Source organism: Cryptomeria japonica, chromosome 9 (assembly GCF_030272615.1).
Source record: "Cryptomeria japonica chromosome 9, Sugi_1.0, whole genome shotgun sequence".
Taxonomy (NCBI): Eukaryota; Viridiplantae; Streptophyta; class Pinopsida; order Cupressales; family Cupressaceae; genus Cryptomeria; species Cryptomeria japonica.
The window spans coordinates 469940645-470084823 of NC_081413.1; the positions used below are offsets into that span (position 1 = coordinate 469940645).

The window sequence follows — 144179 nt, forward strand, 5'->3', positions numbered from 1 at the left end:
AGCTTAGGAGATCCTTTCAGCTATTGAGTTCTTAAAATCCTCTAACAAGGTGACCCTACCGGGTTTAACCCTTAACCGGGTGATCCCTAACAAGATCGGTTCCTACCAGAACCTATTGTAATGTTCTTAACCGGACAAGGCTCCTCACAGAGCGGACTTCTAAAGAGTTCAAAAAGCAGCTTGTGGGTATTCATCCCCACCGTGGTTTTTCCCAGTTGGGTTTCCACGTGAAAAATATGTGTGTCATGTGAAATGCTTTTGTCTTGTGATACTTTGTTTTATTTATTATGCACATGAAAGTTTCTATGTTTTATGCCTGTCTATAAAACATATTGAACTCACTATTGTGAAGATTTGATGGTAAAGTCTACTAGTTCATGCATGTGAATATTATGATAATGTGGTATTGAGCTAAGAGAAAAGCTTAGTGAGTGACCGGTTCATGACTGATTGAGCTATATTGGATGCTACCGGTTGCACTTTATTTTACCGGTATCTCTGTTTATCAGTCATTGTGAGTGTTTGTTGTCAAACCGGTTTTGGATTGTATTTGTGTCTGTACTGATTCACCCCCCCCCCTCTCAGTACCGGTTTGGTACTAGTGGTTCATCATTGAGTTATCAAAAGCTCTAATATGGAAATGAGTGCAGGCGTTTTATCTGATTGCTCCACGAGAATATATTGCTTGGGTAGGGGTGTCGTTCCTTGTAGTGTTGCTCGAATGGTAATCTCGCTAAGATGCGTAACAACATTGCATGCAGGATTTGGATCTTTGATGGTGAGAGTTGCAACTTGTTCATCAGCGTCATAGAGGTGATTCATAGTATAATTATATGCATCTTGTGTATAATTAGTTGTAGTATCTGTGTTTCACCCTGAGGTGGAAGGACCCCTTTGATCATGTGATGGAAGTGGATTCTTGAACATTAAATGATCATCATTGGATGTTTTAGGGTCATGTCCTTCTATTTCAATTTATCCTCTATCAATAAGATCTTGCACAAGACCTTTCAATCGATGGCAATTTCTCATTTTATGACCTCTTCCTTGGTGAAATTCACAATGTTCATTATCTCTCCACTAGGGAGGCTTGACTTGAGGTTCATAGTTTAAAGGTTTTTGGTAAGGTCACAAGATTGGAAGAGACCAATTGACGCAATATTGTTTCGATGCGTTCCCCTAAGGGTGTGTACGTGTGTTTTGGTTTGTAGTTTTGTTGCCTTTGTTTTGGTTCCTCTTGTGGTGCATTGTGACCTTGATTTTGTGGATGAGTGACGGTGTTGTTTTTAGGAGGGGGATTTTGTCCTGCAAACCTGACCATAGGTTGTGCAATTTTTATTGTTCGTGCATCCACTATCCTGTCATTGACAATGTTCTTGTTCTTGTTCCAAAAATTTGGTTTATCACTATTATAACGTGGACGAGGGCCATCTTTGGGTTCATTGTAGATTTTGATAAGGGCCCTTTCACATTTTAGTCCTTGAGTGATCATCTCTTCAAAGGATTTTGTACCCTTCATGTCTAAATGGAATTCCATCTCGTCATTCAAGTTGGAAATGAATATTTCCACTAGTTCTTGTTTAGGTAGATGAAGAGAACGTCTGCTAGACAGTTGCTTCCACCGTTGCAGGAAAGTTGAGAATAACTCCCTTGGTTTTTGTTTGGTTTTGCATAAATCTACCATGGTAACATCTCATTCTATGTTATGTGCATAATGAGTGATGATCTTTTGGACTAGTTCCTCAAATTTTCTAATGCCACCTGGTAATCGTGAAAACCATTGTGTGGTTGTGCCTCCCAAACTTTGAGGAAAAAGGCGCATTAGATACGTGTCCTCATAGACCACCTCTAAACAAGCTGAGTGAAATTCTCGTACATGATCTCTAGGGTCTCCTTCGCCCCTGTACTTTTCAAACTTGGGTGTTTCGAACCCTCACAGAAAAGGTGGCATAAGCATGTTCCTATCAAAAGGATAGAGACAAATATCGTTAAGTAAAAACCGAGTAGTCTTCACACCACTATTCAGTTGTCGAGCAAGATTTTCTACTTGTTCTCTCAACATGTCTATTTCTGAAGGAGGAGGAGGTGGAGGGTTCCCTTGATGATTAAGGTCATAGCGAAAGTAATCTCTACCTCTTCCACCATCGTTATGGCTATGTTGCTCGAATGTTTGTCGTATCTGTGCAGTATCAAAGTCAGAGGGTAGTTTGGCACCCTTTTGAGCAAGTCTCAAAAAATGAGCATTTGCATTGTTTCTAAGGACTTCGTCAAAGAGTCTATTGAATTTGGGATTATGTTGTGCTCTTTCTATATCTTTGGGAGTTTGAGTGCTAGGATCTTCATCATTTTTGCCTCCTCCAATGACCTCATGGAAATCGTTGAGGTTTTCTTCCTCCTCTTCAATCTCTAGTTGTTTGTTTCTCATTGATCTTGTGTGAGCCATGTGCTTGAAAGTTTGAGGTTTGGTGAAAGTGATTATGAGGTGGTGATGAAGTGTTTGATGGAAGACAAATTTTTGTGAATTTTTTTAAGATGGATCTCAAACACTGAAGGTTGGATGTTACCAAAGTTCTTTGTGAATTGCTCTTGTGTTTTCAACAATTTTGATGTGATGAGGTATAGCAACATTTGAGATGTGTTACAAACCAAGCTACCTAGCAATGAGAGGATGCACTCATAAACTAGATTTAACTTGTGTAGAAAATGTGTCTTAGGATGATTGATCCTAGATGTAGAGACACCCTAAAAGCGATTTGTTGGTTTGATTTAAGCAATATTTAAAAGAACTCATGACAAGACCTATTTGTGTTTTGAGAGTTGAATGGTTTTGTGATGTGTGAAGGTGAAAGTGGATAGAATATGCACCTCAATAAAAAATTTCTATCACAAAGGGGGTTTCTACTTCTTCCTCTCTCTCAGGGGTTGGTGGTTCTGCTCGAGCTTCGTTGTATGTGATATAGATTTTTGGAAAGAAAGAAGGATTGATCTTGCCCTTGTTGTTTTTGTGATAATCCAAGGCTCTATACTGAGTAAAAGCTCTATTTTTCAAAGTCTCTTTGTCAAATTCGTTGGATTTTCCTTGAAGATACAAGTGCATATGGCACAAGAAGGCTCTGTGTGAGAGAAAAATTTGTCTATTGATATAGAAAAAATTCCTTCTTTTAATAAGAGCTTTGAACCCAATTGTCTCTTTTTCAATGTGGTCTTTTGATGAAGACTCCTTTTTCTCAAGATGTGAGTGATGGTCATACAAACCGATACTTTGTTTCACTTGTTCATGTTTGTTTTGTTTATCAGTGTTGGATGTAAATTTGTTGGATGGATACTTGGTTAAAAATTGTTTTGAATTTATTTGACAAGAAAACACATCAAGCAAACAAGCACAATAACCTTGCCCATTTTCAACAAAAGGCAAAAATAGGTGTGGGTCTAAATCAACCCAATCATGAACTTTTTTACCCTTGTTACAAATGTATTTTATGTTTCCCAAAGCCTTAAGTCAGCCCAAATTGTTGTTAGTCTGACACAAGACAAAGACAACTCAAACACACTTTTTATCCCTAAGGTCAATGGCTAGTTGCGATATTTTCAGCCCACGTCTTGATATTTCTTTGACTTTGGTACTACATACCTTATGAATCTCGTTGTGGTAGGTAAGGATGTGATATGTTAAGTCTTGCACGAGCATAATAGATAGATGATTTGTATGATGGGGGAGTCACCACTTTTATCAAGCTACAAGTAGCTTTTCAAAAAGTTATGTTTCTACTCAAGGAAATATGTATGGTGAGTATATTGGGAGCAAAACCATCTATGCTCTTGCACTGAACTTTTCACAAATATCCTCAATCAATAGAACGAGTGGGCTTCTAGAATAAAAGGTGTCTAGTAATGTTCGATGTTTTTGGACGTAAGTTCATTCTGCAGTGACTCACTTAAGAGCCTTCTAACTTGTCATGGGGCCCATATGTCCTTTCAGCAAGTTACATTATAGGAACAACTACACCCAAGGCTACAGCTTTCACTCTCACCTGATTTCTATAGCGGCTCGAAGGATTTACTGCGCAAGGTCGTTCCCAAGAGTGATGTGTCTCTTGGCATGCCTCTCTTAAAAATTAAAAAAAATTGAGGGTTACTAACACTTTTCTCTTGCACCTAGGACCACGAGAGCCAAGGGAGAGGATAGTGTGTGTTAGAAATGGGACCACTCTACAGATTTTTGCACAAGTGTGCCAAACACTGAAAACACTTGTTCTTTTTAACTGGTTTATCGCAATCTAATCTATATGCTATTTGGAGATTTTTCTCCAACAACCATGGTTTTCTTTTTAACCTCACAAAGTAATTTGTTTTCTAACTAGGAAATTGAAAATCCTAGTCAACAAATTTGAAAGCACGTTTGCTCAAAGTAAAAGCGATTTTGTAAACAAAAATGGACAAGTTGTTTGTCCTTTTTAACTTGCAAAATAAAAAGTTGATTGTGAATTTTATCCTTGCAAGAAATGAAAGTTTGTTTAAAACCCAAAATGAAAAGTTTGTCCCTGACTTGCAAGAAAGAAGCAAAGTTGTTTGTTTGATTTGTGGTTCTTTTTAACTTTACAAAATGAAATTCTTTTTAAGCCTCAAACTGAAAATTTTGTTGATTTTAGTCCAAAATGAAAGATGAAGTTTGTTTTAAACCCAAAAAGCAAAGTGAATTCTTTTTAATCCAACTTTAAAAGCAAAGTTTAGAAAGAAAATGAAATAAACTTCCTAATTCCTAACTCCTCGAATCCTGCAAAACAAGAAGTTAGCAAACCTGCACAACAAAAGAAAACAATTAGTGAAATGAAGGTTTTTGGTGGGCTTCTACAAGCCTAAAATTTTAATTTTTTTCGGTTACAAATATTTTTTTCAACTCTTTGTTACAAAAGCACTACTCTGTGTAAACACAGAAGTGCCACTTTAATACAAAAGCACCGAAGGACTGACAAATGCACTAAAAGAACAACAAAACTGCTACCATATGGACAGAAGTGCTAATTAAAACTATTAAACATAATGAAAAAAATTTCAGACAAAGAGCGCAAACGCGCTAAAATATTTATAGTGGCGTTATTTAACCAACAATAGCGCTATAACTCGGACAAAGGCGTTAATTCTCTGACAGAAGCACCAAAACTCAAACAAAAGCGCTAAATCCTCTGCTATCAAAGGCGCTAAAGCATAATCTGTGTGTGACAATTTAATGGGAAAATCACAAAAAAAAAAAGTTAGTTTTGGGATCAGAAGGTTGCATGTTCGATTCATGTCAGGTTCACCAAATGATGTACGTTGAAAAGGATGCAAGAAACACAAGATTCAAACATTAGTGTTGTTAGTAGCAATCAAAAATGAAAGATGAAAGAAACTACAATCCTAAGCATACATGCCAAGAGAGATATCAAAATGTGTTGACTTGAATTTCATCATCAAAATACTACCTGCAACATATTAGTTTCACAAAATACAAAGGAAACGCTACAGGAAATCCAAACTCAACCAATGAAACTACATGAAATCGATATAAAATAAAAACACTAGTTTTACCTTCATGATCTATGTCTCATTGTGTCCTAACTCCATTGTTCCTGGTTGCAGATGGTGTGCTCTCAGACAAACACTGATAGCTTCCAAGATGGCATATGAAGAATGGACTGATAACTGATAGTTAATTGATACTATGATATGCAATGCAAAATTATTATGCTAAATGATTATGCTATTTGCTTCAAGATTAAAAACTCACAGATGCATAAGTTTTCACAAATGATTAGCTTGAAAACTCACTTGAAGACTAACTCTTTCTCAACTCAAACTCCTGATTTAATAGACTTTAAGAGGATAAGATGAGGTGGCATGGATCAAGGATCATGATCAGATCTATAGATTTGGATGGCTGTGAGCAAAGATGAAGGTTGAGAGAAAGGGGGAAGGAGAAGACAAGTGTCACTCATCTCACCTTGTCTGGGTTGCTGACTGAGGGAATCTAGGGATGGTTGGAGAAGATTTAGGCATGAGAGGACAAGTGGACTCAAGTCCTTCCTAAGATGTAGGGATGTTGGAGAGAATATAGAAGAAAATTTAAGAAATATGTGTACGTACACAATATTTCAATAAATTTGGAAGTTGGAGATAAATGATGAATTAATATTTAAGAAATATTAATATCTTTAGCCACATGATTGGTGAGTTGGCAAAGGAAAGATGAAGTGGAGATGGAAGGTGAGTTGGAAAAGAGATTAAATAATTTAGAAATTATTTGATATTCGAGACTATAGGATAGAAGAATAATCATTAAATATTAGATATTTAATTGATTGAAGGAATAATTAAATATTAGATATTCAATTAATTGATTAAAAGAATAATTAAATATTACATATTTAATTAATTAGAGGAATAGGATAGATGAATCAATTAATAAAATATTTCAATTAAATTAATTAATAGAAAGACACAAAATGAATTAAATAAATTAATCTTTTCAAATTAACTATTTAATAGAAGAATAAATATTAAATATTTATTTAATCGCTCATAGCCATTTTTATGTGTATACACAAACAGATTATGGAAAGCACACAAAAACGGAGGAAAGACACAAAACCCTCCAAGATGCCCTCCAATATGCTCATAGTTGCTCCTCCCTTGTTTCTCTCCTCTCCAAGTTCCACATGAGTGTAGCCCTCAACTTTTTGCACTATTATGGATGTCTTACGGAGATTCAAGATTATGAAAATGAAGATTATGCAAATGCAAACAAGCTAAATATGAGAAAATAGCTAATTAATCTATGTTAATTTTATCCAAAATAACAAAGAATGGTGCTTCTAAATGCTCTCTCAAATTTGGTATAAGTTTGATGCATACAAGATTTCTGGATCTAGATTAAGAAGGAATGGGCTCTATTTATAGGAAAAATAGGGCAATGGATGGTTGAGATTGAGTAATTTCAATAAGGGTCAGGATTGATGGATTTATGATCCATGTGAGGGCTTTCAACCCAATCCGAGGATGACAAATGTCAACATGAGATGGCTTGAGAGGAGAGGGAAGAAGCATTAAATTCTTGAGATGACATGAAGGTTACCTTGGGAGGTAAGGTTAGACTTGAGTTGAATGAATAAAGTTTTTATCCAATAAATAATGCCTTTATCCAATGGACAAACTCTTGTGGAAGAGTTAGTGGGGATAACCATGGTCAAAGCAAATGAATGCTTGAAGAGGCCCATGAGTTAAATGAGGATTGAATTAGAGGGGAAGTCTCTAACCATGTGGGTGAGTTGAGTTTAATCATTAATGGTTATGTAAGAGCCATAAATGGTTATGTAAGAACCATTATTGGTTTGGAAGACTTTAGGGGTTAACTTGTTGAAGACATAAAGCTTTTAATGCTTTTCAAAGACTTTAGGCTTTGAGAAGTGACTTCAAGTTGCTTAGGGATGTGACAATAATTAGGGAGGGTGATTAGGCTAATTAGGAATGGTTTAGAAGAATCTAGAATGGGTTAGAAGAGTCTAGTGGGTTTGGTAGGTGAGAGCAAATAGGAATGTGACAATAATTAGGGGATGAGATTAGGCTAATTTAGAATGGTTTAGAAGAATCTAGAATGGGTTTGAAGAGTCTAGAATGGGTTTAGGATGAAAGTGGGTTTGGTGGGTGAGAGAAAATAGGATTTTGATTAGAAATGAAATCTATTTATTTCAACTAAAATTGCGCAACTTGCATTTGTAGGAGAATGTAAGTGGGGGGGAGTTTAGAGATTTTAAATAAATATTTATTTATTTATTTAAATAAGGAAAGGGGGTTAAATTAAATAAATGTGCTTTATTCATTTAATTGATTGTTAGAATGTGGTTAAATAAATTAATTTAAATAAATTGAATAATTTATTTAGTTAATAAAAGAAGAGGTTGAGAATGAATTAATTAAATATTATTTTTATTAACTGATTATTGATGGTTAAATAATCAAACAAATAGTAAATATTCATTTAATTAAGTGGATAAATTTATGTGACTACAGGAACAAATACTGAATGCATAGCACACTCCAATATGAAACCAAGGAAGCATTAGCACCAACAGTAGAAACCCCCCCATAATACTGACAAGGGAGAGGTATGACAGGTACCCTGAATCTGAAAGCCATAATGCAATGCCTGAAAAAGAACCAAGAACATCTGACTGTGCAAACATGAAAGTACAAGCAAATACAAAGAGTGCAAACCAAGACACACACGCATGAGAAAGGTATGAAGGCAAACAAAGACAAACATCAAACCCCCATGACACTTTATATCATAGTGCAAGTACAATAAGGCACAAAACTGATGTGCAAAATCCCATAATACATGTGCAATGCAGAGGCACTTTATCTCAGTGTGATTACAAAAGCATAAGTGCTTATAATGAAAGCTCAGAATGTCAAAAAAGACAAAAGACTAGAAATACATGAAAAACAACCAAAAACAAGTCATCTCACGCAAATGAGAAGTTTCCACGATCTCATATGTCCAAGTAATTCACTAGAGTGTGAAAACACAAAAAATTGAATAAAATGTACCTAGAGTAAATCTGGAAAAAGTGCATGGATGGCTGTGAAGAGCTCTGAAACACCGTCCCAACATCGCTAGAATCGTGAAAAATGGAGAAACTATTGAAAAGTTATGAGCTCGGGACTGAAAAACAACACCTATGACTTAAAATAGTTGTACAATGTACTAGCAAAAAAAACAGGTGATGAAACCCATATATCTGGAAAGTAGATGAAACCAGCTTTCCAACGGTATCTCGTTTTCCAAAAAATGATATTGTATGCCCAAGTTATGGCCAAAAGCAAATAAAAACACTCTTTTAGGGCACAAAGAGGGTCATCAGGGGTCATTCAAGCCATTTGTACTACTGACTGTACCGCTGATGTCAGAGTTGATGCAGTGTAATTTTGCTACAAAGGGTTGACTTAAAAAAAAAAATTAAAAAAAAAATCTTTTAACTACATGCACCAACTTGATTTTTTTTTTTTTAACAAAAAAAATTAAAAACCCAACAATCAAAAAATTATTTATTTTACCAGATAGTTGATTTAAAATATATATATATATATTCAGACGCAGGTACGACCGTATGGATTTTCCTATCTCAAAAAACATGCCAATAAAAAATCATGTCCCATATGCCCCTGTCACCGAAAATAGGCAAATTATATATCAAAATTCATGGTATCAGCTTTTTGAATCCAACCATGAGGTCCTTTTGGGCCCAAATTTCTCCAAAAAAAATGTTCCCCCTGGATCACAAAAAAAAGAAGTTGAGTCTTCAAACCCTCACAGATTTGGCCCCGTGAATAAAAAATTGACAAACAAAAGGTCAATCTTGACTATTTTCCACATGCCAAATTCAATGGTGAGGTTCAAAACAACCCAAATTGCATAGAAGACCTGCTCTGGTAGAATCTCCCAATCAGAAAAATAAGAAAGCCTCGGGTCTGAAGCTTTGATACCACGTAAAAGTTGTAGAATACAACCTCACAGAACCCAGTGAATCCTTGTATGCAAATAACCAATCACGAAAATGGAAGATTCACAAAACAAAAAGATTGCTTTTAAAAACCCAGAGCAAGAATATGCAATAATAATAATCAGATTGGTTAGGATTACAAAGGGATCAATCCTTATAAAAGGAGATCAAACCTAAAGAGGAAAACCCTAAAAGCAATTAGTAATTAATAATAAATTAATTATTAATATTCCTAAGTTTAGCTTTCTAAATTTAGCTTAAGTGAAATAGAGAAAAGGTGACTTAATTATTAAATCAACATGATTTAAATAATTAAGTAAACTAATACCTATACTCTAACAAATACCATTAATGATTTGATGACCTTGAACAAACCGTCCTTGTTTTGGATTATTGATGAAAGGAATAAAATGCTTTAGTCCTTCATTGAGTCTTAGAGAAAATCTTATAAAATTATTGCAAACAACTATGGATCTAACATCAGAAAAATTCAAGACCCGCTCCTTCTTAGAATCAAATAACAAAATAGTTGTTAAGAGATTTAATAATTTATTTGTATGTACATAATTCCTTAGTGTTGGCATTGAGTTGTCATTGATGTCAATGGGTATTACAGGCTACTGGTAGAAGTATGTCAAACTGGTATGAAGAAGATTGAACCGGCATAAGGAAGATTAACATGAGGGCTTGTCAACTGGTATTGTGGAAGACAAGTAGTTATTGCGACTATCAGTGACTTCACCGGTATGAGAAGAAATGCATGTGTGTGTCAACATGTTGGGTGACAACCGGTAGAGCATAAACTGGTTTGAAGGATGGCTGCATGTTTATTACAAAGAGGCAGAATGTTAAAGTGATCACAAACCATCAGAGGTGAAGATGTGCTACCAGTGTAGTGTGCACTATCGGTTTGCAGGAGGAGAAGGACTCACCGGTAAGGGCTTGTGCCAGTATGAGTTTGTTGAATGTTCAAGTGTAAACCGACCTTGTGTCGGTGAGCTGAGTGTATGACCGATGTGATGCCATGTGGAGCTAAGGTGGCAAGCATGCAGAGGTCAGTGAAGTTTCCATCGACATGGTTGTTGAAACAACTAAGTCGATATTAATGAAACAACCACAAATCACGGGATGATAACAAATTGATGCGGCTTGAGGAAGAAAGAGTGATAAAGAAAGATCAGGGAGTTGTTGGCGCCTGGATCAAAGCAAAGAAATTAGATTGCAAAAGGACCTCGAGAAGGAAACAATTGGGTCATAAATAAGTCGACAGATTTCAAGGTCGAGGATCATGGTCGGGATTGCTATCTTTAGCAAATATTGGTTGGATAATTTAAAATGTGTACAGATGCATTCCTCGAGTATAGGTGATTGATCCATGATAGATTGGATTAGATCTGATGCAGAATTGGTCGGGTGAAGGAAACCCTAACCACCCTTAATTTGAATTGATTCTTGGCGGGAAAACTTAAGTTTAAATATGATGACTTAGACTGTGATTGTTGTTGTTGAAGAGTGAAGGCGAGGGTGAAATTGTTGTCAGAAAGACGAAGAGATAAACACTTGAAGTGTTTATGAGTGAAGAGTGTACCGATAAGGAGAAGCAAGTTAAACTAGTGTAAGGAACAAACCGGTGGAGTGTGCATTGAACACAGAGGTGACAAACCAACAAAATTTATGCCTGATAAAGAGTGATCAAGTGTGAGTTGAAGAGAAAATATATAGTGAGAGGGGACTTAGAAAATTTATCAGCAAAGCCAAGTTGCAGAGTGTGTGGAGAGAATACAGACTGCTAAGGTTGAAACCGACAGAGCAGAATATTTTAAGGTTGCAAAACTTCATTTGCAACAGTGATTTCATTTGTATAACTGAGTTTTATATTGTTTTCACTAAATTGGAGCTTAGTGCAGGGGTTGTAGTTCCTTTAGGTTGTAGCCTATAAATTGTGCAGGGGTTGGTGCTCCTTGGGTTGGTTCCCTAAATATTGTAATCAAAGATTCTTTAAGAGGTTGGATTGGAGCAAAAGATCTCCAGCAACTATTCTCACCGAGGTTTTTCCCACATTAGGTTTTCCTCTTATATTTGGTGTTGTGTGATGCATTCTTGTGCATGTGTTATGTTAATGCTTTAGCAAGTCCTTTCACACACCTTGTTTGCACTGTTTGAGCTACCGGTTAGCACTCAGTTTGTTTTATATTTTATCGGTATCTCCCTGCTGAAGAAAAAGTGTTTGAATCACTAACTCACCCCCCTCTCAGTGATCCATTGTGTCCAACAATTGGTATCAGAGCCTAGGTACCCTATTTTTTCAAAAGCGTTCTCTAGCTTGGGTAGATCTTGTCAAGTGTTCACAATGGCAAGAAATGAATCCACCTCTTCAAAAGCCCCTATGTTTGATGGTGACAACTATGCATTTTGGAGTAGAAGAATGGAAACCTATTTGTCCTCTCTGGGTTGTGATGTATGGATGTCGGTTGTGAATGAGTATACAGTCCCTAATAATCCCCCTATTGATCTAGATGCTGAGAAGGAATATAAGAATAATGCTAAAGCTAAAAATGCCATTCTTAGTGGGCTATCTGATAATGAGTTTGTTAAATTCGTGCATTGCTCTTCTGCCAAATAAACTTGGGATAAGTTGCAGAAGATATTTCAAGGCGATGCTAAAGTCAAGGAAGCCAAGTTACAGACATTGAGAGCACAACTTGAAGGATTGAAGATGAGAGACGAAGAGAAGATTGTTGATTATCTCCAAAGGACTGATGAAACAACAAACACCATTAGAGGGCTTGGAGAATAAATAAAAGATGAGGTGGTAGTGAAGAAAGTACTTAGAACTCTTACATCTAAGTATGATACAAAAGTCTCGGCAATAGAAGAAGCAAAAGATTTGCAAGTCTTTACAGTGGATGATTTGTATGGTTCCCTGACTGCTTATGAGATGAGGACTACCGGTACTGAGGTTGTAAAGAAAGAAGTTGCATTCAAAGCATCAAGAAAAGGAAAATAAGAGTCTTCTCATGATGAAACCAATGAAGACTATGATGAAATCATGGCAAACTTTGTCAGAAGACTCACGTAGAGAAAAATTTGCACCAACGCCTTACATTGATGATTCAGATGTTGAAAATGAAGAACAATCTGACAATGGACTTGTAGAATATGCACAAAGCAAGATCCCCAACTAGTATGTACAAAAGAATCATCCAAAAGAATAGATCATAGGAGATAGGAATTAAGGTGTGCAGACTAGAAGGAGATTAGCTCGGGAAAGTGAGCAGGTAAATTTTTGCCTCATGACAGAAGTAGAGCCCAAAACTTTTGATGATGCTAGCAAAAGTGATAAGTCGGTAGATTCCATGGATGAAGAGTTGAGACAAATTGAGAAAAATCAGACTTGGGAAATTGTTCCTAGACCAGCAGACAAGAATGTCATAGTTACCAAATGGGTCTATCGAAACAAGATGAATGAAGAAGGTAAGATAGTTTGGCATAAAGCAAGGTTAGTTTGCAAAGGGTATGCTTGAGTGGAAGGTATTGATTTTGAAGAAACCTTTGCACCGGTTGCTAGATTAGAGGCAATAAGAATGTTTTTAGCCTTCTCAGCCTATAAGGGATATAAAGTGTATCAAATGGATGTAAAATCTGCTTTTATCAATGGTAATCTTGAAGAAGAGGTGTATATGGAACAGCCATAAGGGTACTTTTTGCATGAAAATAAGAGCTTTGTATGCCGGTTGAAGAAAGCCCTGTACGGTTTGAAGCAGGCTCCCAGAGCATGGTATCCTCGGTTAGACAAATACTTGAAGGAGCAAGGATTCTGGAAAGGGAATGCAATCAACAACTTGTATGTCAAGATAAACTAAGATCACATGATTATAGTTGTTGTATATGTGGATGATATTATCTTTGGTGGAGACAAGGACATCATGTGCAAAGAATTTGCAGATCAGATGAAGATGGAATTTGAGATGTCCATGCTGGGTGAGTTGTCCTATTTTCTTTGTTTGTAGATCTCACAGCAGGAGAAATGAATTTTCATCTCCCAAACCAAGTATGCTAAAGAATTTTAAAATGAAAGACAACAAATCGATAAGTACTCCTATGGTAACTGGTTGTAAGTTGAGCAAACTAGATAAGTCACCAAAAGTTGAGCAAACACTATATAGGTCTAAGATTGGTAGTTTGTTATATCTAACAATATCTAGACCAGATATTGTACAAGTTGTTTGTATGGTAGAAAAATTCCAAGTTGCTCCTAAATAGTCTCAGCTAAATGTAGTCAGAAGAATCTTCAGGTATTTGCAAGGAACTATCAGCTATGGTCTGTGGTATTCAAAGAAAGGAGACTTCTCTTTGCAGGCTTATACTGATGCATATTGGGCAGGAAGTATTGATGACCGAAAAAGTACAAGTGGAGGTGCTTTCTACTTAGGAGAGCGGTTAGTATCATGGCACAATAAGAAGCAAGATTCAGTGTCATTGTCTACTGCTGAGGCAGAGTATATAGTAGCTGCTACATGTTGTTCATAAGTTCATGGATGAAGCAGACACTGCAAGACATACAGGTGGAGGTACCGGAACCTATTCCAATCCGGTGTGATAACTCAAGTGAAATCAACATCTCCAAGAATCCAGTAATGCACTCAAGAACAAAACACATTGCAATCAAGTATCACTTCTTGAGGGAGAAGGTAGCAGACAAGAGGTCATGGTAGAGTATGTTCCAACAGGAGAGTAGATTGCTGACATATTTACCAAGCCACTTCCTTTGAGTCCATTTAAGTACTTGAGACAAAAAAAGGGAGTTATCCCACCATCCGCCAACACCTAAATGCATAGGAGAATGCATGATTCAGGGGGAGTCAACCATTGTTACTCTCTTATGATTCTTGAATCACGAAGCATGGACACAGGGGGAGATTGTGTCCTAACCGGGTGTAGTCAAGAGAAAGATTATTGGTGTTAGACTAAGGTTCCCTTTTCCATTGTTGTCAAAGTGGGAGAGAAACCAGAAAAGAAGACAATGTTGACATCAATGCTGAAGGGGGATATTGTTGGCATTGAGTTGTCATTGATGTCGACCGGTATTACAAGCTACCAGTATGAGTATGTCAAACCGGTATGAAGAAGATTAAACCAGCATAAGGAAGATTAACATGAGGGCTTGTGAACCAGTATGGTGGAAGACAAGTAGTTATTGCGACTATCAGTGACTTCACCGGTATGAGGAGAAATGCATGTGTGTGTTAGCATGTTGGGTGACAACCGGTGGAGCATAAACTAGTTTGAAGGATGGCTACATGTTTATTATGAAGAGGCGGAATGTTAAAGTGGTCACAAACCACTGAAGGTGAAGATGTGCTACCGGTGTAGTGTGCACTATCGGTTTGCAGGAGGAGAAGGACTCACTAGTAAGGGCTTGTGCCGGTATGAGTTTGTTGAATGTTCAAGTGTAAACTGACCTTGTGTCGGTGAGCTGAGTGTATGACCAATGTGATGCCATGTGGAGCTAAGATGGCAAGCATGCAGAGGTCGGTGAAGTTTCCATCGACATGGTTGTTGAAACAACTAAGTCGATATTAATGAAACAACCACAAATCACAGGATGATAACAGATTGATGCGGCTCGAGGAAGAAAGAGTGATAGAGAAAGATCAGGGAATTGTTGGCACCTAGATTGAAGCAAAGAAATCAGACTGCAAGAGGACCTCGAGAAGGAAACAACTGGGTCATAAATAAGTCGATAGATTTCAAGGCCGAGGATCATGGTCGAGATTGCTATCTTTAGAAAATATGCATTGGATAATGGAAAACGCGTACAGATGCATTCCTCGAGTATAGGTGATTGATCCAAGGCAGATTGGATCGGATCTGATGCAGATTTGGTTGGGTGAAGGAAACCCTGACCGCCCTCAGTTTGAATTGATTCTTGGCAGGAAAGATTAAGTTTAAATATGATGAATTGAGATTCTGATTGTTGTTGCTGAAGAGTGAAGGCAAGGGTGAAATTGTTGTCTGAAAGCCGAAGAGATAAACACTTGAAGTGTTTATGAGTGAAGAGTGTATTGGTAAGGAGAAGAAAGGTAAACCAGTGCAAGGAAAAAACCAGTGGAGTGTGCATTGAACATAGAGGTGACAAACCAACAAAAGATATGCTTGATAAAGAGTGATCAAGTGTGAGTTGTAGTAAGAGGGACTTAGAAAAGTTGTCAGTAAAGCCAAGTTGCAGAGTGGGTGGAGAGAATACAAATCAGTAAGGTTGAAACCGACAGAGCAGAATATTGTAAGGTTGTAAAACTTCATTTGCAACAGTGATTTGATTTGTATAACTGAGTTTTATATTGTTTTCACTAAGTTGGAGCTTATTGCAAGGGTTGTAGCTCCTTTAGGTTGTAGCCTATAAATTGTGTAGGGGTTGGTGCTCCTTTGAGTTGGTGCTCATAAATTAGGGGTTGGTGCCCTAAATATTGTAATCAGAGATTCTTTGTGAGGCTGGATTGGAGCAAAAGATCTCCAATAGCTATTCTCATTGAGGTTTTTCCCACATTGGGTTTTCCTTGTATATTTGGTTTTGTGTGATGCATTCTTATGCATGTGTTATGTTTATGTTTTAGAAAGTCTTTTCACACACCTTGTTTACACTGTTTGAGCTACCGGTTAGCACTCAGTTTGTTTTATATTTTATCGATATCTCCCTGCTAAAGAAAAAGTGTTTTAATCACTGATTCACCCCCCTCTCAACGATCTATTGTGTCCAACACTTAGAAGCTATCAAAATGTCATATTTGACAATATCCCAAAAATATTGAAAGAACTTAATAGGAAATCCATCAACGACAAAAGTTTTATATTTTTTCATGTTAAAAACAACTTTATCTATCCATGAAAATAGATCAATTATGAAATAAATTATCATGAGAATAGATAATATTAGAAATAAAATTTAAAATGACACTCTTGTTATTAGTAGGAAGATTGGTAGGAGCTTTGAATATTCATAGAAGTGAGAAACAACCTCTAATTGAATATCTCGAATTTAAATTTGGATCCATCTTGTGTTTGAATATCCTTGAAAGCATTAACATATTTTTGTCCCATAACAAAGTGATTGGAAAAAAGAAAAATCACTATCCCTTCTTGCAACCATTTAGCACGAGATTTTTTGTCAGCACATGATTTAATCCTAAAGCTCGATTTTTTCTAAACTATTTTGAAATTTAAAATGCAAAAGATCATGAAAGTCAATGTGTTCCAATCATGTTGAAAGATTGCTTTTCCTTTTATAAGATACACGTTTAACTCTAAAACAATTGATGGTAACACTTTTTGTCTCCTTCATCAAGTTTATACTCACTCTCTTTCTGATTGTAGAGCATTTAAGGAATTTGTTCAAGAATTATATGACAAAGCTCTTTTTCATATAACATCTGATGTTGATCATTTTCTAAATCCAAATTTGCATACAATACCTTAGTACTCATTAGCCCTATTAAATGTTTCACTTCACTATGTGACATTAGTAGCTTACTTTTTGGGGGACTCGTTGTCATTCATGACGGTACAATTTCATGTGCAATCTTGCTTAGCTGGAAAAATAATAGCCTAATTACTTGTATCTCAAATAATTACTCCTTTCCTAGGATCCTCTTTCCCTTTGTTGAGTTGTGTCTTTTCTAAGGATATCATTTATTGCATAGAATTATATGTTCTTCATGAGGATTTTTCTCATTTCTTGGAGGTTTTTATCCTTGACTAGGACCTCTTCCTCACTTGAAAGTGTATATATTTTATATGTGATCTCTCCTTGATGTTGAAAGAGTGTAATCCTTCATCAAGAATGACATGGTTTGCAACTAGTAGATGGAGGCTTCTTAATCTTAGGCATGTCTCTTACCCTTCCCTTTGAGCTAATTCTCACAAGATCATAAAAGTTATTATGTCTCAATCTTTTGTGCTAAATCCAACTATATTCTCTTTGTATGGCAAAACAATTCTACCAGTTGACTATACTTAAACGATACACATCACTATCAAACCTTATTTCTTCCACAACTAACTCTCGGGTATCCTTCTTCTGAATTTCACAACCCTCTAGATTGAATTAAATATTGTAACCATTGTCACACATTTGACTTACACTCAAAATATTATGTTTCAAACCTTCTGCATACAAGACATTGTAAGTTCTTGACTTTCCTCCATTAAGGCTTTAAGTAACCTTATCGATAATCTTGGCAATAGAATTGTTACTGAGAGTAACATCTCCATCAAACTTCTTGAAATTCATGAACTTTATCTTGTCTCTGATCATATGAATTGAACATCCACTATCAATGAGCCACAAATTCTTCTCCTTGTGTGCATGAAGTGTAGTTTGAGCCACCAAGGACTTTTTTGTCATCTATTCTTCTAAAATCTTCTTCCATTTTTTTCTGAAACCATTTTTCAAATTCACTATGTTATTTCTCCTAGTTTCCAACTTAGGAGTTCCAACAAAATTGTTTCTACAGTTTCTTTCAATATGTCCAAAGATGTTGCACTATGGTAAATGATATTTAAATCAAATAATGGAGCAAAAAGATTTTTGTTAACAAAGTTATTCTTTCTTACTGGTCCCTTTCTACGATCCATAGCCTTTGACCAAAATGATTGCAATTAAAATAATAACTAGAAAATGAATGATTTAAAATGGTATTGAGTCATTTTCCTCTTGATGCTTGTCGTCGAAATCTCCTATTTTATCTCCACAATTGAAGGAATCCATCATCCGCCTTCCTAATTTCTTTAGTTGTCATAACATGTTCAAATTTTGAACTTTCAAAGCCCTTTTCTTTTGGATTTTCACCACCAGACTTCATAAGCTATTCAACTACCATTCCTTTATTATTTTCTATAAATCTAATGTAGGTTTCAATGTGTGGTGATCTCTTACTATTAATTATCTTCTCTCAAATCTTAGTGCTTTTCTCAAATTTCAACTTCAGTTGACTATTTACCTTTTCAAGATCTCTTCTCAATGTCATGATCCCTACTTCAAGTTTTTCAGAGTCCTTATCTTTGTTCAATGATCTCTCTATCAAAACTTCTTCAATCCTCTTTGGTTCTTCTAATTGAACCTCTAGATCAACGATAACCTTTTTTGCCTTCTCAAGATTCTAAGTCAATTTGTCTTTAGCCTTTACTTCTTTGGCGATCCTCGTCTTCAATCTCTTTATCTCTTTGCAAGAACAAAGCAATTTTTTTAGAAGGTCAACCTTGCCAATATCATCATTTCTACACTTCAATTTGGTATTTCCAACAAAATTCTCCATTGCCATGAATAGAGCCTTTTCACCATCATTCTCATAAGTGTCTTGACCTTCTTCTTCATCTGATGAACAGTTGTCCTCGTTTACAAATAAACTTTTCTAATTCTTCTAAAGTTTATTCTTCTTATTGAAAGGCTTTTTCCCATTATTTTAGCTTTCATTATTACATTCTTTATATGGACACTTAGCCATGAAATCTCATACCCCATTGCAAGGTCAGTGGAGGATCATGGGGGTCCAAACTAGGCTCTTAAGTGGTGATGAAAATTTAGAAAAATAGAGTTAGGCAAATCGACATAAAAATTTGAATAGGTTATAAAAATAATTTAAAAAATATATAAGAATGGAGTTTGTAGAAAATTGAATGTATTTTCTAAGCTACTAGTTGTTTTTGGAAAAAATAAAATAAAAATTATTTGGTGAAAATTTGAAATTTCAATGTAACAGTACTAAAAATTTTAGGAAAAAAAAAGAAGTAGGTGTACGTGTGAACAACATAAGTACAATGAAACATTAATCTTTATTTGAAACTTTCAACATAAGTAGATGATGCGTGCCTAGGTGTGTTGCATTTTATTTGAATTTTTTTTTGCAAGTAAATAATGAGTTATGAATTTTTTACTTTAACTTTTTTAAAATATAAAAACTTGTTTTTTTTAATACTATAATTGTTGGTCAAAACTTTATGAAATTCAAATTTTTTATCATATAGTATGGGAAACATAGAATGTGTCGCATATTTCAAATTTGAAAAATGTGAAACTGTTTGAAATTTGTAGGTGTTTTTCAATCAACCTATCAATATGAACTCTAGTCATAATATACGTAAAAAATCAATAAAAAGTAACTAAAAAGGGAATTTCTTATATTGTTGGAAAGCTAACAAATCCCCTAATAAACCCTTTTCGTTTCATCAAATTTAGATAAAAATAAAGTCGTCACCAACAAGGGCGAAATCTAGAAAATCAAGAAAAACTTAACACATTTCCGTTGTTGACTTTCAAGGTTTGGCACCCCAAGCCAAATCCCAAAGCAATATTGAGGGAAATCCGAAGGCTGGCAATTTTGTCAGAAAAAAACAAATATTCGTTACTTTTGTGTGTGTTTTTTGTTGTTTAGTTGTTATAATTAATGTGTTATTTCAACTATATATTTTTATAATTAGTTTGTTAGTCTATAATATATAATATATTATAACCTCTTATATAATTATATACAATAATATCAATACAATATTTAATATTAATATACATTATACATTTTATTTATATATATTACTAATATATAAGATGATATAAATTATGATATTAATTTATAATATATTAAATATTATATGTGTTTGATATAAAATTTAATATTGTAAATATCACCCCCTCGCTCTCTCTCTCTCTCTCTCTCTCTCTCTCTCTCTCTCTCTCTCTCTCTCTCTCTCTCTCTCTCTCTCTCTCTCCCACCTCTCCTATTATCCTACTCTCCCTCTTCCTTTTCCTTTCTCTCTACCTCTCTACCCTTCCATATGTACTTAGATCTTTATCTCCTCTCATTCCCTCTCTCTACCTATACCTCATTGTATCCCATCCACCTCACCTACATCTCTCTCCCATCACCTAATACCTCTATACATACATATCCCTCTATCCCTTCCTTCCCACTCTCCATCTTGGTTTCTCTCCCTCTCATCTTATGTCTCTCTCTAACCACCTCCCCTCATCTCATCCCATTTAGTTAACCCCTCTCTCTCTCTACTTGGATGTTTATCTCCCCTCATGTTCTCTCTTTACCTATATCTCACTTTATCCCTCCCACCTCACCTATGTATTTATCTCCTCTTCACTCTATACTTCTCTCTCTGTTACCCCACATGAGGCCTCTATACATACATATTCCTATATTCCTCCCCTCCTACTCTAACTCTTGGACACTCTCCCTCCCACCTACCTTACACCTATCTCTAACCACCTCTCCTCATACCCTTTAGTTAGCCTCTCATCCCTAATCTCTCTCTTTATTCCTCCCACCCTACCTAGATAACTCTCTCATTCCCTCCCTCCAATACTTGAGATATGATTGTTTAGGTATCAGTCACCCTTTATTTAAGCATCAAGGCAATATTTCATCCCAACATATCCTTCGAGCATTCTTCAAGATCTATACATCATGGAGCTTCACAAGCATGTGTTTATGATTAGGTCATTTATGTCTTGTCATGTCATGTTATTGCATCAACAACTGTGATCACATTCAAAGAGAATTACATCATCAACCTTCAATCATCTACAATAGATCCAAGGTATAGTATTTAGCATTTTACTTCAGTATTTCAATTTAATTTCAAGTGTTCATTATAAACCCAGAATTCGACCCAAGCAAACCCCTAATCCCAACATATTTCTCTCTTTTACAAGTGCAAGTTATAGGCTCAGAAGCTAATAAATACAAAATTAGGAAGAGTAGATAGAAACAATAAAATTTAACTTTTGTACACACAAAAAATTAAGGATAGGGTCGCCCCACACACCTATGTCCAATAAGTTTATGTCGAAACTTTTGAGATAGATTCTAAGAAACATTCTGATCCAAAAAAATCTTTCTATTGTTTGCATCTAATATTCTAAGGTCAGAGTCACCCCGAGCATCCTTGTCCCGCATTTTTCAAGCCCAGATTCTAGTCATAGGTTCTACTCACCTTCTTAATTCCAAATCTATGCTTATGTTTGCATATGAAATCTAAAATTACTAGTTCATGTTAATTTACATCAAATTTCAATTTTAAACCCTAGATCTAACATTTAATTTACATCTTTGTAGTATCCATTTAAAACTCAAAGAAAGAGAGGTGAAATTCAATCAACATTCGACCCTTTTTACACAATTGAGATTGAATCTATTGAATCCATCTCTCCTCAATATAGTGCCTTTGTGAAATAGGTCTAGTTCCTAGTTTACATGCATAAACTTGTGAACACCTATTTGACCACATTACATTTTCATGAACTCGACGTTAATATCATTTTACATATTTCTAATTGGGTGTTTTCTATGTAATTTTTCATATTGGAATTCACAAAATTTGATTTTTTGCTATTTTACACGTAAACACATTGCTCATTAGTTACTCTTATCAAAATCGTGTGCTAGATAATAGCTTCCTTCACTTCATGTTACTTGCATTTATTGATACAAATTTAATGTACTACATTATAAGGGTTTCAAACATTTTCCTACATTCAATTCATTCCTCGAAGCTTTCATACATATTTCATGTTGTTGTAGTGTCCTAAATTGTACTCACCTACAATTTAGTCCTCACTTTGGTGTTCCATCCTCCAAGGTTTAATTATAACACTGATTCTACTCATACCACTCATCTACCCCACATTTTCACCAAATTTCATGCTTATTAACCAGTTTGGAGTCCTCATTTACAGGACCAGAATGTACCATGCCTTGGTCCCAAATTATGACCAAGATGTACCGTGCCTCGGTCCTAAATCAGGACCAACGCGTATATGACATGGGCCTCCGAATCTGGCCCTAAATTGCCCCCCTCTAATAGTCACCTTTGATGAGCATTAAATATAGCCTTGTGTTGGCCTATTGCAAAAATTCAATTGGATTTTCAACAAGCAAGTATAAAAGGATCTCTACCCCTTTCATTTAACCCTATCGAATTCAATTCCTAACCTCATTCAATATTTTAATTACACTCTAGCAAATTCAAGTGAGCAAGCAATCAGTCTTCTATCAAGCATTAGAGCAAAAAGTGTAGTCAAGATTCAAGCATTAAATATGACATCCATGTTCTATGTTTTACGAAGACAACCTACCTAAAACCCTAATTCCTTTGCGAAGACAAACAAAATTTCATAAAAGGTATATCGGTAGTGTTTCATTCATTTTTAGCCTTTCCCTCAAAAGAAAAGTATTTTTACTGCAGTCTTTCATTTACATTTTCAATTGAATGTCATGAATAATTCAAAAACTAGGATTTGAACTAAGGCAAACTCCTATTCCCAACATATTTACCCTTTTTCATTGTGTTTGGGAAGAGGTAAAAAGTTGCATTCAGGAGGATCAAAAGGATTTGTAGAGATGAACAAGTTCAACCTTTTACGACGAGAAATTCAAAGGACCATGGTGAATTGATACTACCTGATCCTAAAAAATCAAGGCGAACTTCTAGGAGTAGATCCGAAACATCTTCTTCTACTCAAATCCAGGTTGGTGGCTCCGTACAATATTTGTAGCTCATTGTTTCTATCAGATTGCTTCAATAATTCACTATCTTGCCCTATTCTTCAATAATTTAATTCAAGGAGGATAAAGCCCTATTAAGGAGCCAGGAATCTAACTAGAATCTTGATCTTTCAAGGTTAGGTCTATTAGATTCCTCTCCTCGTTAATGTAATTGGTTAATTAGGTCATTTAGTGGGTTTATCATCTTTATTTAACCCTATCCTTAATTTTACACCAATACATTTTGGTGAGCCCAACTTCTTGCACCTTAATTTTTGATTTGTAATCTCATATCTCATTTGCATGCATTTTAAAATTCTAATTTTCACTCATAGTCCTTTTCAACTGACTTACATAAATTTAGAGGCTAAATTCACAAAAACCCTAATTTATAATTCGAAAATTCACTTGTGGGTTGCATGATTTTTCAAATCTGATATTTATGACATGTTATGCTATGATTTAGAGGAATTTATTATTTAAATTCACGATTCAAATTGCTTCATGAATCATTAACTAGGGTTATTGTTGACCAATTGGAGAAGATTGACAATGAATTTGAAAATCTTCAACAACGGATGAGTCAACAATACCTATAAAGTGAGGCAATCCTATTGATTGAAGGATTAAAAAGAATGGTGAAAAGTGATAAAATTGGTGTAGATTTATTGTGTGGCCTTTCTCATATTGTTGATACTAATATCATGCCTATCAAAAGTTGTATTGAAGTCCTTGGTTACTCTCAACTCACTAGTCAAGTCAATCATTCCATTCTTATGCTTGCATCCTTACCTAGTGTGCCTACATGTACATCTTCTACCACGAGTACTTCCACACAAAATTTTAATCTTACACGTGTTATTCATGGGGGCAATCCCATTAATTAATATTCTTACATACCTCCTTCCGCGAGTCTTCCATTTGTATCCCAATCGTCTCCCATATCCACATATCATAGTGTTCCACCTTATTCTCAACCTCCACCTGCATACAACAATATTAATCCTCCATCATGATCTGATATGTCCAATTTTAATCCATCCACTAAATAAACCATTAATAACTTAGCCCAAACTGTTACATCCCTACAACAACAATCGGCTTCCATTACCCCATCCAAGTTTAATGTGTCCACATATGATGTAGCGAGACCATTATCTTATGACATTGTCTGTGTTGTCCCTCCTAAACATGTGAAAGTCCCTCAATTGGAGTTGTACAATGTAAAAGGTGACCCCTTGACTCATGTGAAAACATTTCACACTTAATGTAGTGATTTTACTCATGACCAAAGACTTATGGCCAAACTGTTTACTCAAACCTTTAGGAATAAAGCTTGGCAATGGTATTTTTCTTTGCCTCCTTATTCTTTTAGATCATTTCAACAATTATATAATGCTTTCATTCAAAAATTTCACAATAATATTGGTCCTAAAATTACTTTGACCAATTTGATTCATTGTAAGCAAGGTGTTAAAGAAAAAGTGACTGATTTTTTTGGTAGATATAAACATTTGTATTCTCAAATTTCTTGTCCTATGCTTGATCACGATGTTCAAAGAATTTTTATTGCTAATTTACAAAAAGACATTAGGGATAAGATTCTATTTTACGAGTTTACTTCCTTTACGCAATTGTGTGTAGTTCTTCATAATTATCAGCTTCAAGTGAGTCGATTCGAATCATCTCCTTCAATGGCTCGGATTGATAAGAATGAGAGTTCTCAGCTATATTTTGTGATTTTAAAACCAAATAAAGGATACATAAAGATAAACGACAACATCAATACTCAAGTGGTAGCCACGACAATAGGTGTGGCCCCTTTATCCAAATACTTTAGAAAAGAATTTACTCCTCTTTTTGAGTTTTTGTATAGTATAATGTTGATATTGACAAATAAACATGTGTTGAAACTTCCTTCCATCAAGCCAATTGATACCTCCAAACCTTTTCCATCCTATCATTATCTCAAAGCCTTTTTCCAATATCATCGTCAACTAGGTCATGATATTGAGAAGGGTTACACTTTAAGGAGTAAGATTCAAGATTTTATTGATAATAATACCATATCCATAGTTGGTGTGAATTACAAAGGAAACAAATATGTAGCTCCTCCTAATAAAAATCTTCAAATCTTAACCAATTCTTTGCCTTCTCACTCTACTAATGTCATTTAAGTATCTTGTCTTTTCTCTCGATGACCTTGGTATTGAGTCTAATAATGTCGTGAATCTTATTGACAAACTTAGACCTCCTAAGGACTTATATATTACCTTTGATTAGGTAGTGAGACTATTGTTTCACCTAATGGCCCACTATATATCATTGCAAAGATCAAAGATAAAGTCTCACGAGGAGTGCTCATTGATCCTATGTATATGGTGAATGTGATCATTGAAGAATATCTTTACATTTTACAATTGCATCAAGTAACATAAGATAAATATGATATTATGGTCAAGGTGTATGATGGTTTCTCTTGCCCTATTATTGGTTCTATTACCCTTCCCATTAGGTTGGCACTGAGTGCTTAGATGTGACTTTTGCTACCATTCCTATATTAGATCAGTTTTGTGTGAAGTTGGGACATCCTCGACACTCTTCCATGAAAGCTATCCCTTCTACCATTCACAATTTTTAAATTTTTTCTCATAATGACACTTTCATAACAATTAATCATATCATGTATCAACCCACAATGAAGTGTGGCAATTTCATCCTTTATTGAATTTTTCCTAAACAACTTGAGCCTCTTAAGCCTCTAAATGATGCCCTTTTTCTATCTTATCAAAAGTGGAAAAATGAGATGAGCTCATGTTGGAGTAAGCCTACAGACCCTAGACCTATTCCTCCTCCTCACGATGGACAGTTTAGTATCCTTCCCACACCCTCTATTCCTCCCATATATTTCGTAGTTATGCCCCCTGTGTCTTACAAAGGAAAGTGCTTCGCATCTCCTATTTCTCAACCTAGTCAGGCTTCTCTCGTTCTTCCTCCTTTAAAGGAAGACAAGATGCATATGCACATTTATCCTCAACCTTCACAAGTCTCAGTGAAAACTAAAAGGAATCATTGTGCGAGAGAACATCGATGGAGATGTCATGCTAACACTTGTGAACTTGCTTCTCAAAACATTTCCTCCCCAAAGACACCAAATGTCAGCTTTTTCCCATTTGTCCATCCTTCAGCTAACTCTAGGGAGGAAGTTCAACCTAAATCACCAAGATTAAAAATGCTTAAGAAAAATGATGCTTCATGCTCTTTTCGTATTAGAGATCCTATTTTTATTAATCTAGATGATGAAATAGATGATGATATTGTTGATGCTAACAATATTGATTCTAATGATTATGACGATATGTTGAGCTTGTTGATGTTAATCATGATCTATCTTCACATTTTTCAAAATCATTAACCCTAGCTCCTAGTGACAAACAAAGTGACTCATCATCAGAGAATGGTCCTTGTTTGGAACTTGCAGTAGCTCCATCTACCATGCTCAAAGTATCTCCTCTTGCATCTTGACCACCTTCCCAAAATAATGTTAAACAAGATTGAGAGGTAGATAATTTTCTTGATCAACTTCATTTGTGTCATAGATCCTCTCTTGTCTATTTGTGATGTGTTTCCCCCAAAATGTGTTTTTGTGTTATGTTAGGTTCTCTTTGGATGACCCTTGTCACTTTATTGGTGCAAGGTAAATAAAGAGGTTGGATTTATTGTGACATTCTTCTATTTGTATCTCAATTCTTCTATATGTTGTCCCTTGTGTTGTCTACCCGAAGATGATGCAAAGTGTTGAGATCTCCTTTGGTCTCTTCCATGTCAACTCAAAAAGACACATGTTCCCTTATTCCATTGTGCTTGTGATTCCAAAACTTTTGAGGAATAAGGTGTTGGCATTTTGATGATGTTTTGGTTGTCATTGATGGACACACACTTTCTTGATGTATAAGTTATGCTCAACCGATAATTGCTCCAACCGGTATTGTGTATTATTGGATGTATAGTCTTTAGACTATCGGTGTTTTGCAAAAAATGGTTTACCGGTCACAGATTGTATGAAGATCGCAAGCGGTATGAAGACCCCAAGCGGTATGAGGATCCCAAGTGGTTTGAGGAGCTCAAGCGGTAGTTAACTTTTGATTGGAACACTACGATCTACCAGTCTTCATTTTTGACAACTGGTAATCGGTATATTGTATTAACTGGTGTTACTCTGTGATGAGTTACCAACTGGTATTACTGTAATATGTGATGAGTTATCATCCACCGACACTTTGGTAGTGATTTTGTGTCGTGTTACCAAATGTGTCTATATGCACTGAACCTAGGAACTTGTAGTCTAATCCTATTGGACCGACATGAAATCAGTTTCCTTTATAAGGACATCATGTCTAGGGTTTGCATGTGAGATGTGTGATATGTGAGACATAGAAGAGAAAAGGTTATGTGCGATCATTGAAGAGAAGATTAGGTCTGTGTGAAGAGACAGAGTGTGGAGATATTGAAGACTGAAGTAATGCTGAGATGCATTAACAATGAGCTATCAAGGATCTAACTAAGCATACTCTGCTATTATCTAGATCATTCACTTGTTGATTACTAATATCTTCGACAAGTCTGAAACCCTTAACCGGGTAGGCCCAGCAAAGCCTTTGTAAATCCTCTAACAAGGTGGTTCACAACCGTGGATCTGAAATCCTTTAACAAGATAGTCTTTAACAAGACTTATCTCCTAATAGAAATCTAGATTCCTAATAGGATCTATTATGGTGAAGAACATTGTATGACCTTAACCAGTCTAGTTTCTATTCTGCAGATAGTTACTTGTGAGTTTCTTCTCACCATGGTTTTTCCCATTTGGGTTTCCATGTCAAATATCTTGTGTTATGGTGATTGTGCTCTTGTGGGTGAATGCTTTGTTTGCTATTTGGTTTGCATTTATCTTAACCGGTTATCTTCTAAACTGTTTAAAAGTTTGTTTATAGTATTTTTTGGTATACTAATTCACGCCCCCCCCCCCCCCCCCCCGCCTCTTAGTATTCATCAATTGGTATCAGAGCTAACCTTTCTATAAGTCTAACCACTTGGAAGGAGATATGGGGAATACAGTGTGAGGGAACTTACTCATCGTCTCACTTGGACTGAGAGAGCCTATGATGAACTCAAAGTCAAGTATAAAGCCTCTTTGGCCAAAAGAAGAGAGCATGCTGAAAAACTGATGGAACTTACTGAAAATAGCTCTTTTGATGAAGCTGACATGGATGCCCTAGTTGAAGAAGTTGATAAACTGAATGAATCTAAAGCCAATCTAAGAAAGGAGCTGGAAGGACTGACTATCAAAATGTGTCAAGAACTTGAGAACAAAAGGAAAACTGAAGATTTGGTAAAATACAAAGTTCATGAGATCTCCAAGCTGAAGCAAGAAATCAATACCCTTACCGCTCATCTTCAGGAGAGTAGAGTGGAAAAAGAAGAAATGCAAGGTGAACTAAACATGGCTATTTCTGAGATTGCAACCTTGATGGAATCCAATGCTGCTATTTCCAAGGAACTTACTGAGTCAAAGGAGATACTTGCCAAATTCAATAAGAGTACTGCCAAGCTAGAATCAAGAAAGCCAGTAGAAAATACCACTGGACTTGGTTTCTCTGGGTATGAGGAAGGTGAGACCTTTGGAACAAAAGCTGAAGCATCAAAGAAGCAATCGACATCCAAGGATAAAGGTAAGCAAAAATTTAAACCTATTTGCTTTAATTGTCTCAAAGAAGGACATACTGCTAATGTGTGTAGAAGCAAGGCCTACAACAATTTTCCTTGTTTTCAAAACAATATGCCTAGATCCAATAGATTCAATGGAAATTGTTATGCATGCAACAAGTTTGGGCATAGAGCATTTGAATGCAGGTTGGCTTTGCACAACACTGGGAGATATCCTCCAAGGACTCGAGGAGTTATCCTAGAACCTTCTGTGAACCGGAATCCCAACCGGTACAATACCTATGACCATCAGTCAGGTGGTTATCAAGCGGCAACTAGTTGGAGAGCAACTTGTTTGATTTGTCGTGGTAGCAGTCACACTGCTGCAACATGCAGAAGAAAGAATGGAAGTATGAATAACGGACCATGGAGAACACCTGGAATAGTATGTTATCATTGCAACAAACTGGGACACACTGCCAGAACTTGCAGACTGAGAAAGAACCTATCGCATGATATACCAATCACTCCAGAAGGGAAGATTGATGTTGAAACCGTTCAAGTGGAAATGAATAAAACTTGGAAAAAGAAATCAGAAGAAGAGTCACATAATGAACCTGTTTATGCACCTAGCGTGGAAGTCTCTGAACCAACAAACTGAGCTTCAGAAAAGCTTAGGGGGAACATATTGGTGAAATATTTCGAACCCCTCGTTTATATCGGTAAAGACCTTAACCAGTATATGTTACCTGTCAATCGATAGAAGACTTGAAGCGGTAAAAGACAAAATTAGGGTTTGTGCCCTAGTGGTGATGCATTAATTATGGTAGGTGAGAATTTATTTAAAACGGTTTTCGTCGTCATTTTTACTTATCTATTTTCGAAAGAAGAATTTTTCAAAAGCAGAGCAACCAGAGCGATTTGTCTAGCAGTTGACGAAATCTTGTGCGAAACCTTGCAATCAATGAAGAACTCTAAGCGATGAACTTGCAACCGAAGTGGTGTTTTGTGCACGACATTAGAAAACCTAAATTCCAGTTTGTGAAGGTATTTTTTGAAATTCTTACTTATCATTTGATCACGGCTTCTGCATCGCACTCTAGTTCCAGTGCACCTGTAGATTCAACCGAATTTGTTCAAAAGAAAATGAAATACAATGCCCTATCTCAAATACCCATCGGAGTTATTGTTGAGGGAGATATTTCAGGGTTTATAGACTGTAAATTGGAAGACCTAGGATCCCTAGTGATTCATTCCCAACTAAGTTTGTTTTGTGGGGATGACAAGAAGATCAAACCTGAGTATAGTGTCCTTGAGAAGATGAAACTGCACAATGCGGTATATTTTTTGGAAGAGTTCCCAAAAGAACATATTCGCATCATCCTTAGTAGAGTGCATGGTGACAAGATGTATCTCGAGCGGACCCATGACATCATACCGGAAGCAATTTATGCCATCACCGATTTTTGCAATATTGGAGAGGTACCAGCTCTACGAAAGGTCACCAAAATCGAAATGACAAAGCTCACCAGTTCTATGAGTGACCAACGGGCGATGACCGTGAACACCATCTTTGATGATCTGGTAAAATATGCTTGCATGGTGATTGGTTACCGAATATTTTATGCCAGCAGAATGAATTATGTCCCTGCTGCTGCAATGAATGCTGCTTACAAGATGATCAAGGAAGACACTACATTTGACCTATGTACCTGTCTACAGAAGCAATTGTTGTTGAATCTAAAGTCCATCAAACAGGACAATTCTCTAAGGTTCAAGTTTGGCCAACTTCTGGTTGGTTTATTCTTCTATTTTCAAGGTTATTTCCCTGGAGTAGGTGATGTTCAATGGTCTGCTGACCTACCAATTTCTAGACAAATTACAGAAAGTCTACAAGCAGTAGGAACTGGATATCCTAAGGTTCTAAATAAGTATTTTGATGAATTCAAATGGAAGATGAGCCAGAGAATGAGGATATATGATGATATTGTGAAGAAGTATGAAGATGACATCTGCTTCACAATAAGGATAGATGACTGCATAATAGAAGCGGTGGAACCGAGAAAGGAAGTAGTTGGCCCTATGGGGTATGAAGTGGTGAATGACATGTTGATCTGGTATGCCTCTACCCTACTTGCCTCACCACTGGATGCAAAGAAAAAGAGAATCGATACCTACGTGGAAAGGGTCACACCGATTGAAGAACCAAAACAAAAAAGGGCAAAGTAGTGCCATCGGTATCTGCACCGATTACCTCTGCTAGTCCGAAAGTGACCAAGTGGTCACCAGCTAAGAAGAAACCTGAGATTATTCCAGCAAAGGTATTTGAGAGGAAGTAGAAATCCAAGACCCACTCACCGGAATCAAAGGACACTGAACTGGAGATTCAAACAAAGAAGACAAGGCAATCAAGCAAGAAGGCGAAGTCTACCGATAATGTACCTGCAACTTCTGCATCGATAAATATAGACGTCTCCTCTTATAAACCAATGCCACATTGTCAAAGGACAATTAAAAATATTAGGAGAAAAGTGCTTGATGATTTAAAGGAATATTTTGATGGTTTTAATGATAATAAGAAAGAAGAGGTGGAACAGGAAGTCATTAAATACTTATGTATTAATGATTGGTCACCATCTGAGATTAGATCGGTTACACTAGATTCTTTGTATAATTCTTTGGATAACAAATTGTGCATTGCCATTGAAAGAGAACAAGTGATCAGGGAGAATTTTTTTGCACAATACTTTCCTGATGCTTCAAATTCTGAATTATTTGAAATAATGGATAAGAACAAAGGCATCTTCTTCATGAGAAGGAGAAGAATCTGGCTACTAGAAGGTAAAGCTTCTGAAGTGGGAAAGGATACTCACATACATGTGAAAGCTTCTGTCAAAATATATCAAGTATTTGAAGCTGCTAGGAAGGCTGATCAAGAACCCAACCTATCCTCAGCCCAACCGAATGAGGTATTTGACAATCAAGGAGAAAGAGTGATAGAACAAATTGACACTATTGATGTTGATGCATTAGATATTGAGGATGTCACTCCTAACAAAGAACAAGATGAGAAAGAGAAACATGAGAAAGAGAAAGCGGAGAAAGAGCAAGAGGAAAAAGCAAGGCAAGAAGAAATCAAGAGCGAAGAATCAGAGAAAAAGAAAGAGGAAGACAAGAGAAAAGAGGAAGAGAAAAAGAAAGAGGAAGACAAGAGAAAATAGGAAGAGAAAGAGAAAGAGGAAGATAAGAGAAAAGAGGTAGAGAGGAAGAAAATAAGAAGAGGAAGAGAAGAAGAGAGAAGAAGATAAGAGAAAAGAAGAAGAGAAGAAGAAAGAAGAAGACAAGAGGAAGGAAGAAGAAATGAAGAAGGATGAAGAGAAGAAAAAAACAAGAAGAGGAGCAAAAGAAGAAAGAAGAGGATAAGAAAAGAGAAGAAGAGGAGAAGGAAGCAGAGAAGAACAAACAAGCGGAGATCAAAACAAAAGAAGGAGGGCAGACTCCTAAGGCAACCGGTGATCAAACCAAATAGGTTGATACCACCAGTCCTATTGATCTAACTCTTGCAAGTCTGACTCAATCAGTAGATGAGTCTAAGCTACTATGAAGCATCAAACTTGCACAGGAGAGACTGGAAGAATTGTGAAGGAAGAAAGAACAGGATGTCATACAAACTGTGGTTGACACCCTTACCAGTCTAATTCCCGGTACCAACCTCCCCAGTACCAATTCCTCTCTATCCAAGCTCAAACTCCTTTGTACCATAGTAGAGGACCAGGTACAATGCTTGGAAGATGTTGCTGAAGCAACTGCAAAGAAGAACCATGAAAAGGCACTCAATACTACCTTAGTCAAGCAAATGAATGAACTGCAGACACAACTACTGAAATAGCATAATGATATCAGTGTTGCTATGGGTGAAGGTAAATTACTGTTGAGTAAAATCTGCCAAACCCATCTATTTTGTGACGATGTGCTTAAACAAAAAGCTCAACTCCAATCAAAGTTATAGGCATATATCAAAAATTTCAAGATGCCATATGATCATTCACTACCTATGGACAAATTGTTCATCGTTATTAGCATCAGACTACCAAGATGGACTTAGAGATCAGGAACCGGACTCAAGATTTGCAGGAGCTTGAACTACTCCTATTGCCAAGACTACAGATTCTTCAGAAATATTTTCTTAACCTGGAACCTATCATGGTAACTCAAGAGATGAGTACCATCTATGTAATGGAAGAACTGGCATTCCAGATGAAGACTGAAAGTGAGGTTGCTACCTCATTACTTGAGTCATGGACATTGGCTATGAAAAAATTTGTGCAGGACTTTAAATCTGTTTTTGAGAAATTTCTTTCCTTATTGTCATGAACATCTACTCTATTTTATTATATATGCAAAAAGGCGTTACTTTGCATTACTTTGTCATTGTTGGTAAAGGGGGAGTAGTGTACATTAAAATTTTGGTGAATACTTTTGGTGTTACCATTTCATGTACTTTCATGTTACCATTTTGGGGAGTAGTGTACATTTTAATATTTGCAAAAGGGGTAGTGTATATGCTTAGGGGGAGTAATTTTGATTATGGCATTTTTGTTGTAAAAACCCTTAGATGTCAAAATTTTCCTAAGTGTTGCCATCAATGCCAAAGGGGGAGATTGTTGGCATTTTGATGATGTTTTGATTGTCATTGATGGACACACGCTTTCTTGATGTATGAGTTATGCTCAACCGATAATTGCTCCAACCGGTATTGTGTATTATTGGATGTATAGTCTTTAGACTATCGGTGTTTTGCAGAAAATGGTTTACTGATCACAAATTGTACGAAGACCACAAGTGGTATGAAGACCCCAAGAGGTACGAGGATCCCAAGCGGTATGAAGGAACCAAGCGGTAGTTAACTTTTGATCGGAACACTACGATCTACCAGTCTTCATTTTTGACAACTGGTAATCGGTATATTGTATTAACTGGTGTTACTCTGTGATGAGTTACCAACTGGTATTACTGTAATATGTGATGAGTTATCATCCACCGACACTTTGGTAGTGATTTTGTGTCGTGTTACCAAATGTGTCTATATGCACTAAACCTAGGAACTTGTAGTCTAATCCTATTGGGCCAACATGAAATCAGTTTCCTTTATAAGGACAACATGTCCAGGGTTTGCATGTGAGATGTGTGATATGTGAGACATAGAAGAGAAAAGGTTATGTGCGATCATTGAAGAGAAGATTAGGTCTATGTGAAGAGACAGAGTGTGGAGATATTGAAGACTAAAGTAATGCTGAGATGCATTAACAATGAGCTGTCAAGGATCTAACTAAGCATACTATGCTATTATCTAGATCATTCACTTGTTGATTACTAATATCTTTGATAAGTCTAAAACCCTTAACCGGGTAGGCCCAATAAAGCCTTTGTAAATCCTCTAACAAGGTGGTTCACAACTGTGGATCTAAAATCCTTTAACAAGGTAGTCTTTAATTGGACTTATCTCCTAATAGAGATCTAGATTCCTAATAGTATATGTTCTGGTGAAGAACATTGTATGACCTTAACCGGTTTGGTTTCTATTATGCAGATAGTTACTTGTGAGTTTCCGCTCACTGTGGTTTTTCCCATTTGGGTTTCCACGTCCAATATCTTGTGTTATGGTGATTGTGCTCTTGTGGGTGAATGCTTTGTTGCTATTTGGTTTGCATTTATCTTAACCAGTTTATTAGTGAATCTTCTATACCAGTTATCTGCTAAACTATTTAAAAGTTTGTTTACAATATTTTTTGGTATACTAATTCACCCCCCTCTTAGTATTCATCATAAGGTCAATTCCATAACAAACATTCATGATATACATTAGTCATTATAAGAGCATACTGACCTTAGAGTTCATGGATCACTTGTGTATTTTTATGTTTTGGTGATCATTATCCTTTGATTTGTCATTTATTGGGGGCATCTCATTGTGGTAACGTGCTTATATTTTGGATGCATGCCACCTTAAAGCAATTGTTCTTGATAAGGCACATGCAATCACTTTAATGTGGAGGCATACACTTTGCTCAATGTTACACTTTATGCACACATCATGATATGTTTTGATACTTATGTTACTTTGCAAACTGAGTCTTTTACTTTGTAATTTGGTATTTTTCTTTTGCACGACACAGTAAAAAAATCTTACTAGGCTAGCAATCATGTGCTCTCTCTTTTTCTTATAATGTCCCTTTTGTCTCAATGTTGTAGTAAGATCCTAAGTCCCTGGGGGCTTAGTGTGTCTTGTCTCTTTGATATCTCGATGAAAATTTTCAATGCAGACCTTTGTACTTTACCACAAGTATGCTTGGTCTCATACTCCCGCTAAAGTGGGGGCTAAATGTAGCATCCTAAATTGTAATCGCCTACAATTTTATCTTCACTTAAGCCTCAATTTGGTGTTTTGTCCTCCAAGGCCTAATTACAACACTGATTCTACTCACATCACTTATCTATCTCACATTTTCACCAAATTTCTAGCTTATTCACTAGTTTGGAGTCATGATTTGCAGGACCAGGATGTACCATGCCTTGGTCCCAAATCAGAACCAGGACATATGATGCCCTAGTCCTAAATTAAGACCAAGGTGTATATGCCTTGGGCCTCCTAATCTGGCCCCAAATTGGCCCCCTGTAATGGTCACCTTTGATGAGCAGGAAATCTAGTCCCCTATCGGCCTATTGCAAAAATTAAATCAGATTTTCAACAAGCAAGTATAAAAGGAGGTGTAGCCCTCTCATTTTAACCCTATCAAATTCAATTCCTAACCTCGTTCAAGATCTCAATTACACTAGCAAATTCAAGTGATCAATCAATCAGTTTATTATCAATCATTGGAGCAGAAGTGAAGTCAAGATTCAAGCATTGAAGATGACATTCATATTCTACATTCTATGAAGACAACCTACATGAAACCCTAATTCATTTGTGGAGACAAACAAAACTTCATAAAAGGTATATCATTGGTGTTTCATTCATTCTCAACCTTTCCCTCAAAAGGAAAGTATTTTACTGCAGTATTTCATTTTACATTTTCAATTCAATTTCATGGTTAATTCCAAAAGTGTGATTTGACCTAAGGCAAACCCCTATTTCCAACATGTTTTCCCTTTTCACTATGCGTAGGAATAGGTACAGAGATATGTTTGGGAGGATTGACAAGATTTGTAGAGACAAACAAGGCGTTCGACAGGGAGAAATTCAGAGGACCACGTCAAATTGGTACTACCTGGTCTCAAAAAATCAGGTTGAACTTTGGGAAAAGATCCAAAATATCTTTTTCTGGTTAGATCCAAGTTGGTGACTCTATATGACATTTGTAGCTCACCGTTTCTATTAGATTGCTTCAATAATTCACTATATTGCCCTAATATTCAATAATTCAATTCAATTCAAGGAGGATAGAGCCCTATTAAGGAGCTACAAGCCTATTCAGAATCTTGATCTTTAAGGTTAGATCTATTAGATTCCTCTCCCCCTCAATGTAAATGGCTAATTTGGTCATATGGTAGTTTTATTATCTTAATTTAACCCTGACCCTAATTTTACACCAATACAATTGCTATATGATGACATTTAAAAAAACAATAATTCAATATCTGGATTTCATATAATCTTTGGTAGATGTTTCAAATGAAACCCTAGCTAATTTTAGAGATGATATTGAAATGAATCATACCTGTACCTCTATCAGGGTATCTCTTATTCATGAGGAAAGAATAAATACTCCTATCAATAATCTCTCAAATGTAGATGTAACATTGCAAAGTAACATTGAACCATCCTCTTCTCAGAAAGATACTTTGGTGCAAGAGGGCCCTATAAGGTAAACATATTAATCTTAGTATATCTATCCCTCTAGATCCTCCTTATTCTCATATAGCCTATCTTAATCATCAACATATTTTCAGACAAGATGATGCTATACGTTTTATTCATGACACATCTCTTAACATAACATTGAGCAAGGATGAAGCTTTAGATGATGAGAATATCTCTTCCCAACTTAACAAATTTGATATGAACAATGGCGATAGAAATGAAAATCTTCATACAAATGATACTCCTTCCTCGTCTATTCATTCATTTTTCCCTTCAACATGTCCTTACACAATGAATTTTAATAAAGACCATAACCCTCCCCTCCTTTATCAATTCTTGTACCAAAACCTTGTCCTTTTATCCCTCGATGGACAAGACCTATTCATGTCGACAATCAAGAGCAACTAGCAAAAATAATCTTTTGGAGACTCAAATATGATGAAAACATCACCTTTCCTTTTGTAAGATATAACAATAATTATAAAAATAAAGATGGTAGTGTGTATTGCCTCTTTCATCATAGCTATTCTCATTCTATTTGCATGTAAAAATTTTAAAGAATTTGTTCACTATTTATGTGATGGAGCTCATATACGTATCACATCAGATCTCGTGCTTTTTCTTAATACAAATTTGAAAGCAGTGCATCGGCACTCCCTTGGCCTATTATATTGCTCGTCACTATGTGACATTAGTAGCTTATCTTTTGGGGTCTCTTTGTCATTCATGGTGGTACGATTTCATATGCAATCATACTTGATAGAAAAATACCATGCTTGGGGGCAAGAATAATATTTCAATCTTCTCTTATTTCAAGGATTTCCTTTTCCTTTATTGACTTGCATCTTTCATAACTTGATTCCCTTTGTTGCATACAACTATCCTCCATGCATATACATGTATGTCCCTTGGTAGGACCTATTCCTTGCTTGAAACGGTTCATCTTTTATGAATAATCTCTCATTAGTGATTTTGTGCAATCCTTCACTAAGAATCCACTTTTCCTAGCAATAGGGAAGGTGTGTATTCTTTGTTTTCTTCCCTTTTAAAAGATGTCATCTTTATTAAAGATCTCCTTTATTTTGGGGGGTAGATATTGTATGTCGTGAAAATAGGATTTCACAAGCTTAGTTATGTAAAGTAGAAAAAAACACATATTTCACATACATTACATTAAAAGGAAAATAAATCCAATAGATCCAACCTCAATTATTTTAGGAAAAGGGTTGAATGCAAATTGGATTCAGTTCCCTTTTGTTTGAATTAAAATTGTATTTGAATTAGGTTTGAATTTCAATGCTAGATCTAGGACAAATAATGAGAATTTGACATAAAATGAAAATAACAGTAAGTTCTAGATTTCATGTAGGGATATAAAGTTGAATATGAGGATGAGAAGCAAATCAAAACCTATGACAAAAAAATAGGCAAAATTGTTGGGACTAGGAGGTGTGGGGAAACTCGGTCCTATGAATGTCAGATGCAGACAAACAAAATGTTTTCCAGATTGAGATGATGCACAAAATCTATTGTTAGAAAATCTTCACAAATTATTGGGATCGAGAGCTATGGACTAACTCGGTCCTTTGCTTTTTCATGCTTTCAAAATTTGATTCTAATTTCATTGTTTGCTCTACTTGATTCTTCACTTGCAACTCCTGAGTAAATTTTCTTCACATAGAAAGAAGGAAATAGGGTTTGTTGATGGGGGTTTGGCTTAGGTCAAACATTGGTTTATGAATTAACCTTGAAATTGACATAATTGAAATGGAATTCAATTGAAGTAGAATGCTTTCCTTTTGATGGAAAGGATAGATCTTATCTGAAATGATTGAAATTAAACTTGATACCTTGATGAGCTTTCTTGAATCCCCACACACGAGTTTAGGATGTCATATAGAATGTCTTCATACAATGTTGATCATGAATGCCTGAACTTGACTTGACTTGACCTCTCCTTCAATGCTTGATTGCTTGCTCACGTAGACTTGAATTGGTCTTGTAATCGAGATCTCTCTTGAATTGACACTGGACCTCTTAAAATGAAGGGGATGGACTACCTTTAATACCTAGCCATGCATTAAGCGTTTTAATTTTCAAAGCAGATTGATAGAAAGCCAAATTTCTTGTCCACATGAGGTGATAGAAAGCCAAATTTCTTGTCCACATGAGGTGACCATTGATGGGTCCTTTTTTTGTTTCGATTGGGAGGACCAAGGTGACCAAGATGTTTGGGTCCCAAGCCAAGAGTAGGGCACCAAGGGTGTCCTAGTCTTGTCAATTAGGACTCAAAATCTCAAAATTGAATAGAGGCTATGGAAGGAGTTGAAAATGTAGATTTCAAGAGGGTGTGAACATAATCAAAGTAGGTACAAAGCACTGAAGGCCAAAATGCCAAGGTGAGGCCTAGGTGAGGAAAAAATTGAATAGGGATACAATTTACGATGATACAAATATCTTTACGCAAATATCTCCCCCTCCTTTCACTATACATCTCATAAAAGGATACCTTTACACTTGTTGTAAGATATTCTCTTACAACCATCTCTCTCTTGCTTCCAAAGAGTTATACCTCTTTAGCTTGGAGTTGTGTACATTGTTGCTTAAAGGATATCTCCTTGGTGCTAAACACGTTTATCCTTGTCTCTCATTTCTACCTTTAGACATCAACATAGGACTATGTTGACATCTACGGGAGGGTTATATATGTGTACTCCTTGTTGCTTGTGTTTAATTAAAGTTATAGGATTTCTTTACATAGTATGATTTGTTTGGTTATCCTTCTTGCATATTTCCTTGCATACTATGCTTTTCTTGGTTATCCTTTTTTAATTCATGTTGAAGATTTCCTACTTACCATGCTTTGTTTAGTTATCCTTGGTGCAAATTTCCATGCATACGATGCTTTGCTTGGTTATCCTTTTTCAATTTATTTTGCGAATTTCCTTGCATATAATCTTTGCTTGGTTATCCTTGTTCAATTGTTGTGGTTTTCCTTGCATACAATGCTTTGCTTGGCTATCCTTTTCCAATTCATGTTGTGGATTTCCTTGCATACAATGCTTTGCTTGGTTATCATTTTTCAATTCATGTTGCAAATTTCCTTAAATACTGTGATTTATTTGGTTATCCTTGTTACAAATTACATTTCATACAATGTTTTTCTTGGTTATCCTTTTTCAATTTATGTTGCAAATTTCCTTACATATTATGCCTTCTTTGGTTAGCCTTGTTGTATATTTCCTTACATACTATGCTTTGTTTAGTTATTCTAGTTGTTGTATCGTAGTAACACCTTTGTAGTTGCTTGCCTTGTAATAAGAAAGCTTCACTTGGCAAAATATTTCCTTTCAATTTGCTTAGATCGATCTCCTTGTAATAAGAAAACTTTGCTTGGCACCCCTTTTGCAGGATGAGTGGAACTAGCATAGCACAACTTGCTAGACTATTTTGACTCTTCCTTTCTCTTTCCACATGGATGACCCAAAATTTCATAACAAAACTTTCTAGCCAATGGAATCTATGTTCCTTCCCTATGTCTTGTATCGATCGCTTAGCATGACACAACTTGCCAACTTGTGGAATCCATGCTACCTTTCTCCTTCCCCATTAACCCACAACTCAACATACTTTGCTAGTTGTTGGATTAGGGTTTATCACCCGATGCATGCTCTTACCCTTTCCATGTGATCACTTGTGCTCTTGCAATAACATTTTGAGAATGATATAAGCAGTCGAGACATTTTGATTATCCAGGTCTCTTTAACTAGTTGACTTGGAGCCTTTGTTTTTAGTACTAACCCCTTTTTGTGTGTCTTTTATCTTTGTTTCTCTTTTTGTCTTTTGTTGGTTTCTATCTTGTTTTTTGTGTCCTTGTATGTGATTGTGTGTTTTTAGATCCTAAGATGGGAGCCTTGTAATCTCTCTCTCTCTCTCTCTCTCTCTCTCTCTCTCTCTCTCTCTCTCTCTCTCTCTCTCTCTCTCTCTCTCTCTCTCTCTCTCTCTCTCTCTCTCTCTCTCTCTCTCTCTCTCTCTCTCTCTCTCTCTCTCTCTCTCTCTCTCTCTCTCCCTCTATCTCTACTACTTTATTGTGATTATGCGTGTAGGTTCATACTTCCACTAAAGTGGGGGGGGCTAAATGTAGCATTATAAATTGTAACCCTGTATAATTTACACCACTTTTTGTGCCCCTGCCTTAGTGTGATCCAATTTATCTCTCATCCAATTCTATTTTTGGCCTTTTACCTTAAAATTGGTGCCATTTGTTTGCATGGTGGTTTAAATCTCTATCTTAGGTCATGCACACCTTATCCTTGGTTTGTTCACCTTATTTTGGGTGGAAAATGGCACTTAGGGTGCTATTGTCTTGGACAATGACGCCTAAGGCATCCTTGTCCCCCAAAACTGGGTCCAAATTTGAATGTGTTGGTGCCCACTTCCTACCAGTTGGTTTTGGATCACGATGTCTCAATTTGATCATTGGAGGTCAGCCTAATCGAGGAAATACCTTGAGAACCTTATATAAGAGTATTCGTCCTTTTCATTTTGATCATCACAAGCATTCGTTATCATCCACCTTCAAGCACTAGCATCCACAAGCATTTTCAAGAATCAAGGTGATATTTCATCCCACCATATCCTTCAAGCATTCTTCAATATCTATACATCACGTCCAACATGAAATTACATCAATCATCATGCAAACATGGGTTTATGATTTGGTCATTTTATGTCTTGTCATTACATGTCTTGTTATTGCAACAACACTTGTGATCACATTGAAATAGCATTGGATCATCAACGTTCAATTATCTACAACATATATGAGGTATAATATTCAACATTTTACTCCAGTATTTCAATTCAATTTCGAGATTTAATTCTAAACTTGGGGTTTGAACTAGGAAAACCCCTATTTCCAATATCTTTCTCTCTTTTGCAAGTGCATGTTGCGGGTTTAGAAGTTGTAATTATGGAATTAGGCAAAGTAGATAGAGATGATCGGATTTAGCTTTTGTAGGTGCAAAAAGCAAATGACAAGTTCGGCCCACAAACCTATGTTTGATAAATTCATGGAAAAACTTTTGGGATAGATTTTGAGTAGCATTCTAATCTAGATAGGGTTTATGTTGTCCACATTAAATATTTTGAGGACAAGGTCACTCAGAGCATCCTTGTCCCGCATTTTCAGGCCCGAATTCTAGTCACAAGTTCTATTCACCTTCCTCATTCTAGATTTGTGTTTATGTTTGCATGTCTAATGTGAAGCCTCTAGTTCATGTTAATTTACATCAATTTTCCATCTTTAGCCCTAGATCCAATGTTCAATTTACATCTTTGTAGTATCCATTTCAACTCAAACAAAGAGAGGTGGAAGCTAATCAACATTTGAGGTTGAATATATTGATCCCATGTCTCCTTAATGTGATGCCTTTTTGAAATAGGTCTACTTCCTAGTTTGCATGCATAAACTTGTGAAGGCCTATTTCACCATATTACAGTAAGATCAACCTACAACATGAAAAATTAAGGGTATTAAGGAAAAATGGTCATGGGGTTTATTTCAAGGTCTCTTCTCAAAATTTTAAATCAAAGAGAAAAAGATAGGGCCAACTAATTGGACACAGTAACCTTGAATTACATACTAGTCCACTCGGATTTTATCTTGAAGGTTAATTTATTTGTTTGTGAACATGGATGAACTTTTCATCCTCCTTTTTGTAGTCTTCAATCATTCTGGGTTGATGGGTGTAGTGTCATAAATCACAACCCTTTATAATTTTATACTACTTTTTGTGCCCTTGCCTTAGCGAGTATCCTCCTAGCTCTCTTCCAAGTGTATTTATGGCCTTTATACTAAAAAAGTGAAGTCATCTAATTATACGGTGATTTGAACCATTGTCTTGGGACCAAACGCACATGTTTCATTTTTATTTCACCTTGTTTTACGTGGACAAGGACATTCGGGTGCCCTTGTCCCCCTATTCTGGGCTAAAATTTGGATATGTCAGTGCTTGATTCTTGCCAATTTGTTCCCAATGTCAATACATCGATATGACAACTGGAGGTTGACCTTACTTACGAAATACCTTGAGAACCCTATATGAGAGAATCCTTTCAATTCATTATATCATCCACCTATACTCATCATCCATAATCCTCTTATCTTCAAGCATTAAGGTGACATTTCATCCCACCATATCCTTCAAGCATTCTTCATATCTAAGCATCATGGATCAACGAGATACAAAATCTTCATGCAAGCACATGTTTATGATTGATTTGTTTAATTCTTGTCATGTCGTGTCATTTTATTTCATCAACAATTGTGATTATATTAAGAGATCATTACATCATCAACAATCATCAATTACATCAAGCTTGAGGTATAACATTCAACATTCTACATCAAATATTTTCGTTCAATTTATCATTTTCATTCAAGGGCTAATTCTAGCTTGGGGTTTGACCTAGGCAAACCCCTATAAAAATACACCCTTTTTTTAATTTTGTAGACGTAGAAAGTGGAGGACAAGGTCACCCAAGCTCCATTGTTCGACACTATTATAGTGAAACTTCATGGAAAGATTATGAGCAATATCCTGATCCTGAAAGTATCTCAATTGTTCACATCCAAGCTCCTAGACAAGGGTGCCCAAGCTCCATTGTCATACACTTTCGAGTCTAGGTTTTAGACACAAGTCCCTCTTTGCTTCCTATTTCCAAATTTATAAATTGTGTTTGCACATTTGACATGAGATTGTTAGTGTATGTTGATTTTTGTCTATTTCACATTCCTAACTATAGTTCTTGCATTCAATTCCCATAGCTCACTTTCAACTCAGTCAAGAGGGAACTAAATTCAATCAACATTCAACCCTTTTCATATAATTGAGGTTGAATCTATTCAGTTCATCCTTCTTTAATGTAATTCCAATTAGAAGTGGGTTGATTCCTTGTTTACATAACTAAATTAGTGAACCCTGTTTCCAACCATTACAATTAAATCCTGATATTTTGAAACCACGCTCATCCAATTTTTTTGCATTTTTCTTTATGGAGACCTTGGTAGCCTTACTGAATTGATTTTCATTGAACCCAATGTTGGTCTTGATGTGTGGTTCTCTTTGAGTGCATATAATCTCGTCTAAGATCTTAATACTCATTTCAAACTTTTCATTTTTTCTTAGCTAATTGTATGCTTTCTCTAAGTCCTTTCTTAGGGATTCCACTTTTGCCTCCAGTCCTTCACAGTCCTCCTTGGTCTTTTAACTTTACCACTTTTCCTTTTTATTTCTTCCAATTAATCTTTCAACTCTATAATCAACATCTTTGATTTTTAAATCTTCTTAAATTTGTAGTTCATGTTTTAGAATCCTTTTCTTAAAATTCTTAATCTCCTTGTAAGCATTACAAAGTTCTTCAAAATCCATTTCAACATCTTCTTTTTCATTTATAGAGTACACATTAGCCACGTCCTTACTTGGGGTTTCCATTGCCATGAGTAGATTCTTTTTATTTTCACTTCTGGAAGTGTCCTCATCGTGCTCAGACGAGTAACCTTCTTCCTCATCATACAAGACGTCGTTGTTGTTGTCAGTTCTTAATTTGCACTTCGATGCAATGTGACCTATCTAAACATAATTGAAACTTTTAAATGGTAAATTACCTTTATACTTGTCATAGCCTCTTTTTATTTTCCTCATGAAGTTTGATTCGTTTGTATCTGAATATTCACTAAAATATGAATCCTCTTTCTCCATGGATGCCTTCTTTCTTGGAGATATGTCTTTTAAGATTCTTATTTCATATGTAGTTCATGTCCAATTTAACTCATCCATAGTCAAACTATTTAGATATTTGGATTCTTCCATTGTATATAATTTTGAATAAAACTTAGAGGGAAGATATATGAGTAACTTTTTAACAATCACTAATTCTTTCACTTCTTCACCAAGTCCTTTGATAGTATTGACAACTTCATCAACGTGGAGAAAATATGCAACAAAGTTTTCTTCCTCCTTCATATTCAAACTTTTAAATAGCCCCCAACAAGTCTAAAGGTTTGCCTAATTGACTTTATCATCACCTTCATAGATATTATAAATTTTGTCCCAAACTTCTCTTGCAGTCTTGCAATGCATTATCTTCACAAACTCAAAGTTACCTAGACCACATAGAATAAAATTCCTATCTTTCTATATTTGTCTGGCATGCTCTATTTATTACCCGATCTCAGAGAATTATTTGGAGTTTCATAACCTTCCAGAATAGATTGCCAAACATCAAACCCTAAAGCCATTAAGTAGGATTCCATCCTTACTCTCCAAAATGCATAATTGGATCCATCAAACAATGGTGCTTTGTTTGAAGAAAGACCTTCTCGAATAATTGAATGTGCCATCGCAGATCTACCTCAAGTTGTTAAGTTTCTTTTAAAGAACTTAGCTTTAATACCAATTGTAAAGCACACTGATATATTGAGGGGAGGGGGGGGGGTGACTCAGTATATGCCAATTAATTGCCATTAATGCCTTCTCCAAGTATCACAACCAATCTCAAACATAAATCATTATTAGTTGTATCTACTAGTTTATTCTTAACTATGATTCAACTAGTCAAGAACACACATCCAAACAGATGAACATCAGATTTATGTGGAAACCCGAAAGGGAAAAACCATGGTGAGAATAACTACTTGGATCTAATGCCCAAAACCAGCCTCACAAAGATACAATGAATAAATTATAATGTGGTAGGCACCAACCTACTGGAGACACCAATCTCTAATTACATTTATAGGCACCAACCTATAAGAGACACTAATCCGCTAACCCAATAGTTGAGCACCAACTTAGCATTTGAGACAACAATCTAAATAGAATATCAAAGATATATGACGTGGACCTTCAAGGCTAATTCTTCAAATTCTTCCCTTTTTGATCAATGTTCAAAACATGCCCACACTATGCATAAGATCTTCAAATGAATCCACACACACTAATCATGCTAGCCATTTATCATCACCCGCATACTTGCACATAAACTCTAATAGGCATATTGGGAATGAACCTAGATCAATTATATATGTATGTATTACAATGACGATTACAATCACACATCGACCTAAAATGTGATTACAATATCTGCAAGTTGGCCTCAAGAATAAACCTTAAACCAAATGTGTGACAGGCTTGGTCCAAAAGCCCACAAATTACACTAGGAGAGGTAGCACACTATGTGCTACCCAATATAGACTCTATTAGGTGCAATGAACATCCACATGTGTTACCCAATACAGGCTTCATTGTCCCCAATGAACAATCACATGTTACCTTTGATAGGTAACAATCTTATGGTGCATCCATCTAGAACAACAACATAATCGATCAACGTAGCTTGGTGAACACTTAGTCACTTCTAACTTTTTGTTTGCCAATGCTTAGCCTTCAAAACTTTGAAATATGACACTTTATTTGTAGTATTGATTATCTTCCAAATAGCAAGCCATAACATGCAATTGCGATGGAATGTGGAGTCAAACACCATGACAATACAACTGAGTGCACATTCTGTTTATAAGGAACATACCTTAGAAATAAATTGCAAATACTATGAGACAATGACACAACTGATATACACTTAGGAATTGCTAATACTAGTTTGCATAGTGATAAAATTAAGAGATACTAAACATACTTGCTTTTGTTTATCTGAAACTCATATTCTCTTATAAGACATGATAATAATTGCAATCTTTCGGATGCCTTGACATCAATGACATAATTGATTAGCACCGTTGACATCAATGACAACCTTTTATCAACAAGCCAAACAAGATTTCTTGCATCCAAATAGGGGAGAGTAGCTTGTGAAACTTCCACTTCGAGAACCCGAGGAACAAAGGTCCAAAGTTGGGGCAGATGAATCTTAATAGCAACCCATCTAGGTACTAAAAAATGCTAAAACTTCTTTGTTTAATATATACAAGGGCCAAGAGAGCATTCTAAAGATCGATCTCCTCACATTCCATAAATGTTTATTTCTAAGCCTTTTTCTAAATGGTATGATTTTTGAAAACAACTACGAACAAGCCCTTTTAAATCATTCTACAGTTAAAAACATGGAGGCCAAGCTTTTTGCCCCAAACATTTGATATCCATTCATAAAAAACCGCACACAAATATCTTCCTTATCAACACTAACAAAAAAAGATAACAATGTTTTCTTAATCTACTTTCTTCTTTACTGACAAATAAAATCATAACATCATTCGACTCAATGGGCAATGTTTTTAAGGGAGGAGGAGACAACTTACCTTCCTCTTCTTCATCTTGTTCAACTTCTGCCCACCCAAACATCGAACCTAGCCCCTTTTGGAACTTTCTCATGCTCATCACTTGTCAAGACATCTCAAAATGATTTGTTTTGGGATTCCTTGTTGCTAGTAGCACTAATTTCATCCCCTCCTAGTAGCTTTGATTCTAAAGCCTCCATATCTTTATTGCCCCCAGGCATTAACTCTCGGTATGACCTAGGCACCTAAGGCAAGTAGGGATAAAGAGAAGGAAAACTAATTCAAATAAACTAAAATATAAAAATGTCAAAGAAAAGGATGAGAAAGACAAGAAAAACCACTCCATAAGGCAAGAAACGATACTAAGAATTTTAGAGCAACAAAGAGCACTAAGAAATTAGCAAGGAATCTCGAGAGAGTAGAACAGGAGGCCAACAACAGAGGCCAAATTTTTAGCTTACACAAAGGGCTTCATATCTCTATCTAGACTTCATGTGACCTTTAAATGTTATGTAGAAAGTTTTCTCTAACATCGTGGAAGTTTTCATGTCACATTTTTTATTGTGACATTTTTCATGTCACATTTTTCTGATGGAAACAAGTCGAAATACATAGATGTTGACATCTCTACCTTTATATAGCAAATTATAACGATATGAGATAACATACATCTAAACCAAAAGTCGCCTTCGACTAGGCAACCATGTGCGGGGCAATCTAACCCATCAAATTCATCCCGAGGTCAAACTTGGCCCAAATACACCTCCAGGGATTTGAACCTTGATGGTTGACTTTTATATTACATACCATCATCCTCACCAATCGTGCTCAACCAATTGATCTACAACACTTTGGCTATGACACCATTCTAAAAATTTAAAGTTTTAAATAATATAGATTTTAAAATTTGTCATATGATACTAAAAATAATACAAAAATCTAGAAGACTTTTCTACCTAGAAAAAGCTCATTTTTTTATTTACATCACTCACTAAGAAATTTTAAGTGATCACCTTCATAAAATCATAATCCAAGATAAAAGCTACATCTTACTAACCACTAAGATTTGACCCTACATAATAAACTTTTAACTCATAATCAATTTTTTTTTTAAAGATAAATTCATAACACAAGATTGAAGTGAAGTGTATGATAATGAAATGTATGAACATAAATAAAACATACAACTTGTATATAAACAATAAAATTTGAGAACATATTTATTTATTTCTCAAAAATGCAAAGTCTCTAAATAATAAAGAAAATAATACCTCTATTTGTTTTCAAACTAAATAAACACTGAAAATCAGCACTAAAACACAAAATCAAGAAATTATTTAATTTTAATTCACACTCACGTTCTCAACAAGGACCTTAACTAAATGATAAAAGAAGTATTCGTGTAAACGAGCCCAGAAACTTCTTGCAAAACTTTAAAAAATGTATTTTGACATTCCCGCGCGTAATATTTGCCGCCAAATTACTCTCTCCTACACTTCGACACATTCTGAATCAAATTGCGCTTTCCTTCCTCACTGAAAATCGATCTCACTCGACATTCACAGTTCGAGTTCCTCTAAGCTCAACTAAACCAGAAAGAGAAAAGCATGAGCGCTCAAGGCAGAGGCAAAAAATTGTCTGGTGGAGGCGTGGGGTACAGATCCAATGCACCCGAAGGTGGGCGCGGCAGAGGAGGGGGTGGACGAGGCAGAGGAGGAGGCGGAGGGGGCAGAGCTTCCGGCAAGAGACCTGGTCTGAATAAAATCAAGCGTGGTGCAGAGGAGGAGCTAGAGGCCAAGCTAGGGTTCGATCTCTTCACTGAAGGCGAACCCCGCTTAGGATGGCTTCTTACTATGGCATCTGTAAGTTTGAGCTTCAATGCGCACTTTATTTGCCTTTTGAGATAATTGACAAATGTTTTATTTGAAAGTAATCGCTTAAAATAATTAATGTTGTGACTGGTATCAATGAATACTTGCACTCTGATGGATGGTTGAATCTGGCACATAATCTGAACTGTGGGATCCTTAGATACCGTCTCTGTTGCATGTTGTTAGTGCTTGCACCAGTAAAGCTAATAGGCCGCTCTCTTATATGGTGTGTTTGTAATGATGAGCCCCTTGATAAGAGATAAGTCCCAAGTCCCTTGATAATTTTCTTTATTCAACTATTAATTGCATCCTGTGGGATATTGTTAAAACTTGCAATGGTAATAATTATCGATTTCCTTATTAAATCAATAGTTATGGTAACCGTTGTTGATTCGCTTATCATCGGACGTTAACATGCTAATGCATTATCCAAATTCTGGTCCAAATATAAATGACGGTCATTAGCCATTCATTATTATCAACGATACGATTCAGACTAGAATCTTCATCGACTCAGTCACCCGTCTGTTTTGATATATCGTTTAATTGTTTATTGTATTGCTTCTGTAATTCATGTGTTTATTCTGCTGATTGTTGACCTTAGTTCATATCCTCCAAGTCGCCTTATATGGTATTAATATTTGACGGAATCAGACCCTCTTCTGAATATTGTTATCAGCTGGTTTCATTTTTGCTCTGTATATTTTAATTTCTCTGTTCCAATTTTGTCTCTTTAAAGACTTCACAAAATTGGGGTGCTTGGTCAGTATGATGTAGAGGACGGGGACATTACATGTAGGTAGTGTGAGTTCATATAATCTATTTGAATTCCTTTTCAATCTCCTAAAATCTTATGCCAAGCCCATTCGATCTTAAAAAGACCATTTGCCATTTGTAAAAGCCATAGTGAAAGGCAAGAAAAGAATTTAGGGGGTAGAAAAGTTTAGTTACATCATTTGTATAGCAAGGATTATAGTGCAAACTACACAAGGGTTTACAATCATCTTTTGTGAGTAGGTGGGCATGGGTAAAATAATGTGAACTAATAACACTAGCTAAGAAGGTTGAGGCTACGTTGTTCATGGAGAGTGGGGCAAGAAATAAAGGAATGCTAATATAGATTACACAATCGAGTATTGCATTGCCTGCCTAAAGGGGAGATAGAGTTCTTGTAATGTCACCACTTTGAAATACAATTTAATGATAATAAAATAAAAATAAAAATATAAAAGATATAATTAAATATAATTAAATTTTAATTAAGTTAATGAATGGTCAAAGGCATGAAATGAAAAGTTGTGACTCCCCCTCAAACATGAGATATAAATGGGAGAAGAGAATCTCATTTGAGGGGGATAATTTGGGGAATCAGAAGTGCAGATCTGAATGTGAAAGGTTGTGTTCCTTCCAAAAGACAGAAATAATGAAGAGTTGCACTCTTTCAAAGAGTGCTAATGGTGGAAAGGGTGTGTCCCTTGCCAAAGGGATACATGATGAAGAGGTGTGACCTCTCCCTCACATTGGAGGATATAAAAAGGAGAAAGTCTCATTTGAGGAGGACATCCAAGGGAGATCAATTTGAAGAATAATTTATTATTCTCAAAGGGCAGCAATGAAAGGTGATGACTCATTTCTTATGAAGAGACGTGACTTCCCACAAATGAAGATATAAAAAAGAGATTAATTCAATTGAGGAGGAATTGGAGGAATCATTCATAAGATCAAAGAAGACAAGAAAGTCAATGGATCACTATCTAATATCAGAATTAATAAGGTATCAGAATTAATAAGGGTGAAAATTAGCAAACTTTGATATTTACAAAGGGCAAGATTTAGGGCAATCCAAAAAGGGGACATTGCAGTTCTACCCAGGGAAAGAGAAGGGCTACTAGTGTTGTAATGATGTTTAATATGCATTCATGGAGAGTGGTAGATCTTTAGTTGCCAAGTTTTTCTTAAACCATGACATTGCATTTCATGTGGCACGTTTCCCTATTTCAAACAAATGTTGATGGTCCCTCATATTCTCCCCATAGAACATAAAATATGCATCAACCTCCTTGATAGAGAGCATTCTAAGGTGAGTTTGGTGACAGAGAACATGATACAAAGTTAGTCAAAGAGGGGTTGCTCTGTTATCATGAATGGGTTGACTAGTATTATATTGGCCACTCATTAATATCATAGTCACATGTGTAATTGGATTTTGTTTATTTAGAGCTGTTGATTGTTTAGGGAAGTGAAAGGATGCACACTTCCACTTTTAAATTTTGAAGGATACCATAAAGGAGGTTGGAGCCTCAAGCGTTGTATAGGTGGTCATTGTAATGCCTCTTTTTAAAATTTTCTTATTTTTCCTTAAATAAATAACCCTAACTCATAATAATGATTGCATATCTTACTATAAGTATAATTTTTTCTTAAAAATTATAATTTGATTATGTAATTTGGATTTAAAGCTTATAATGTATCTCTGAAAAAATAAACTTATGTTTTAGCCTCTGCTGTAATTCTTCTTTCAAATTTGCAGCTGTCTCCCTTTGTATAACGTCTTCAAAATGTTTCTAATTTCTGCCCAAGTTAGGGGTTTTTGTCCACTAACTTGACAAGATAAATTAAGGATTTGTGTCCTTTAATTTCAATTCTAGAGGGGTTTTGTCCTTAGGCAGTTAGAATATTTTCCTTATGCATTCATATAGGTCTCTTTTGTTGGGAGAATGGTTCTCAGGTGCCTCTAAGTATTCATCAAAGGGGACACTAGCTTTGAAATCATTTGGCAACCTTTAATATTGGTCAATGATTTTGGGGTCTCAAGTTTGCACCTTTTGTTTTCCTTCTATATTTTCATCAATAATTCTTGAACACAATCTATGTCCTCTTGTTTTTTGTAATAACCATGGCTGAAAAATATTGTATCAGGCCTTTATAGAACTTTTCATCTCCATCTTCCTTGTAGACTTTCAAATGTCTTTGATTGGAATGCATACCACATGTTAGCTTAACTTTTTAGGTTGGCAGGATTACATCTTTGATATCTTTTGAAATGTTCCTTTTTAAATTTTCCTCATATTTTCTTAAATAAATAACCCTAACTTGCAATAATGATTGCATAGTTAATTATCTAAGTTACCGGTTCTTGTGGTTTTGGCTTGGGTCCGGGTCCTGGTTCGTGCCCGGTCTTGGTCCGGCTCAGGTTCGACCTGGGTCCTTCCCAGGTGGCCGGGTTCCCTGTGGGTCCTGCATTGCCACCTGGGAAGGACCCGGGTGGAACCCAGGTCGAACCCAGGAGGACCCGGGTGAATACAAGAGGACCCGGGTGAATCCAGGAGGACCCGGGTGAACCCAGGCCCGTGGGTTCCCAAAAACGGGGTCCACGGGTCAAAAAACAATAAAAAAAATATTTTTGTATGGATTGTATATATTGAAAATATATATAATATATGTGTATACATATAAATTTATAATTAATATATGTATATATGTATGGACGAACCCGTACCCGTACCTAAGAATTTTTTTTTTTGCCGAACCCGCGAATCCGTACCCGAATCCGAACCCGAACCGGTAACTTAGTTAATTATAAATATATGTTTATCCTAAAAATTATAATTTTGATTTTAAAGTTTATAATGTATTTTTGAAATATAAAACTTATCCTTTAGCCTTTGCTAATTCTTTTTTCAAATTTGCAGCTGTCTCCCTCTATATAAAGTCTTTGAAATGTTTCTAATTTCTGCCCAAGTAAAGGGTTTTTATTCATTAACTTGACAAGAGAAATTAAGGATTTCCATCCTCCAATTTCTGTCCTAGAGGGGTTTTGTCTTTAGGTTGTTAGATTATTGATTCATACTCCACAACAAGTGATAAAAAAATATAAAATGTATTCTTCCAATGATGCCTACTTCTCCTTCTTTGGTGTCTCTTCTCTATCTTTTTCCTTCAATGGTTGTGATTCTTCACATGCCCCTTGACTTTTGATTAAATTAAATAGTGAGTTTATGTTTTATAATTTATAATTATATTATATTTTTATATATTTTTTTAATATTTAATTTATTATTAATTATTATTATTCTAAACTCATTTTAAAAAGTGGACGTTATAGTCACCTATTTGGCATGTGTGTGTAAATTAGTGGGACTCTGTGTTGTGTTCATGTGTTGAACAATGCATTTAAAGACCTAAGGAAGATAAATTGGGTGAAAAGAGTGATGCCAAAATTGAGAGATACACAAATGTTCCTTTGCAACCACCATACCTTGCTCTTTTCAAATTTTTCAAGGAAGGAATTTGATGCCAAAATTGAGAGATACACAAATGTTCCTTTGCAACCACCGTACCTTGCTCTTTTCAATTTTTTCAAGGAAGGAATTCCTTAATGTCATGGAAATTAAATATGCTACTTACTTGATTTTGTTAGAGAGGATGCTTGAGGCGTACATAATGATGGGTAATGTAGAGTGGGTTAGATGGCTAGAGCCATAGGCATTTAAAGGAAAAAGTGTGCAGCAAAAGATCCTTGATGACAATTGGTGGTCCATAATGAGGTAAGAAGTTTTTGATTTTATTAATATTCATAACTTGTAAATTATCTTCATTTTTTGTAGTGTATTAATTGACAACACATTTATCATTAACTAAATTCTTCTTGTGCAACAACTAAAGATTTTGGGCATTACACTTTGTTATTTGATTCTTTATCATTTTACATTTTTTTTTGTTTATAGATGCGTTTTCTCCTCCATCTCACTTATGTGGGTCAAGAGGTATATTCTTAGAAACTCACTTAGTCTTGTACTTATGAGACATTTGACAACATGCTTGGGCAAATGAAGCAAGCCATTCATAGCAATGATCTTTATTTGGGATCATGTTATGAGCATACTAAGCCCATTGTGATGTGGTGGTGGAACATTATCAGCAACTTGCTTCCTATAACAACCTTTGCTCTAAATTCCAAATGGTATGTATTAAGCTTTCAGAGAGTGATTCCTTTTGGTGATGAAGAGGTGAAATGAGGGTTCATGAAGGCCCTTGAAATAACAATAATGGGGCAAGAAATGTAGTAGCTTGCCCTTGTCAATCTTCAGGGTCTAAAATTTAACAAACAAGAGGCAAGGACAAATAGAGCTACATTAGCTCAATCCAATCTTATTGGATATGGATGTGGCATAACAAGGATGCACTTGAGTTGAGAATGTCTGCTACCTGCCTCCTTTCATAAGTTGTTGCTTCCTTTGTTGTAGAGAAGAATTGGTCACATGCACCTTCATTCATTTGGTTATGGTTAATAAGCTTACCTCTTTGTGAGTTAAGAAGTTGGTGGCCATGTATAGTGCCTTGTGACTTTAGGATGGATGTAGTTGTTGTTGCATAATGGGATGTTGATCTCAAAGATGCCATACAAATTGATGAGGAGACACAAGAGGGATTGGTGGGGGTTCCATTGGATGAGGTAGTTTTTCATATTGCCAGTGACTTAGATTCAAAAGATGAGGCAAGTGCATAGCAACATTAGATTTAGTTTCCTATATTTTGTCATTTTGTAGCTGTAGCTTTTCAACCTTTTCATTTTTTTATATGTGCACATTGATAATGAAAATTCAATGATGAGTTATTTGATATAAGCTATTGAATGTTAGAGCACATGCTACCAAAAGGGACTTGAACTTGAATCACTTTATTTATAAATATACTTAATTACCTGTTGTCATTTTATGACACCCTTGGTCCATCAGTGAGAACCGATTAGAGATATGTTCCATGGACCAGAGCTGCCCCAGACAATCAAAGAGAAAACAATGGAATCATGAAGTGTGAAGTGTTGTCTTGTCAGAAGCAAGTTCCTAAGTCTTCTAACCCCAGAACTTCGGAACCCCCAGGTTCCCAAAATCCTCAGTCCTCAACCTCGGAACTCCGGAACCCCCAGGTTCCCAAGTTCCTAAGTCTTCTACCCCGGAACTCCAGAACCCCCAGGTTCCCAAGTTCCTAAGTCCTCAACCTCGGAACCCCCAGGTTCCCAAGTTCCTTATTTCTCAACCCCAGAACTTTGGAACCCCCAGGTTCCCAAGTTCCTAAGTCTTCTACCCCAAAACTCCGGACCCCCTAGGTTCCCAAGTTCCTAAGTCTTCTACCCCGGAACTTCGGAACCCCCAGGTTCTCAAGTTCCTTAGTCTTCAACCCCGGAACTCCGAAACCCCCAGGTTCCCAAGTTCCTAAGTTTCCCCAACTTCGGTGACCTAGGTCTCCGAAGTCTTCCAAACTCCTTCTGGCTTGCAACACTTCCAGATGGTGTGATTGACACTCGAAGATTTAAATGCTTTGACGACTTTTGTACCTTCTTTTGTGGAGCCACAGGGGTGCATTTAATGTTTTTGATAGGATTTCCATCGAGGTACGGGGCCATGCTTGTTGTAGTGACTTATGTCATGTCTGCATACTCTGACTTTGAAAGGTTAGTCAATTCACCCTTCTCAAGGTTGCCTTTTGTGGGTATACTAGGTGGCTTGCATGTACAAAAGTCAACTGTATGCACTTCCTTGCACTCCCAGACTGACATACAGGGGTCATGATCACTCTTGTAACCATTTTTCTATATAAAGAGTGTTAAGCCTCATTGTAAAGGGTTCTCTCCTTGCTGGCTTGAGCTATTCTATGCTCTCTCACTTCTCTTGTATTATTCTGTATTTTGCAACTGTAAGTTGGCCATTGGCCTTATAATTAATTGAAATCACCATTCTTGCCTTCTTTCAATTTATGTATGTTGTGTATGTTTTCTTACCTTCATCATAGGTGTATGTTTTGTGGCTCTTCTCTCATTTATGCTGTGTTAACTTATTTCTAAGTGTGACTTGTGGGAAACCTTCTCCCCTCTTGGCATTCAGCGAATTCTAACCTCCATACATGCATTGGGGTCACTCATACAACTGAAGTTTGTGTATCTCCTGGGTTTTTTAGTTGATTCTTTGTGTCATTTCAGGTGGGGAGAGGAACAATCTTTTCTTGGTGCATCACCTCCTTTTGTTTCAAGCATTTCTCTCTTCCCTTTACCTTTGCAATTTGTTAGGATAGGCCTAGGAGTTAGTTTGAAGTGTTGAGTTGGTTCAACACCTGCACTTGGATTGAGAAGGAAGCCGGCCTTCTCCGGAGATTCAACCCCCTTGCGCAAGGTCCCACACTTCGGGGTTGTTTCCATGTTTCACAAGGTTGCTGAGTTGATAGCTCAGCAAGGGTGCGAGCTTTTGTGATAACATTACCATTACATCGGAATCGCTTGGTTTGCTTTGTTTTTTTATTGATTCTCTCAGAGTGGTCCATCTTTACTGAAATGCTGTCATTTTGATTAATATCTTCTGCAGTCATCATTCGAAGATGAAGATGCCAACAAAACATTCAGCTGTGTTGATCTCTATTTTGTATGTCAGGTGAGTTGGTAGCTAGTTTTATTCTTCTACAATTTACTCAGTTGCTTTACTGAGAACATATCTGTAAATTTGTTGCATTGGTTGGACTCTTCCCTGATATGTCTGTTGCCTTTTGCATGGCAGGATGGATCTACATTCAAATCCAAGTTTAAGTTTGCTCCATACTTCTATGTTGCCACAAAGGTAAAAAATGCACACATACAATCTGACCGTCTAGTTTATTTGCTTGGTATATCGATCATGTATACAATACCAATATATTTAAGTTCCCCTGTTATTTTCTTCTATGCTTGTTCCATGGAAATTGATTTTTTTGTTTTGGAGATTTTCTTATAAGTATTTCAGTGTCTCGTATGTTTTCACTTGTTTATGGTCACAAATATGTTATTCTATTGAGAATGATGATGCAATTAAATCCTGATATATGGCATCTTTGTTGCTTTTATTTTTCTTATCTAACACTACACCATTGCATTTATCAACATGGCAGGAAAAAACGGAGTTGGATGTGGAAGCATACTTGCGTCGTCGATATGAGGGTCACATTTCTGATATAGAAGTCGTGGACAAAGAAGACCTGGATTTGGTGGGTAGTTGTGGTCTATATGTTCAGTTTTTCTGATTGTGTCTTTGCTAATATTCCCTACACTCGGAAGGTGTACTATGGACAATTGTAGTACACTAGGCACTTTTGAATCTCATCTTCTTTTACACAGGCCTTTCTATGGTTTACATGTGATCATTCCAGATTTTTTTTTAATTTAGGGATGAGTTTTTGAACATTCATTGCTATTGGCAAATAACTGAACAAGTTTTGTGTTTGATGTAAATGTGGGCAGAAATAAATCTTCTTTGGTGCTCAGTTAGTTATGATCATTTATCATGTCCAAAATTAATTTCAATTATTGTGTTGACTTGTCCGTGGTTGTTAGTGTGGATTATACACAATTGGATACTTTGCACCAATGTTATAGGGAATTTATTACGAATCCCCATCATAACTCTTGGTTACTTGGTTTTGGTTAGTCAATAATAATTTAATAAATGATGAATAAAAGGCTTAAATAAATGACATTGTTGTTAGAATTGAATAAAGAACTTCATCCCAAATTGTCAGTGAATGGTGTTAGAGTGCATCTGGTTAAACATGCTCATTTATGGGGCACACCATACTATTCAATTTCAATATACTTCTATCAATTACCGCACACCTTATATGCTAGAATCTGGCTAAAAACCTTGTTAAGCTGGTCTTTTAATTCTGGGAATCACTGAATCAACATGGCATAACTAGATTAAGTTGCTGTTTGCTTGTTTCCAATAATGGTGGTAGTTCACGTGTTTCAAACTTTTAATGTTGCCAATGAATTACATTTATAGGTTGGTATCTTGTTATCGCAGAAAAATCATCTGTCAGGCTTGTACAAGACATATCTCAAAATCAGCTTCGACACTGTTCAGGAACTAATGCATGTTAAAAGTGATCTCCTGCCTGTTGTTGAAAGGAACCAAGCTAAGCTTGAAGCAACAGATGCTTATGAATCCTTCTTTGTTGGCAAGAGGTAATTCATTACTGGTGTTGCACTTTAGATGTAACAAGGACTTGTTTTTTAATTGAATTAGCTTATTTGCAGTTTTCATATTCTCTACGGCAATGCTTTTTTTGGAGACATTTATCATTTTCTTTTTTTTTGGTTCTGTACATTTGTATTACAAAGCAGAATACTCATCAAATTTCATCAAATTAAATAGTTGTTTGTTGGAATGTGTAGCAATTGTTTGTTCTCTTATATATAATTACAATTTGCTTTTCACACAACAAGATTAACAAAGAAGTCATTTAAAAGTTGATCAAACTAATAATGTATGCATATCACTACTACTAAAATGTGACGTTTGATTTTCTGGTTCTTCATACAGTGACAATAAACAGAAGATACAAGACTTTTTGGATTGCATTATTGACATGCGGGAGTATGATGTTCCCTACCATGTTCGCTTTGCTATTGATAATGGTGAGGATTCTGTTGGGATAATGTTTTACTGATAATAGAGATATTGCATGAAGCAGATGATATGGATCATGAATGTGCAAGTTTTGCTCTTGTTTTCACATTCCTTAGGTATGAAAATCCATTGGAAGCTTGGGATGATGTACTTGCATATCTCTATGATTTGTTTCGCATATGTCATTTGATAGATTGCAGTGTTTGTTGGTTGGTCATACAGTCCTAATTTGATGTTGGTTTATTAAGAATACACAGGTATATATAATAACTAAATAGAGTTTGAACTTGAAACGCAATCATGTGTGGCAGTGTATTATTATAATATTGTGATTTGGGGTAAAAATGACAAGAATCTGTAGCAAGCTTACTGTTGTTTTTTGGTATTTGTGGCAAAGCGCTCTTAAATAGTTTTAAGAAACTCCAACCTTGTTATACTCATTTGTTTTGAAATCACACAGATGCAAGGTGTGGACAGTGGTATACTGTCAAAGTAGACTCTGCTAAAGTTACTTTAGAAAGGAGGGCTGATCTTCTTCAGCGTGCTGAGGTCCATGTGTGTGCTTTTGATATAGAGACAACCAAGCTTCCTTTGAAATTCCCTGATGCTGAGTATGATATGGTAATGATGATTTCATACATGGTGGATGGTGAAGGCTACCTTATTATCAATCGCGAGGTACAAACAAGTGGCATTGTTTAGATGTAATTGTCAATATATGTTTTAGCATTCTATTTAATTGCAGCTCCAGCTGGTTACAGAGTGGAAATGCTTAATAGATGAAATAGTGGTTTGTGTTTTTATGAATGAAAAAATGGGTAGTTGGAGTCTAGGGAAAAAGAAAATAAAGTTAGAAAATGTTTATTTGAGGAAAACTATTTGGGAGATAACCATTGAATTAATGAAGGTATAAAATTGAAAACAAGCAAGTGTCATTTTTTAGATGTAGTGGTCAATATATGTTTTGGCATTCTATTTTATTGTAGCTCAGGCTGGCTAGAGAGTGGAAATGCTTAATAGATGAAATAACGGTTTGTGTTTTTCTATGAATGGAAAAATGGATAGTTGGAGTCTTGGGGAAAAAGAAAATAAAGTTATAAAAATTTTATTTGAGGAAATTCATCCAAGAACCCTACATATTTTTTCACCTCTCCAAAGCACATGATAATAGAGTCTCTCTCTCTCTCTCTATATATATATATATATACAGAGAGAGAGAGAGAGAGAGAGAGAGAGAGAGAGAGAGAGAGAGAGAGAGAGAGAGAGAGAGAGAGAGAGAGAGAGAGAGAGAGAATGCTATTGCCTTAGCATCTCAAAGCAATAGGACAACTAAAATTAATGTCTTCGGTAGTGTCAACTTATAAGAGAAGTTAGAGATGGCAGATCCTATCACCCCATGAGAATGCTATTGCCTTAGCATCTCAAAGCAATAGGACAACTAAAATTAATGTGGCAGATCCTATCACCCCATGAGATTTGGTTGTCTGTTTCAACATGTAACTTGTGGAAGCATAGGAAATCTTCATGAAAAGTGATCAATGTTGTTGGAGACAGTCAAGTTGAATTATGATGCCATCTACAATGCACAAGAAATGTTTAGCATTGAAAGCCAACTTGGGGTTGAGAAGTAACTTGGATGGATTAACAAAAAATCCTCTCGGACAATCCTATTGATGGCATTTAATGGTAAAAGACTAGTAGGTACATCTAAGGAATACTTGAATAGGGGAAGTTGATCTTTCAATACTGTAGTAGATTGAAGGAGTAGAATTCTCCAAATGGCAACAATGCCAATATCTAGTGGGGCCCAAAGAACAATTCTTTGAAGAATAAAGTGCTAAGCAGGGGTATCTTTCATGGCTTGAATCTGAGTAACACAAGGATTTGAGTTTGGGTTACAGAAAACTTGCCTCTAAATACATTAAAGACAAAAGGTATTGTGTGGCAAAACTGAATCAGATATTGAAGCATTGGAATTTAGGCCCTTTTTTAGTCAGAAAACCCCAAACTAAGGCCCTAACTTTACACCAATAGAAACAGAAGTCCTAATAACAGTATTGAAGAGGGGCACCTTTGAAGTAATATGTCAGAGACTTGAAACTACAAGCACAGTAGGACCAAAAGGAGGCATATCTCTTACAAGGGCATGACTTATGCAATTGTCAGATCAAAGATGTAGGGGATTGGTATTATTTGGAACAACTAGGGAGCCCTTCGAAATAATAACAAGCTACTTGGTCATTTCTAAGTACTTGCGCATTATGCTTTTGAGCTTTAAATTTTTTTTCCCTTCTTAATGTGGTGTTTCATTGGGTAAATAATCAGGTCTAGATGAAAACTTTTTCTTAATAGAGTATGCTGCAAATCTAGGAAATTGATTGATTGAGTTGGTATTCCTTTTGAGAGTTTGAGCATGTTGTAGATGTATATGACTTTTGGCTGTTAATCATGAATTATTCTCAAAAACGTGAAAGTGTATCTAATTAGTTCTGTTAAAAATTAAAATGCATTTACTCGAGTACATTAATACTCTCTCATTGTCTCTCTACATCTTCTAATCAGGTGCAATATTGCTGTAACAACCTCTCAGATTTTTCACCATTATTATGTTTTGTGCTGTTAGTTGGTATTCCTTTTGAGAGTTTGAGCATGTTGTAAATGTATATGACTTTTGGCTGTTAATCATGAATTATTCTAAAAAACGTGAAAGTTTATCTAATCAGTTCTGTTAAAAATTGAAATGCATTTGCTTGAGTACATTAATACTCTCTCATTGTCTCTACATCTTTTAATCAGGTGCAATATTGCTGTAACAACCTCTCAGATTTTTCACCATTATTATGTTTTGTGCTGTTTGTTGCAACCCTTGTTTTGGTAATGAGTTCAAGTTGATTCAAGGGCTTTTTAGAAAGTTCTGGAATTAGTTGAGGATGCTGTCTATGTTGTGGCATATCTTTTATTGTTGGTGCTTTGCATTATACCTCCTTGTGTTTTTAGCTGGTTCATAACCTCTGTAGAAATTTTATAACAAATTGAGGTTGTTGTCTATGTAGTGTTGTGTTCCATATTGTCAGTGTTTTGCATTATGCCTACTTGCAATTTTATTATGACATTCCATAAATAAGCTACATTGTAGTCTGGGATTATGATTGTTGATGACTAAGGAATTGATAAGTTTAAATTGCTATCCTCCTAACATATGGGCTGTAGCTGAGTCCATGACAGATGAACTAGTGGACACAATGTTATAAATCCTTCTTTGACATTCAAACGGGTTCAAACTTTCATGCATTTGTAATATGTGTTTCGTTATCTCTAGAATGATGGTGCATTGATTGAATATAGTCCCACTCTTTGGCTTTCTAAATCTTGCCCCTTTTTTGGTAGTGCGTTGGGGAGGACATTGAAGACTTGGAGTACACACCAAAGCCAGAATTCGAAGGGATTTTCAAAGTGACCAATGTACCAAATGAGGTAGTTTAGGCTACTTTCTTTTCTATCATAAACCCTGTGGTTCTGAAACACATATTGATCCCCCTTAAATTTGATATATATGCAGAGAGAGCTTATTAAGCGGTGGTTTGATCATATGCATGAAGTGAAGCCTGGAATTTACGTGACATACAATGGTGATTTTTTTGATTGGCCTTTCCTGGAGCAACGGGCTAATCATTATGGAATGAGAATGAGTGATGTAAGTGACTTTGCTTATCAAATATAAAATATCTTAAGTTAGCAAATTATTGGTGATTTTTGTATTACTTTCTATTGAGGAGAAAATTCATAATCTGCATTGATTCAGAAAATGGCCATTTTAAGGCTTTATGTATATAGTAATTGTTAGTAATTGTTCCAGATGCCTTCACTAATTTAGTGTGATCCTTTTTTTTTAATATTTAATCAAATATTTGTTTTAGTTTGTCATTTCTCATAAACAACAGATTTTGATTGTGTTCCCTGGGCAAGCAAGGAAGATTACCACTCATACTCATCCCATTTGACCGTAGGACGAGCATAGGACAAAAATATTGTTCATAGTTTTTGTGAAAGAAAAACCCCTTTGTTGTTGACATACCAAAATTTTAAATATGTAGTGCATGGCCAACAAAACTCAAAAATAATAATTAAAGTTAAATATAAATGAATATTTACCCTAAGTTGCCAATCATGCGTGAAAATGAAGTGAAAATCATTTTTTTTTAGGTGGAAAAAGTTTTTATATGGATTTGGATGAGTTATCAACACAAAAATTATGATTTTTTCCATTAACGCATTGAGTTCTATAGGGAAAAATTGACACAAGTTTTGTGAAAACTTGTCAGCAAGTAACTTGCCTAGCAATCTGGCTTGTGAGTATTCATCGAGTTTTGCAACTATGGTTAGAATATTTTACTCTTTGCTTTCCTCATTTGTCTGGGTCAGAATGCATTAATGCTGCCTGGGAGTCAGTGTCGTGACCCCATTAGTTAAGCCTATTTTTCAAAAAATGTTATTCAGTTGGCACTTGGGCTAGCTTTAGAATTTACTTTTCCAATGGTGAGATAGATTTAAAATTAACACTTTCATTTTATATTTATATTTCTTTCTCTCTTTTAATTTTATTTATTCACTTGTTCAAGGAGCCACTCTTTCTATATCATTTCCGTTCGTTGTTATTTGAGACTGGCACTCCAATCCTGTTTACCAATTCTGCTCATTCATGAGCATTAATATACTTCAAATTTCAAATTCCAATTATGTTTTCAAATAAGGTTAGAATTATATCTTAGCCTAGAGATTTGGGATATGAGAAGATTGATTAGCAGTTCCTTATCTGGCCTCTATTCAAAGTGATTTGTTAATTTGTCTTTGGCTGCTTTTAAGTTTTCATCTTCAGTAAATTGTTATTCTAAAGTGGTTTCTGTTATGTCAAGATATTCTAACATAACATTTATGATATTACTGTGGTTGACTACAGGAACTTGGCTTCCGTTGTGATAAAATCCAAGGTGAATGCCGTGCTAAATTTGCATGCCACTTAGATTGTTTTGCTTGGGTTAAGCGTGACAGTTATCTGCCACAAGGTAGCCAGGGCCTGAAGGTGCTAGTTCTGTCTATCGAAACACTTTTAATTATTTAATAGTTAAATAGCTTTTAATTAGAGTTCATTTAATATGTTGGGAAGTAGCTTAAATAAAAGAAATAGATCAAGACTTGTTCCAGTTATTATTTAATCATTTGAGTTTGGTGAATGCATTTTCCTCTACTTATGTTAAAAACTTAAATGTAGTGCCCAGTCTGAAATTAAAATGGATTTATCCTTGCCTTAAAATGTGTGAATTTTCCTTTTTCACATATATGCCAAAGTGGTTTCTTTTTCAATAATTGTAATTTTGGTTCTCTGAACCTCCTCTTCTATCTTCTTCAAGCTCTCATGTCTTATTATCTTGATATTTTTCAACTCATGTGCATACATTTATTCACATCTAAATAGTGGGCAGATTTTTGTGTACCTTTCCCATCTTTGTGGCAGCAGTAAGACTATAAACAGAAAAGTTGTCATTTACTTTGGTGCTGTAGTTTTATTTTTAACTTGCAGAGTGTCTTCATCCAGAAGTAGAACATCTCTGATCCAAACTTAAAAGGAAGTGTATGCTTCATTTTGCATCTGTTCTGGAAGGTTACTTCTTGAAACAATTTAACCTCAAGTTGCACTTTGTTTAATGGACAGAATGCACAATGAAGCCTTTTAAATTGGGTAGTTTCATGAATCCTGCTTTTGTTTATAATAGAACTATTCAGTAGATGTTTATTGTAAGCAACTTGTTTGAGCTTAAAATGCTGTGTATACTGTTTAATCTGACCCTGTTCTGTATTGTGCCTAGCAGAGTTCCTCAGTACAGTTTAAAAAGTTCTTTACATGACATTCTATACTTTTTCTTCTTTACCTTGTATGAGTTGTATTATGTTTAGACTTTAGTAGATGTATTATCATTTTAATCTGTAGACAGTGAATCAGAAATATGCAAGTATTATGTCATTGCTTAACTTAATATTACAGTTAATGGCCTACATGCCTCTTGAAATTTCATAGAGATGTCGATTTGTCTTCTTTGTTTTGGTTCTCAGCTCTTTTGCCCTCACACTTCTACTTCTACTTTTACTAGTTTGTGGGTATTGGGTTAACCCCTGTTTTTCTGTTTCATTGTTTTGCAGGCTTTTCTTGATTTATTGTATTTTCCTTCAAGTCTAGGACCCCTTTTAACTTAGTTCTTTTCTATTGTATCTGATGTACAATCCAGTCCCTTTGACTTACTATTGGTCATTCATGAACATTAATATAGTTTCTTTCTTTCATTCTTTTTATTTGAATGCAGGCTGTTACAAAAGCAAAGTTAGGTTATGATCCATTGGAAGTAAATCCTGAGGATATGGTCCGCTTTGCAATGGAAAAGCCTCAGGTCAGTCATAATGATACACTTAAATATTCATATTAATTTCTAGAATCACTTATGTTGTTTTTCACTAGTGGGAGTAAAAGATAATATGTTTTGCTATTGACATTGCTTGTTTAGATATCTTGTTAGTGTATTGTTTTTATTGTTCTCCATTTCTTAGTGCTATGATAACTTCTTTTGATGCTTATGTTTTGCAGACAATGGCTTCCTATTCAGTATCTGATGCAGTTGCAACATATTACCTTTACATGACATATGTACACCCGTTTATCTTTTCTTTAGCAACAATAATCCCTATGCCCCCTGATGAAGTTTTACGCAAGGGCAGTGGAACTCTTTGTGAAATGTTGCTTATGGTCCAGGTGATTTAATCTTTCAATAACATGAAACCTTTTATAAATTGTTCCAATCTAATTTAGAGGTGACTTAAATCTATCAAGGATTTGAAATTTCCATCCATTGGTTATAGAAAACTAAATTTCAATAATGTATACTTTACATGAATTTTGGTGTAAACGAAGTGGCTTTTGAAATAAGTACATTCTTGGTCATTCTCAGCTGTTTTTGTATAACATGGGTCAAATCCAAGCTAGATTATATTTACTTTAGCGTTATAATGCTTAAATTCTTTCTTCAACTCCTGGATTTTCATCCCAGAAGAATCTGTTTCTCATCTTTAGTGATTTCATTCTTTTTGTTCATAGATTTTTTGAAAGGTACTTTGAGGCTTATACATGGTTATTTGTGTTTTAATGATTGTAAATTTATAATACAGGGTTTTGTAGATATTATTCTTGGGTTTTCATTAATGAATGTACTTCTGCAGGCATTCAAGGCAAATATCATTTGTCCCAACAAACATCAATCCGAACCGGAAAAGTTTTACAATGGGCATCTACTTGAGAGTGAAACGTATATTGGAGGCCATGTTGAATGTCTAGAAAGTGGTGTCTTCCGTTCTGATCTTCCTACGAAATTTCGTCTTGAACCTTCAGCTTATCAGGTGCCTTTCTAGTCAAAGTTTCTTTTGAAAGAATATCTTTTACAGGAAACATTTTCAATAAATGGAAAAATGTCTGTTCAAATCTTCTCCTTTTAGATCTTTCTTTCTAAACCATGTGATTTTGGCTAGATTGGAAGTGGGGATCAATATTTCAATGAACGTGTTTGATTTTCAATTGATTGCATGGTGCATGTGTTGTGAACAAATGATATTAGCCTTGGCTAGCTTACGTCATTTTCAGTGCCAGACAGCCTTGTAATACTATGGACAGTGCATGTCATCAATCAGTTAACAGCAAGTTCTCATGGCATGCATAGTGGAAATCATATATATAACTCAACAACTAGGTTAATTAGATATAAATTAATTAATGATATAGGTTACCTCTTTGAAAGTGGGAGGTGAAATATAATTAGGGGCTCATGATAGGAGAGGGTGATGAGCTTGATATTGAGATGCTAGTTCTTATTATGTCAATGAACTGAAGCCATCTTAACTTTAAAGAGTCCGTTTGGTAGTTTGGCCATGGTTTTTAACATAATTGATGAGATTTCACTTTTTAGAGCTAGTACTGCTAGAGATAGATTATCCATATGCTGGGAATTGTCTTGAATGATACTTGAGATATGAATCTGATGGGAGAACATTTATAGGATGAAATTTTTAAATAGGGCAGATATCTGTCTTTCAAGGTTGGAGTTACACTATCCAAGAGTGAGGTGAATATGCAACTTGCAAACTACTCAAAATGCTTCTTGACAAGGTTAGAAAACCCTCTTATGCCATCCATAAGTATTCACATCACCACAATAGCGTAGTGCTTAGTTATGTGCAAACCAACACATGAGAACTTAATATAGGAAAACTCTGAGCAAGAAGAAATGAAAGACATAGCCACACAAAAACAGATAGTTGAGATTCAAAATCTAAGAGAATGTTCCACAATGAGTGATCCCTCTACATAGATATGCAATTGAATGTTAGAGAGGAGTAATGTTTGATCCAAATCACAAACTTTGATAGTTGCATAATAGTTATCAACCTTTTATTCCTGACTGTTGATCAATGATCACAACTCAAGTAATTAAAGTGCCAGATAGATAGCTCATATAACAGAATATAAAGCAAAACTCTTAAGACTCAAACAGATATTAACTCAAACACTTCTTAAAAATGATTTCTGAATGTGTTTCAAAGCCTTTCTTAGATGTTTTTGTCGATACAAGTATCATTTTTATGTCATTTTTCTTTAATTTAGACCACATGAGTTGTATGTACTGGGTTTTTTAGTAACAGATTAGTGGTTGAACTATTTTCTGAATAAAGAGAAAGACATCAATATATTCTATCTTAGCATTAGTACTATTTTGATATTTGTTTTTGGTTTTGTGTAGCAATTAATTGACAATCTAGATCGAGATCTTCAATATGCCATAAAAGTGGAGGGGAAGATGGATTTGGATTCTGTCATCAATTATGATGATATTAAAAATGATATAATCCTGCAGGTATGCTCCCTCAAGGTGACTTGCTACATTTCTAGGGAGCTTGCATGATTGATTTTTTGGTTGCTTATAATTGTGAACATTACAAAAGATTTAAATCCCTGCATTGCTTTCCCTAATATTGTATGGAATGTCGTGGTGCCTGTTGTTTGCCACATATGGGTAAACGATTAAATGCAGAAAGTAAATGCACAGAACATAATGGAAATATATTAAATAACCAGTCTCTGTTTTAATTCAACAGTCCATGTACATCAAGTGCTTATAACATTAAACCCAGACACGACTATCATGATGCCACTACGAAGGAATGGTATGCAATATATAATACCCGAAGGGGTGCGACCAACTGTCGCGTCCAACTGCCCTTCGGGACGACTAACTAACTGACTGCCGTAACTCATTATTACCGATGACAACATAAACATAATATGACAACATAACATAATGATTATTCCCGACAACACCTGTTTTTCACAATTCATGAAACAAAGGAAGTTTCAAGTTAAAATTCATACAAATATCATATTAGCATATTACATATGATGGAATTTCATCCATAGAGGCTCTATTCTAATGTTGTTCCATACTTACACGAGCAAATTTAACCAGTTTTGATATTTTGTGATGGTGGCCAGTATTGACTTTGGTTTTCCTTTATTTATTTCTGAGGCCTTTGACCCCATTCATGGGGTGACATGCTTATAACATGTATACTTGAACATCCTCTTGCTCTTGCTCATGGCTTTCCATTATTATAATTACTATCAATCTCATTTCTTTTGATTCTATCATCAACTTGATGAAATTGCATCATTTTTTACTTCCAAAGAAACATCTCCTACAAGTTCCCATCTTAACCTCAAATAATTCATGGGGATTTTATTTGATTCTTCTTCAAATGTGTCATCCACTACAGTCCCTGCACAAACTCTTCAAGCACGTGTTCATTGACTTATCTCTTTATTGGCTTTCTCTTAGTTTTGCTTTTCCATACTCATAAAACTTTGAGAGCTATTTTATTAGTTAAGAGGATGATGGGGCTTCTTTTGGATCTCAAGGTGGAAATACCTCACTACCAATAAATCTTCTCTTATGTTGATACTGCCACGATGCCCTCTTTATTACTTTGTTATAGTAAATTTGATTTTTACTTATTAATTAGAAAATGATATTTTTTGACATGCTATTTCCATCTTATTGTTAATTGGGAAGGGTTTTAGCAGTTTCTAATTTTGTTCTGCCATCCCTACAATCATAGTCTGCATTTAAGGTAGAGACCAAAATAAGGTTAAATGCGAGCAGAAGTCACCAGTATGATGTCTAAAGCAATCTTCAAGATGGATCGCTTTATGAATTACAACTAGTTTGCAGGTTCAATTCTGTTAGAAGTTTGAATGAAGCATTTTCAAGAGGTATATAAAAAATCTACTTTTGATTGTGGACAGGTTTTACTGAACTCTTTGGGTATTTGAATTCCTGGTGAACTTCTCAAATAATCTTTATTGACTTTAATCTAATTTTTGGTGGACATATTTAATGGAACAACAGTTAGAGGTCTACGTTGTATACTTGTTAGATGACATTACATGATTGTAAAGGGACTTCTATCCTCCTCATTAAATATGTATTGATATGCTCCATCCATGTATCCTATTTCTTACAAATGGTTGATAGACACATGCACAACTTTCCTGCATTGTTTCCTTTTTTCCCATGAAAAGAAACTGTGCCACAATTACCAAAACTTTTTTTCCACAATCATAATGTTCATAGCTAGGGTGAGACTAAGAAGCTTTATTCAGAATGACAAGAGGGTTTTTGGAGGAAACATTAGACTTATGATTCTATCTTAATCTACCTCCATCCTTGAAGAGGCAAAGACTGACATGATTTATTCAAGAGACAAGAGTTTGCTATTGCTAGTTGACTTCTGCAAGTATTTGACATCTTGCCATGACATTTTTTGTCAAAGATGTTAACACATTGAGTTCACAAATATTTGGTATTGTCCTTCATACATTTTATGAGGAAGTTATAAGGAGGTGTCAGGAAAAACTTAGTACGGATGACAACATCCACAGAATTGGGCATCTCCTTTCCTAGCTTGTTCTTTGACCTTAGTATAGAGAAATCAATAACTTTTGGTGGTTTGAAGATATGAATGATAACAGTAGATATATCTCAACAAAAATTTAGGAAACACAGCGTTTCCTGAAATCTGTGTTCCCAATCTAAGGAATATGTTAAAATACAGTTAAGAATCTTGTTTTCCATGTAGAATATGTTGTGTAACCCTTTTTGCTTTGTTTTCATGCTCAGTTCCAAGTAAAAAAAATTATCTTTCATAATTTTTCTCTGTACTTATAATCCTTTTTTAGAGCTTATTAATTTAAGCAATATGCATTTTCATGATATGTAGAAATATAATGTCTTTAATATGTTTTAGCTTATACTATATGTAATATGCAGTTGGAAGCACTGCGGGATGTTCCAAATCGAGAAGAGCATCCTCTTATATATCATCTAGATGTGGCAGCAATGTATCCTAATATTATTCTCACAAATCGACTTCAGGTATTGATGATTGCCTTTCCTTTGTCCTTACCTCTTGAAACTTTTTTTAGCATAAGAAGTCTCATATTCAGTTTTATAATTACCTCAAGAATTCTGGAGTAAGTGTTAAATCAAAGGCTTTCAAGGCCTGTTGTAAAGGTATGATTGAAATGAAAGTTTTTAATCACATCCACAAGATCAAGCAACCTTTGGGACCCCACGATAAAAAAATATTCCGCAGTGCAGATAAGCCCCAACCAGTGGGATGTACAAATTATGTCTGATTGGCATCCATTTCCTTTTTAATCTTGGATCTGCTATGATTTTGATCAAATAGTCAGCTGCTTTTGTTAGCTTTTCCTCTTCAAACAAGGTGGTCAAGGAGTCAACATTTTAAATAGCGATGTAATTGATCCAGATGTCCTTGTAAGCTTGACATTTCGAACTTGGATGTTGAATGAAAACAATAGACTTCTTGGCCTTGATTTTTTCTGTCAAAGAATAGTCTTATTTTGTCAGAAACCAGAACTTGCAATGCAATATGCAAACAAATGAAATGATCTTTATCATAGAAAACTGAGTACTTGCTGAGCTGCCGAGTACTCTCAGATTTTTCAGCTGGGTGAGTACTCTCAAGTTTAACTCGTGAGCTTCTGCAGACGAGTTGCAGAGGAAAAATTGCTGGATTTAAGATGAAAACTTGTTGGGTTTCATGCGATTTCAAGGTAAAAAATTGTAATGTGGGATTGAAACATGCCAATGTGGGTTAAAATGCATTGGGGCAGGTTACAATGCATCGGGGCATGTTAAAATGCAGGTTAAAATGTGTATTTCACAAGGATTTTTTCTATAAAAGTTTAGAACTGTACATTTACCCCTCCAGTAAAGCTTGGTTTTTGCTGAGTTTTTGCCATGTGGAAAATTTTGGGCTTGCCAAGTACACTCCGAGTCGAAGTCTGCAAATTGTGATCTTTATAACCAAGTACTCAGAGATCACTGTTACCAAGCTTGGTTAGATTTCTGTAACACTTTTTCTTCAAGTTGAAACAGTATAGGGTAGGATTTTATCAATGGAGAGTTACATCAATGATTAGTCATCTTGGTTGTTCACTACTTAAACATTTGATCTATGTAAAATAAGAAATAGTTGTTTTACCTAGAAGTGTTTTAAACTTTTGCATGTTGGAAACAATGATTTTTTTTTGAATTCATGTCATGGAAACATTTGTAATTCAGAATATTTACCTAAGAACCGTCTCCCCTTTGGAGTAAGGATAAGTATGCTAGTCATCACTTTTCTAGTTGGGAGGTAGTCTATAATCAGTTGAATTGAGCATATTCTTTTATGTGGTCAGCTTGAGCTTAATTGGGTATACCGTATACCTATTAAATTTGTACTTGGTTTCAATTTTTCTTTTATCATCAATTCCTGATAACAACTCCACTTCTGTGTGCTTGTTGCATTTCTTTAATCAATTAATATCTGGGAATTGCAGTCGTCAAGATTTTAATGTGTTTTGACAAATAATCCTGTGGTTAGGCTCATTCTTGGAATGAAATATACCATGCTTTCAGATTTGTGGTTTTAACAAGCAGAAATCTGAGGCTAAGTATATACCTGGAAGGACTTTACACCAAGCCTTCAGATGTATGCTCTTTACAAGTAGAGACTTTTGTTGATCTTGTGCAACACAAATTTATTACTGATAATATTCGATTTTTCATGCTTTACTGGTACAATGTTTGGAAATTTATGGTAGTTTATTGCTGTAACATGCATTTGCTATTAGAGATTGGTTAGTTAAGTGAAAAATGTCCTTTAAGTAAAATTGGAGTTAAAAAGCTAATATTTTTTAAGCAACATCTCTTGCATATGCACCATGCTGATGTAGTATTGCTGTCCACTATTTGTTTTATTTCTTTCAAGCATGGTAGATACAAACATAGAGATGCTTCTTGTATTAGTAGGCTGTTGCTAATTAAAAGTGATGTCTTCCTGTATTTTGTAAAATTGGATTTTATTTTCTTTGTAGCTGGTGTAACTTTTGCATTTTATTTTGCCTCTTGAAGATGATTGCTTTATAATGTAATTCCATTACAAGCAATAGTCATTGTATTGTCTGAGGTGGTTACAATTTTTGAAATGAATTTATAAAGTAGTGTGGGGGGTTTTCTATACTAAAAACGGATTTAGGGATTGTAAATTATCAGCACAGATAATGTTTGGGCACATGGTTTGTTTTCTGTTAAGTGTCAGTTGCTTGTAGATTAAAAAATATACCATTTACTTTGAAAAAAATAAACTCCTAACCTTCTCAGTGATGGACTATTTTAAATACTATGAAACTGAATTTGCATAATCTGTTATCTCTGTTTCCAGCCCCCTTCAATAGTTACAGATGATGTATGTGCTGCATGTGATTTCAATCGTCCTGGTAAAACATGCCTTCGACATCTTGAGTGGGTTTGGCGAGGAGAAACTTATACAGCAAAAAGAAGGTTATCTAATAGCTTGCAGCTCTATAATATGTGATAATAAGCATTTTGATGGTCAAGTACTTGTGTTTAATCTTAAATTTGTAAATCATAATTATTGTTAATATTGATCTTATATAGACTTCTAGAAAGTGGGTTATGTTGTTTAATACAAGGGATACTGTGTTATGATGGCAGTGAATACTATCATTTAAAAAATCAAATAGAGTCCGAGCAGGTTGCCACTGGAGAAGGTCAGTTATCTCATTTTTTCCGTGATCTCCCTAAAGAAGAGCAAGAGACACGACTTAAAGATCGTCTTAAGAAGTACTGCCAAAAGGTAAAGCTTGTTCCATTTTCATTTTGGTTAGTAAATATTGGCAACTGCATATAAAATGATTATTTTGATAGCAGCTTTTTAACTGGACTTTTTATAGGTTTATAAACGGGTTTTAGATAAGCCTGTTACTGAACGACGGGTTGCTGGGATATGCATGCGAGAGAATCCTTTCTATGCAGACACTGTGCGCAGGTCTGCTTGTTATTTTCATTTTGTCTCTGGGTTAAATTGATCCCTCTTTTGTTGTCGACTAAATGCTTTGTTTCCTATAAACAGCTTCCGAGATAGAAGATACGAGTATAAAGGTCTCAATAAGGTCTGGAAGGGGAAATTTGGAGAAGCCAAGGCTTCTGGAAACCCAGTAAAGATTCAAGAAGCACAGGTATTTCCTATTGTTGATGCCATAGCTTGCTTAGCCATATGAGTATCTGAGGGGGGCTTAGTAATTAACAGATTATTAGTACTTAGTGGTACTTAATCTGGTCATTGACAGGCTTAGTGTACGTCATTTGAATATTCTTTTGCTTGATGGTATCAATTAAAACTGATATTGTTGTGTTTGTTTGTTTACAGGATATGGTAGTGGTCTATGATTCTCTTCAATTGGCACACAAGTGTATTCTTAATTCCTTTTACGGCTATGTCATGCGCAAGTATGCCTTTAAAAAATTAATTGATTTGTATTTTTTAGTATTAAGTTCTTGGAGTCGCATGTAAGCCTTTCTTTCATTTATATGTTGTGCAACTAATTTTTCTAGCTCAACGAGTTTCAATCTGAACTTTATATAGGGGGGCTAGATGGTATTCAATGGAGATGGCTGGAGTTGTCACATACACTGGAGCTAAGATAATTCAAAATGCCCGATTGCTGGTGGAGAAAATTGGGAAACCATTAGAGCTGGATACAGATGGTATTTGGTGTGCATTGCCAGGGTCTTTTCCTGAGAACTTTACCTTCAAAACATCGTAAGTACATTTACCTTTTGAATGATTTGCTGTTTCCTGAGGCAATTTTCTCAAAGCCTCAAACCATTATGGCATTTGCGAACCTTCTGAATAATGTGCTGTTTCCTAAGGCAATTTGATCAAACCATTTTGGCATATTTGTCAATTTAAGGACTAGAAAAAATGTATTCTAAGGTCAAGCTAATTATATTAGATGTTGAAAAATACTATTAAATTAGGATTCTATAGTTTCCCAAGTTATAACAAGTCAACTGGATCAGGGATGTTAGTTTACAAAATTTTAGGCTAATGTGATAGTGGTCCGAAGAAGTAAGTGTTATTCAGCATTGTCGATATGGGAAATAATTCCCATGTACAATTGTATCAAGGTCTAAACACAGGTAATAGCACAGGAGGCCAGAATACTATAGTCACAGATGAATCTGGCCTGGATATTAGATGCCATGTTTCTCTGGGCTGTGGTCCTATATTATCATATGGACATAAAAGACTATCAATACTGGAAGTATAAGCTTTCAACTGGGAGAGCAATAGAAGACAGGCAGCCACAAATATATGCTGGAGAAAGGTAAATCTGGATGACACACAATTGGGTGACAGGTTGGCCTTTCAGTTTCTTAAAATCTCTTCCGCTGCAATAGTGATTGAGAGGATGGGGAATTCCAGATGAGGAAAAGAATAATGGGGGTTACTAGCAGGATAGTTAATTTAATAATTTGAACTCCTACTGATTGCATTGAGTTTATCTATATCATTTTCCTCGTAGCTGTATTATAATATGAGTGTTTTATTTTGGGTTAGTTGGACTCTGATTACTGGTGTCCTTACCAGAGTTTCAAGACTCGCACGGACTCGGTGAGTCTTGAGTCGATCACCCTTGGCGAGACTTAGGGGCTCAGACTCGGACTCAACCGAGTCTAGGCAAGACTCGCTGAGTCCAAGTGAGTCCCGTCTTCTGGACTCAGCTAGACACATTTTTATTTTTTTAACTCAAAATTCAAATGCTTTTTTGGTTTATGACATGCCCCTAGAATATAGATAACATATAACATTTAACTCCCCATCTTTGTCTTCAAGTCAGTCTTATTCTCTTCATCAGAATATATACATGAAATATAACATTTAAGTATAAGCCTTTCTTATACTTTTAAGTTATATTTCATATATATATTGGCAAGATGTTTGAGAGTGGTTTCAGATCTCTAGGAGTTATAATGCAAATTCTAGGTTTTAGAAGATCCTATAATTTTTCAGACTTAATCAAATTTTAGTAATCGGTAGGCTCCTATCAGCATTCCCTTGCTCTCTCTATCTCACTTATTTTATCTGCCCTGAACTCTAGACTTGTCTCTCCCTATCACTCTTCCTCTATCCCCTCTCTCTATCTCTTTCTATCTCACTCCCCTTTCTCCCCCAAGATCTAGGCCTCTCTCTCTCTCTCTCAGATCCTTGTGAGGGGTGCTACCCTCAACTTCATTTTGGTGTTGCCCCCAAACCCCCATTAAACTATAAGTCTAAGCAAGTAATATCCCAATGATGAATCATGATCATAAAAATCTACATAATACACATCCCTTGTTGCGAATCTCTGCATATTCATAGTTAACAAAATATTATGGCTACTACATCATCTAGGACCTACCTTAGATGCCTTCGTAGGAGGGATGCAGGCTCCTCTGAGCCATAGACTTCTAGTTATTGTTTTGATATTTGTTTAGAATGTTTGATGCCATGGATTTCATATTTGATGAGTTTTGTATACATTTGACAATATTTATGCCTTTGTAGGAGGGATGCAGGCTCCTTTGAGCCATAGACTTCTAGTTATTGTTTTCATATTTGTTTAGAATGTTTGATGTCATGGATTTCATATTTCATGAGTTTTGTATTCATTTGAAAATATTTATATATTTAAGCGTGCTATTTCCTTCAACTACAATTTGCATTTATGCTTATGTGATCAATGTATACTTGTGTATGTGATCAAATTAGCTTCTATTTGATGATGTTATTGTGCCTTTAAGGTTTATTTAATAAAGAAGGCTGGAAAGAAGTTTTAAACCTTTAAAAATCTCTAAATTTCTTGAGTTTTTCATTTGTTGAGTCTTTACCGAGTCTTTTTGCTGAGTCCCAAGTTGAGTCATCCTTGCCGAGTCCCAAGTTGAGTCACCCTTGTTGAGTCCATGCCGAGTTCAAATTTCGGAACTATGATCCTTACTAAGATTGTGGACTAGTTTATGTAGTACATGCTTTTCCATAGACATCAATCTTGTCATCTTATTCCTGTTTTTATTTTAAATGATTTAAGTGATAGTTATTTAATAAAACATTATCATCTTTATTTAAATAGAGATAAATTATTTTACTAGTTTTATTCTTTTTGGTATCCTTTTATAATTCTTGCCGCATCCAGATTTTATCATACTTAGAAAAGAATGTTGAATGACACATTTATGCTGTGTACGTTCTAGGGATCCCAAGAAGAAGCTCACAATATCATATCCATGTGTTATGCTTAATGTTGATGTTGCTAGGAACAACACTAATGACCAATACCAGGTAAGGCAGCTAGCTATAATAAATGCTGAAAGTTTATTTGATTTTTTTATCATATATTTATCTTGTATGTCATTTTCCATGTTCTTAATACTGGCCAAATTTTTTTTACTGCACTCCTCAGACCTTGGACAATGCTATCCGGCGGACATACACAACAAGAAGTGAATGTTCCATTGAGTTTGAAGTAGATGGACCATATAAGGTGATAATTTTGCACTGTATCTAATAATTTAATTGTTTTGGTACTTATGGCTGGTTATTTGTGATGATTTGTTGTTTTGTTGAATGGGCAATAGGCAATGATTCTACCAGCTTCTAAGGAAGAAGGTGTTCTAATCAAGAAGCGCTATGCTGTTTTTAATGATGATGGCACCCTAGCAGAACTTAAAGGTTTTGAAATAAAGCGTCGAGGTGAACTGAAGCTTATTAAAGTCTTCCAGGTATCATTATCACTAGAAAGCTACATTGCAAAAAAACAAAGTAGAAAAATAATATAATATTTCAGCTGTATGAATTTTTGATGGTATAGTTATCTACTACAGCTTTTTTAGGAAAGATTTTCTCGGGAAATCATGTTTTTTTTTAGAAGATATATAGCAATAAAATTCTGCAGAGAAATCCATTATCTGTATTTAATTTTTTCATTCCCTTGGATTGATATTTTCAAATCATTACCTGCTTGTCAGTCCTAATCCTTGAAACATACATTGTTCGTCTTGCTTGCTGGTTTTCTGTATGCAGAAAAGGTTCTCAAAGAATAGCATAGGTTTGGGGTATGCAGGGTATGGGTATTATTTCTGCTGATGACTGCCAAAAACTGGGTACACAGAAGTAGGGATGAAGCTGTATAGTCTAAGTGTGTGAGAGTATACACATACCAGACCATAATATATGTATCACATATAAAATGTTGCAAGATAAATTATTTGTTTTAATGTAATGAACATCCAACACATTATGGAAATCTAACTTAATGTTGGATCTTCACTGTAGTTGGGTAATAAACTTGGAGAAATGCTAAAGAACATCAAAGCAAACAATTTTTACCATAAAAAAATAAATAAGGTGTTGGTAAATGCTCTCCTTATACGTTACCATAATTTCATGTCTTTGAGCTAAACCATGATTTTGCATTCTGGATTGCACTAGAAAGCAGAATGAAGCCAAGGGATTTTCCAGTTGCAATGTATAATGTACAATGCTTTTTATTAATCCATCACATCTTGTGTTGTCTTGGTGTTTGTACTGCTGTTCTCTTGAGTCCCATTGACCTGCTTTTGGTCATCCGTGGACATTTATATAACTTCTTTCTTTCCTAGACATTATTTTGCAGGCCTTCAATTGTTATTATTTTGCAAGAAAAACATTATTTTTACTTTATATACAGTCGTCTCCAAGAAATTGGCTTTTTTTAAAGGTAAACTGAGGCCACAAATGGGGTCCTCATCCCCAGTATGAACATGCTGCATAAACATATCAGTTCATACTAAAATTATTACAAACCTAAAGAAAACAATGTTTGGGCAAGTCTATAATGGAGGGTCAAGAGACAAAATGCAACAAACCACAAAACAGGGTTGCATCGCAACAAATCCCAAATCAGAGATCACTACTAAATCCTTCTAAATTAGCTCAAGATATTAACATCGAATTTGGAATGATACTCCAGATGCATTTTGTAGTGAGCTTCTTCTCATGGGAGAGATCTTTTTCTTTAGCACCACCTTCCCGCCTTTGTTGTTCCTCATGTTAAAGGGATCCTCTAAAGGAGGGGAAGACAACAAATTTGGAGATGGCTTGGCTTTAAAATTCCCACCCTTAGAGGGCTGAAAATCACTCTCTAATGGACCAGATTGTTGATTGTCATGTGGAGGGATGGGCTGTTCTCTCTTATGGAGGATATCTCTAGACTCCCCAAAAGAAGACCCAAAATTGGCGAGGCTTTAATGCTCCCATCTTGCTTTGCATTTTGAGATGCATGCTTCTTGGGAAGGTTCATTTGAAAATTGTTGAAGAATGGTTTTTTGAGATGAGATCCGTTGTTTGCCATGAATCACATCCGGGGAAGACTCAAATGGTTCCCCTGCTGGACCATCAATGGTGAAAACAACTGTTTGGCTTTATGGCCTACTAGAAATACCCCTTTTTACTTCTACATGCTGCTCTTGCCATCTATCTATATATAGACTAGAAAAAACATTTAAGAAAATGGTATTTTGCTATTCCAATGATGCATCATTGACGCCTTTACATGTTATGTATTGTTCTTTTCAAGACCTCTGTTTTTCTTCTCTTATAAAATTTTGGCTGCATTGGATTTTAATCTTTGGATGTAGCTACTGTTTAATCTAGTGTTACAAGACTTGGACTTGGCCCAAGGTCGGCAAGCTGATTTCTTTGACTCGGACTTGAACTCAGCACCCAAACTTGGCAAAGGCTTGACAAATTGAAAAATCCAAGAAATTCAAAGATTTTTAAGGATTTAAAAATTGGTTCAGGCACCCTTTATTAAATATACCTTAAAGACACAATAATATCATCAAATAGAAGCTACTTTGATCACATACACAAGTATACATCGATCACACAAGTATAAACACAAATTTTAGCTGAAGGAAATAACACATTAAATATATAAATAGTGTTAACTATGTACAAAACTCATGGAATATGAAATCCATGGCATCAAAAGTTCCAAACATATATGAAAACAAAAGCTAGAAGTCTATGGCTCAAAGGAGCCTATATCACTCAATCCCCTAGTGCTCTTGCGTGTGTGTCTAAGATAGGTCCTGGATGGTGATGCGACCATGATATCTGCTTGTGTCTCAGGCTTAGTGACATCCACAACACACTATAGGTTCAAGATGATGGTTATTAATATAAGTTGCATGTATGGAGATGAGAGTTCAATATCCTCTATGAACATGTCGAGTTTTCAAAAACCTCTGATATAATAGTCTTGGATGTCAATATATTACTACAAAACTATTAAACAATGAAAACTTTGAAAACCATCAGTTTGAAATCCATCTTAAAGAATGAATTCCCATTTGTATTAGCTTATAAGGAGGAAGATATAACAGCTTATATGCATTAATAATTGAAAGGAGAAAAATTCTACAGCCAAGAAGCAGCTCTAGAATGCCTCCTTTTTCTCTGAAAATGCCTTGTAGCACAAAGTAATCATAACCAACCAAATATGTTCTCAAAGATCTTGGTACAGGTGAAAATAGAAACTTTTTCTTTCTAACTTCTATATAAGTGCCATTTAGTTTCTTTTATTTTTATGCCAAGATTTCTTCTTTCCTTTTTAGTTTTGTTGGATACATTGGGGATTTTGTGTCTTCAGAACATATCCAGACTGTCTTGATAAGTATATGAGTAAATACTTATCAAAGTTGTATAGAGGAATATTTGATTTGGGTGCATATTGGGTAGGGTAGATGTTTTATGTGGGAGCAGGGTGTATGTGGTTATGTAGGTATGGATGTATGCGTGCTTATTTTCTCTATATGGAATACTATTTTTGTATTGATTGAATGCACCGAAGATAAGCGTAGAGTATAGTGGCTATTGATTTCGATTATTCTCTTCAATAGCGATATAAAAATTGGCAATAGAGGTTTCCTCATAGGGGTATAATCATGTTAAATGGAATGCTTTTGAAAAATAGTTATTTTAAACTCTTCTATATGAAAATAATTATTTTTGTTTTTGTTTTTTTATTGCTTTTTATCTTCCCTTGCATGGTAGAGTCTTGGGCTTGGGACTCATTGAGTTTGGTGAGTCTTGCAAACTTTGTGAGTCCTGCAAGACTCACCTAGACTCGAGTCTCGGCTTCTTAGGCCTCTTTTGACATGGTTCATCCTTGGACTCACCATGTCTGGGCGAGTCTTGTAACTATGGTTTTATGATAACGACTTTTTATCTTTGTTGTTATTTATAATCACTATTGTAGATATTAGAGAATTGAGAGTACCTTAAATTTTAGTTGTGTTTCTTTGAGTTTCTAGGATTGAGATGGGGGATGGAGTTATGTGAGCAACAAATTTTTTCTAAGATTTTAGGGATGGCTAGTAAATATAAGATTTAAAAAATATATGAAAATAACCATAATTTGCACAAAACATACAAAATTAAATACAAAATTGGAAACACAGTTGATATTTGATATTTGTATGTCAATTTGCCAAATCATAATTGACAATGATAATTCAAAATGGTTTATATCATGTTGGCATTACTTAAAATAAGGAATGACTCCACAAACTAGAAGCTTAGATACCAGTTTAGGTTTGGGTACCTGGGTACAACATTTTTGTGTGGGGTGGGGGTTGGCTTCATCAGCACAAAAAATATAAAAATCACAACTATACACATATTAGCTTCAAAATAGGAACCTAGTTTAGATAACCGCATAACATGCATATAATAAACGAAACTTGAATGTCATGAATGATATCCAATGTTCATGGTCAATATTAAACCCTATTATTTATTTTCTATTTTAATAGGTCCTATATAACTCATCGTCCTCGTATGTGTCCAAAATTGGACTTGGTTTGGCTCAGGTATGCCCAAGGTATCACTCATGGACCTTAGGTTCCCTATGAATCCTTCACAAAAGTATCCCCATAGGGAATTTGGGGCACTTTGGTGGTATATTAGGTGTACTTGGTTGGGTGTACTCATGACTTGTGGGTTCCTAAAAACCTATAGAAAACTAACAATTTTAAAAAACTCTTATCAAAAGTTTTGGTCACCCTATAGTGAGGGCATAACAAACTTTCATCTCTTTTAACAAACACGAAAAGGTAAAATTGCATTTTTTTCCCTTCATGTTGCCATTATTGGGTTTTAAAGGTAGGTTCATTTTTTCTCAAAGGTGAGGGCTATGGGAGAGTTAAACCAACACCAATAGGGGAGAAATAGTTGCGCAGAGAAGATTTAATGATCAAAGGTTAATAAATTTTTCATTTTTTTTGAGTTTTGAATTATTTTTTGAAGATTTTTCAAGTTTTTTCAACTTTTAAAATATCTTTTGTAAGTTTTGAATATATTTTTGAACTTTTTATGTATAATAAGTATTAATGCCAATTTTGTAAATTGTTTTTTAAGGTGTTAGGTTGTGTTGATGTGTGTTTTATGCACACAACATTTTAGAATAAAATACCAAAGTAATTTACCTTCTCTTGAACAAAATCACCTCAGATGCTAAGGGTAAGATCAACTAAAATGATTCCAAGGTTTCTACATATCAGGTCTTGACGAGTGGGTAACTCAATGGTCGATGTGAATTGCTGTGTTCACTTGGGGACTTACACAAATGTTAGGATTATCTTCTTTGATCATGAAATATGCGCAATAGGTATGTGGACAACTTAGGATTTAGCAATGTAGTTCTGGATTTAGTTCTTACTAAAAAATGGGCAAAAGGAATAGGGTTCAGGAAATCTATTCTAGGCCTAAGAATGTAGGAAATGATGAACAATTTTAGTGGAATCAAACTAGGCAAGGTCTCACAAAGAGGTATTGACACAAGCTTAGTACAATCGTCTAAGGATACTTAGGGATTTTCAGACTATCACCATCAAACGTTAACACCATCCAAGTTGATGCTTGTCAAGGGACGCATAATAGTTGAAGTTAAGCTTACTCAAATATCCAGTCGACCACACAAGGCGCAATTACCAACGACAAGAGGCTAGTGGTATGGATTAAGGATTTCACACAAATATATTCAACAAATCTTTCACTCAATCTAACAAACATGAAAACAAATTCTAATCTGACTTGGAGGAATTGAGAACCATGAATGCAAAGACAACATTTGAAGAGCAAAATCACCAACAAATTGAACAATGATTTAGATTTAAATAGTTGCAGTATATACCAACAATTCTACAAAAACTCTCTTACAAATGAGAGACAAGGAGGTATATATAATCTTATACAAAAATGGATGGCCAAGATTGATACAAGATCAACAGCCAAGATCATGCCAACAAAACCATATAATTGCCGTAATCAGGGTTTACATAAAAAATGGCGCCACCAACATATGGCCCAATAAAAAGATACCTAGTCATCAAATAGGGAATCTTCTAGAAGATTCTTCTCTGCATCTCTCTCTCTCCTAGCATACTCCAAGAATCTAGCCAATACAAAATTTAACTGCTCCATGGAAATGCTAGGCAAGGTATCTTGCTGCAAATCAATCACGTCCAGTGAATCTGAGCAAGCGTCCAAAGTGTTCTCCCAATCTGGCATGAGTTTCTGCAAACTATGAACATGAATCAACAAAGAGACCAAATCATCTATCTGACTCTTCTTCAAAGAGTCCAATTGACAAAAATACATAAGTTTCATCTTGTCTCTTAATTCGGCTAAGTGTAAACCACTAGCATCACTAACATCAACACCCGATAACTCCTCAATTGAGGCAAGGATCTTCATCTGAATGTCTTGAATCAATCCTTCCATCTCTATACAACTCAACTGGGCGTTCTCATAAGTTGATCTCTTCACGGCCAATGAACAATACTAGCCATGAAAATCCTATCTGTCTCCACTGTGCACAATGCTCTCTCTGATCAAAATGGACTTAGGAATCTTCTTCAAGGCTCTGAAGCGTGGAATAGTCTTCTCCTGAATAGGTCGAAATTCTTCCCAAACTCCCTCCAAATATTGGATTCTAAACACGAGCCCTGTTGTCTTGTCATATGCTTGGACAAACTGAGTAAGGAAATCATCTGCTTGTTTTCTTGCATTCTCAATCCACTTTTCCACCTCCGAGAGTGTATCTCTCGTTGCGTCATAGTGTGAATGTAGTCCATGATCAACCACAATAGGGGAAATAAGGGTGGGATTCTCACGCCTTATCCCCACAATATACTCTTTAAGTCTGATATTCTCTTCTCTGTACTTCTCCTTCTCTTCAATTTCTCTATCTAACCTTGCGCTGATCGCCTTAAGGTTATCACCAACCTCCTGAAACTCTTGCTCTCTTGATGTATGACCAAGGGCAACTGAAGTAATTTGGAAATCCATAGGAGTAGCAATGTCCACTGTCACACCTCCAATAGGAACAACCACCTGTGCAATTTGCATTCCTGTCTCATCTCTAGCTATGTGCGACAAAATCTCAGCTCTCTTCGGTTCTTTCTCCTTATTGCTCCTAGCTAGGTAATCATCAATGTTATCAATAGGCTGTACCTCTATCATTTTCTTATTCTTTTCCATACTTCTCATCAACCAATCAGGAATAGCGTCCATCTCCATACCATCATCGAGACACATCTTGATCAAGTCCTCTCAATGCCGAAATAACATAATCGTCATCATCAGGATTATTCCTGGTCAAATCATATATCTCATTTCTCAAACTAACCTCCAAAAGGACAGTAGGGGATCTCGGCTGATCATCATTCTCATTTGGTGGAGCAAATGTCGCTATGGCATGTAACTCCTGAATATTCTTTGGTAGTATCACCATGTTGGAACATTGCTGGGTTTTTTTATTCTGTTATGTTATTTCAATTTCCTTAATTGATGAGACACTGAGAGGTGGTGGAGGAATGATAGGTGAAGGAATGATAGTCTTTTGTTTCTTCTTCTTTACCTCCTCAATCTTCCTCCCTCTGGCCTTGACTCCTCTTGGCGTGTTTTTCCTTCTCTTGGGAGCTTGACTCTCTTCATCTGCATGAATCCTGACATCACTAATAGTCCTCTGATCATCTTTGGAAGTAGACTCTTCTAGCGTCTTCTTTTCATAAGTGAAGGAAACACCCATATCAACTAACTTATTCATCTGAATATCCACCCATGTACAGGAGAAACTCAAGACCTCTCTCATCAATACATTCAGATCAATCTCTTCTGATTCTGACCAATTAGGCAATAAGATTGCCTTCTTCATTTCATTCTCATACTGTGGATGCGTATGATCCCTGTCATCTAACACCTGATCAGGAATGAGGAAAAGTCCACACTTCCTCATGAAATCCACTGACATTCTGGACCACATTCGTCTCTTCTGCTTGCTTGTCCATCAGGTTGGCCCAATAATCTTCTATGTCTACCTTGTGGATGAACTTCTCTCCCCTAATCCTTCCAACTTTCTTATCGGGATCAAATCTTTCTCTTTTCTCGAAGGTTGCAAATCGATAGAATGCAAGCTCCTCACTTGCAGTGTTGGCGGCTAAGGCAGACTGGGAAACCTCCAACGCCTTCTCAGCTGAAATAGGGAATGTCATGCCTGTCCTATGCTTCTCTCTGTGAATGGAATCAAACTCTAGAAGCTGTCTCACCACTTCCAACAAGATCATTTTGTCGAAAGGATACCTAGGAAGCCTGTAGGGTTCGGATTGAAACCCATGAATCCTAAGGTACGTGAAAGTGGAAAACTGAATATACCACGATCCGTATTTCTCTATTAGCTCTGTTGCCTCCTTGGACAATCTTTTGTGGATTCAGCCTTGTAGCATCCGCATGATGTACATGGTGAATACATCATTCACTCTCTTATAGTCTTCAATTCTATACATGTTCAGCTGGGGATAGCACTCATGACTCCTGAATTGTCCTTGCCCATTCCCGACTTCACCTTTGCATATCAATCTTTTGTATGAAACAAATCGTGCAAGCGGGTATACCAAGTAGGAAGTCATAGCAAATGGCTTGGACCGTTGTACATTCCTCAGCTGAAAGTCTAGATTGTCACTTATGATTCTAGACCAATTTATCAATGTCCCTCTAAGACAATCCTAGATGAAGTAGAACATCCATCCATCGAATATTGCACCCTGTGGCGTCCTCATCACTCTGTTGAGCAGGAATACTAAGTCACTATATTCCTCTTTAAATTCTGTGCACATGAGTGTCTTGGGAGGCTTGGAATGATGAAGCCTAGGCTTGATCATCCACTCTTTATTTATTATACTCTTACATGCATCCATCATCTTCGTGTATTGCTCTTCATATTCATCCTTAGTTGCATTCCTCATATCTGCTCCACGTGGGATTCCAAACACCTCAACAATCACATCCTCAACAAGGTAGGCAATGCCAACGCCCTTAGGAGTCTTCATCATTCGCGAGTGAGGATCATAACATCGTGCACACTCCAGGATAAGCTCACTGCATTGTATGGATTGTGGAAATCCAGTGGCTTGAAAAATACCACTCTTCATAATGTTTACATACGTTGGGGAAGGAATCTGATTTCCGACCCCAAACATCCGTTGCCAAGGAAAATCGCCAATTTAGAAATAGGAAAAATAGTAGCCCCAAGGAAAATCACCAACTTAGAGGTAGGAGCCCTTTAAAATGATCAAAATTACCAAATAGAAAAAATCGCTAACTCCCCAAAAAATCGAAAATCTGAAACAATGGAGTCAATAAGCTTCAAATGACAACAATGGAGTGGATTGTCCAGTTGGCTGGAATGGAGGAAGAAATAAGTCTTCAATCAAACACTTCACTTGAATACTTGCTCCAAAAAATTGCCAACTATGGAGAAAATCGCCCTTGCATGGAAACATCTGGCAAACTTAATAATAAAATAATGCTGGACTCCTCCCTTTAATCTTAACTTTCATCACCAATTTCACCACACAAGCAATGTGGGATAAAACACTTGTTCTTATACTTGCTTGGGTGAAACTAATTTGCTTCTAGAAGGTTGAAAACATTAAATGCTCATTGCAAATCATTTATTAATTGCTTTCATCATTTAAATAATCATTGCCTTTTATTAAAAAACAATTAAAATGAGACTCATTAAAATATTTCAATTTAAATCCAAAATGGGCCAATTGGGGAAAATTGATCCCAGTTTGGATGAAAATCCGGACTCAAAAAACATCCAATGTGCACAAAATGGGGCTAGGGGAAAATTGATGAGTGGAGTGAAAAACTCCAATTAAAATTAAGTTATCACCCAAAAATACCCCTCTGGTGGAAAAACGACCTCAGTTTGGATGAAAATCCGGACTCAAAATCATGAAATGCATTCTTAGTGGAAAATTGTTGTGAATCTGGATGAAAATCTGGACAAAAATCCTCAAAAACTTTTCACAAAGACCTGGTGGAAAATCGACCCAGGTGTGGAATGAATGCAAATGTTATCCGCAACCTATCCATGCCTCCCTGGTGGAAAATTGTGGGTAGCTAGGATAAATCTTGACACTCTAGTATGGATTCATAGTGGTGGAAAAATGAGGCAAGTATGGATTTCAGGGGAAATCCATGTCCAGTCTGGATTCTGAGAGGGGAAAACCATGGGTAGCTAGGAATACGAGGGGAAAAGCACCTCTAGTATGGAATTTTGACCTTTTAACTCTTAGGATATGGATTTTCATCTGGAAAATGATGAATTTTCCACTCAGAATAACTTAGAAACTTCGAAACTTAATAAAACTCAACTGGACTTAGGCAAATTCATCAAAATTGGAGCGTAACACGAAAAAATCCATTGGAACAAAGTGTGAAATCAACTTGAATAATTCTCTAGGAGTGAGAAAACAACTCCAAAAGGTCTGAAAACACTTTAGCACTTAAAATCACCGACGAGGACATTTAAAAACACGTTAACGCTCCAAAAGGGTCAACACTTAGACAAAACTAGGATCATTAAAATCTCAATTTACGCGCTTGATCCTATAATCTCAAAACCCTAAATAGCACTAGGCATGATCAAAACTTCGAGACTCGGGCATGTGAAACACAAAATTGCTCACTAAGCAGCCAAAACCCTAACCTAACAACGCAGAAAGCAGGAAAAGAGAGGGTCCCCGTTAGCAATGGGGCGATGTGTGAAAAGGTCACAACAGGTTGTTAATTTGTAATGTTTTTGTTTTAGGCTCATACAAAATGGTTGGTAGTTCTTGTTCAATTGCCCCAATTGTAGGGAGTTGCATTTAAATTTGATTAATTGTCACCTCTTTGGCAATATACGACAATGATTGAACAAATTCTTGGCGGCGAGGGTTATCTTTGGAATTGTGATCATTATGCAAAAGAGGATAAGAGCTCATGCTCTCAAGTGAAAGCTCACTTGGGCTTTATTCCTTTATAGGGAATAAGAGTTTGTTTTGGGCCAAGAATCAAATATTGGCTTATATTAAATTACAATAGGATGTTGACATAGCAAGTAATAAATCAAAGACTCTTGCATATTCTCTTGCCAAGAAAGCTTGCAAAAGCCTCCTAGTCACTTATGAGAATGTTTTGGCCTCCTAGTAATAAAGCAGGAACGCCTAGAGTCTAGTTACCATGTCAATTGGGTGTTTGAGTCTTAGGAGGTAGGGGTCATGTCATTTTGATTCAATAAGGTCTATTGAGACCATTTGTAATGTTATTTCATGTTTTTAGGTGGGTATGTCAAATTTGGGGTCATAATTTGCAAGTTTGTAAAGTTGTTCTAAGGTTGTCATTGTTGTCATCGGGATAGTTAACTCGATAAAGTGTCATTGTTGTAAAAAGTTGTCAATGTTGTCATCGGGATAGTTTACTCTATCGGGATTGGAAAATACTATTTAACCAACTTTTTGATGGCTATGCCGATAGACATCCAAATGCTTTGTTTGGTATAGCTATACCGAAATAGGGACATCGGGGTAAGTTTACTCTATCGGAATTGCACAAAATGGTTACTCCGCCTTTATTAGTTATTCCGATGGATGATCAAGACCTCGGTTCGGTATTGTTATTCCGACGTCGGTGTCGAACATTGATTTGTCAGTCCGGGATTGTTATTCCGATGTCAGTGTCTAAATTTGATTTTACAAGATTTGGGAGTTGAACAGTCATGCAGCCCAAAGGTCTGTTGTGACTGCGGGAAAGTGCAAATTTTGGTATAAATTGTATAAGCCAATGGTTGGAAACAGATTTTGCTGTGTGAATTCTGAAAATTTGAATTTCTGAAATCTGATTCTGCAACATATTTTCAAAATTTTGAAATCATTGGCATTGTTTTGGAAGTCCAATTTCTGCAAATCACTCTGTTTTCTGTACTTATATGTTGTTGTATGGATTTGAGCTGTGTGGGTGAGCACATGTGGGTATAGAGTAGTGTAATATCTTCTGTTTGCCGGTGATTTGAAGTTCTGAACTGTTAGAAGGAGAAAGATACTGCAGATTTTCTCAGGGTTACCTGGTTAGTTAGGGTAACTAGGGTTTTAACAACAATTCGACCAATTTCTCCCTCCCTGTCTTGCATCATACCCTAAGGGGTACTTCTCGGGAGATGTCCTAGGGGTATCCCCCATCCCCACAAAAATTAGGTGCAAGGAGGGGACATCTTTTAAATGTCTCTGGATGGTGGAATTGAGCGCATACTCAAGGTACACTGATTTTTAGACAACATTCTGTTGTTGGCAACAGATTTTTTTTTGAAACATCTAACTACTATCCAGGGCCCTGGTAGAAAAATAATTTTCATTTCTTTGCAGTATGTGTCAAATGTTATATTGTTAGTTTAACTTCTTCAGCTCATTCCTATCTACTTCGCCAATAGCTGTAGTGCTGCTTTTCCATTATGGATAGTGTGCTAAATTTTACTAGTCACAGAAGTAGGCTTGCAGCAAACTTCACATTGTTTGTTCAACTAGCGATTTTATGTGCTGTGCATATTAACAGTGCCTGATGATAAATTCCAATTTCCAAGTGTCCTCCCTAGAGTCCCATGCATTTGATTTTTCCTTAAAGTAGTTGATTTTTTGGCATTGCTAGAAATTATATTTGAAAATAAATTTACTGTACATTAATCAAAAGAAGCTCATCTTATTCTTTTCTGATGCTATATTTGTGGCTAATTTAAACAGGCTGAAGTGTTTGATAAATTTCTTCATGGAACAACCTTAGAGGAATGCTATTCAGCAGTTGCTTCTGTGGCAGACCGGTGGCTTGACCTTCTTGATGTAAGATGAACATAGAAATCTAGCATTCAACAGAGGGCGTTTTTTTAACCAACTTCCAATATTTTGATATTGATATGTAAATGCCCAGTTTTATATTCCTAGCACAAAATAAAATGGTCAACATGGCCATCAAAAAATTCCAGTTTCTCACTTCAGATGTGATTCTTTTTGTCCAGAACCAAGGAGTTGATGTTTCTGATGGTGAATTGCTGGATTTTATATCTGAATCAAGTACCATGAGCAAATCACTGTTGGACTACGGGGAGCAGAAGTCATGTGCTGTTACTACTGCAAGAAGGCTTGCTGATTTTCTTGGAGATGCAATGGTTAAAGATAAAGGGCTTATGTGCCGATACATAGTTGCACGAAATCCACAGGTTTTTTGGACTTTCAACGTTTTTTACTCTGGCAATTACGGTTGTTTTATGTTTTGATTGGAGTTCTATGTCAAATTATTTCTCAAATAATATTTTTGATAATTTTTTTTGTATGTAGGGCACTTATAATTTGAATATTTTATTTCTGCAGAATACAGATTAGCCACTAAGTATATGTAGAACATTTAATGTTGCTCTAAGTATCAGAGCAGTCATTTTACTATAGTTCATATTGTAATGTCGGTCTTAGATTATCAAAGTATCTATACGAGCACAAATGCATTATGCTGTTGCTTATACCTTGGACTTCTCCCTCTTTGTTGATGGAGTTTACACCGCATTCTCCTCACCTCAGCCTCTTCACCTGAAGCTAGAGTTATCTCCTGTTGTCTGATCCCTAATGTAGCTGTGAATTTCTGAAGGTCTTTTTCTTCACTTCTCCCTCCCTAGCCTACTTTTTTTTGGCATGAGGGCACAATGCTCCTCCCTCTTCACTTTATTTCATCAGGTTAATCTTCTCTTGTTGGTCAAGCATTATGAGAATTGTATCTACATGCAATAACATTGACCCTTTTTCTATTCATTTTTGTTTTCATTTCTTATTCTTTTTGTGTATAACACATTTGGTCAAGATGCAACAGCAGGAATCTTTCTTCTTCTCATTGGTTTATATCTTCTTTGTGGTAATTTCTTCAATTTCACTGTTGATTCCTTATAGTTCTTGCTTTCTTTTCTTAGACAGTTCTCATTTCAAGCTCTCCATAGAAGTTGTTGAATTGCTGTTCAAGATTTCTTAGTTGTTTTCTGTAGCCAATCTTTGTGCATACAAACCAAAGTCACCACTCACTTGCATCTTTGATTTGTTTCTTCATTTGCTTCCCTAGGATTTGTAACATTTTTACCTTCTCTGCCCTTTTTTGTTTTTGTGAAATTCTGGTAAAACGAGTCCCACTAAAAAAATAGTCTTTTAGCTTCAAGGTGCCTGTGAACAAGCTTGTCTAAAGTTAAAATTAATGAATCTCCACTAAATTCAACTTTTTAAAATGTCTTTTGTACTATCACAGGTTGCTGGAATTCAACTAGCATATTTTATGCTGTCTATTTTTAAAAATCAACTTAAAGGAGTCAACTTCTAAATGTTTCGGGAGCCTGGTCTTATATAATGGATTTATTATAACAACAATCAATGAATTCTGAGTCGAACTGGTATTTAACAACCTTATATTAATGTGTTGATATGTGCTTTCTATTTCATTTTTTTTTGGCGATGTTTAAATTCATAAGCCACATCTTGTATGTTTTCATGAGTGGTCTTACCACTGATTAACGTAAGCAATAAAATGTTTGTTTTGTAGTACAACCTGCTTACATATACATTTGGCGTATATCTTGGTTTTCTTTCTGGGCAAGTTTTCAGGTCACTGATGAATTGTAGTCATCAATGTGCAGTTGGTGTAAATTTTTGGTGTCATGGGGATTTCTTTGGGGTTTAAATTAATGGACAGTTTATTTACAAACAGATACTAAATATGTTTTGAATCACTTATAATATGTACGTTACAGATGTCTTATATCACTTATACCAAGAAATCAACTTGATTTGGATAGTTATTAATGTCTGTCTATTGTCTTCCACAGGGTGCTCCTGTGAGTGAGCGTGCTATACCTGTTGCAATTTTTGAAACAGAACCTGGTATTCTCTCATATCATTATTACTATGCATTTTTAGCCTCCTTGTACATGATCCCCATGAGCATGAAGATGACTTTTGTTGTTTGTTTGTAGAAATAATGAAAGTATACGTAAGGAAATGGTGCAAAACATCATCTGATGTAGCTATTAGGTCTATTGTGGACTGGTCATATTACCGGCAACGCCTAAGCTCTGCAATCCAGAAAATTATTACAATTCCTGCTGCCATGCAAAAGGTCATTATCATCTTTTAGAAAACATTATAATTATATACATTTCTACTTTTTAATTATCTTTTGGCCTGAATATCTGTACTCACTGTTATATGCTGAACAGGTTGCTAATCCTGTGCCAAGGGTAGCACATCCAGATTGGCTACATAAGAAGGTCCGCGAAAAGGAAGACAAATTTCGCCAACGAAATATTCGAGATATGTTTGGCTTAAAGAACAAGTCACTTAACGATTTGCCTGTATCCAATCATTTTATGGATACCGAGTTGGTTGGAGATTTAGAGGATATGGCTAACAAAGAGAATATGCCTCATTTGGGTCCTAGGCCTATAGTTCGTAACTTTGAAAGCAAGAAAGATTTATCCAGGAATAAAAATTGCAGTCAAGAGCCAGAAAACAGTCAGAAGCATCGTAAAGTGTTGTCTGATGTAAATGAAAGTGATCAGAGGCCTGAATCCATTGATAAGAATGTTGATTACCAAGGTTGGCTTGACCAGAAGAAGCGGAAATGGAAAGAAACACTTGAGAAGCGAAAAAAGCTAAGGTATAAGAAGAGCTTGAGTATATCTTTGTTTATTTGATTTGAGTTTCTTAGAAGCTTTCATGAATAATTATTGCTACATACATAATAGCTCGTAAATTAATATGCTTTTTATCATAACAGAATTCTTAAATATCATTGCAGCACTTATATTGAGGTTTTAACATTATTATTTTGGAATTGTGTTTGTAACTTTGTATGCATGTTTTGAATTTTTTTTGGAATAACTCAGCATAGAGGTAGAAATTCAATTATCATTTAGGGTTGAATTAATTGAGATATCATTCTTTAACTGCAAAAAGAACTCTGAACGTTAGAATATGCTACATTGTTTAGCATTGAAGAAATTTAAAGATTTTAATATTTTTTGAACTCGGACATAATATCATTTACGTGGATACCAGTGTGTAAAGTTTCAATTTCAACGTTTCAAGTGTCCTTTGAGGCCCCTCTTGAAGGAAATTACTAGTTCAATTTGAGACCTCTCTTTGGGGAAATTAGAAGATTGATAATATGGTATTTTGGGTTGGGTTATCTGATCATTTTAGAACAGTAGTTCTCTTCCAAATATGTTTCATAATGATTTCTTATCTTTGACAATTGAAGGGTTGGGATAGCTAGCCTTGGAGGTATTGTATAATTTGAACTGGGTAAAAGGTGATATATTGTCTGTCTTCTATGTGGCTTTTCTTAAAGATTTGGTCTTGGACTTTTAGACTTTTAGTACATGTATCATCTTAATCAGTTAGCAGATGGTGAACATCATGCCAGAAATGTTTAGTGTTTAGCGATTGTACACTACCTTCTTCTGATGAGAACTCCATATGATGTTCTAAGCAGCCCAGAGACTATTTTCCTGTGGCAGATGATAAGGCCAAACTAACAGTTGCACATGCTTTTGATTATTCTTGAATGAAATCTAAATTCTTTGCATCTTGCTGTTTTGTGATGCACAGCTTATTATTTTAGTTTCTTTTTATACCAAAAAATTGAAAATCCTAATTCATAAGATTAAAGAATTACAAAATGTTGAGCAGAGTTATACAATTACATCTCTGAAGATTTCATCAAAACTAGCACCAAAATCTCATTAGCTATCTAGGATGAAATTGGATGCACTAAATAGAAGAGTAACTGCAAATATAGTATTTCGACAAAATTATAGGTACAAATTGATTTCAAATTATGGGCAACCAATTTCCTTAAACAAAGCATTAGAGTGATGTCTTATTTGATTTGACATCTCCTCTTATGCATGGGCTGTAGTACTTGGCACCCACTAGATCTAGATAAAACTTGCTTTTAATTTTTTGCCTTGAATCTAAGATTCAACTTAGTTGCTCAGATGTTAGAGTACTGTTAAACCATAAATCAAAATTCCAGCTAGAAAGCTGTGGTAACAATTCACTCATGCCATTCAGTATGTGTAAGGTTTTGTCACATGATTATAGACTGCATCTCTTTCACCCCTAGGGCATCTTAGATGCCACTGTATGACAGTTTTCTTTTAATTTTGTAGGAGATAATTAAATCAGCCTTTAATGGCATGAGCCGTGTGAGCTTTAGTGAAAATATTCAAAGAATATTGAACTGTTGCTTGTGTCTAGGTCATGATGTTTCTCATTCAAGAATCATTATACGGTTGATTGGAATCTTGGATGAGTGCTTTTAACTGATTCTTAATACAATATCACTGATGGATAAGTAAAGAAATGTCAAACCTCCTTAAACTTAATTTAGTTAACAAATCATTGAATAATATGAATGTGGTTGGTCAGAAAGTGGTGATGCATATTTGAAAACCTGAAAACACTTGTGCATGAATTTGTTGCTCTTAAAAAGTCAAAAGCATTTGTAGTGGTATTCAAATTTTTGAAATAATGTGTAAGCAGGTTAATGGATTGGACACTTAGTTGCTCAGATGCTAGAGTGAATTCTTAAATTGCATTAGCACAGTGAATTATTTTTTTACGTGGTATGTTTGATAGGATCCAAGTTTGCTCATATCATTTCTTTTTCTCACTGCTTGTGCAGGGTGGATGATTCTCTAAGAGACACAGATAATATGATAGGGGTGTTTGACAAACTTCCTACTTCGAGAGGTAATAGAATAGAAAGGACAAGAGGGGGAGTTGGTGCATTCTTTAGAAGCCGCGAAGCAGCACTTACTCACTCTCATTGGCAGGTAATGAAAATTTCCATACTAAAGCATTTTGATTTCATAATCAGAAGGTTTTTTCTTCAATACTTTTGTACTTACATTTGACAACTTTTGATGATGCAGATTTTGCAGCTTCTTGCAAGTCAAAAGCCTGGGGAGTTCTTTGCATGGGTCTTGGCAGGAGGAAATTTGTTTAAAATTCCTATTAAAACTCCTCGAGTGTTCTATATCAACACCAAAGCACCTATTACAGAAGAATTTCCTGGAAAGCGTGTTACGCGGATTCTGCCTCATGGACGGACAAGCTTCAACTTGATTGAGGTGTGTTTTATATGTACTTACATTCATGCAAAATATACAGCCCTTGTGGTATACGTCAGATTGAAGTTTATTTACTGAACTTTGTCATTCACTCTTCTCAAAATGCCATTCTTAGGTGGTAGTTGATGAAGAACAATTCAAAGCTGCAGGAAGAAAGCTTGCTGCTCATCTGGCAGATCCTGAGGTGGAGGTAACATTCATACTCTTCAGCAAAACTCTTCCATTTCCAATATAAGGATCAGTTGCAACATGGTTACTACAAGAAGTCACATAATGAAGATAATTTAATTTTAAGAAATTCAGATGTAGCAATGTTGGAGATAAGCGACCTTGCAGTCTACAGGCGAAGATGGCAATTTATATGTTACATGATCATAATCCTGTTGTGAACAATAGACAGAGCCCAATGAATAATGACCAGTTTATATTTGACAAATCTTCAGACATGGGAAGAGTTATATCCAGTATACACCAAAATTCAGCTTCTTAACCTCCTGAGATGATACTAGTTTGATATGAATTGAAAAGAACAAAAAATGTCTAGGTTAAACAGTCAATAAACAGTGTTGCATCTATCTGTGTTCTCAGTTATGCAGCTGATCGTTTATTCTAATACCTCTGACCAATATTGTTTGTTCTAAATTTAATTGTGCTTTTGCCAGATATTCTTTATATATAAAAAAGGATGCTCCAACCTCTTCAGCTTTATGCTATTTTTATGATCCATTGTTAGAATTGGACTGAACAATAGTCACCAAAGATAATTCACTGTGCTAATGCAATTTAAGAATGCAGTCATGTAGTGTTAGTGGAGAAAAATCCTCAAGTCTATAGTCCATTTCTCTTAAAAAGCACTGGCCAATTCTATTAAGACTCATTTGTGCATCTCAGATTGCTGGTAGAGATTAGCATTACACGAATTGATAAGCTTTTTTCTTGGGCTTTGCCCCTTACTTCATCTAACTTTTCATTCTGTTTTGACCAGGGAGTGTATGAGACTAAGATGCCCTTAGATTTTAATACAGTTCTCCAACTTGGCTGTGTTTGCAAAGTGGATATTAGTGCTAGCAATCGAAATCCAAGAGATGGTTGGAATTTGAGTGAATTACACATGAAGACTACCACAGAATGTCATTATATGCAGGATCAAGTTGCTTTCTTTTACCTATATCAAAGGTATGGATATCTAATTATAATAAATAATAGATTTGAATTAAGCCCCTAGTCAGCTTACACAGTTAAAAGATATTTTGGTGACTGCTTATTTTATTGCCTGATTAAATTATTTGACACTATTAAAACATTTTCTATTTGTGGATTACCTAAAACTTTTCCCCATGTAATCTTTCAAAACTAAAAGTTTGGGACATATAGGGCTATGCTTATTATATAAAAGACATTGAGATGATGCAGATTCTATTCTTTGAACAACTATGGCCTTCACTGATATTTTGTTAACCAAGCAATTTTAAGCTACATTTGGAGGGTTATTTAGCGAAACTTGTTTTTTTTTTAAAATGGAAAAAACCAAGGCAAATGTGGTTTGGCAAGATTTGGAAACAGGCTCAAACAACAAAAGTTGGACATAAGGTCTGGAAAGGTGGCTGCCAAAGCAAAAGAGGGAGCAGAGATGTCCATCCAAACCAGAGACATGACACTTTAACCAATTATAATTGATCTTTTTTCTATATTGCAGAAATATATAAGAAGCAACTTACCTTCTTTATAGAAGGCTTATTGTAAGAAACTGTAGTCTAAACCTCATCTTTTGAGAAATCCCCTTCAAAAAAGTCAATGACATTCTGGCATCTATTCAACCCACAAATAGGAACTTAGAAATGAAGAGATCAAAGGTCTCACTACTGAAAAGCCGACATCATAACATTAGTGAGCATGGCTTTTCACCTTCCCTGCAACATTCTTTTGTAGAGGCAGTGGAGGCCGTTGTTAATTCTAATGACATTTAAAGAGAGATGCAAGGGAACTGTTGTCAACTGGAATATATTCATTCACCTCCCAGGAGATTCCAACATTTACAACCACATGTGGAGCTTGCAATTCATAAAAAAAAGTAAAGCCTAGGGCAAAGCTCACATGGCTGGGAGTTGGGAGAAGTCCTGGATGATCTGGGTACACCCTGGATATGTCTCAGATGTACTTAGGCTGTCTGGGCTATGCATTGGCCATACCCCGGGGGAAACTTCCCTGGATCTGAACTCATTCGGGCTGGGTTCAAGAGCCAGGAGGGGGAGTGTGGTAACATAGTGTGTAGGTTGTCATAAATTGGACTTTGCTCTGCTCTTTTAAACCATTGGCTATTTCTCTGGACTTTCTTTTTAAGGTCTTATTTGTCTTGCCATCATGTTGATCAATTGTAGTTCACAGTCCCAACAGATTGTAATAAAAGCTTGTTTATCTCTTCCATTATTTTTGGTAGTCAGAATTTGTATATTCTCACTTTTAGCATTCTGTAATCAGCTATCTTCCATGGCGCCTCTGAAGCAGGGACAGCAGGAAATGTATGGATGTGTTTGTGGGAGGCTTTATTTTAAAGACAGCATGAAATGGAAGCTTAAAAATAATAAAAATTCAAAATGTAGGAAATTATGAAATACTTAAAAGTCACATATGAAATCTAAATATTTAAAATACAGACTTGAAATTGAAAGGCATTTATCATCAAAAAGAGCTCAACATTATGATGAAACCTATGTTCCATGGTGTTTTGGGGACAGCAGGGTATGCATTTCGGGGACTTTCACGGCATTTTGGGGACGGCAGTGGGGAAGGCGGGGGGATATACATGTGTGTGTGTAAAGAGAGTGAGAGAGTCAAATTTTCTACATGTCAATGAACGGCAGCAATATAACTTGACAATGTTAAAATGATTTTGGATGATTTCTGCAGAAGCCTGCATGCCAACCACATTCCAAAAAGAAATTATTTGTTTGTACTTCTCACACAATACCGCACTATACTAGACTATGGCAAATACACCTTTAATACCATATGAAATTTTTTGAAGTTGAAAACTTTTTTGAACAATGAAATCAGAAATCCAAATAACTGCTGTTAGTGTTAACTGTTATATAACTTTTATCATCAACTATGAATTTGAATCATGATATATTTATTTCTTTTATATTACAGTCGTTGCTGTTATTGCTGTCATGATTAATTTAACTGCTGTTATAATGCTGTCATGATATATTTAACAGCCTTTTTTTAATTGCTATGAACTATTTTTGTAAACATTATAAAGAATTGTTTTTTGGTTGGGGTGGCACACATTCCCGGGACGTTCAGGGAACAGCTGAGATGTCCCTGACCACCTTGGGGATGGCTAGGCACCCCCTACATGTTTCCTGCCATCCCTCATTTTGGAGACGTGTTACGGGACGTTTCTGGATTTTCTCATATTGGGAGTGGGGATGGCTAGGGGAAATCCCCTCATCCGTGAAATGCATCAAGGGATGGGTATGGGGTTTTGAGGGGTGGGGACACGTCCCTGTGTAACACAGGAAACAGAATCAGAGAATTGACTTGAGATCTATTTTTTTTCCTATTCCTTCGTCACAACCACTGCGAATGAAAATGAGGAAAATGATTCTGAATTTAAGGTATAGGTTTTCTTTTCAATTTATTTGGGATGGCCAGGAAATCCTCAGGGATTTGCTGTGTAAAATTTATTTGCTTTAGATATTCTCTAGTTTGTTTTCTATCTTCCTCACACAATTTGTTTATTTTGAAAATGAAATTTTACATTTTTGAATTTGGTTATGAACTAAATACTGTAGGTTTCCAGTTTGTTCAGTCAGTCATATTCTGAAAAGGTTCAGGTTTTTGAAATACTTTAAATTAAATTGCACTCTTTGGCTCTGTTATGTTTTTGGAACTGATAAACTATATGGGTTTTTTGTCACTTGTAGTGCATCTGAAGGAAGAGGCCTATATGCTCTATACACTCCTGCTTCAAGCACGGTGTCTGTAGTGGTTGTGAACCCTTTCCAGAATAGGGAGCTCTCCTCTGGACAGCTTGAAAAGCAATTCCGTGATGGTTTGCGTCACAATGGAATGTCAAAAGGAGATACCTGTTTTGATTCCTTTCCTAGTATCTTCAAGGTGCTCATTTCGACCAACCTATTTTTAAGCATATTGACTTTTTATAATTTTTGGGGATTCTGATTTTTGGGATGGTGCAAATATGTTTTAAGGTGGAGTATGTAGGGACTGCTGTAGATGCGGGAAAGCTACTACAGAGAATATTAAATGACTACAGGTTCCTTTTTCATCATGCAACCAATGGAGCTCTTTCTTACTATAACTTTATGCATTATTGAAAATTAGTTTTCAAATGCCTTTATGCTCTTCAAGAAATAACAAGGACTGGTTGAAACTCATATTGTGGTAAAGTAGTTGAAGCAAAATGGTTTTGTTCTGCTACATCAGGGATCAACATCGTGGTCCAACACTTAGTGTCATTGAATGCCCCTGTATGGAATTATTGAGTACAACTATTCCTGTTATAACTGAATTCCCATGTGTGAAAGTTCCTTGCAATGCTCGAGATAGCCAATACCAGGTACTTCTCATTTTCAATTTCTAGAATTTCTAAAGTATTTTTAGTTACTTCATATTTCATCAGTTTCTTTCTTGGACAGGTTACAAGAAGGGATCTTGTTCCTCTTACTTATTTTCTTCGTATGCTTGCATCAGGCCCTTGGATGGCAGACAATGGCAGCTAGGACGGGGATGCAACGCTGTGCAGCATCATCCCAGTGGTTGAATGAAAGAATTGCTCTTGCTCGATATGCTCATGTAATTAAATATCCCAAGATGTTTTTAGAAATACAATTGATTTTAATATAACTATAGATACTTTTTGTTACAATTACTTTTCTCTCGCAGGTACCCATAGGAAACTTTGATCTTGATTGGCTAATGTTTACTGCTGATGTCTTTTATTCCCGGGCTTTACATGATCATCAGCAGGTAAGTTTTGTGGCGATTGGGGTTCTCAAATTGATGTAATATTCATTAACATTGTTTATAATTTAGTTGCTGGAGAATGTTGGAACATTGCCTTGATTTGAAATCAAGTTATTTTAGTTGCTTAATAATTTTTAGATATAAGATCATTGATTTTATGCATAATTTATGGAAGACTTCAATATCTGTTTTAAATAAAAAAGTATTCTGTTGTTGGTTTAGGGTAAATTAGATAAACATGAATGATCTCTTGTTTGCTATTTCTGGTAATATTTTTACATAGGTGCTTTGGATATCTGATGATGGAGTTCCAGACCTGGGAGGTATTACAGAAGAAGAACCAAGCTTTGCAGATGAAGTAAGCCAATAATTTCTTGTAGATTGAGATAATAGCTTTTGCAAATTTGTTTTGTTTTTTCTGTTGAATTTAAATGTGGCTATAGTTGGTAAAAATTATCAGGAAGTAGAAAAAGTGTTCAGATAAAAATTATGGCCAATAAGCGAGCCTGCACATTTAATTATTTGTCATAGTCTATTTTAACTACCTTACAATATTTCTGTTTGGATTTGAAATCATTTCCTTTATAAAGCTTCCGTCTATGCTCTTCATTTACCTGTCTTTAATGTTGTGGAAGCGTTGCATTATACTTCATTTTGACATTTAGTCCTTTCTATCACTCTAATTTTATCTAGAGGTCTTAGGGAAATTGAATGCTAGGATTGTTTTTTGAAATATAGATTTTGTGAATTGTTTGACATTGTGACTATTTTATTGGAATGTTATAACTTATTACTAATAGTACTAATGGATTACCTCAGATTATGCATCTTCACTTTAGTTTTCTTATTCAGTTCCCTATTTTAAAAGTACCGTGCTTTTAGTTAATAGTTAAGTCTTCTAATTTTTTAATTGATATCTTTCTAGTATATACAAATTTACTAATCTAGCCACTAAACCCTTACAATGTTCAGATTAGTTAACTTGTTCCCTATGTTTAGATTAGCTGTGCTTTCTATATGCATATTCGTGTTGCCTGGCTTTTTTAACTATTTACATAGAGGGGTTTACGCATGTTTTGGCTTGACTAATAATGAATGACAATTCTTCAATGCTTCAAATCTTATCCTTCACTATTGAAGCTTTACATGTTATGAGTTAGACATCAATTCTAAATATGGTCATTGCTCTTAGAAGTTGATATGTTAAGGTTGCCTAATTTCTGTGTTCTTATAGATGTAATAATCATATTTTCTAGTTCCTCTGTTCTTATATATGCAATAACAGTAGATTTGGATCAAGTTGCTATTGCAACTAAATTTATTTTTTGTAGCGTAATTGTGGAATTCCATTGATGATGTGCAACTCTGAATTGTACAGGTGCAACAGCCTGTTCTTATTTATCCAGGAGCATATAGGACAGTCTCAGTGGAATTGAAGGTGTGTCTTGCTTCTCATACATTTATGCTGCTCTTTGTATTAAGTGTATGTGAGCACGAGTACAAGCTTTATAGTATTCTAGGAATTGAATGTCATAGGTATAACTTTATTTCTTTTGATTTTACAGATACATCATCTTGCAGTGAATGCTCTATTGAAGAGCAGCCAAGTGAATGAAATGGAAGGAGGATCATTGTTGGGCTTTGAGCTAGATGCAAATGGAGGTGGGGGGCAACTTGGTAATGAGTCACTGGGTTGGGATGAAGCAACTTTATGTGCACCTGCTTTTCGTGTTTTGAAGCAAATGGTTCAAGGATGTGTAGCCGATGCAGTTTCCTCTGGAAATGTGTTTGCAGATGCTTTGTTGCAGCATCTGTACCGCTGGCTTTGCAGGTGTCTTTTGATTGGATGTACTATGCTACAAATACTGCTTGTATTATTAATAATCATCCTTATGTTTGTATCTGTCCATCGACGACAATAGGATTAGACATTTTAAAGTGCTGATATAATCATGCATATCCTTTTGCAGTCCACAGTCAAAGCTACATGATCCAGCTCTTCATCGAGTTCTGCAAAAGGTCTTTCCCAAAAAAATGATCACTTCAGAATGCTTAATCTGTCAACCGTGAATTTTCATTTGAAAAATAAGTTCTGAGAAGGCAGAGTATTGATAAATTGAGACCTTGGATGGTTTTGTAACATGCTCAAACAATGAATTTCCTATTTGCAGGTTATGCAGAAAGTGTTTGCTCTACTGCTAGCAGAATTCCGTAAACTAGGGGCAACAATTATTTATGCAGATTTCTCCAGAATCATTGTTGATACTGGGAAAGGAGATTTAGTTGGAGCTCAAGGTTATTGTGAATACTTGCTGAAAACACTTCAAAGCAGGTGATTTTTCTAAGTGATTTTTCTCTTAGGCAATTTTTTTTTTATGTTTTTCAGAATAGAGGAACTATGAGTCTACCACAAATGACCTGCGTTTCTGAAGAAAATATTGCATCTCCCACGCAGAGAACTTTTTGAATGGATTGAAATGGAGCCTCAGCGTTTTTGGCACTCACTTTTGTTCATGGACCAGGTGTGCACATTGATTATCTACTTTTGAATAGTCCATGCAATGATACGATTACACACTATGCCAACCCACAAGCAATTCCATTCTCTTTTCACTAGACTATCAAGGAAAAGTAGAAACTCATAGCTGCTGGTTGGAATTTGCTTTTTGTAATATCTTCACGTTGTCAAGCTCCCTTTTTACCCATGAAACTATGTTTCCTTAACTGTTGCAGTTTAAATTACATTTGCACGTTAAATTCTATGTTTATTTTTTAATTAAAAAAATACTAGGATTAGAACTTTAATTTTTGCTAATTTGTTTCCTTTTTTACTCAGTACAATTATGGAGGAATTCAAGCAAAGCTCACAGCAGGAGCATCAACTGATTCAGTCTTAGAAAATGAGAGTCAGCCAGACATAGTATCAAGCTGGAACATTGCCGAGTATCTGCCCAAAGCTATCCAGGTAAACCTGCTGGTTTGTTTACACAAGATTTTTATGAGCAATTTCCAACGCTAACAAAGCAATGATGGGCACACAAATATTGTTTTTTCAAAGTATTCTGTTGTATATGTATAGCAATTTGTTATGTTTAGTCATAAATGATAAAAGCAATCTTATGCTACAAAGTCACAAAATTAGAGGCATTCTTTAAGGGCCCAGGAAATATTCTTAAGGTATTATTTATTCACATGTTTTTATTCTCCACAGAACTACAATGATTCAAAACTTATATTACTTTTGGTGACGTAAAAAAGGTTATGACTTTCTATCCGTGTTGCCATTTTGGTCCTTTGGATCTGCAGGTTTGGGTTCAATTCAGCCCGGATACAAATTCGTGTTCAGTTTGGTAAGGCATCTAGCCAAGGTTCCTCCAAAGGTTTGTGGGTTTGCCCAGAATGAAATTGGGTGAATCTGTCCCAAAATTTGCCCTTTTCCATTCTGCCATAGTGAACCTAGATTACAATGATGGTTTGTATCATGGCAAAATGTAAATAGGGCGGTTGAGTTCGTTGGGGTAAGGCTTGAGCCTTGATTAATTGAATGATTTGCCCATGACAATCAATCTTAACTAAAAACTATTATTTTAGACGTTGGAAGGAGAGATGAGTTTGAGGATTCATGTTCATACAGTGTTCCATGAAGTTTCTTGATTGGGGACCAAGGCCTAAGTTTGAGGATGGTGGGGGGACAGTAGGGGGAGGGGTTGTTGATATACATATAGTACTTGAAAAATTAGCTATAAAAAATGTATAAGAATTACAATTTTGAGTTTTCAAATGAAACTTTGGCAAATTAGTGAAATAGTAAAAATAGTAAATACTTGAATACCACAAAAAAATTGAAGTGAACGTTCAACATTGAAGTTTGAACAATGAAAATGTCAAATTCGAAATTTATATCATATTCAAGATTTCATAAAGATGATTACAATGAGTAAATGATGCCAAAATAATAAAATGTAGTGAAGGGAGGTCTCTAATCATTCCCAAACTCCTCATCACTAGAACTACTAGACTCCACATGGTCAAGCTCTGCCAAACTAATACCAACCAACTCTGCCTCTGTAGCTCTAGCATCCTCATCAATTTGTGTTGGCTCCTTTGGTTCTATATCCCGTCGTGCTATTGGACTCTCTTTGTACACAAGTGTCTTGTAGTCAATGAGACTCAAAGCACTATGCACAACCACAAGCTTCTCTGCTCTCCTAGAGGTTAGTCTGTTTCTCTTAAGAGAGTGGATAAAGCTATATGTAGATCAGTTCCTCTCAATAGTTTAAGAACTAGAAACTTGGACAGCAATCAAATGGCTAGAGTGGTAGTCAAAGAAATTGGTCCATGGTAAATTCCACCACAAAATCAGGTACTCCTGTGCCATAGTTGCCATATCCATCTTGGCCGCCTTAGAATAACCCTTGATGTATGGCCTCTACAAGATCACACATCTTCTCGATAGCCCTAGAGAACCTTGCCTTCACCTTAGCATCCTCCATCAGTGTAACTCTACCAAGCTTATGCTTGTACCACTTGGGGTTCAATGCATAGGCAGCCGTGTACAAGGGATTGTTGAGCTTTTCCCATCTCTGATGAATGATTGGCTAAATGCTCTCATTGTAGGATGCTAATGTGTGGTCCCTCTCTTGCATGGAAACCCTCATTTGGTCAAGCATAGAATCAATGCACTCATACACCTCTCCAAGGCTAGGTGCATCGACATCCCCATATCTAATGAATTGGAAAACTAGAGCAATGATAGAGAAAATATATTTTGCATCACTCCTAAAAGCATCACCCTTCAATGTATCCTTCACCTTCCTCCCTTGCTCTACCTTGGACTTGGCCTACCGATTCCATTCTGCTGTCATAACTCATAACCATAAGTTGCAATGCTTCTTTCAACTCAATCATTCTCTCCAAGAGAATGAAATAGGATGCATATGTAGTCTCAATAGGTTTCAAGAATTCTTTAGAGAAGCTCCTAATGAGTGCATGTGAAGTGTGGTGGTTGTAGATAAACATCTACACATCTCTAGCATCTTTGACCATTGCTTTGATCCACTCAATATTTCCCATGTCCTTGAGTGCATTATTCATGGCATGCACACAACAAGGAGTCCAAATATGTCTATAAGCTGTCTCAAGTAGTCTTCCTACAGCTTTGCACACATAGGTTGCCTCTATCACTATTTGGACCACATTTTGTGGCCCAACCTCCACAATAACATCCTTCAGGATATGAAACTGAAATTAGCATCTTTGCGATGACACGAACAATCAATTGCCTTAAGAAAATATGGGCCCTTTGAACATGTAACCATGATATTGATGAGTGGATGATGTGTAATATTTATCCACCCATCCCCATCCATGACTATAGTGCACCCACTTTTCACCAACATTCCTTCATTGTCTCCATCAACACATTTATCTTGGAATAGTTCTTATCCAAGATTGTGGCCCTCAATTTTGTCTCCCTTGGTGGCACATATGATGGTCCTCCCCTTGCTACCATCACCATCACCTCCATATAATAAGGAGATCGAGCCACATGAAATGGAATGCCATTAGCAAAGAACTTGCCAATGGCATCATCTATATCATCCTTCAGCTACACACTGAATAAATCAGCAATAGGGTTACGAACATCACTTGTCAATTTGAGTTTCCTCCTAACCTCTCCTGCATGGGCCCCTGAAGAAGTACTTGACATCTTTGATACTCTCCTTTGCAAAGTACAAGTAGAACCGCATGGCTGACTCATATGAGCTTGCTGCCTATGGTACAAAGAAGTAAACATAGGTGTAGCTGCATTGTCATTAGTGACACCCCGTAGCTTGCATGCCTTAGCTTTGTATTTCAGGTTTGCTGTCTCCACAAAAAAACACGTGCTTCCACACCTTTCCCTCGAATATGAAGAAGGTGGGCATTAACTCTAAAATGCTGCCATAAAATTCAAGTGCACAAAAGTTGCACTTCCACAACCTTGTGCCCCCAGATGTCCTAGTCCTACTTGGCAATTTTGTTGCAAGTTGTTTCAAAGGAGACTTACAATCCAAAGGGCCCCTAACATACTCCGCCAGCAATGTGGAGGGTCAATTTGTACTTGCAGCTACACTTTCCATGGAACTAGTGGTTTAGGTTTCAGGTTCATCCTCATGGTCACCCATCTTAGCCTTGGGTGCCCAATTTGATTCAGTATTTTCAACTTCAACCTCATCCTCACTCATGCCATGAGAACTCATTGTGACACTACAAGAAAACAATACGAGTTTAAAATTTATAAGTTTATAATTCTAAAAGTTTCAGCCTAGTTTCAACCTAGGTTGACAAACTTGAGAATAAAATTTAATTTTCACTATTGAATCTTGATGACAATATGAACAATGAAAATTGCAATGAATCTATAAATATGCACTTGCAGCCATGTCTATGAAATTATAGTTAAAATTATATTTTGGAAATGAAAAAAAAAAAAAGAACTTTTTTTTCTTTTGAAAAAAGTCATAGAATCCTATCCGTTCTTCCATTTCTTCTTGCTCCTTCTCAACCCTCTTGCACTTGCAACACTTAAATCACACTCAAAAACTCCTTCACTCACCCTCTTACTTCTCTTCAACCTAGCTGTTGAAATGAGCTTGTGAGTAAAAATGAAGAATTTTATGTGTTTTATGGAGTGTAGAAGGCCAAGGCTTTGGAATCAAGTTAATTTTTTTGTTTTGATTTTTTGCTCACTTTTTGGCCACCCTGGCATGGGAGACTTCTGCGTGTCCTCGAGACGATCGAGGGATGCTTTGCCATCCTCGAGACATCCCAAAGTTGCCCTGGTGGCCTTGTCGTCCTGTTATGTGTTTACATACTTAGTTTATATACCATGGTGGATGAGTGGAATTTGGGATGCAACCTTATTTAACTTTATATTTCAACTATTTAGTTTATTCTTTATTAATATAAATTTAAAATTGATTATTATATATTAACTTTGCTAATATTATTTAAGCTTTATAAATATTTGATTAAATTTCTTACATTAAAAATATTAAAATATAGGTACACTTATGTTATTAGGTTACAAATATGTATGTACTGATAATTTTTATATGTTTTTGTATTTTTGAACCCAAAACGAACCCAGCTCCAAATTTTTTTGATTGAATTTGTGAACTTAACCCTTAACCCAAACTAGTACTAGGATTAGTAACTTAGCCTTTTATATATAGGGTTGCAAGTTGTAATCCTAGTTTCATTCAAATGATTAAGAAAAATAGATAAACATCTTATTTTAAGGCAAACTGGTAAAGCATAGTGTTTAGAAGCTTGTGTCCAAAACTATTATTACCAATAAAAGTATTTGAGTATTCATGTTCATCCTTGCTTAACCATTGCATGTATTATGAGTATATCTATATGTGTATCCATGTACTTGTACACCTTATAGATATATATGTGTTTACATACATACGTGTACACACACATACACACACTTTTGGTTTTTAATAGAATAGATATAAAATTATAGTGGGGGGTTTGAGGGTGGAGCCCCTAGTATTTATACGTAGTAGCATTCAAGTGTGACATTGATATTCAAATAGTTTATTTTTTATTTTTTATTTTTTTAATGGTAGCTTTGTTTATTATATGCATGTTATGCGGTATTCTGAACTTAATTACTGTTTTTAGACTGCAACTACATATATACATTTTGGGTTGTATGGATGTACCCAAAATGAACCCAAACCCAAATTTGTTTGCTCTATGGCAAACCTAAACCTGAACTGATAACTTAGTTCATAAGAAATTCAGACTTCGTCAATTTTTGTGTCCCAACTTCTGGAAAATTTGAAAGATGTGACATATTTTTAATGCACAGCCGTAACTCAAATCTCCACATGGTCAGATGCAAGTTGCACTGATAGAATATTTAAAGCTTTGTAAATTTCAATCCAGGTTCTCTCTCCTGCACTGTAATACGTAGAAATTCAAAATGAAATTTGATCTGTACATGGATCACAGAATGTATGATAGTATTGATTTTTCTTTGTTATTTCAAAATGGCCCTTTCTCCAATAAATAACGCTTCCGCTGTATGGTGTAATCACTATTGATTTATTTCATGTTCTATTTTCCTGGTTTCTTGATTGCATCTGGTGAATCTTTTTATTCAAGTTTCCTTATAGGCAGAGTCTGTTATATTGTCTAGCAGTCTCCTTGTAAGGAATAATATACTTTAGTACATGGAACTCCCTTTTTATTGATGTCACGTTGCACTGTAAGACAAGGTTGTAAAACAAATTGCTTCTTGGATACAGGATTATTTTGTTGTCATAGTTTCTGAGTTTATATACCTTCCATGGAAGCATTCACAAGAACAGGCTGCATTGCGAACTGCTGCAAGGGATGGCAGTTTCTGCACACCATCTGTTACAATTGCAGCTGCAGCTGATGTTGAATCAGAGGAAGTGTCATTCCTCAAGGAACAGGTAACCAATTTAAAATTGTTTCTCATGTTCTATTTTATTGACACTTATTTTTATTATAATTTGAAAAAAGAAAATCAGTGTGTGCTAGATAATACCAAAGGGATGGTAGAGAAGTTCATTGTATAGTAAAGGTTTTCATTATTCTTGCAGATCGCTTCATACTTCACGGACAAGCTTCTCAGAATTGTCCGTGACACACAGCGTCACATTACTGCTAAAGGAAGAAGAGAAGATGTTACTGTAGATGCTATTTCCCACGAATTCCCAAAACTGGCAGGATCTTACCTACCAATGGGTGATGGTGCCTTGGAATTCATCAAGCATGTTTCTGCTGTTCTTGCTCTTGATCACCGTGTTCAACATGATGTTTTGGTATTTATCTACATGCAAAACCCCTTTAATTCATTTGTATTTTTGTTTATTGCAATGCTGATCAAGCTATGATTTGGAGGAATGTTAATAGTCTAGTGAAATTAACAAAATTAGTTCTTGTTTCCTATGAAGGTATGTTATTTTGTTTTGATATTTTTGTCAGTTTGTGTATAAAAGATTTCAAATGCTATCAATTTTCAAGGTGGGTGAAATATGTACAGTATAGCAAAGATAATGGAATGATCAATGGTTTCTGGCAAAGTGTCTTCTAGGTTGCATGTTAACTAAACTTTGGTTCAGTATCAACATCATTGTAGAGAAACGACTAAGACAGGACAATATCATTATGATGAGGATAATAATCTCAATTTTATTTGATCCTGATTTCTATTCTTTTAGGAAAACATTTCTATTCGTAGGTAGTAATCTTGTTCAGTGAGTGCCGTCTACATCTTGAAATCCTGTAGAGGATTGATGTAGATAATAAAAAATTTATTGAATGCAATAACTAGATGCATCTTCAGAGGTTCATTATAGAAATGTTGAACATTCAGAACTCTTACTTTTGGGACAGGTGATGCGGAAGAATCTTCTCAAGTTGGTCCATGTAAAAGAGTTTTCTCCAGAGGCAGAATTTCGAGATCCTTGTTTGTCCTTCACGCTTCCTAATGTTATTTGCAGGTAAAGACATGAAGTCCATATTGAGACATTTAATAAATATTCTCTCAAGCTGGTATCTGTTTCAGTTTCTATTATTGTTTCTTGAAAGTTACCTAGTAATTTATTTGTGTGTTTAGCTATTTGAATAGAGTTTTGATCTGATGCATGTAAAAAATTGAAAATTTGAAGAAAGTTTTTCTCCCGAAGCAAATAGATTTATTTAAAAAATATGAGGTTACACAGAAGACGATTCTCACAATTTTTCTGCCACTATATCCACTATATTACAAGAGAATTGATACTATCAATAAGTTGACTGATAATGGCAGAACGAAGGATGTTTTAAAAGACAAAAAGGTCACCAATTAAGAATAGGTGTTAAAAGATAATCTCACATGGGAGTCCTTTCAATAAATTATATGATAGATACAAATATAAGGCCATTTGGCCACTTAATACAACAGCAAAATGCCATATAAGCAAGTGGACGGTACAACCATTTGCATGGCATGAAACACCTTTGTAATCCATGAAAACAAACTTACCTGAAGTATATGGGTTCTTCAGGGGCTAAAAGATTGAACATGCACATAAAGCATTATAGATGCATTTCTACCTTAACTATTGGCACAGACCCGTGAAAACCCATGTTTGGCATGCAGAGTTATGTGCCAAGTCCAGTGGTTTTGCATATTTATGGTGTTCTCAAATGTTAGTTTTGTTTATGATCAACATTCCCTTCATCGAAGCTAAATAAACTAAGAAATAAATAGGAGAATTTGTAAGTGTTATTTGAAGAATGTACATATATCCGGATTGGGCACCATTCCAATTTGCTGATCAATAGATAGATAGGCTAACCTTCTCCAGCTTCGCCATCAACATAAATAAATTTGTATTCAACCCATAAACAATCAACATAAATAAATTTGTATTCAACCCATAAACAATTAGCTGTTAAAAAAGCATAAAAGATATTGGTTGGTTGATTGAGTTATCGAAATTCGAAACAATCCCCTCCTTTCAATTAAAGTAACCGAGGCGATTGAGCACTCCATTGGTTTGATTCTAAGCTTCCCAACAAAGCTTTGACAATAAAAAAGAAAGATTACAGCAACTTACAACAGCCAATCATGAAAGACAAAAAATAGCGTCAAACTCAAACTGGGAAGCAATAAAACAAAAATAAAACAGTGGTAAAATCAAACGCCTAAATCTGGGAAGTGAGTATACACATGAATAAGAGAATCGCATCACATGGTATATGGGTTGTTTTGTGGGTGACTTCTATTTCTTCTTCTGCAGCGCCCCTTCTGGATAGCAAATCAACTTATCATTGCAATCCCTTCTACTGATGGTAGTGTCTGATAAGAGTAAAAGAGCATGCTTCAATTGCCGTGTGTGTCATTTGTTAGGTTATTTTATTTTTTAAAGCTTCTCCATTTATATCAACTCAACTAAAAGTAGTGCAATGTAGAAAATAATCCTCTTATTTTCATTTCAATTGTTGGTAGTATTATCGTTACTCATGAAAGTGTTCGGTGTTCGTGTTCCAGTTATTGTAATGACTGCAGGGATTTGGATCTGTGTCGTGATGCTGCATTGCTGGAGCATGATTGGCGATGTTCTGTACCACAGTGTGGTCAGCCTTACAACAAAGACTGGATTGAAAATGCACTTATCCAAATTATTCGGCAGAGGGAGCGCCTATATCATGTACAGGATCTTGTATGCTCAAAGTGCCATCAAATAAAGTCATCCCATCTTGCTGACCAATGCAGTTGTGCAGGTTCTTTCCATTGTACAGATGATCCAGTTGGATTTCTTTCTAAAATGCAGGTCTTCCTGAACATTGCAGTGTTCCACCAATTTTCTCTTCTTAGAGAATGTGCTTCATGGATCGTGGAAGCAAGCTAGACATGATTTCATTCTCTAATCATGCTGTAAAATATGAATTAAAAAAATGCTGTCTTTTTTGCACATTGAATTGCACTTTTAGGTCTTCTCATTGTGGTTTATGGGTTCCCTTATCTTGATTATTTCCAATGCAATTGTTGTAAAAATTACTAGCTCCAACAAAATACAGTGGAGTAGAGGTTTTGTCCCACACTAACATGTCTGCCTGCAATTTTGATATTTAACATATTAATAAAATGTAGTATGCAAGCTTGTGGATTCAACTATGCATAATTTTTATTTTACGTTCAAAACGTAAAATAAAAATTATGCACAGTTGAATTCACAGTTGAATCCATAAGTTTGCTATATGTCACGAACAATAGAAAACTCATACGGAATATATTAACGAGTGTTGATGGAAAATAATAAATAAAGAAATTCACAACTTGAATGCCCTTGGCCTTGATTCATGTTTCATGGTATTCTTGTAATGCCCCACTAGGAAACCCGAAGGGATTAAGCTAAAACACAAGAAAATAGTGCAATTAAAATAAAATAAAATAAAACACAACACACTGATACAATGAGATGCCATAAATTCAGAAAACACAACGGAAGACTTCAATAACTCCTAAAGAGTTTCCCAACGTGATTACTTAATTCAACATTTAACTCAACTCACGCTAATTAATTCAATTAAGCTGATTGACTTAATGACAAAATAATATTTTGATCAATGGTAAATTCTTTCGGTAAATTAAAAATATAGATAACATGATAAGGTTCATCGATTGAGGTTAAAAGTATAGATAACATGATTAAGTTCATCTAATAAAATTTTACCATACATTACGTTCAAACTTTCATTAAAACATAAGTTATACATCTAATTTTATAACATATTTTAATTTCATTATAAACTAACAAATATTTTCCAAGCATACTTTAATTTCATTATCAACAACTGAATACATTCCATGATACTACATACATGCATTTAAGATTAACTTCATCTAATACACATTATACATTATAACATAATGTCATCCATACATGTTAAATTAAAAAAGAAACATAAGAACATAAACACCATATAAAATCGAAATGATATTGGAGTTCACTTCTAGTGGGCTACATTTCCGGGTTTGCTCAATTGCAAGACCTCTTTGATAAAATAATAGGGTGAAGAAAACATAAGGTAACATCATTTACATCTCGCCATCAAGGCATACATAAACCAATAATACATACGACCACATCGGTCCAATAAATCAAGAATGATCTCTGAATAGGAAAGATGATCCAACTGAACATAATAGGAAGCAAATACAAAGATCAACTGGAGCATCTGATAAATTAAGTCTCTGCATCCCATCATAAGCAACCCATGGTCTAACATGAATATCATTTTCACACAAGGGCATAAACAACAAGACGATTCTACAACATTGTTCCTATCAGGACAACACAACAACACACTAGCGAACAAAAGGGACAAGTGTCATCACATAACTTGGTATGGTTACCATGACATGTTTTCATAGGTTTCGGCCCCATCCATTGGGTTACCCTGGCAATCTATTCCATACGTGAGACACAATTATCTTACTTAGTGATTTCAATAACTAAACTTTCTAAAATGCTATTAGGTTATCACTTATTTAGACACACTTTCGATGGGTTACCCAACAACCACTTTGGGTGCGACCCCCAATCGAAAGCCACTTTCCCAAATGACACTAGACTATACTCAAACGAACTTCTAAACCAAGGAATACACAAGGTCAAACAAACAGAGTTCAATATGGTAGGAATACTCGCTTGGTCAAATAAGACTTCATACGAGGTGCACTGACTGACGATACTCTAACTAGAGACTCGACCAACTATGGTCAACCACGAATCAACATTCGACATCCGCATAAAGGACACGACCAGACATAACACCATCACATGAAAACAGTCAAAACTCGAGATCAAGGACATAAGTAGGTACACGAATCAAAATATGACATTTTCCAACAACCAAAATCAAAGACATGCCATTTCTTAAGAAAATGCGAATACAGAAAAATTAAACATGCATAAGCATAAATCGAAAAAGACAATCTTCTTCCATATTGTTTAAACATTAAATTCAATCCAATTTTTTAATGGATTTGAGTTTGATTGCAGTTTGTCTACCTTGTCTAGGTACGTGTCGCTCATGGTTTACTAAATCACTAAAGTTCGTTTGTATCATAAAATAACATAGATACGCCATCATGAGTTTTCAAACCAAAATCACATTACTATAAATATAATATACGCAAAACACCCAATGATATAAAATTGATTATTCATTAATCACATAAAAATATAATATTCATTTTCAAAATAAAACATCAAATTTCATTCTATCACGACACAATTCATCTAAACTTATTTTGTGTTCGAAGCCAAGATATACTTTCCACAAAATAGAAATATACATTTAAGGAAACTTAAACTAGATAATCATTTCCCAATAAAATAAAGTTCCCAAGCATATATTAAAACAAATATACCAGCTATATATATATATATATATATATATATATATATATATATATATATATATATATATATATATATATATACCTTAATTAATAAATCCATAATTCAACCGCAATTAATATATATTTATTTAAAAAAAAATACATTAATTACAAAGGACAATTAATATATGATTAATAATACACATTAAATTATTAATCACTACAATTAATTTATAAATCACTACAATTAATATATATAAATGTTATACATTAATTAGTAATTATAAATTAATATATTATTAATAAATTATATTAATTAAAAATTAATATTAATAAAACATTTAAAAAAAAAACTAAAATTTATTATATTATATTTTTTTTGTTTTAAAAATAAATTGCCACCTAGTGGCCCCCACACCGTGGTTACCACAGTCGTGGTTTCCACGGGCTGTGGTCTCCATAGTCGTGGAGAACCACAGACTGTGGTCTCCACAGTGTGGAACCACAGTCGTGCTCTCTACGATGTGGAGCCACAGAACGTGGACTCCACGTTCTGTGGTTTCCATAATGTGGAACCACGACTGTGGATTCCACGGGGCCGTGGGTAGAGTGAAAGCTCCCTACGCCCAATATGCATAACCATAAAAAATTAATTTAATTTTTATTTTATTTTATTTGCTTCTTAAAAATAAACAAACCCCCAATTTTTAAAACAGTCTCAGATTGAGACTTAAAACATTTTTCCAGCAACCCCATGGTTTTGAAAAATGATAAAATTTGTTGAATAACCTCCTAAAATAGGCAAATTTTCTCAACCAGAAAACCATATTTGGGCATAAAGAATCATTCCTCACAGATTTATTCAACCAATCTGCCAAATTCCAAACTAATTTCCAATATGAAGGTTAATATGAGAACATTCAATGGGGATTTAACAAAGTTTAACGAGAACAACCAAAATTCACTCTGGAGATTTGGAGAGGGAGCAAGGAGGATTTAAATTCAGAAATTAAACTACAGCTCTTTCATTTTCTCCAAATAAATGAGATTTTTCAACAACACAACCAGATTTCTTCCAAAAAACAAACAAACTTTGATAAACAAAGAAATCAAAGATATAAACCAGAATCTTACCTCATATAGCAATTCTGGGAAAGATTTGGTGAAGAGCCCAACCTGTAGGCTCAAGAAATCCTTCATCCCCCCAAATGCCCAAAAATTTCTCCAACCAAAAATGTTTTTCCAAAAATACTCTTCCAAAAATAATCCTCCCAAACATTTTCCAAAAGCTAGGTTAAATGGAAGATTGTTGACGAAAATTTATTTATTTGAATTTAAAATATTTTCTTTTAAATAAAATCTAAAAATCATTCTTTTCAACAATTCAAATATATATTAAACTGCTTTTCTAATAAAAATTGATTTTCTCAAATAATTGAATTAACCTTTCTATTCCAAAATGCCAAAGAGGTTAAATTATTTCTATTTTGAAGAAATTTAAATCTTTCCTTTCCAAAAGTATAAACTGAATGAATTTATCATTTAAAATTAACCATTTAATTGGACTCGTTAGCAACTTGAATTGAGCAATTCTAATTAACGATTAATCGCATAAAGGGGACCTATTTAATTTAGTCCCTTAATTACTACTGTGTAAACACACATTTAATCAAATTAAACACTAAGGATTAAATAATCAATTTTATTACATGCAAAGCACACAACCCAAGAAAGCCAGCTAGATAAACGACCCGCATATCCAACCAAAAGGGGAAACTGATGGATGATTGACGATGCTCACTTGAGTACGACTAGGGTAAAACGAGGGTCTTACAACCACCTAATCCAATTTCTAAGGGCCATTGAGGAACACTCAAACCTGCGAATCCAAGTGGAGACGAACCTCACACCTGTGCGGTACTGTACCTGTAATCTCCTGCAACCAACAGTCACACATGCATATATATATATATAATGAAAGTGTTAGCCCGAGATTAATAACACGAATCAGGAGAACAAATAAACTTACATAAGATTTGATGCGAAAACCACATTAACAGGTACACACAGTAATCAAAACATCTAACTAAAACATTATAACATGGTAAACTAACCAAGGTCAACCTGAGATTAGAATCTGACTAGGGCAGGGGTACTACATCTTCCCCCCCTTAGTTCCGACTTACTCCTGGAAGTCGTAAGGCTAGACGAAAAACATGCAGCACGCATTAGCCCTGAAACTCATTTAACAAATATCAAATTGCACATAGGAATGTTTTCACAAATAAATGAAACATAATTGCTAAATCCTCTACGAATGCCATCATCCATTGGTAAGATACATCTAAATCCATACATTCCTTATAACATTCTAGCAATTATCTATAATCATAGCAAAGAAACAATAATTTTCTTATTTTCATTACACCAAATTAATATGCATTAAAAGGAGGTAAACAACAATTACCATACTCATCTACCAAATATGACCAGAAAACATGCTATCATGATCAATTTCTTTTACCAATCCATCCTCTTCATAAAATTTGATTGCATAGAACTAGTTTCAAAATTCAAATTCTACAACCAAGTTAACTTTCTTTTGCATTAAGTATCATAGAATCACAAAGCTCATTTTTTGCTCATTCGAGCATTCATGTTACAAACTTATTACAAATACTAGCTCCTTTCGAGCAAACTTATTACAAATACTAGCTCCTTTCGAGCACCAAACTAGAAACAACAATTGGAAGACCAAGGGTCACAACTTAGAAATCCACTTTAAATAACAATGGAAGACCAAAAGTCACAACTTAGAATTCTACACAAAGGTGTCCCTCATGGGAGTTGAACTTGGGTGTCCACATTGAGAACTCAATTCTTTAACCAACTAAGCTCAACCCCTTGGACACAACCAAGTTAACTTTCACAAAATAAGAGCAACATATATAACTCAATTGTTTACACTTGCCAGGCATACAAAAACCTTTCCAATGACTATGTCCCATAACATAGTGGCAAGATAACACAATTTACTCCATGATTACACATCTCACTCAAGGGCTCAATGGTGCTAGGGCACACCATAGCGGTGCTACCTTCCATACAAGACTTTCGTGAACATCCCTTGTTGAGTAAGGTGGTTAGCCTCTAAGAGATAGTCACCACACATAGGTAGGTAGTGGGTCCTAGCTGCATCACAACCTCACATACCCCCATCCTCATGGTTCCCTACGTCTACTTCCTCGTACACACTCAACCAAGACCGTCTCATATGTCCTCGGAGAGGAATTCACATTTCAACATAAGACCATCATACACAAACAATAAGGATAAATCAGTTTAGCCACCAAAATGCAGATGAATAAAGATAATAAATCATCAATTCCAACAATAAGGCAATAAAATAATCCAAAATTTGCAACACCGAATCAAGTAAGCAAAAGATCGCAAGATCGTGGCTAAACCTTCAAAGTCAAAATAGAATAAATTGCTGGTTCGCAAAGAAATAAATAAGAATATCACAACTGCACATAACATCACTATGTGGCTAGCATCTAGCCACCAACGAGGAATGAGAGAACAATCTTCTAGCTATCGTGGTAGCTCATCATGTGGTGCGGCCTAGTCACACATCCACACGACATGGCAGTGTGCACCTCGACATCATCTCGCATCACATCGTCATGCAACATGGCAATACTCTAAGAGGAGAAGACATGCAATGGACGTATCCCGCATGGTAGTGTACCTCGCAGAAAAAAGGCACATGCAGGTCACGTCCTGCATAGTGACGTATCTCTCAATATACTCGCTGTAAGCTAGAGGTATACATGGCTAAGGTCCAACCACATGTCTACCGACGCCTGCTAACTGACAACTCATGTGGACAAAACCTACCTTTCATGAAGACAAGGCAAAAGATCCTCCAAGATACATCATCACTATGCTCAAGAACTGCCATCAATATGCTCAAATAAAGGAGGAAAAATGGGCTGGCACACATAAACCTTATAATTTGGTTCATAAAAAAGGGAAAGTATAGAGTACACCTTTAATACAGTTTCATTATATTATAACTATATTTTTTTTCGAAATAGAGAAGCTAAAGTTGCTTCGCGCCGACATTACTTGTACGTCGATCCATACTATTCAAGGAATTGTGACTTCGAATACTACCCCTTAACATACTGAATTACCAACAACCTGAGGTTTGGTACTCCGTAGGGTGACAAATAAGAAACATCACATAAACAATATGGTTTTCCCATACTCATAAGTAAACATATCTTCCATGGTTGATTACTTCACCATCCCAGGGCACATATAGAAAGCACAAGTTTCTTACAATACATAAAGAAAGCACCAGTACTGGTTTATTCACATTTACGGGGAGTACTTTTCAGTACCCTATCATCTTCTTAAGAGGGGTTTTTAATTATGCTTCCCACATGAATAACTGAATAAAATTTATTTTGGATACAAGCACTGAAATTCTTAACAATTCAAAATTACATAAGGAAGTAACGTCATTCCTATATCTTTCACTAATTCCACTAAGCGTTCATATTCACATTACTAAACATGCAAATTTCCTTTCCGCAGCTTAAGAATTCCATCTTTCAATATGAAGCCAAAATGCAAAAATACAATTTCACATGCCTTACAAACATTCTATTTAAATCAATGCATTCATTAGTAGTATTTCTAAAAATCTTATAATCTAAGTAAAAAGAAGGGAAAGAGAGTTTGATAGTCAAACCATTTCTTACACAAGCACAAGATTAACAAGATCACACAACATTATAAAATTTCTCACTATAAGTCTATCATTTCAATTGTACGGTTTTCATTTCACTACCATTTAAAAGAATGCCAATTGGTCTACATGACATATCCAATTATTATGGTTGCAACAGAATGTTCTAGTTTTCCAAACAACAGAGATCAAGACAAACAATCTTTTCGATACTGCAAGACCTCTTGCGAACACTCACTACTCTTAATTAATATGAAACACATCATAATTTGCAACCTATCATTGAAAATCAAAGTACGATAAGAAGGTAAATGAGGAGCTATCAACTAAATAATACATATTAATTCATGCACATCAAACAAGCTTTTCATTTGCACTTTCTAATCATAATAAGGCAATTATATACATCCAAAAGCAAGTTCAAGGGATCATTGTTAAAATAGGTCCTCAATTGAATCGATATAATGAAACACATAAAACAATCTTTCATGGAACACATTTATACACTCTTAGCCACTATAACATGTTCCCTTTTATACATCTTATTACATACAAGGCAGTTTCACATAACAACTATTTGCACATTAATGCACATTACTTAAGATGAATTTAATTATGTTACTCCTACAATACACATGGAGAATTCTTTAATGTAAACATACAATTTTCTCCCAATAACCAATATGAACTTTTAAACCTATAGCCCTTTTATTATCTAGAATCACAGAAGCATCATTAGGCTCACACAAGGGTTCAAGAAGTCACAACCTTTCTCTCGCAATAAGAAAACTCACATAAAAGATAAATACACATATAACAAACATTTTAATTTCTAGAGAGAAAGAGGAGGAAGGGTGATAATCATTCAATTTGCTACAAAATAAGCATTCAACATTTACCATACAAGTCCTTCAAATGAGAAACACTAAGCTAGATCGCAATCTTAATACAAGCCCATTTCATACTTTCAGATTCAAAACAAGCATTGACCAACCCAATGGATTAGTCAAAAGAGAACAAAAACCAATAAGGTACACACGACTCTCTTTCAGAATAAGAGTAATCATAGACCAAGATATCAATTAAGCAAATAAAGCACAAATAATCACTCAAAAACACCAACATCAAGAAGGTGAAAGCAAGGTGTGAACACACATGTTACACACAATTAAGGTTCGCTCGAAAGAATACGCAAAAGAACAAACCACGAGTCCTTAAGATCTTAAAGATCCCATGCCTCATTCACACACATACAAAAGGAGGAAAAGCATACAACATAAGGTCTATACACCTCACACCAACTAAGGGCACAAGTGACACTAGAGATCCCAGTGGCTTTGATACCAAATGTAATGCCCCAACAGGAAACCCCGAAGGGATTAAGCTAAAACACAAGAAAAGAGTGCAAATAATTTTTAAAAAAAATTACACACAACACAATGATACAATGAGATACCATAAGTTCAGAAAACACAACAGAAGACTTCAATAACACTTAAAAGAGTTTCCCAACATGATTACTTAATTCAACATTTAACTCAACTCACACTAATTAATTAAATTAAGGTGGTTGACTTAATGACAAGATAATACTTTGATCAAGGGTAAATTCTTTCGATAAATTAAAAATTTACATAACATGATAAGGTTCATCCATTGAGGTTAAAAGTAGAGATAACATGATTAAGTTCATCCAATAAAATTTAACCATACATTACGTTCAAACTTTCATTAAAACATAAGTTATACATCTAATTTCATAGCATACTTTAATTCTATTATAAACTAACAAATACTTTCCAAGCATACTTTATTTCATTATCAACAATTGAATACATTCCATGATTCAAATCTACATTCTTTTGCGATCCAATTTACTACAATTAATAAGATGACTACATACATGCATTTAAGATTAACTTCATCTAATGCACATTATACATTCTAACATAATGCAATCCATACATGCTAAATTAAAGAGGAAACATAAGATCATAAACACCACATAATACCGAAATGATATCGGAGTTCACCCCTAGTGGGCTACATCTTCAGGTTTGCTCAACTGCAAGACCCCTCTGATAAAATAAAAGGGTGAAGAAAACATAAGGTCACATCATTTACATCCCACCATCAAGGCATACACAAACCAATAATATATACGACCACATCGATCCAATAAATACAAGAATGATCCCTGAATAGGAAAAAGGATCCAACTGAACATAATAGGAAACAAATACAAAGATCAACTGGAGCATCCACGAGACTAAGTCTTCGCATCCCATCATAAGCAACCCATGGTCTAACATGAATATCAGTTTCTCACAAGGGCATAAACAACATGACGACTCCACAACAATGCTCCTATCAAGACAACACAACAACACACTAGCGAACATAAGGGACAAGTGTCATCACATAACCTGGTATGGTTACCATGACAGGTCTTCATAGGTTCCGGCCCCATCCACTGGGTTACCCTGGAAACCTATTCTGAACCTTCGGCCCATCCAAGCCTCATGTGGACCCAACTCTTCCTTTTGTGAAGACAAGGTTGATGGTTTTCCATTTTAGGCCTTCTCACTACATGTCGAGTCTGTACCAGCCCTCATCCCATACGTGAGGCACAATTATCTTACTTAGTGATTTCAATAACTAAACTCTCTAAAATGCTATTAGGTTATCAATTATTTAGACACACTTTCAATGGGTTACCCAACAACCACTTCGCGCGCGATCCTCAATCGAAAGCCACTTTCCCAAATGACATTAGACTATACTCAAACGAACTCCTAAACCAAGGAATACACAAGGTCAAGCAAACAAAGTTCAATACAATAGGAATACCTACTTGGTCAAACAAGACTTCATATGAGTTGCATTGACTGACGGTACTTTAACTAGAGACCTGACCAACTATGGTCAAGCACAAATCAACATTCGACACCCGCATAAAGGACATGGCCGGACACAACACCATCACTTGAATACAGTCAAAACTCAAGATCAAGGACATAAGCAGGTACCCAAATCAACATACGATATTTTCCAACAACCAAAATCAAGGAAATACCATTTCTTAAGCAAATGCGAATACAGGAAAATTAAACATGCATAGGCATAAATCGAAAAAGACAATCTTGTTTCATATTGTTTAAACATTAAATTCGATCCCATTTTCTAATGGATCTAAGTTTGATTGCAGTTTGTCTACCTTGTCTAGGTACGTGTCGCTCATGGTTTACTAAATCATTAAAGTTCGTTTGCATCATAAAATAACATAGATACGTCATCATGAGTTTTCAAACCAAAATCATATTAATATAAATATAATATACGTAGAACACCCAATGATATAAAATCGATTATTCATTAATCACATAAAAATATGATATTCATTTTCAAAATAAAACATCAATTTTCATTCTATCACGACACTGTTTATCTAAACTTATTTTCTGTTTGAAGCCAAGATATACTTTCTAGAAAACAAAAATATACATTTAAGGAAAATTAAACTAGATAATCATTTCCCAATAAAATAAAGTTCCCAAGCATATATTAAAACAAATATACCAGCTATATATATATATATATATATACCTTAATTAATAAACCCATAATTCAACTGCAATTAATATATATTTATTTAAAAAAAAAAACATTAATTACAAAGGGCAATTAATATATGATTAATAATACACATTAATTTTTTTTTCAATAAGTAAATAGCTGCAAAGGGGCAACACCCTTGTATTAAAAAAGAAAGATAATACAAGGTCTGATTCAATAAGAGTGGTAGGAGGAAAGAATCAGGAAGAAAACCCCCTACCATAGCCCTAATCCATGAAAAAGAGAAATCGACACAGGACTAGATGAGGGCAACATAATGCCGACATCTTAAAGGCCTCTTCAAGAAATACACATTAATTTATTAATCACTATAATTAATATATATAAATGTTATACATTAATTAGTAATTACAAATTAATATATTATTAATAAAATATATTAATTAAAAATTAATATTAATAAAACATTAAAAAAAAAACTAAAATTTAATATATTATATATTTTTTGTTTTAAAAATAAATTGCCACCTAGTGGCCCCCACACCGTGGTTTCCACGAGTTGTGGTCTCCACAACCGTGGAGAACCATAGACTGTGGTCTCCACAGTGTGGAACCATAGCCGTGGCCTCCACGATGTGTAGCCACAGAAAGTGGAATCCACGATCTATGGTTTCCACAGTGTGGAACCACGACTGTGGATTCCACGGGGTCGTTGGTAGAGCGAAAGCTCCCCATGCCCAATATGCATAAGCATAAAAAATTAATTTAATTTTTATTTGCTTCTTAAAAGTAAACAAACCCCCAATTTTTAAAACAGTCTTAGACTGAGACTTAAAACATTTTTCCAACAACCCCATGGTTTTAAAAAATGATAAAATTTGTTGAATAACCTCCCAAAATAGGCAAATTTTCTCAACCAAAAAACCATATTTGGGCATAAAGAATCATTCCTCACAGATTTATTCAACCAATCTGCCAAATTCCAAACTAATTTCCAATATGAAGGTTAATCTGAGAACATTCAATGGGAATTTAACAAAGTTTAATGAGAACAACCAAAATTCATTCTGGAGATTTGGAGAGGGAGCAAGGAGGATTTAAATTCAGAAATTAAACTACAATTCTTTCATTTGCCCCAAATAAATGAGATTTTTCAACAACATAACCAGAATTTTTCCAAAAAAACAAACAAACTTTGATAAACAAAGAAATCAAAGATATAAACCAGAATCTTACCTCATATAGCAATCCTGGGAAAGATTTGGTGAAGAGCCCAACCTGTAGGCTCAAGAAATCCTTCTTCCCCCCAAATGCCCAAAAATTTCTCCAAACAAAAATATTTTTCCAAAAATACTCTTCCAAAAATAATCCCCCCAAACATTTTCCAAAACCTAGGTTAAATGGAAGATTGTTGACCAAAATTCATTTTTTTTGAATTTAAAATATTTTCTTTTAAATAAAATCTAAATATCATTCTTTTCAACAATTCAAATATATATTAAACTTGCTTTTCTAATAAAAATTGATTTTCTCAAATAATTGAAATTAACCTTTCTATTCTAAAGTACCAAAAAGGTAAAAAGAATAAAAAGTATTGAATTTTTTTTAAAAAGATGGCTCTGCAACTTGGTAGACACACGGAAAACTGAGCAATCGATGAGAGTAGAATACACGATGGGGTCACCACAACATCTGGTAGGGCTCCCTTCTGGCAGGAACAACCCTGGGAAATAGTGAAAAGCAAGAAGACCATCAGGGTAGAGCGGAGATGGGTTGCAAGGGTAGTCGAAGACTATGCATTTCGACACCACGACAAAAAACATCCAAACTAGGGTAGGATCTGAGAGTTGGCTCAAAATCATCCACATGCGGGGGAAGTTTCGGCACATAACCAACCAAGGACCATGGTAGTGGGAATGAGAGAAGCTAGGGCAGAGATGAAGAAAGTCAGGACAGTGGATCAACCACAAATGTGGGTGATCCCAATCACCTCACAAATTCCTAGCTGTGCCACCAAGGCAAATAGGATACCATTGGGCGCTTGAACAAACTTAGGCCCTGGAAGCTCCATCCGTAAACCGCAACAGATAACGTGCCTATTTACCAACATAATGGAGGGTTATGTTAGACCTGTGAAAAATGGAGGAAGGGCAATGCCATCACATGGCCCCAAATTTGCCAAAACGGTCTTGGACTCGAAGTGGGACAATTTGCCACGCAAGGATGTAAGAAATAAGGATGCCCTAGCGGCATCAAATCTAGTTCTAGAGCCCATCAAAATAAATTTCCCTACAGAAGCAAAGGATCTAAGCAAGTACTGCAGAGGGCACGGTCTCTTCGTAAGATGGGGAGGGAACAACATACCAATCGAAGAAATTGTGGAATGGTGGAAAACAAAATTCCACGGCCATGTAAGTATAACAACCCTAGTAAACAACTTAATATATATAGAATGCCATGATAAATCTATGAAGGCCAAAAGCTCTGAATTTGAAATGAAACCAAAATGGATAGAAATCCACAATATTCCTATAGAATTAATGCATGCTAAAATCCTTATAGAAATAGGGGAAAGCTTGGGCAAATTCATAGCTATCGAAAAAATTGGTCGGATAGCTCAAACATAAAAATCCTAATAGAATTCAACAAAGCTAAGGGAAATGTAAAAAAAATTAATTTTAGAAACTACCGATGGCATACATACTCTAAAATCGGTTTGGTTTAATGGGCCAGTAGCAGAAGATTTAGCCTTTTGTAAGAGGTCAAACCATAATTTTCAGAAGCCGCAAGCATCAGTTTTGGATAAAATTGTAGCATCAAATGGGAAATTAGACATACAATTTAATGTGAACAAGGGTGGCTTTATTATAAACACTGGATAACAAAGGATTGAGACTACCCCAACTCCGCCTCCTTCCCCAGTCTTGGGAAACAATAATAACAAAACCATAGAAATTCAGACCCATAATAATGAAGAGCAAATCCAAGATGAATTGAACAAGGTTATAGAAAACCTAATGGGGAAACTAGCCGAGGAACATGTAGATGAAATACTCATCGATACCTTAGCAAAATTGGCAGAAAATGATAATATCCCCATTATAGAACAGGTTCAATCCACCTACAAAACACCCTTACTGATCGACAACCCTAATGAGGAGGCTCAAGAAGATATAACTACAAACTACACCAATCTGGAGGAATCCCCTGTTGTGAAAGGGTTGAATGCAAATGAGGAAAGAGATTTTATTATCAAGGAATTAATTAATATGTAGGTAGCAGACAATAACAAAATAGTAGATAGTAGCCCAACCAATCCACCAAACAAAGGTATTCTCCAGATAGGAAGTGAGAGTGTGGAAAAACCCCGAGCAACAAAAGAGGTAGGAAGTCTTTTTTGGACAAAAGAAAGATGGACGGGGATGCAGAGGGGCAGGCCAAAATAACAACATTGTTGGGGCCAGGAAAATCTCCCCACCCCTTAGTAGAGGTATAAACATACTTACCTATAATGTTAGGGGCTTGGGAGCCCCTAACAAACAAAGACTGATTAAGAGAAGTATACTGAAATCTGCCATGGATATAGTTTTGATACAAGAAACAAAAATAAGTATGACTGATATAAATAATTTTAGTAGAAAATTTAACCAATGACAAATGGAAGCTGTGGAATCTACAGGGGCATCGGGAGGACTAGGTATAATGTGGAGAAAAAGTACAGTTGCATTCACATGCCAATCCAAAATGCAAAATTGGATGGTTCGCAGAGTTAGAACCCTTAGTTTTAACCTTGAGTTTATAATTATTAATGTTTATGGACCAATCCCAATAGAAAAGAAGAGATTAGTGCGACGAGAAATTGAACAATTCTTGAGGATGCAGGATGGAAAACACATCATCATAGGTGGTGTCTTCAACACTATCTTATACTCATCGGATAAAAGCAGTGGTAAAACAAACATTAAACAATCACAAAGAGACTTCGTTAACTAGATAAACAACAATAACTTATTCGAAATTGAAACAGAGACTGGTTTCCACACATGGAATAACAGGAGAAAATATTTCACTAACATCATAGAAACACTTGATAGATTCTTCTTTAAGGGAGATCTAACTGAGTTCCACACAAAACTAAAAACTACGGTGTTACCTCGGTCAGGCTCTGATCACTTCCCGGTACACTTAGAACTTGTGAGGAACAAAGCAGACAAAGTTCGAGAGAATGTGGTTTACACACGAAGATTTCCTTCCCAACATACAAAAATGGTGGAAGGAAAGCACCGTTGTAGGATCAAAATTGTTTTGTCTGGTAGCCAAGATGAAAGAGATTAAGTACAAGTTATTAGACTAGAACAAAGAGAAATTTAAAAACATCTTTGAGCAAAAGGCAAGAGTTGAGAAAGAACTGAAGACAATAAACATTGATGTGATGCAAAATGGGATGACTTCTGAGACATATGAAGCTGAGAAGAGGCTCCTATGTGAATATGAAGGCATCTTGGCAAGAGAATAGATATAATGGAAACAAAAATCTCAAGAATCATGGTTAGAAGATGGAGATCGAAACACCAAATTCTTTCACAACAGTGTTAAAATTAAAAGAGCTGCAAACAAAATCACCCAAATCACCAATAACAATGATCAAATCATGATGGATCAAGATCAGATTGCAAAAGATGCAATCATGTATTTTGAAAACATCCTCAACAATTGGGAACACTCAAAACTCACCAACAATAGAATCTTAACAAACAACATACCCAAACTAATAACAGAGGAAGACAAGAAAATGTTAAACTCCAAAATCACACACGAAGAAGTTAAAACAACTCTGGATCAATTTCATGGAGACAAAGCCCCTGGTCCGGATGGCTTCCCTACTTGCTTCTTCCAGAAATGCTGGCACATCTTAGGGGACGAGGTAACTAATGCCTTGGAATCCACTTGCAATGCAGGAAGATTCCTAAAAGAAATTAACAACACTTTTTTGGCCTTAATCCCAAAGAAGGAGAACCCCTCAAAATGGGATAAGTTCATACCCATTTCGCTATGCAACATGATCTACAAGCTACTAGCTAAAGTCATGGCCAATAGATTAAAAAAATTAATGCCTATCATAATATCAGAAGAACACAAAGGATTTGTACCCAATAGATCTATTTTAGATGGGATTATTATTGTCCAAGAAGCCATCCACTCCTGCCAAATCCAGGGGCAACCCAATATGCTGCTAAAATTAGACATTAAAAAGGCTTATGACAAAGTGGATTGGTACTTCCTATGCAATTGCATGAAGGCCTTTGGCTTTAACAAGCAATGGATAAATTGGATTCACTTCTGTATATCAAACCCTAGGTTCTCTATCTTACTAAACGGGAAATCAGAAGGCTTATTTGAAACCTCCAGAGGACTCAGATTAGGGGATCCTTTATCCCTATTCTTATTTATAATTATGTTTGAAGCCCTGGGAAGGAGTTTGGAGGTAGCACAGAGGTCCAACAAACTGTTGGGAATTCAGATCACGAGTGGAGTTGACCTGTGCACCCATCAACAATTTGCGGACGATACAATAATTTTGGGAAAATGACAGCTAAAGATAGCTAAGGAAATAAAAAACATATTACAGTCCTATGGGCTGGCCTCAGGGAAGATGGTAAACAAAGAGAAGTCATAAATATTCTTCTTCAAAACAGATCCACAGGAGGAACACATGATAGCTTCATATCTAGGATACAAAAAAGGACATCTACCACTAACATATTTAGGGATGCCCCTAGACAAAGGCATTAGATCGAATAAACTTTGGGACCCTTTGATTGAAAAAGTAAGGAAGAAGCTGGCATCCTGGAAAGCCTTATGGCTGACAGGGGCAGGAAGATTAACCCTCATAAAAATAGTATTAATATCAATGCCTATCTACCTTCTATCTTGTATACCTCTTCCAACAGGGATATATAAAAAACTAACTCAAATAACGAGATATTTCTACTGGAATGGTGCAGAAGATAAAAACAAAATGAAACTAATTTCATGGGGAAAGATATGTCGAGAAAAGAGAGATGGAGGAACGGGAATAAGAAAATTACTATGACAAAATATGGCTTTAGGGGCAAACTTGGCATGAAAAATATATGCATCCTCAGAAGCAAAATGGGCTAGAATCCTTAGGAGCAAATATATATCACAAAATCAAAGAGAGGCTATTTTTAGGGAAGCACATCCTCCCAAGGGATCTAGAATCTAGAACTTTATAAGAGAAAGATGGTCACTCATTAGGAACCACCTATCCTGGGGTATTCATGATGGCAGAACAACCTTGTTCTGGGAGGATTCCTGGGGTGGCCACCCCTCAATCGACAGTCTAATGGATACAACTAACATTAAAGACCAAATGAAATCTTTATGGGGGAACCATGTAAGGGATTACATGATACTGGCACCTGAATCAATAACGGGATGTACATGGAAGAACATATCCTAGTTATTAGTGGACAACAAAGACCAAGTATTGATGCAAATTTTAGAAGGCAAAATAATAATACTTAGACCTGGGTCAGATGAGCTTATATGGTCAAAATCAAAGAATGGACAATACAATTGAAAAGATGGCTTTAGAACCATATATGAGGAGGCAAAAATAATCAAAGACTACTCCCCTAACACAATTTGTTGGGATAAATTTGGACTCCCAAAAGCTGGCTTTTTTGCTTGGGCAACATTTCAGGGGAATGTTCTCACTGTAGAACAATTTAAACTCAGAGGTTATGAAGGGAGCTCAATGTGTGTCTAATGCAAGAAAGATGAGGAAACAAATGACCACTCATTCATAACCTGTAACTACACACAAAGATGCTGGTATTGGTTGATGACACAATTAGGTTGGTCAGGAGCCATCATCCCTAACCTAAAGGACTGGCTTAGAAATTTGACCATTAATAAAAAAGAATAACATCTTCCATAACCTATGGATTTGCAATCCAGCAATAGTAATCTGGGAGGTTTGGAAGGAGAGAAATAGGAGAATCTTTCAGGATAAATAAATGAAGATAGAAATACTGATAGCAAAAATAGACGACTCCATCATAGAAACCTCCAATAATAGGAATATGACCATCCCACAATATGGTAAGACATTTATAGAGTGGTATAACTATATTAGGAAGTAGTGGAAGGGGATCAAAATTCCCCCGTTCTTTGGGAAAGGGAACAAAGATAAATCTGAGGATAGAAAAGCATGCAAATGGGTGCCTCTGAAGATTGGATGGTGCAAACTCAATTTTCATGGAGCATCTAGAGGCAACCTAGGGGAGGTAGGGGCGGGATGCATAATTCAATCACATGAAGGGATATGTAACATGGATCAAGCTCCTGATATTTAGGACATGGTACAAACAATAAGGCATAAATGTTGAGCCTAATAGAAGGTCTAAATTTATGCAAACAATTAAATATAACCAACATAGAAATAGAAGGGGATTCAACTATCATTGTTAATGCAATAAGAACTAGGACAATGACAAATTGGGAGCTCATAAGCTTATTGGACAAAGCCCTATTGTTATTAGGAAGTTTCTCAGACTACATAATCAATCATATATACAGGGAAGCAAACACATTGGCAGATAAGTTAGCCAATATAGGGGCAGATGGAATTAACAAAACCACACACAAACAGTCAGATTTGGATACCCACACTTAATTTTTTTTTGAGACAAAACCACATAAACATTCACAACACATTTATATGTAGAATGGAAGGTATACATAGGCTCATGCACAAATAAAGATATATATGTACGTATACAAGTGTATCTATACAACTATATATGTATATGTGCATATATATGAGCAGAGACATATATAGATGCACATATGCATATATAGAGGTATATAGAGGTATATACATACATAGGTATAGATATAAGCACAAGCAAGCACATATATACTCATCATAGTATCCTGAGAACAAAGACCATTCCCCTATATAGGCAAAACCATAATCTAGATATGGTGCCAGGCACCAAGAGTTTAAGGCAGACAAGAATATGTCAAATTGGAATACAATGCACACATACATAGAAACAATCTCACACTCATACAGAGATATTCATAAATATAGACTTATTTATACTCAAAGCCAAAATGCAATATTCGGCCTGAGTCCTTAGCAAAATGATGACACTAGACCATAATACCAATTTCTAAATCGATACGACACGATAGGGCAAAGATACCACCATCATAGATTTGACAGACACAAATATGATAATCTATATACATATAGCATGATAACTATATACTTACATGCATATATATATGCACATATATATACAAATATACAAGTATGTATATATAAAATAGATGCGTACATGCATATATATATATATATATATATATATATATATATATATATATATATATATATATATATATATATGTGCAGATATGTGCATATAAATGCATATACGTATACATAGCCACATAAATAGAAATACATTAAGACATATACATCATGCATGCTCGAGCATGGACAAATTGGAAACAAACACACACACATATATATACATAGGAATATAGATATACTTGCCCATATATATATATATATATATATATATACACATATGTATACATATGTATACATATATATATGTATATACATATGTATACATATGTATACATACATATCTATATACATACATACATATATATATATATATATATATATATATATATATATATATATATATATATATATATATATATATATATATATATATATATATATATATATATACACACACACATACATATACATGTACACACACACACACACACACACACACACACATATATATATATACATATACATTTGTATATATATGTATACATACATACATATATATGTATACATATACATGTATATGTATACATATACATGTATGTATATATATATATATATATATATATATATATATATATATATATATATATATATATATATATATATATATATATACACACACACACATACACACACACACATATATATGTATACATATATATATGTATACACATATTTATATATACATATACATATAAGTATATGGACATATATCTTGATGTAGTATATAAAAATGATGAAACACAAACCAAAAATCATCATAATAATACTGCTCGATTGTTAGAGAAATCATACACTAGCAATGCCAGGCATAAAACTAATCAATAATCATCACTCCCGTAGTCATACAACAGGACATTTGGGGAAGGGAATATGTCAGAATTATCTACAAGCAATCATACAACATAGTGAATGATAGAGAGGTAAAATTCATGTGACTCGCTTGATACAACCGGGGTCACTAATTGTAGTACCGGTTCCACCGGTTGCTATAGCTAGTATATATTCGCATAAGTACTCAACACTAAAATTTGCCAAAAATGGATTCTGGTATTTGTCTCTGCTCTGAGAAGCGGGAAATGTCCTTCAAAGGAGAAATTTATAATAAGAGATGGTCGGTCATTTTGAAAATAGAGGACGATTTGGTTATACATGTGACCAAAAGGATTCTGGGTGACGAGATAATCCTTTCAAAACATAGACAAAGAGTCAATAGTAGCATCCCAACAGGGTTTGCAACGATTTTACTTACAATGGGAGAAGGAAAAGCAGTAACAATTACTTATGCAGGTTTATTTTCAAAGAGGAATACTTGGATAACCTGGAATTGGCGATAAAATGCATGGATGAGAATCTACAAACACCATACTTGGAAGATTACTCCAAAGTGGCGGAAGCCATTGATAAGGGGGAGGTGCGTAACGTAGAATTCAAAAGGCCCATCCTTAGTAATAAGGACCAGAGTCTCTACAACCAAAGACAAATAGAGATCGCCAGAAGCATTGCATTCCTTAAGCAATGGCTGGGAGTGGTCAAAGAACCGAAAGGAGAATGGTGGGTGAGTTATGTGGTCGAAAAAGGATGGACACCGTTCCAGGTAGAGAATCTCACTGAAACACAAGCCTTTGGTATGGAAACCATAGATGACAGGGAAGAAGATTAATTTCCAGTTACATAGTTTTTTTTGATATAATTATTATAATGAACCTTAAGAATAGACATATAGGATCGATAGTTATATCAAGACACATAGTGAACTGTTTATTTCTGTGACATAATATGCATAGCAAAGGGTAAGGTATTCACTGCATGACAATATCAAATGATAGTTAAACTATACTTAGATGAGACATAAATCATGATTACCATAATAAGATATTAAAGTTCAGACTAGAGAGGTTGTGGTAGTATCAATCCTTTGCTGACCAATGCTTTCATTTTTGAGAAATATTGTAGACTGGGTAATCTTTCAAAGTAGGAACAACAATCTTTGATGTTAACCTATTTCGAAAGAAACCTAGTCTAGAATAATAGCAGGGGAGAGGGTACTAAAAAAGTATTGGCTTTATTCTTCTTTTGAAACTAACAATTAACATAGTGGTTTTGCAGAAGAAAGTATTGAAAATTTGTTTTGCAGGAGAAGATTTTAAAATTTGTTTTGCAGGATAAGTAGAGGGTGACTATGATGACAAAAGGGAACTGGGAAAGCTGGACAAAAATACACCATCCCATGCCAAGAACAAATTCTCCATATGAAGGGCTTTTTTTACAAGCTTGATTGTAGAACCTATAAAAGGTCATTTGCAATTTAAAGGTTGCTAGTTTAACTGGATTAGTGGTCTCGGGCAAGGCCGGAGGTTTTCTCCTCTCTGCTCTTTCCTACTGGCACCCGCACTGAGCGAAGATTGTAACACTTTCTATCAATAAAATATGGCTTAGGCCTTTTTACCGAATAAAAATAAAAATGCCAAAGAGGTTAAATTATTTCTATTTTGAATAAATTTAAATCTTTCCTTTCCAAAAGCATAAACTGAATGAATTTATCATTTAAAATTAACCATTTAATTGAACTTGCTACCAACTTGAATTGAGCAATTCTAATTAGCGATTAATCGCATAAAGGGGACCTATTTAATTTAGTCCCTTAATTACTAATGCGCAAACACACATTTAATCAAATTAAACACTAAGGATTAAATAATCAGTTTTATCATATGCAAAGTATCTACTCCAACAATAATAATAATAACTTTAATTGAAGTCTCAACTCGAAGTTTGGACGTTCATCTAGTAAAGTTACTATTTTCATGGCTAGTGCTCATTTAGTTATCAACCTAGGGACGTAATACTTGAAATGAGTCTGCACTATATATGCACTAAGTTCCTTCAATGGCTATTCTGCATTACTGTAGCAACTAACATTATGCGAAAAGGAAAGGCAAGAATGCAAATAATGGAAGGCTATAGGAAAAACTTATAAAAACAATGCTGGAAAGATCTAATATAGATAACATAAATTACTCTGTTCTGGCTTGGCTGCAGGAATAGTCAGTGGATCTGTTTCGAGTGGCTGTAGGAACAGTCAAAGCAAGAACTTCTACTGCAACTAAAGAAAAACTGATTTCAATGAGCACACACAGGATCACTCACCAAGTGGGCCCCCTTGGATGAGTGATATCAAACTTCCTGAAAACTACCTTTAACGGATCAAAACAACATATTTTTTATTCATTGCTTCCTGAAAGTGATTACATATTTTGAAAACAAACTCAAGAATTGTAATGCCCCGCCAGGAAACCCCGAAGGGATAAGCTAAAATAACAAGAATAGAGTGCAAATTTTTTTTTTTAAAAGATACAACACATAGGATGCAACATGATACCAAAGATTCAGATTACATAGCGGAAGACATCAACTAATCTCCTAAAGAGTTTCCCAACGAGATTACTTAATTTTCACAGTTCACTTTACTCACACAATTAATCCAAAAGCTGAATATCTTAATAACGAGATAATTCACAATCAGGATAATTTCTTTCAAAGGATGGAAACATAAATCACAACAAAGATTCATCCATTAAGATCCATTCATCAACCTCATTCAAGCTTTTCAATTAAAATTACAAACCATACATCTAACATACTAATTCACTAGGATTTCATCATGACATAAGAGATCTTTCCAAGCATATTAAATTCGCTAACAACAACTGAGTATAATTCATTACTCTAAGATGCATTATTCCAGAATCCAACTCATTGCATAAAAAGGACGATTACACACATACATTTACGATAAATCGCATCCCAACCAATTATGCATTCGAACAACATGGCATTCAAGATAGAATTGAATATAAGCATTTAAAGTTAATTCCAATTATCCACTTAACCATTCTGACATAAGCTAATCATACATGATAAAGCTGAATAAAGAGACATAAGAGAATACACCACATAACACCATACTGATCTCGGAGTTCACCCCTAAAGGGCTACATCTCCGGGTCTGCTCAACTGCAAGACCCCCTCGGATAAATAATAAGGTTAAGAGTACAAGAGGTTACACCAATTACAATCCAGCCATCAAGGCGATACATAAGCAATATACAAATGACCACACCGGTCCATGATACATAAACGATCCTTACAAAGAACAGGATCCAGCTGAACATAATCCAAGCTAATACAAGAGGACCAAGAGAACATCCATAAAACTGAACCATCACCACCCAAGGTCTAACATGAAACCGACACTCACAAGGGCAGCGACAAAGGACGACTCACAAAGGTACTCAAGACAGGACAAGACGACAACACACTAGCGAACGTAGGGACAAGTGTCATCACACAACCTGGTATGGATACCATGGCAAGTCTTCATAGGTCCCGGCCCATACACTGGTAACCCTGGCAACCTAATCCGAACTTCCGGCCCATCCAAGCCTCATGTGGACCCACACATCCTCTCGTGAAGACAAGGAAGGTAGTTTGCCATTTCAGGTCTTCTCACAGCATGTCGAGTCTATGCTAGCACTCGTCCCATGTGTGAGGCACATTATCTTATTATATACTTTATTTTCTAATCTACTTAGGTTATCACTTATTAGACTCACTTTCGACGGGTTACCCAGCAGCCACTTTGGGCGCGGCCCCCAATCGAAAGCCACTTTCCCATACGACACTAGACTAACTCAGACGAACTCAAACCACGGAATACACATGGTCAGATGAACGGAGTTCAAGAAGATACAATTATCAGGTCAAACACGACTCAAGGGTAATCACTTACTGACGGTGCTCTAACTAGAGACTTGACAACTAAGGTCAACCATGAATCATCATTCGACTCACACAAAGAGGGTATAACCAACTAAGTCAACATCACAATCCAAAGTCAACTCAAAATTCGAGGGCTGATACAGGAACACCAAATCATCCATACGACAGGGTCCTATTTAAACAAAGCAAAACATGCCATTTCATAATTAAAGCGAATACAGTAATTAAACTCGCAAGGCAATAATCAGAAAAGACAATATTCCTTAAATTGATTTAATCATTACAGACGATCAAGTTTTCTACAAGATCTAAAAACAGGTTACAGTTATCTACCTCATCAAGGCATAATTTGTTCTTGGTTTTCTAACTCCTAAGGTTCAAGCATCGAACAGGCAATTTAAGCCATGAAGAGTTTTAACCAATTCATATTATTAAAATTCAGACAACCATTTAAACGATTAAAATAAGATATTTAATCTCCATCCCAAAACGTCATAAACATACTGGACTAAAAATCAATCTCTACAGATTCATAATTTCACTTCCAGATGCATTATGCGAATAACGGAAATAAAAATGTAGAAGGAGAAACTAAAGAAGCTAATCATTCCCAAAGGCACATCGTTCAATTCAAACACCCACGATAAAGGTTTCACCACTTTTCAATTACTCAAATGATAAGAATAAAAACACAATATTCAATTGCGAAATAACAGTTGTAAAACTTAATTAGAAAGAGGGCATACGTCACAAAATGACGTTAAGTAACAATTAGCCTAAAACTCCCTTATAAGGTTAATCAATATCCAATCCACTCTTATCAGGTTAATGCTACCTCATTCATAATTAAAAATTTAAATAACGCTAATCATTAAATAACTTTCACTAAAATGATATAAAGTATCATAAGTTTTCCTTTTTTTTTTGAATGTTAGAAGAAAATACATTCTAAAGAAAATCATTTTATAACTAATTTAAAACATAACAAAAAAACGCATTTAAAATATCGTTGAAACAAACTACGTTTTTTTTTTGAAACTACATTTTAAAAACGAAAAAGAATGCCTTTAACCCTAACGGCGAGGGCGGGCTATGCCCTAACCCTAGCCGCAGGGCATTGCCCAGGCGGCGGCGCCGCTGCGGTGCCCGCAGGCCCGCGGCGCCCTGCGGCCACCGCAGTGAGCCGCGACCGAAGGCCTTAACTCCTGCGAATGGTGGGGGGAGGAACCAGGGGGACGAGCTGGGAATGAAGGGGGGTGCAAGCGGTGGAGAGGGGAGGGAGCGGGTGGAGCTCCGCTCCCCGCCTCCCATCCCCAAACACAGTCCGAGCACATAACAAAAAAAACAATGACGCCCAGGTTCGAACGCCAACATTCGAAGCTTGCTTCGAACACACAGTTCGAAATTTTAATATTAATTTGCTAATTGAAAACACACAGTTCGACTAAAATGAACGCCCAGCTCGGCATAATAAATAAATATTTTCCATAGTAAACACAGTTCGAAAAAGATATATATTTTCCCTTATTTTTAAAAACCACACAGTCTGATAATATCACAAACGCCCAGCACGAAATTGAAAAGAAATTTCGATTTTAAAAATAAATACGATTTAATACAAAATCCGTTTCCAATGAAATCAGTTTTGGCATCAAGATTCTTGATGGAATTCATCCATTCCTAACACAATCAGGGGTTTTCAACACCATACAGCAATGAGGAATAAGAACGTTTCCAGCCAAATTCAAATGGTCAATCAATTGGTTTTCCAATAACAAATTCGGAATCCTACCTGAATACGCAATCCTGGAATGCCTGAGGGAGAGCCCACCTGCCAGATCCAGCATCATTCCTTCTCCAAACCCCCAATTTCATTCCAAAATCTTTTTCCACCAAAAATTTTCTCCAAAATGTCCATCCTTCCAATTTCCCAAATTTGGGTAATATGGAGGAGTTGACCCAAAAATTCCATTTTTTGGAATAAAAAACTTTTATTTACAAATAACCCTCTAAATTTAATCCTTTCAACAATATCGCTTGCTATTTCAATTAAAAATTCGATTTCCTCATTTAAACAAATTCAACCTTTCAATTCAAATAAGCCAACAGAACACAATTAATTCTATGGCGATAAAAATCTAAAACGTTCTTTTCAACAGCATAATTATAATGCATTTAAATATTCCAATTCAATCATTAAATCAAATTTGCTTCCAATTTAAAACAGGCAATTTATTAACAACAAAAATCACATAACGGAAACCAGATTAATTAATCCATTAATCATCAATGCACTAACGCATATTTAATCACGATAATTACTAAGGGCTAATTCATCAATTAACCAAACACACCAGGCACGCAAACCGAGAAGCCAACCAAACAGACGACTCGCAAACCCAACCCAACAAGGGATTACCGACGACGACTGGCGATGCTCACTTGAGCACGACTAAGGTCAACTAGGGTCTTACGACCACCTGATCCAACTCTAAGGATTAAAAAGGTATGCTCAAACCTGCAAAACCAGGTGACGACGAACCTCGCACCCGTGCGACTTCGCACCTGAAATCTCCTGCAACAAAAGATCATACATGCATACATTTATAAAATCTAATGAAAGCGTTAGTCCGATACTAAAATCATGAAATAGGTACACTGAATAACCTGCATACAACTAGTGTGAGAACCACAATAATAGCTATGCGTTAAATCCAACATCTGACACTAATCATAATATTATGATAAACTAATCCAGATTAAACCAAGGTTAGAAGTAGATTACGGTAGGGGTACTACATTCTCCCCCCCTAGGTTCCGACTTACTCCTGGAAGTCGTAAGGCTAGATGGAGAACATGTCGTACGCATCAGCCCTGAAACTCATTCAACAAAGATCAAATTGCACATAGAACACTTTCCATAAATAAATGAAATATAATTGCAAAATCCTTTACAAACGCCATTATCCATTGGCAAGATACATCCAAAACCATACATTCCTTACAATATTCTAGGAATTATCCACAGTCATAGCAAAGAAACAAGAATTTTCTTCCTTTCATTACACCAAATTAAAGCATTACGAGGAGGTAAACCACAATTACCATAATCATCGACCCAAAAATGACAAGAAGACATGCCATCATGATCAATTTCCTTTACCAATCCATCTTTATCATAAAATTTTATAACATAGAACTAGCTCAAAATATCAATTTCTACAGCCAAATTAACTTTCATGAAATACGAGCAACATAAATAACTCAATTGGTTACACTTGCTAGGCACAAGACAACCTTTCCAAAGACTATGTCCCATAACATAGCGACAAGCTAACACAATTTACTCCATGATACAAATAATAACCATCCACATGACTGGAATGCATAACTGAAAAGGCCACATGTGAGCATGTCTAATGCTCGGTCAATGATAACATGCACGATCAGCATCTCTATGCCTGATCTCATAACAACAATATGATCATAAGAATCCAATATCTCACTCAAAGGCTTGATGGTGCTAGGTACACCATAGCGGTGCTACCTTCCATACAAGACCTTTGTGAATATCCCTTGTTGTACAAGGTGGTTAGCCTCCAAGAGATAGTCACCACACATAGGTAGGTAGTGGATACTAGCTGCATCACAGCCTCACATACCCCCATCCTCACGGTTCCCTACAACAACTTCCTCGCACACACTCTACCAATTCCGTATCATACGTCCTTGGAGAGGAATTTCACATTTCGACACAAGACCAGCATCCGAAAATAATAATGATAAACCAGTTCAACCACCAAAATACAGATGAATAAAGATAATAAATCATCAATTCCAACAATAAGGTAAGAAAATAATCCGGAATTTCAACACCAAATCAAAGTGCAAAAGATCACAAGATCGTGGCCAAACCTTCAAGGTCAAAGTAAAATAAATTGCTGATCCCCAAAGAAATATAAAGAATATCACAACTGCACGTAACATCACTGTGTGACTAGCATCTAGCCACCAACGAGGAAGGAAGGAACAACTGACTAGCTATTGCAGTAGCTCATCATGTGGTGCAACATAGTCACACTATCCACATGGCATGGCGGTGTGCACCTCGACATCACCCCGCATCACGTCGTCACGTGGCATGGCAATACCCCAAGTGGAGAAAACACACAATGGACGTATCCCGCATGGTAGTACACCTCGCGGAAAAAACACGCGCAAGCCACATCCCGCATAGCGACGTATCTAGAAGGATACTCGCCGTAAGTCAGAGGTATACATGACTCTGGTCCATCCACAAGTCTACCAACACAGGCCAGTTGGCAACTTATGTAAGAATAATAACACGCCTCTCAAGAAGACAAGGCAACAGATACTCCAATAGAATCCAACAATATGCACAAAAACTACCATCTATATGCTCAGATAAGGAAGAGAATAGGCTGACACACATAAACCTATAAATAGATTCATCAAAGGGAAAGTATTGAGTACACCTTGATACAGTTTAGTAGTACAACTATATCATTCCTCGAAGTAGAGAAGCTATAGTCGCTTCGCGTCGACATTACTCGCACGCCAATCCATACTATTCAAGGAACGGTCGCTTCGAATACTACCCCTTAACATACCGAGTTACCCACAACCCGAGGTTTGGTACTCAGTAGGGAAACAAATAAGCAACATTACATAAACAGTATGGTTTCCCATACTCATAAGCAACATATCCTCCATGGTTGATTACTTCACCAACCCATGGGCACACAAGATAAGCACTGGTTTCTCACAATGCACATAAAACACCAATACTGGTTTATTCACATTTACGGGGAGTACTTTTCAGTACGCTAACATCTATTCAAGGAAGATTTCAAATATGCTTTCTCTATAAATAATTGAATCAAGTTTACTCTAGATACAAGTACTGAATTCATTAACAATTCACAATAATATAAGGAAATAACATCATTCCTATAGCTTTCTCGAATCTCACTAAGCATTCATAATTAAATTACTAGCTAAGCAAATTCATTTCTAAAGCTTAAGACTTTCATCTATCACTATGAAGCCAAAAGCAAACAAACAATTTCACATGTTTTATAAACATTCTATTTAAATCAATGCACTCTTTAATATCATTTCTAAAATTTCTTATGATTAGGCAAGGAGAAGGGAAAAAGAGTTTGATAGCCAAACTATTTCCTACAGAAACACAAGATCAATCAAGATCACGCTATAATATTAAATTTCTCACTATAAGCCTATCATTTAATTACATGGTTTTCATTTCGCTACCATTTAGAAAGATAAAATTAGCCTAACCAAAACACTTCCAATAATTATGGTTGCAACAGGAGGTTCTAGTTTACCAAACAAACAGAGATCAAGGGAGGCACTCTTTTCAATAATGCAAGACCTCATAAGAACACTCACTTAATAATAATACAATATAGACACATGTCATAATTGCAACCGATAAGAAAAGATCACATTACAATCAAAGATAAGCAAGAAGCTATTACCCAAATAAAATATATTAATGTACGCACATCAAACAAGCTTTCCATTCGCACTTCCTAAACACATTAAGGTAATTTCATATACCCAAAAGCGAGTTCAATGGAGCATTTGCTAAAATAAATCTTCAATCAACTGGTTAAATGAAACACAGAAAACAATCTTTCGGAAAACACATAAATCAATCTTTCAGAGAACACATTAATACTCTCTTGGAGCTACAATAACATGCTCTTTTATAATACTTCTTCTATAACCAAGCAGTTTCACACAATTCATCTACTCGCCTATTAATGCACCTTACCAAGGTAGAATTTAATCATGCTACTCCTACAACATACACATGGAGAATTCTTTAAACATACACATACAGTTTTCTCCCATCACCCAATATAACTTTTTAAACCCATAGCCCTTTAATAATCTAAAAGCATAAGCATCATAAGGCTCACTCAAGGGTTCAAGAAGTCACACCCTTTTCTCTTTCGCAATCAAGAAAACTCGAATCAAAGATAATTACACATATCTTAATCATTTTAATTTTCAGAATGAGAGAGAATTGGTGATAATCATTTAATTTTCTACAAAATAAGCATTCAATAATTTGCCATACAAGTCCTTCAAGTGGACAACACTAAGCCAGATCATAATCTTTTAAACAAACACAATTCGCACTTTCAGATTCAAGACAAGCACGGACCAATCCAAACGGATTAGTCTAAAGAGTACAACGCTCACTAAGGAAGGGTACATACGACTCTCTTTCCAAATAATAGTAATCGTAGACCAAAACATCAATAAACAAACAATGCACATATAAGCACTCAAATGCCAACATCGAGAAGGCGAAAACAAGGTGCGAACACACACGTTACACACCAGCTAAGGTCTGCTCAATCACTCACATGCAAAAGGAGGACAAGCAAACGCATAAGGTCGATACACCTCACACCAATAGAGGGCACACGCGACACCAGAGATCCCAATGTTTGCAACATGGGCTCTGATACCAAATGTAATGCCCCGCCAGGAAACCCCGAAGGGATAAGCTAAAATAACAAGAATAGAGTGCAAATTTTTTTTTTAAAAAGATACAACACATAAGATGCAACATGATACCAAAGATTCAGATTACATAGCGGAAGACATCAACTAATCTCCTAAAGAGTTTCCCAACGAGATTACTTAATTTTCACAGTTCACTTTACTCACACAATTAATCCAAAAGCTGAATATCTTAATAACGAGATAATTCACAATCAGGATAATTTCTTTCAAAGGATGGAAACATAAATCACAACAAAGATTCATCCATTAAGATCCATTCATCAACCTCATTCAAGCTTTTCAATTAAAATTACAAACCATACATCTAACATACTAATTCACTAGGATTTCATCATGACATAAGAGATCTTTCCAAGCATATTAAATTCGCTAACAACAACTGAGTATAATTCATTACTCTAAGATGCATTATTCCAGAATCCAACTCATTGCATAAAAAGGACGATTACACACATACATTTACGATAAATCGCATCCCAACCAATTATGCATTCGAACAACATGGCATTCAAGATAGAATTGAATATAAGCATTTAAAGTTAATTCCAATTATCCACTTAACCATTCTGACATAAGCTAATCATACATGATAAAGCTGAATAAAGAGACATAAGAGAATACACCACATAACACCATACTGATCTCGGAGTTCACCCCTAAAGGGCTACATCTCCGGGTCTGCTCAACTGCAAGACCCCCTCGGATAAATAATAAGGTTAAGAGTACAAGAGGTTACACCAATTACAATCCAGCCATCAAGGCGATACATAAGCAATATACAAATGACCACACCGGTCCATGATACATAAACGATCCTTACAAAGAACAGGATCCAGCTGAACATAATCCAAGCTAATACAAGAGGACCAAGAGAACATCCATAAAACTGAACCATCACCACCCAAGGTCTAACATGAAACCGACACTCACAAGGGCAGCGACAAAGGACGACTCACAAAGGTACTCAAGACAGGACAAGACGACAACACACTAGCGAACGTAGGGACAAGTGTCATCACACAACCTGGTATGGATACCATGGCAAGTCTTCATAGGTCCCGGCCCATACACTGGTAACCCTGGCAACCTAATCCGAACTTCCGGCCCATCCAAGCCTCATGTGGACCCACACATCCTCTCGTGAAGACAAGGAAGGTAGTTTGCCATTTCAGGCCTTCTCACAGCATGTCGAGTCTATGCTAGCACTCGTCCCATGTGTGAGGCACATTATCTTATTATATACTTTATTTTCTAATCTACTTAGGTTATCACTTATTAGACTCACTTTCGACGGGTTACCCAGCAACCACTTTGGGCGCGGCCCCCAATCGAAAGCCACTTTCCCATACGACACTAGACTAACTCAGACGAACTCAAACCACGGAATACACATGGTCAGATGAACGGAGTTCAAGAAGATACAATTATCAGGTCAAACACGACTCAAGGGTAATCACTTACTGACGGTGCTCTAACTAGAGACTTGACAACTAAGGTCAACCATGAATCATCATTCGACTCACACAAAGAGGGTATAACCAACTAAGTCAACATCACAATCCAAAGTCAACTCAAAATTCGAGGGCTGATACAGGAACACCAAATCATCCATACGACAGGGTCCTATTTAAACAAAGCAAAACATGCCATTTCATAATTAAAGCGAATACAGTAATTAAACTCGCAAGGCAATAATCAGAAAAGACAATATTCCTTAAATTGATTTAATCATTACAGACGATCAAGTTTTCTACAAGATCTAAAAACAGGTTACAGTTATCTACCTCATCAAGGCATAATTTGTTCTTGGTTTTCTAACTCCTAAGGTTCAAGCATCGAACAGGCAATTTAAGCCATGAAGAGTTTTAACCAATTCATATTATTAAAATTCAGACAACCGTTTAAACGATTAAAATAAGATATTTAATCTCCATCCCAAAACGTCATAAACATACTGGACTAAAAATCAATCTCTACAGATTCATAATTTCACTTCCAGATGCATTATGCGAATAACGGAAATAAAAATGTAGAAGGAGAAACTAAAGAAGCTAATCATTCCCAAAGGCACATCGTTCAATTCAAACACCCACGATAAAGGTTTCACCACTTTTCAATTACTCAAATGATAAGAATAAAAACACAATATTCAATTGCGAAATAACAGTTGTAAAACTTAATTAGAAAGAGGGCATACGTCACAAAATGACGTTAAGTAACAATTAGCCTAAAACTCCCTTATAAGGTTAATCAATATCCAATCCACTCTTATCAGGTTAATGCTACCTCATTCATAATTAAAAATTTAAATAACGCTAATCATTAAATAACTTTCACTAAAATGATATAAAGTATCATAAGTTTTCCTTTTTTTTTTTGAATGTTAGAAGAAAATACATTCTAAAGAAAATCATTTTATAACTAATTTAAAACATAACAAAAAAACGCATTTAAAATATCGTTGAAACAAACTACGTTTTTTTTTTGAAACTACATTTTAAAAACGAAAAAGAATGCCTTTAACCCTAACGGCGAGGGCGGGCTATGCCCTAACCCTAGCCGCAGGGCATTGCCCAGGCGGCGGCGCCGCTGCGGTGCCCGCAGGCCCGCGGCGCCCTGCGGCCACCGCAGTGAGCCGCGGCCGAAGGCCTTAACTCCTGCGAATGGTGGGGGGAGGAACCAGGGGGACGAGCTGGGAATGAAGGGGGGTGCGAGCGGTGGAGAGGGGAGGGAGCGGGTGGAGCTCCGCTCCCCGCCTCCCATCCCCAAACACAGTCCGAGCACATAACAAAAAAAACAATGACGCCCAGGTTCGAACGCCAA

General features: G+C 35.6%; 1 protein-coding gene across 1 annotated transcript; it reads left to right on the forward strand.

The window, feature by feature from the left end:
- The first annotated feature begins 48374 nt into the window (after window positions 1–48374).
- On the forward strand, window positions 48375–110841 carry LOC131075939 (DNA polymerase epsilon catalytic subunit A). The gene is made up of 49 exons (XM_058012915.2): window positions 48375–48809; window positions 56177–56242; window positions 56366–56425; window positions 56733–56828; window positions 57644–57804; window positions 58163–58257; window positions 58710–58927; window positions 61637–61723; window positions 61809–61943; window positions 63207–63329; window positions 64606–64689; window positions 64884–65048; window positions 65513–65689; window positions 67084–67197; window positions 69667–69771; window positions 72131–72249; window positions 72424–72565; window positions 72663–72757; window positions 72842–72947; window positions 73139–73218; window positions 73355–73531; window positions 76003–76090; window positions 76212–76292; window positions 76387–76530; window positions 88918–89013; window positions 89190–89390; window positions 91029–91083; window positions 91176–91318; window positions 91419–91858; window positions 93890–94040; window positions 94140–94337; window positions 94453–94527; window positions 95323–95513; window positions 98267–98459; window positions 98552–98616; window positions 98787–98919; window positions 99054–99155; window positions 99246–99329; window positions 99610–99684; window positions 100705–100764; window positions 100892–101157; window positions 101297–101345; window positions 101498–101658; window positions 101782–101848; window positions 102163–102291; window positions 107633–107803; window positions 107954–108175; window positions 108750–108856; window positions 110392–110841. Exons 1-49 carry the CDS (start codon window positions 48555–48557, stop codon window positions 110750–110752), a joined length of 6768 nt encoding a protein of 2255 aa, XP_057868898.2. The 5' UTR covers window positions 48375–48554; the 3' UTR covers window positions 110753–110841.
- The last annotated feature ends 33338 nt before the right edge of the window (window positions 110842–144179 follow it).

What these genes read in the sequence shown, in the direction of transcription:
- LOC131075939 (XM_058012915.2), top strand. Translation starts at nt 48,555, where the DNA reads ATGAGCGCTCAAGGCAGAGGCAAAAAATTGTCTGGTGGAGGCGTGGGG. An exon ending in AAAATGATATAATCCTGCAG is followed by an intron (nt 67,198 to 69,666) that starts GTATGCTCCCTC and finishes TGTAATATGCAG; the next exon opens with TTGGAAGCACTGCGGGATGT. An exon ending in CAGTCTCAGTGGAATTGAAG is followed by an intron (nt 100,765 to 100,891) that starts GTGTGTCTTGCT and finishes TTGATTTTACAG; the next exon opens with ATACATCATCTTGCAGTGAA.